Genomic DNA, 144,179 nt, shown 5'->3' on the forward strand with positions numbered 1-144,179 from the left:
CAGATCCAACATATCATATTGAAAGGTTCACAAATCATGAAAAGAGTGTCAGGTCTGTACGTTCCTCCCTCACCTTCCCCCTCTTCCCTCATGTGCTGACTTTGAGCAGAAATCCTTACTTGTTTGAGGCCAGAGCTCTCTGTTATATCTAAAATGAGGACACTCTTTAAAAATATGCAGTCAGAATCTATGAATTCACAGCTGGCTCATTACCTCAAGCCCCTGTAAAAGCCTGGGCCTCATTAGCATGTGTTGAAAGGCAAACTGCATCAGCATCATTAACCTCAGAGAGAAGAGGGCATTCTATTAGCTGGGTGCCACCACTGAGAAGCCCCTAGCCCACATCAACACACAATGTGCTTCACCCAACAGCAGGACAGCAAGCGGTGTCTCCCCAGCAGATCTTAATTGCTCTAAGGAGAAGACAGATTAATAATAATCCCTATAATAAAAAATAATAAAGTTTATCTTACCCAAGGCAGAATAAGGTGAGCAATTAGATGTAGCAAGAGTGGTTTGATGACATCCTCAGTCATTTGGTTTTACTGATGGGCTGGGGGCTAATTATTTTATACAGAAGATTCAACTATATTATGTGGTAAAGAAGAAAATATTTCACAACTTCATATCCCCACCTTTACAGGTATATATCTATATCTATATGCTCCCTGTTTAAGAAAGCCTACTCTCAGATTCTTGAGGGCAAGAAGTTCAGCTGTTGTTCTGAATGTCTTAATTTGTTCTACATGGAAAAACTATGACTTCAGATTTCACGGTGAGAACATAACTCAAGAGCAAGAAATCAATAGTTTCATGCGCACAGTTAAGCAAAATTGGGTTTCATATTGGTAAACAGATCAAATTAATGCTTAGATCTGTAGTTTTGTAACTACCAACACTGCAACTTTAATTGCTCCTAGAATCTGAAATTAATCACTCTGGGTTTGTGATATAACAGCATCCCTGAAAGTAATGGGTCAGTTGGTTGACGCATGAAAATAGTTGACAGAAATGCTTTGCCCCCTCCTTTCATTTTTCTTTCTTTTTCTTCCAGAGAATTGAATCTACCCTTGGCTATGTATGCATTGATATTTTTTTCCTCCCCCTAAAGTATTGAGTAAGATATGTGTGAGAAAACAAGCCTGCATCCTAGCAGAAAACATCACAAGGAGATTGATGGGAAATTTCTCACTGCAGGGAAGAAAGACTTTTGCAGATGTTAGTTTTTCCTTGCAGTTCTTAAAGACGTGTCAATGAATGGAGCGCTCTCCATATGCCATTTTTCTTTGCAGCTGCGATTCCTATTTTCTATTAATTAGTCTTATTTTAACAGATCAATTAAATAAAGCTCTTCACACCTACACTCCCTCTGCACAGCCAACAAGTTACTGCTCTTTAAGTAGCTTGATTCATTTCTGACATATAATAAGAGAATCCTGACTGCTTCCTTCCGCCTTTCTTCAGAGGCAAAATATATTGATCACCCACCCCCCTTTTTGTGTTAGAAAAAAAAGGGAAATTTTGGTAATTTTATCTGTGCTGGTCTAAAGAGGATTTACAGCACAATGCTAAGTGTATTCATTCAGTGTAAGTCCCAGTGTTTCTGATTGGAGTTACTCCCTACCAAATGAGTTTAGAATTGCAGCCTCAGTGATTGAGAGAAAATTTCATCATCAATACAGAACACATAGATTGGGGCTACATGTCTCCCCTTCTCCCCACATGTCCCTGATAATGTATAGTTGGAAAAAAAAAACCACATGCCATGATGTCATTGTGTTGGAATATTCACCCTTCAGAAGTTGGTACACTCCAACTGCCATCAGCCCCAGCCACCATGGTCAGGGATGACCATTTGCAAAATCTAATTATGATGCAAACACCACACTTCACCATCCATGCTCAAGCATGTGCCTCGTAATGCCTCCATAAGATGAGCTTTTCAAGGGTGTGGCATTTCCTATCACTGCCCAGCCCCAAATCAATCTGGGAGCTCCTGGCACGCTGCTTTCTTTCTTTTTTTTCTTTTTAAAAAAATATTTATTAAAATTTTCCAATTTAATACAAAAGAAAAAGCAACAGACAAAAAAGCAAAAATACACAATTAAAACAAACAAAACAAAACAAGTATAGTTCCGATTTCTTATTTCCATTACCTTATATCCCGGACCTCCTCTCACCTCCCCCTTTTGTATTCCAATTCAGATTCTTAATTCAGCAAATCCTTATTATAACTTAATATAACTTATTTTGACTTATTATTCAACTTTTACATTACAGCTGGTAACCATTTAATTTCAGTCCAACATCATTTTAGCATTCATTAATTTTGCAGTATTTCTGTAAATTGTCTTTAAATTTCCTCCAATCCTCTTCCGCCGACTCTTTTCCCTGGTCTCGGATTCTGCCGGTCATTTCTGCCAATCCCATATAATCGATCAGCTTCATCTGCCATTCCTCCAGAGTGGGTAAATCTTGTGTCTTCCAATATTTTGCGATAAGAATTCTTGCTGCCGTTGTTGTGTACATGAGAAATGTTCTATCCTTCTTTGGCACCAATTGGCCAACCATGCCCAGGAGAAAGGCCTCTGGTTTTTTCAAGAAGGTGTACTTAAGTACCTTTTTCAATTCATTATAAATCATTTCCCAGAAGGCCTTAATCCTTGGGCACATCCACCAAAGGTGAAAGAATGTACCTTCAGTCTCTTTACATTTCCAACATTTGTTATCCAGCAAATGATAAATTTTTGCAAGCTTGACTGGGGTCATGTACCACCTATAAATCATTTTCATAATATTATCTCTTAAGGCATTACATGCCGTAAATTTCAAACCGGTGGTCCATAACTGTTCCCAGTCAGCAAACATAATGTTATGTCCAAAATCCTGTGCCCACTTAATCATAACAGACTTTACCGTTTCATCCTGAGTGTTCCATTTCAGCAGCAAGTTATACATCTTTGACAAAACCTTATGTCAGAGCTGCCTCCAGGTCCCAGCTCACAGAGGACCAACGCTAGGCTGTAGTTATGTACAAAGTCTTTATTGAGATTCAGTCTCCATTTTAAAGCCGCAGCGTGCAGCTCTACGTCCCGACCTTAGACCGGCGAAGTCCCGTCTGAGTCTCCTCCCCCTCCACACCAGTTTAAGACACTCGCTTTGCTCCACCTCTTCCTAAGTTCCTTTCTCCTCTGGGCCCTCCTGCCCGCTAGGGTCTCATCCTTCCTGGACTCCTCTGACGCTGACCCTGACGATTCTTGCCCCTCCTTCCGGCGGGCTTTAGGACCTGGTTCCCTATCCGGGCTACCTTCTGTGCCGCTCTCCTGTACCTTTGAACTTGGCGCGCGCGCCCAGCCTGCAACTTTCCTCTTAACCGTTAACTCGCTCTCCGATGGAGGCGTGGTCAACCCTGACTCATCTTCTCTCGCTGGTGGTGCATATGTGGGCTCTGACACCTGGGACTCCTCCCCCCCACTACGCTCTGGTGGGGAAGCTGGTCCTGATTTCCAACTGCTGCTCTGGGAGTCCCCGCTGGCCCCTTGCTTCTGGGGTGTCCCCCTTGGGTCGCCCCTTGCCCTGCCCATCGGCGCCCCCTTCTGTGAATCTTCCGATTCGCTGGAGAGGCTCATGGAATCTATCGGGCTGCTGTCATATTCTCCTACGCTGCCCTCGGATTGCTCCCCCTCGCTTTCCATCTCCTCTCCTCCATGCGCTCCCGCTGAGTCCCTGACACCTTAGTTTTGGGTTCTAACAATTCTGTTTCTAATTTCGATTTTTCCACCTGGAATCCAATTTTCTTATCCAGTTTGATAATTATCTGATAATAATGAAGCCAGTCTCGTACTTTACTTTTTAGTTTCTCAAAACTCTGCAATTTCAATTTGTCTCCCTCTTGTTCCAAAATCTCACAATATTTTGGCCATTTGGACTCCATGTTAAGTCTTTTGAAAGCTTTAGCTTCCATTGGTGACAACCACCTTGGTGTTTTATTTTCCAATAGGTCTTTGTATCTTATCCAGACATTAAACAATGCTTTCCTGACAATATTATTTTTAAATGCTTTATGTACCTTAACCTTGTCGTACCACAAGTATGCATGCCACCCGAAGGCATTATTAAAGCCTTCCAAATCCAAAATGTCTGTGTTCTCAAGAAGCAGCCAATCTTTCAACCAGCAGAAAGCTGCTGATTCGTAATAAAGTTTGAAGTCCGGCAGGGCAAAACCCCCCTTTCCTTTACATCAGTTAAAAATCTTAAATTTTATTCTGGGCTTTTTGCCCTGCAAGACAAATCTAGAAATATATTTCTGCCACTTTCTTTCTCTTATACAAACCTGACATATCTGTTGCAGCCAAACCCCAATTCCATTGGGCTCATTATTGCCTCTAGCCTGTCTCAGAAGCAGCAGCAAAACCAGCAACCTCTCAGTGGGTGAGTTATAAGAGGACAGCACTCATCTGTTAAGTTGGGGAGAGGTGGGCAATGGCTGCCTCATGAGGCTGAATACCCTTGTTGTCTGGATCACTGACCCATAGTGGTGAGGCCATAACCCCAGAAGCTCACATTCAATGGTGATGGGCCCAAATGTGACTATTATTGCTGCCAAGCAACAGGGGAAAGCAATTTGGGGGCATCTATTTTTACAGCAAGGCTCTTAACTTCACTGCCAGGTTCAAAATGAGACAGATCCCCAAATATTTCATTCAGTAGGGATCTTATTTTATGTTTATGAGATACTTTATGATGTGACCCCAACAATCTCTGACTGGGATTCTACTACCCTGCTGGTTGATGTAAATTGGGAGCACATTGGATTCTCTCCCCCCTTCCAAAATCCACTTGTGATAGATCAGATGAGTTTTAGTGATCTTAAAAGTATATTAAGCTACAACTATAAGAGAGTCAAAGAAAAAGACCATAGAGAGAATAAGCATCACAAGCAAACATTCTCACGCATCTAGGACCTGTTCCTTCTTTCTAACTTGTTTGCCTTTTGTACCCCCATATCCTATTCTAACTTGGGGTGCCTCTTTCTGATTGGCTCCCTAAATCACCATCAGTCACAGCCTTTCACCCATTTCCTTGCCCTTACTGTCCCAGACAAGAATATTCCTTCATCTCAACCTGCCTCATAATACATGTGTACCCTGTTTTGCTTCACTATTCCATCTTTACTTTAGGCATCTGTCAAAGTATGCTGCTAAAATGCTCCTAACTAAGCACATTGCTGCTGAAATCTGCGCTGTAAGCATATTTGTTATTGAAATCCTGTGCTCATCAATTCTATGCTTGAAACATTGCCCAAACATTTTGTATCTGCCTTACTATACTTCTGATTATCATGTAAGACAAAGCAGTCAGTATTGCTATTGAACAGCTCCACCATTGGTCAGTTTACCCTAATATTTAGTTGAGATCTGCCTCTTTGCATTTTCTACCCATTTGTTCGAGTCCTGCCTTCTAGCAGAACAAGTCTGCTGCTGTGTCTTCCTTGTGACAGCTCTTCAGATCTTGGAAGACACCCGTCATGTCTCCCCTTAATATTTCTTCTTCCTCATGAGGAATGGTTGAAATAATTGCGTATGCTTAGCCTGATAGACTGAGAGGAGATATGATAAGGTAAAGGTAAAGGTACCCCTGCCCATGCGGGCCAGTCTTGACAGACTCTGGGGTTGTGCGCCCATCTCACTCAAGAGGCCAGGGGCCAGCGCTGTCCGGAGACACTTCCGGGTCACGTGGCCAGCGTGACATCGCTGCTCTGGCGAGCCAGAGCCGCACACGGAAACGCCGTTTACCTTCCCGCCGGTAAGCGGTCCCTATTTATCTACTTGCACCCGGAGGTGCTTTCGAACTGCTAGGTTGGCAGGCGCTGGGACCGAGCAGCGGGAGCGCACCCCGCCGCAGGGATTCGAACCGCTGACCTTTCGATCAGCAAGTCCTAGGTGCTGAGGCTTTAACCCACAGCGCCACCTGCGTCCCTGTATGATATGATATGATAGCCACCCTCAAATTTATAAAGAGCTGCCACATGGAGGATGGAGCAAGCTTGTTTTCTCCTGCTCCGAGGCTAGGACTCAAACCAATGGCTTCAAGTTACAAGATAGGAGATTACAACTAAACATCAGGGAGAACTTTCTGACAGTAAGAGCTGATTGACAGTGAAACAGACTCCCTCAGGAGGTGGTGGATTCTTCCTTCTTGGATGTTTTGAAGCAGAAGTTGGGTGACCATCTGTCATGTATGAGATTCCTGCCTTGCATGGGGATGGACTAGATGATTCTTGGGGTCCCTTCCAACCATAGGTGCCAACTCCCTGAGGCCCTGGGTGCCCAAGCAGCCACAAAATTCCCCACGAAGGGGCTGGGCACCCACAAATTTCGGTACTAGGGCCATGCATGCTGCATGGCACCCACGGCCCCGGGCACCCACCCCCGGGCAGCATGCAGTTGCGGGACCAAGTTGGCACTCCTGCTTCTAACTTTACAATTATATGATTCTTCATTTCTCATAGGAGTTGGTTTCCTGACCACCCTCCTCTAGGCATGCTCTAATTTGTCAGTGCCCTTAAAACGTGTCTACGACAAGTCATGCTTTTTAATTTCACCAGATCACCAGCTCGATACATCCTGCAACCAGTCTGGCAGATGCAGGACAAGAAAACGTTCCGGCATCATTATACTGGGGTTTGTTTTTAACGGAACATGTTCCGACAACAAAGGAACAAATGCGAGGTTGCCATTGTGTCATCCTCAGTCTTCCTTGTTGTTGTTGTGTGTGGCAAAGGGAGAAGGTGAAGAAGTTGATGTTTATCAATGAGATCCTACAGTTAAAGGTGAAAAAATTGTGATGCCACATGAGAGGGGATGTCTCTCTCTCTCTCTCTCTCTCCTCTCTCTCTCTCCTCTCTCTCTCTCTCTCTCTCTCTCTCTCTCTCACACACTTTTGCTTGCTCATTCACATGTTATTAAGGCTTGAAACCTTTGCATCAGGGGAAGAAGTGCTGCTGAACATTGGTACTTCTGAGGTTTTTTGTTTTTTAAAAAAAACAAATAAACTAAAAAAGGCATATGTTCAAGCTGCAAATCTCTTCTAATATCTCCTCTCCTCTGTATCTCCTCTAATAACAATTGATCACTGAGCTATGGAGGAGAGAGCCTCCTGCAGATACCATCTTATCAGGAGGCCATTCTACACAAGATAGTAATCATGCCTTTAGTGGTGTGGTACCTGCCCTGTGGAATTTCCTCCTGTTAAATATTAGACAGCAGCTGTGCCTCATCTTTCTGGCACCTTCTGAAGACTTTCTACTTTCCCATACTGGAATTGTATTTAGATGTTTTAATTCTTTTATTGCTTGTGTGTTTGCCACCCTGGGCTCCTTTGGAAGCAAAGGCAGGATACATGCATATACATATTCATGTGCATATCCATGCATTTATGGCGTGGGCAGAGAACCCTCCTCCAGGGCTCTCTATCTGGTTCTCGGCATTCCTCCCATACCACAACCTCTCCCCAGTCACACTCTCTCCTCCCAGGCTTCACTCCCCATCACTGGCCTTTCTCCACACTCTCCTTGAGTAGCTTTTGGTTGGCTGGAATGCCCCTTTGATCTCTGATGGTGACTCTAGTTTGCTAGGGTGGAGAACAGAGGTGTGTGTGAAACTGTTTATATATTCATTCCTCCACCCAGTTCCCCTCTGGCCTCATCCACCAATGGCATGTGGCCCCCTGGAAGGTTGCCCAGAAGGGCACATGGCCCTCAAGCTGGAAAAGGTCCCCCACCCTGTGTTCGGGTGAGTGATTTGGCAGTAATGCATTAGTTGGATTATTGTCCTCCCTGCCCTGGCAAGTATAAGATAAACTGCTTTGGATGGGATTTTACAGGATGAAACACAATACGTTATTGAGTATAGCATTGCCCCAGATGCCCTCTACAGGCCCTTCCCATCAATTAACACCATCCTTCATTGTTTCTGACCCTCTTTAACCTGTTCTAATGACTCCTATATGTATCTGTACTGCAGCAGAAAGAGAACAGCAAGAGTAAGAGGTTCATACACAATGGAGCATGTACTTAATCAGCCAAGGATGTCACTTCTCATCAGCAGAAGCCTTTCTGCCATTGTTCCCAACTCCCTTCCTCTGCTCCAGTGATGTAATGGGGGGCATATGGAACAGACACTATCTATTTATACAGGGGGTTATCCTCTTCCACGTTGATGAGAGCTGATGCTTTTTGTAGCTCATAGGCAACCCAAAGATCACTCCCTTTCTTTAAAAGCAAAAAATCTACCCGAGATTCTCCACCTACCCCACTACAACATGGAGCTGAGCCTTATCCTGAGCCACACCACATGCCCATCTAACTCAGACACATCCAATCCGATTGGTGAAATTTTCCCAGGTCTCAGGCAGAAATATCCCCCTGATCAGCTCTGCAATGTAGATACACATTTTGCTGGAGATGGCAGAGACTGAGTTTGGTAACTTATGCATGCAAGCCATGCACTCTGCTACTAAACTTCTATATGGGTTCTTCGAGACAGAATGTGGCTCATAGGTTGCTGCTGCTTGGTTTTCACTGGTCCTTTGCCACCCTGTTGCTTAAGGTCCTTCAGGTGGAGCTGCTGCTGATTTTTGATCCTGGGACTCTGTATGTACACAATATGTACTTTTCAGATCAGCTTCTGAATTATAAATCCCCACAACTAACAACAACAGTAAACAGCATAAGGGCCTGCCATTCTATCCACCCCTTAGGAAAACCGAGTTGTTTTCATTTTGACAGGCTAACACCTCTTTTTCTTTTAATAATGAGGAGGCCAGCATAGCATCTCCATGCAAGTGGCTTTATTGATTTCACCAGGACTGTTCTTTGGATTGAGGACCAAGTTAATTGGCATTACCCTCCATAGCAACACTGAAACGAGCCCCATCTTGTGTCCTGCGGGCTCCAGTATATTTCCATCCTGCATTACCTCACACAGCTGCTTCCTTTTGGAATCCAAACCCCAATCAAAGAATCTCTCCAACCTGGATTTTCTTTTTGAGCATTATGCTGGCTAGCTTCAAATGAGCAAAGTGCATTTAACCAGCCATTTATAAGCCTCGATTGCATGGCTTTGAAGGGATGCCTTTGTGGGCTTCTCCTTCCCTTCATCCCCTGCCTCTTCGGTGCTAATGCTGTGACTGTTTCTTTGCCAATCACAGCATTAGGCTCATATCTGTTTAAGCACACATGGGGGTTACTGTTTCCAGATTGCTCCATGCATACCTGAAACATTGTTTTCCTTTCCACTGGGTCCTTCCCACATTCATTACAGCCTGATAATGCCATTCTTGGATACCAGCGAAAAACCGCCGTGCTACAAAGCACAGCAAGAGGCCAAGAAGAATAGCTTTGTTTACCTCTCTTTCTCCCCGCCTCGCCTTGTCCGTTTCCTTCTGCAAGATGTGCATGCTGACCCCAAAAAATAATGATTGCACCTAAGGACCCCAAGTGTAAATAGGAATCAACTAGCACTTGGGTTTCATCTCAGGTCACAAAGGAAGAGTGCATAATGGCTGGGCTGAATGTGTTTGAAAAGGAATTGTTTCTCACCAGCTGAATTTCTTAAGAGTGCAATAATAACTATAATTAAACAGAAAATGGGCGGGGTGGTGGGGAGTGGGGAGACATTTCAAACTGCTGCAATTTTGTGCAAAATGCACGGCAATTATCTTTCTATTCCTAGCCCAATCGGGTACAAAGCTGTTTCTCTTCTCCTCCACCCCTTTGCTTTCTACACTCTTGTATAGCATCATTGCAGTTTTCTGTTGATGGCAGAAGTACACTGAATTTCACCAGACCGAGCTGCCTTGGAAGGTTTGATATTAATTGCACAGAACATTGTTACTCAGAGCACAGAGCAGCATGACTGACAAATCTGGCTCGGGAATGATGTTAGCAATTTTCTCGTTGCAGTGGTGATTATGGCAAGGAACATTATGTAGCTCATTTAGGAAGCTTCTTATTGTTTATAATGGTGTGTGTGTGTTTCAAAGCACTGCAGAAGAAGAAAAAGGCAAAAAAAGAGAAGAATTCTAATTTTTTTTTATTGCAACTAGATTATAAAATACTACCAGATTCCATTTCCCCTCTTCACCCCTGGCCACAAGTCCTCCTTTAAATTCAGCCTCTTCATTTTCATTGAGGTACTGGCAAGATCTCACAGGCTGCCTTGACTTTTTTTGGCTTGGAGTGTGAAAATAAAGAGTTCATTTAATTTAATAGCCAGCCTTAAGGATACAATCTATTAGCAAACTGGAGTGATGTAAGTGTTTAGCACCTTGGTGTGTAATTTCTGTGAGCTCTACATGGAAGCTCTTTGAAAGGAGCCGTAGCTTGGTGGTACAGCATACACTCTGTATGCAGAAGTTCCCAAGTTCAATCCCTGTGATCTCTACTTAAAAGACAGCAGGACTGGGGAAAACCTCTATTGTGGCTGTGGGGAGCCACTGCCAGTCAGAATTGAAAGTAGTGGGGTAGGTAGACCAGTGATATGACTCTGTATACCTGAAGAGCATAATAAGAAGAAGTAAGATTGAGATAGTAATGGATTTGAAAACAATAATATGCGAATGAAAGACTTAGGGCATAACCAAACCCAGGATGGGGAACCTGCAGCCCTCCAGATGTTGCTGGACTCCCAGCACCCTTGCTGGACCTGATGGGACTTGGAGTCCAATGCTACCTGGAAGGCCAGAGGTTTGCCAGTCTTGTTCTGACCTGTTGGCATCTGTCTGTCTCAAGAGACAATGGAGTGTGCCTCCAGGGGTGAAGTCAAACTGCTGCATTAGCAACACCAAAGTGACCTCCCTGGAGCACAACTGTGGGCAGTGTGCATGGAGGCCCTGGGCTGCCCAGACAACAAGACCCTCCTTTTAGCCTCTCTGATGTGGTCCAAAAGGAAGCAGAGGAATACATTTGCCACCAGCTGGAAGGAGGTGTACAATACAACATCTGATTGTCTTAGGGACTCCACTCTGGATTGGTGTAGGGTTTACTCCTTAGCCTTCTCCTAAAGATATAATGCTAAGTAGCGGAGGTTCAGGATCAGAGCTTTCCTTCTCCTAGATGGGCTACCTTCCCAGGTTGAGGAGCCTCATCTACCCCTCACTTCCCGCAGCAGCAAATAGCCGCCTTGACCACTGGACCCACTACTGGTCTCATCCACTCAATCCACTAGACCCTGTCTTTGCATGAAGTCCCTAATTCAACAAGGGTTTGAAACCCATCAGTCAACTCCACCTGGTTTAGCTGGCCACTTTTTTGTTTTGTTTATATATATTTTTGTTTAGCTGGCCAGTTGAAGCAGTTCCAGGGGCGTGGCCACTGTCACATGCTGACAGCTTCTAGGAGCCACGGGGGAGAAGTAAGTGCAGTGTGGAGACCAAAAGCGGACAACGTGTCCCACCAGAGGTGCTACCCCCCAACACCCCTTATCTAACCACATTTAAGCATTTCATCATGGCTTTCACTGTGGTGGTTAAACATGCACCTCTACATTTCCATCACTGTATTGACCTTGTCTGGGACATGCCCTTATTTTGTGTATAAGTCTGCAATTATGAAAGCCACTGAAATATGAAAGAGTTGGATGTTATTATGCACAATGTAGTCTCATGACATCTGAGTAGGAGGTATGCTTGATGGTGTCAAAAACAAATGCTGGTTTATGTTGCTGATCTTAAGTTCTACATATTGTGGAATGGCAATGGAGGCAGTGTGTTCTTCCCTACTTACATGCTCTAATTACATAATCAGAATATAAGTTATCAGGTACCCATTATGGAAGACAAATATAGAAATACATGCCCTGAAAATCTCCTGACCTTCCAGCTGCAATGCTACATGAGAACAAAGGTTCTAGGCTCTAGAACAACAACCGTAATGAATTTGAAATGACAGGGTTAACCCGTCCCCAACCGCAGCATCAGACAATATAGATTCAGCTCAGGCACAGGTTAAACCCAGTTGTTGTTGTTGCTTAGTCATTTAGTCGTGTCTGACTCTTCGTGACCCCATGGACCAGAGCACGCCAGGCACTCCTGTCTTCCACTGCCTCCTGCAGTTTGGTCAAACTCATGTTGGTCCCTTCTATAACACTGTCCAACCATCTCGTCCTCTGTCATCCCCTTCTCCTTGTGCCCTCAAACTCTCCCAACGACAGGGCCTTTCCAGGGAGTCTTCTCATGAGGTGGCCAAAGTATTGGAGCCTCAGCTTCAGGATCTGTCCTTCCAGGGAGCACTCAGGGCAGATTTGGAGCAAGAACTGGCAAGCCACTCCAGTATTCCTGCCAAGAAAACTCCATGGACAAAAACAACAGGCATATAAACCCAGTTACTTTATAATAATAGTTCCAGGATATTTTTGATGCCATCTACCGATTGTCAATAACCTATTCTTAACAAGTCCCCCACACCTTCATGTGTACCAGCTGCCCACTCCCTTCAGTCTTGATTCTGAAATGCATCAAAATCTCAATCGCTCACTTTTCTGTTGCTACATTTTCCATCCTCCTAATACCCCTCACCTTTCTATTACAAAGTAGCATTAAAAATAATAACGAAAAAAGACTCCTACCTACTGTACTGTTTATGATTCTTCCTACAAATTTGCTACATGCTTTGGTAGTGTCATACATCGCTGCTTTGAGTTATTAAAAATTGCCTTTGATTGCTCTCAAGTGCTTGAAATGCATTTATAATCTATACTTGCTGCAGAGTGTTGAAACACACACACACACACACACATTGATGATATATTGCAATTTTTATATAATCAAGCCCTTTTATATCAAGCACAGTGTGTGTGTTTCTTGGTTCATCCATACTGTTGTGATGTTTGTGTGATCTGGTTCAATGCTGGTCCAATAAAAGATATCACAGATCTGCAATATTTCACATGCAACTTTCCATCTGGATGAAAGTACTGCACTCAGTGTCCCAACACGGATGCTGTGCTGACTATTTTTAATCAATCATAGAATCATAGAATCATAGAGTTGGAAGAGACCACAAGGGCCATCGAGTCCAACCCCCTGCCAAGCAGGAAACACCATCAGAGCACTCCTGACATATGGTTGTCAAGCCTCTGCTTAAAGACCTCCAAAGGAGGAGACTCCACCACACTCCTTGGCAGCAAATTCCACTGTTGAACAGCTCTTACTGTCAGGAAGTTCTTCCTAATGTTTAGGTGGAATCTTCTTTCTTGTAGTTTGGAACCATTGCTCCGTGTCCGCTTCTCTGGAGCAGCAGAAAACAACCTTTCTCCCTCCTCTATGTGACATCCTTTTATATATTTGAACATGGCTATCATATCACCCCTTAACCTCCTCTTCTCCAGGCTAAACATGCCCAGCTCCCTTAGCCGTTCCTCATAAGGCATCGTTTCCAGGCCTTTGACCATTTTGGTTGCCCTCCTCTGGACACGTTCCAGTTTGTCAGTGTCCTTCTTGAACTGTGGTGCCCAGAACTGGACACAGTACTCCAGGTGAGGTCTGACCAGAGCAGAATACAGTGGCACTATTACTTCCCTTGATCTAGATGCTATACTCCTATTGATGCAGCCCAGAATTGCATTGGCTTTTTTATCTGCCGCGTCACACTGTTGGCTCATGTCAAGTTTGTGGTCAACCAAGACTCCTAGATCCTTTTCACATGTACTGCTCTCAAGCTAGGTGTCACCCATATTGTATTTGTGCCTCTCATTTTTTTTGCCCAAGTGCAATACTTTACATTTCTCCCTGTTAAAATTCATCTTCAATTAATGCAAACCTAGGCAGTGGAATGGAGCCTGCTCTTGTATTTCAAAGTCATTCATGTGAACTGAGCTGACTCCCAAAGACATTGTCTAGGTGCAAAGATGTGGTCAAAGGTCTTCTTCATCTGCCATATTATCTTCCTTGTGCCTTGATAAATGTTGGAAACCACTGATGTAAAATTGTTTGAGAAGAAATGCATATTTGGATTACATGCGCAGGAGTTTTAAACATTGTTTCCAATCCACTTTTTATCAAATGTCAGTGACACATAAGATTGCTAAGAACAAAGCAATCAGGATGGTGATAGGTTTGTCTGTGTGTGCGTGGGCACACACTTTAGCCCCCCTGGATAAGTCGGCTAAGAAGCAATTGCAGCATTTAAATTCATGTTTTGTCATTTCCATTTCAAAAAGTCCTATGGGGAGGAGAGATGGTAAGAATTTCCATACGTTACAGACAGAGGGTACTTTGCTCTGAATTTTGCAATTTACACTGGAAAGCATGCATGCAGCCTGATCTCCTGTATGTTGCTCAGAAAGTTCAATTAAGCTAACAGGGGCTGACTCCCACCTAACTATGCAGTGGATTTTAATCTTAATATTGTAATAATGCTTCCTCTGCCTTCTATATTATTACTAGTTGAATACACTTTTGATTTCAAATTTAATAGTCATTAAAATGAAAATGTGGTAAAAAAACCACCACCACCACCAACCATAACTGATTATAAAATAAAAGCATCCTAGATATGCCTCAAACTGTTTTCTGGTAAAATTTCATTGGGACTAATCAGAAAGAAATGCTTCTACATCCCAATGAGGGAAGCAGGCAGAATACTCAGAATTCAATTGCTTTAGACATAAAAACAGCATTCATAAAGGGTCTGACTCTTCTTTCTATAAGAGCAGGATGCAGCCTGTCCATTCAGAGAAGTTCAGGTAAAGTTCTTTGTCAGTTCCTGAAATAACAAGACCCAACACTGCCAAGAATCTGTCTGCCATGTCTTAAGATTTCCCCTGGTTTCATTTATTCTCCTCTATTGCTGTTTCTTATCAGACTGCAGAAGTGTCTAGGATCCACAAAGTTGTGTCACAGAACCATAGAGTCATAGAGTTGTAGAGTGGGAAGGGACCCCAAGGGTCATTGAGTCCAACCCCTTGTAATGCAGGAATCACAGCTAAAGAATCTGTGACATATGACCATCCAACCTCTGCTTAAAAACCTGCAGTGAAGGAGAGTCCACCACCTTCCAAAGGATTCAAGTTCCACTGTCAAGCAGCTTACAGTCAGGAATATGATGGCCATCTTCAAATATCTTCAGGGCTGTCACATGGGAAATGGAGCAAGCTTGTTTTCTCCTGCTCTGGAGGGTAGGACTCAAACCAACGGCTTCAAATGACAAGAAAGGAGATTCTGACTAAATGTCAGGAAGAACTTTCTGACAGCAAGAGCTGATTGACAGTGGGAGATTGTGGACTCTCTTTCACTGCAGGTTTTTAAGCGGAGGTTGGGTGGCCATTTTTAATTTATGTACCACCCTTCATCAAAAAAAATCTTAGGGTGGTTCACAAGAGACAAAAAGCACAAATAAATCACCGTCTCGTGTGATCCAGTTGAGGTTCCTCGTTGCAGAAGATTGGGCTAGATCATGGGTAGGCAAACTAAGGCCTGGGGGCCGGATCCGGCCCAATCGCCTTCTAAATCGGGCCTGCAGAGGGTCTGGGAATCAGTGTTTTTACATGAGTAGAATGTGTCCTTTTATTTAAAATGCACCTCTGGGTTATTTGTGGGGCATAGTGATTCATTCATCCCCCCCAAAAAAAATATAGTCCGGCCTCCCACAAGGTCTGAGGGACAGTGGACTGGCCCTCTGCTGAAAAAGTTTGCTGACCCTTGGGCTAGATGGTCATTGGGCATCTCTTCCAACCGTACCATTCTATGGTTCCATGATGCTAAGTCAAACTCTATTTTAAAGGCTTGCTTTCCCTCTGGCAGGCTTGGGTTGGCTAAGGAGGCAGCAGCCCTACTTCTGAGCGCAGCTTGGAACAGGGGTGCCTTAAGTCTCTGTTAGTTCCACCAGCTTCCTATAATTAGGGTTGCTCTGTCACTTACTCGAGGATCAAGGCACTTTAGAAATTAGCTGTCAACCCTTCTCTTCTCCTGCTGGTTATCCGGCTACAGTGTGGAGTATTAGTTAATGGCTGCAGTCTATCAGGTGTGAGGATATGTCCCGCTGATAAGGTTGGACCAACACAAATGTATGTGTTATTCTCCAAGTCCTACCTGCCACTCTTCGTGAGTCATTCTGGACCTTTGGCAGTTTTAAATTGCCTGTGATGGATAGAAATGCTATTGGAGGCCAAATGGCTATCATTTTACTGTGAGATGCAGTGAACCCATTTATTTGGCTATCTGATAAGGTTGGGAGTAGTAATGCCTTGCATCAGTTATACTCCAGGAAGCAAAGAGAAGAAAAGACAGGATATAACCTGAATATTAGAAAAAGAAAAAAACATCTCATGGAATTATTATTTGAACGTGTCACAATATAAATCTTAGCCTAATTAAAGTACAGTAAGTTACCGGTAACTGGCTCTCGTTTAGCAAAGTAATTAATTAATCAACTAAAATAAATATCACAGTGTCTTAATTCGTGTGATATTCTGAGAAACTTAAGGGAAATAGCACATACCTTTACTAATCACTTATGACAAGAACTAAATGTATGAAAACTTTTGTGAACTAACTGTTATTAAAGATCCATGTTTTGAAATTTCTTTTTATAACTTTGAGGGCTCATATCAATGGATTAATGATTTCAGTCTTACTTTCTAAATTATCTGGTTGCATTTTATTTATTTATTTAATAAGATAATCATTTTTCATGCTGCCATATGCTTTGGTTTGCTGACGAAAGACTATAAGATGAGACTCCTTGGGAGGCCATTGAAATGTGTAAATTGAATTATGAAATGATGTGCTAAATGAAGTGATAGCTTATTCATAATTAAAAACTATTCAGTGTTGAGTGATTTTTAATATAAAAACTTGTCACTTAAGCGTAGTGATTTCAAGGTAAAAGAAGCTTAAACTTCTACATTAAGACTTACATTTATATTTGTGATCAAACCCATTGAAGTGGCCAGTGCTTAATCTACAGTGGCTATTTCTACGTTTCCTTAGGAATAAATGTCCTGGGCAAACAGCCTTGTTCAAATCCATTTTTTATTGGTGCAGGATTGTCATGCAAACATCCACACACACCTGTGTTTTTTTGTCACCATATTCGTTGCCATTTGTACATATACATTCCACTGCTTGATGTCCACAGAGGCGGATGGAGCTTAATGAAACATATTAGCGCATTTCAGGTGCAAAGAGGGTCCCTCCCCATAGTAACATCTCCTTCATTCTCCACAAAACAAAATCATTTACCAAAAACAACCACAATGAAAAGGAGAAAGGCACAAAGAGCATAGAAAGTCAGAGCTAACAATAAATGAATGAATTAAATTAAGCAACAACCAGATCAAAGGTTTGTTTAAACAGATGAATAATGGTGGACAAAACATCTCTCTCTCCTCGCTCAAATTATGGCATGATTCAGCCAAGGATAAGAGTTTACAGAGCAATCCTATACATGCCTGTTCAGAAGTATGCCTCATCAGGTCAACAGGGCTTATTCTCAGGTATAGCATATAGCAGGAATGGAAAGCCTATGGCTCTCCATATGTTCTTGGACTACTTCTGGCATCCCTGACCAGTGACTCTGCTGCCTGGGGCTGGTGGGAGTCCAATACCTGCTGGAAGGCTACAAGTTTCCTACCCCCAGTGTGGAGGACTGCAGCCTAAAGTCAGATGCTTCACTCCCCGCTTTGACTTCAGTGGGCCTTAAAGGTAAAGGTAAAGGGACCCCTGACCATTAGGTCCAGTCATGACCTGCACCCTTAGTGGGCCTTAGAGAGGCTTAAATTGGTGGAAGGCTCATACGATTCATATTCATTTTTAGGTGGGACAGAACAAGGAAAAATATATAAGATAGCTCTGATAGCTGTGTAGAACCCCACTATTTGCCCTGTTGCACTGATCCATCCACACCCCCCACAAAAAAAATCAGGCTGACCCACCCAGGGTCAATTCAGGGACTCCTTGCCCCAGATCTGGTCCCGATTTAGTTTGGGATGGGGCTAATGATTAATTTGCTTTAAAAAACAAAATCAAACCCCAATTAAACACACCAAGAGCAGGAGGTCAGTTGGGGGGGGGCCTCCTTCTCAAGTGGTTTCCTTGCAGAGAACAGCTGTTGTATGGAAGCATCAATTCTGCAGGGTGCAGAATTGTAATCCAACCTGAACCACAGTGATCCAGGGCTGTCTCAGCCCATCTTGACTGATACCAGAATGCCTCAGAATAAGCCCAATTTGGGCCATATTTGACTTGGCCAAATCTGGTGCACAGCCCTATTGTTTACATATTCACGTTTGCCGCCTGAATCCTGAAAATATAAACATCTGCATTAATTTGTTTGGCAAGATGTAAGCTGCAATGTTTTATAATATAAACCCATTTCTGCCTGCCTGCTGTGGAAGTAAACTTTCTCTTTGGACAAATTATTCTGTAATTGTACACACTGGGGTTTCATGATTTATTTATTTTTAAAAAGTCTTTTCTAGTACCAGCCGCTGCAAGAGATATGATACAGATCTAGGATGGCCTGCTAGTCTTCCCTGTTCACCTAAAACAACTTATTTTATCTGCTACAGTGACACTTGCTTACAGCAACAAACGAGAGAACTTTGACCTTAGTTTTCTCCCCCTTCTTTGAGAGCTGGAATGCAAGCATTCATTTCAGGCGCTTTTTAAAAGGTTATTTTCAGCAGAGCTGAAACAGATCTGGTGATTGCAGATCTGCAAACTGAACTTGAGTGTTTGTGGTTTTCAGTAAAATATCTAAATTTGAATTAATAACCTTTCTGAGAGTAGCTTAGCATTTCGCCAATATCTCACTTTAGATGAGTGCAGGCTTGACAGATTCAGTAAGAGACAAAGCTCTTGTAGTTTTAGTATTTTCTTAAAATGGTACATTTCAGGAGGTGTGGACTTTCTCCTAATAGCTCTGCAGCTATACAAGCTGAGATCCTCCTTTTTGTGGTGCAGCAGTCTGCCTGCCCCCTCTACCTTCCACCCTGCCCCCCCCCCCCGCCCATGTGTGGCAGGGCTCTGAATGCGGCAGTGGTCCTGTTCCATACTCAGGGGTGGGGGTGGGGGTGGGGAGAGAGGTTTGGATTGCAGCCTCAGATTGGATTGCAGCCATTAAATTAGGTTAGACACAGCTGGGCTTGAAGTCAAAAGTTCTTTCCTGTTGTTGGCCTTCCCAGCCTCAGTATATTCAGAGATAGACTGCCTCTGAACCTGGAAGTTCCATATAGCAACTTCAGCAAACATCCATTGATGGACGACTTTCCTCCTCCAGGTTCAGAAGTAACCTTCATCTGAAGTCTGCTGAAGCAGGGGGGACTAACAACAGAGAAGGGTTATTAGCCTTCCCTAGGCCTTGCTTATGGGCTACTTGATGCATCTGATTTGCACTATATTAATGACAAAGGTAAATAATTTCCTCCCTCAAACAAATGCTTTTATGGCAGTGGTTTTCAACCAGTGTGCCGTGGCACCCTGGGGTCCCTTGAATAGAAGAGTTTGGATTTGAAGAGTTTGGATTTGATATCCCGCCTTTCACTCCCCTTCAGGAGTCTCAAAGCGGCTAACATTCTCCTTTCCCTTCCTCCCCCACAACAAACACTCTGTGAGGTGAGTGGGGCTGAGAGACTTCAGAGAAGTGTGACTAGCCCAAGGTCACCCAGCAGTTGCATGTGGAGGAGCGGAGACGCGAACCCGGTTCCCCAGATTATGAGACTACTGCTCTTAACCACTACACCACACTGGCTCTGAATGATAGTCAGGGGTGCCGCAGGCAACACTGGCCTCTGTCCCACTTTCCTTCCCTTTCTCCTCTCTTGCCTTCTTGCATGTCTGCCTCCCAAAGGCTTGTACGGCTGTTTGTTGCAGCAGCCCTGGCTACAAGCTCTGCAAGCAAATGGTGTCTCTGGGGCTGGCCAGGGGGTGTTGGCTGCCAGGAGCTGAGGTGTCCTCGGAGTAAGCAAGCAAGTGGGCGAGGGGGACCAGCCAGCCAGTCCACCAGCCCTTGCTGTTGGGAATGGGCAGATAAGTGGGAAGCCAGGCAAGCAGGCAGACAGGCGATGCCCTGGCCTTTCTTGTGCTTGCTGTGTGCAAGGCCTGCCTGGCAGCTGAGTGCCCGGTACTGAAGGGGAGCCTTTCTGCCATGCAGGCCTGGCAGCACTCACTGCTGCCACTGCAACCTCCCAAGATAAGGTGCTGCCTTCATGTTCAGCTTTGGCTAGTCTACGTTGGGCCACTAAGGCTGGGGGCATCCTCTTCCCAGGCCCCTGTAGGAAGGCATCTCTCTTGGAGGCAGGGGGGTGCAGCTCAGAGACCAGGGGCAGCAGCAGCGACTGCCCGGAGGACTCCCAAAGAGAGGGGAGAAGAGAGCAGACTGAGGGAACACTCCACAAGGGAGGCTTCTAGCTCTTCAGGCAAGGGGTGACATAACTGGGCTCCTAAGCCCTTCAGAAGCGCCAAAGAAAGAATGTGGTTGGTCAAGGGAGCTGTAGACACAAAAAGGTTGAAAACCTCTGTTTTATGGGATCAGAGGCATTTTAAGGAAGATCCCAAAACAACTTTTAAGCCAAGTGATTTGAAGATTCTCAGAAATTGGAAGAGGCCAAAAGGGATTGGCCATTGGAAAGCTGTTTTTGCCAGCCTTTGCTTCAACCACTTTCTCTCTATTTCCTTGCATCGTTTCATCTGCTGCTATTATTCTGCCCCCCATACTTTTAGCTGTTTCTGTTTTAGCTATAAGCTGCCTTGAGTCCCCGTCAGGGGAAAAGTCTGGATATAAATAAATATAATAACTATATAATTATTCTATTGAAATTGTATTCTTGTTTTTTGAAAAAAAATATTTTTTACCTTGTGTGCTACCCAGAAAACTTGTTACTGACCAAGGGGGGAAATAAAGTAAAAACCATTCTGCACTGAATTAATTGAGACCCACGCACATATTTTCCCTTTCAAATAAGTTCCTTGCATAACAATGAAAGTCATACCTGTTGTATTCTTCACTGGTGAACCCCCTTTTTTTAATATTCCAGCTGAACAATGGGTTTGGATATCAACATGTTCAACAGAAGCAGAGGGGGCAGAGGGTATGAAGTGAATGTAAATCCTGCCCAAAGCGCATGTTTGGCCTTGCATGCTGGAAGTAAGTCATTGTGCACACAATCCTAAACTAAAAGGATCCTGATGTTTTGCCCCTTCTGTTATACTAATTGAATTATTATCTTTTGTTAGGGTGGTTTGTTTTCGGCTGAATGGAAATCGCTGTGCCACTGGGCACCCTGCTACGAATTAACATTCAGCTACAAGGTCTCCAAACATCTGGGTGGTGGTTTTATTTTTTTGTTCACCAGACACTCTTCATAAATATTTAACAAATCAAATAATTAAAGAAGAATATGATCTGCCAGCTGCGGCACCAACAAACAACAATGCCGTTGCCTATCTGGCTGATTACTCTTCCTGTGTAGCGCTTGTCCCTTGACTGTAATCACTTCACAGGGTGCACCATCCATGTAGAAACCACTACTGTTTGGAGAGCCACTGGTTTCTCCAGAATCAGAACCAAAAATGTAGCGATAATTATGTTTATGTTTTGTCAGCTGGGTGCAGAGAAAGAGACAAGGAGAGTTGCTCCCTGAAGCTCATGCTTATAAATTGTGTCAATGAAATTTTTAGTCTACCTTTGGAGTATTCCCATTTGTGTCTCTCACAAAAACAACCACCACCACATATTGGATGCCTGAAAAGACATGTATTGCGGTGTGGCTTTCATAGACACTGGCAAGACAAATCAGTAAAGGATTCTGTGCAGACGAAGAACATGCAAAGATGGACTATTCAGAGATGGCCCTGCCAGCTGTCCTGCTGATCCCTCTGCCATGTGCATGTCTGCTAGTGCTTTCATATCTCACCATCTCCTGCCCTTACCAGGTAAGCAACTGTGGTGGCCTCTGGAGCATGGCGATTATGAGCATGAACATAATTATGTTCATATTGAGAACCAGTGTGGTGCAGTGGTTTGATGGTCAGACTAGGAAATGGGAGACGAGGAGTCCAGTCTTAGCCACAAAACTCACTAGGTGACTTGGGGCCAGTCACTGCCTCTCAGCCTAACCTACCTCACAGGGTTGTTGGGAGGATTAAGTGGGGAAGGGTAAAATAACGCACTGCACCTTGGCCATCTTGGAGGAAAAGGTAGGATATTAAATACTTTCAAATTGCTAGGTTGGCGGGAGCTGGGACAGAGCAACAGGAGCTCACCTGATCTTAATCCAAATGGAAAACCTGATCTTAATCCAAATGGATCCCCCCCCATTCCATCTCACTTCTTGCTGTTCATGAGAAATGAATTGTTTGTTTGTTTTATTATTCATAAAATTTATACGCCGCTTGACTGTGAGAAACTTCAAAGCAGTTAAAAAAAGATAAAACAGTAAAATCAAGAAAAAATCACAACCCTACTTTAAAACATACAAAAGTTTAAAATTACCTCAACTTTCTAAGCATCTGGGTGGGCTTGTCTAAATAGGAACATTTTTAGCAGGCACAGAAGAGTACAGTAAGGAGCCTGCTTGATCTAAGAAGGCAGGGAGTTTTCCAGGTTATGCTAAAAAAATAAGCAATTACTGCAATATTACATGCATTATTATATACTTATTATATGCATATACGGGTTTCATAATGTAACCAGCAAATAAACAAAACATACAACAATGCAGATAACTGTATAAAAATACTTATGTGTTCATATATTAAAAAATATGCTTCAGAAATATAGTAGCACATGGGGATTGATGTGTATACCTGTCAGGGAACTGCCATCGGAGCCAGAGGCGGAGGGAAGGCTCCAGAGGGATGCCAGAGAGGGTCCTAGTAGGGAGAGAGGCAGCCCATCCGCTGGGGAAGGAAATCAGCGTAGCACCAGTGGAGGAGGGGGGCAGATGGGGGAGAGAAGGCTCCAGGACTCCTCGCCGGACACCAGCGGGGAGAGCACGGGTCCTCTGCTGCCCACACCCTCCCTGCACAGAAGACTTCTGCGCAGGGAGAGTAGGAGGAGACTGGGCGTCAAAGAACTTCTTTGCTGGAAGAAGTTCAAGAAACGCCCACTGATGGATTCTGCCAGCGATTGAGACAGCCACGGATGGGTGGCTGTCCGGACAGAAAGGGTTCACCCAGGTAACCCAGCCAGGTGTGGGGCCAACTTACGCACGAGCAACCCCAGAACCATTACAGCACCATATGTATTTTTGCATACAATTAGTAAGTTTTTAAAAACAAAAAACAGTTGACAACGTGCAGGAGGCTCAAACGTATGTGGGTGCTCAATACTAGAGGTGGTCCAATGCAGGCAAAGATTGATCAGGTCAGCACCACTAAATTTCATATATTAGGCATGTCCAACTTCAAGTAGGCGGCGATCTACTATCCAGTATCAAAAACTGGCAGTGATTTACCACACTCTCCTACTGTCATTCTTCAACTTAAACATATTATATTTGGCTGAGCTTGTGATAAAAAACAAACAAATGATAATCGCTTCCATAAATCAATATATTTTTATGCAAAACTGCAGGGCCATTCCGTCATGGGGTGAAGGGTTCCTCTCAGACGGCCCAAACTTCATGCTCAACTGAAGCCCAACACTGCAACCAGCTTCAGAACTGCCCTGCCGACCACTCGCAGGACCCTTGGCAGCTCCCAGGGATGGGCGCACATGGCTGAAGCTTGTGCCCTTCTGGATCGCCGTATGCTCATTTCCGTTACTACCATAACTTAGATAAAAGATAAGAGGTATATTTTTTTGGGGGGGGGGCTGCTATCCTCTGAGGAGGAAAGAGGATGCACACAAAAAATATTGCCATAGTGTGATTGACCAAAATCCATCCCACAATTGACCGTTCAATCGCGATTGATGCGTTGGACATGTCTGCCATATATAAATCTGTTTAAAACAGATTCATCCCTCCTCCTGGTCCAGATGAGTTCTACAGACAGAGCTAGGGAAATAGGTTGAGAAGAAGGACTAAAAGATGGAGAGATGGGAATAGCCACCAAAAGTCACTAGAGGTGTCACTGGCATCTTATGGTTGATTGGACCCCCTTGGAGTCACATATTCGTACAGATTTAGCTACGAGCACGTTTGTGAAGAGGGCTTCCCCGGCAGTGAACAGAGCTACCTTGCCGCTGATGCTGTGCTGCAAGAGGTTCATGCTTCTATGGTTCTCTTTACCCTTGTGGCAGGTAAGCAGCTAAAAGCCATAGGCTCCATTTCAGGTTGTTTCAAAGGCTCAGGTGATGCATCAACATCATGAAACCCTCTACACCCAGGGCACATTCCCCCTGAAGCACATTGCAGATGATACCATTTAGTCTTGTCAGAAACAATATGTTGAACACCCTTCTTAACTACTGCTAGCTCCCCGGCCCACAACTAACTTGACCTGGATTTAAAATATTTATCTTTTGTAGGCTTCTTTTTTTTGCTCAGAGTTTTAGTTAATATTTTATGGACAACGTTTAGCTGGGAGATTTGATGCTAGCTCCTATATTTTCTTGGATACTCACCAGGCACTCACATTATGAGCACCACTGGAGCTTCTGTCTCCAGTTTGCTGCTGTAGGCTCTTTATTTTAAAAACGTTGCGGTCCAGATCCTCAGTTTGCTGACATGAAGCCATCATGATTCTACTGGAGAAGATGCAACTGTGCTTCTTTGCACCACTTTATGGGCTTGCATTTAAGCATAACCTAATATTATTCCAATCTCTAAATCCCTCTGGTTGTTCATTTCTACAACAACAACAACAACAAAATATAAATCTTCTCATAAGTTCAGCTGACATAATATTCTGCCTAGAGCTATTTGTTGCCTCTTGTGTTACTTTTATGGATTTTTTATAAAAAAAATATTCAATCTTAATATTGCCATTTCACCTTCAAAAAATCAAAATTGCAGATTCCATTATTTAAAGCATATCCAAAAAGGGATTTGCACAAGGCTGTAAGATCATATGCCCACACAGCTAATTGCCTTTAGCGTTGAGATTTCAGTCAAAGTTTATAATTTTCTTAGGTTACATGCTGGTAGCTTGATAGTTTTATTGCCAGATTATCTTCACTTTTGCCTAATCAGGCATAATTGTGCACTGTTATTATAGAAGTTATTAAGACCATGTTTCACCTTATAGAAGTGCATATGCCTCTCTTCATGTGGTTAGCTTCTATAGTTTTTTTTTAAACATGTGTTTCCCCCCTTTAAATGTTTATATTAAAAAACTTGTAAGTGCTCCCTTTTCAGAAATATATTTTATCAGCTTTCCTTCAATATATATACTTCTCCCCCCCCCCAATACAAGAGGCTTCTGTATCTTTGAACTAAATCTGAATTTAAAATGAATTGAGCTTAGTCCACTGTCTCCCAAGTGTTGGAAATGTCCTGTCTCCCCTTTTCTACAAGGAATTCCTTCTCATCCTATTTGATCTCACTTGACAGGTATCCAAATTTATTATTAAATCTGCTGGTGTACCATCAGTGTTTGACGAGAGCTATTTGCTATGAAATTGTTTCTTGGAGCAATGCTCCTTTCCACCCCCTTGACTCGGAATGCTGTTCTGGTGAAACAGTCAGCAAAATTTAAAGAAGAATAGCATTGGTTGATGGAGCAGAGTCTCTCCTAAAGTCTCCCCACTTTTAAAAAACAGGCCTTTCCAGTTTAAATAGTTTCAGTCCCGCAACTTCTTAAATATCAGCACTCTTATACAAACCTGTAAAGGCAAGGAAGTTTTAAAAGTCTACAAGGAGGGAGTATTTTCATTTACTTTTAAAATCCTGTCTCTGACCCCGGAGTAAACAGAGTGAGTCTTTATGTTCTAGCTCTACAGCACTGCAAACCATCTTAATGCAAGAAGATGGTGGTCATATGAGAATATGAGGACTTTGTATCCAGTGTTACTAAACACTGGGAGTTTTTAGCAGTCAGACCTAACCATGCATATTTGCTAGTTAGTATATGAAGGGGTTAAGGACCACAGAATTTAATTTCTGCAGTAGACTCAGCGGGGTTAAGCCCCCTCTTCTCCTGAGAGGATGTAAAGCTTGTTTCCTGTTCCTCTTTCTCTCTCTGTTTCCTGAAGTTCAGTAGTTTCAGTGCCCTGTTTTGTTTTTTTTAAGCAACAACACTTCAGCCAAAATCAGTGTTATATCCTTAATTATAGTTTATTATATGGGAAAAAGTTGTTCACCTTCTCTTTCTTCAATTGTTCAATAACATTTTAGCTCAAGTTCAGGATATTTATTTGACCTTTTGTATCTTCTATATATAATGACATTTGATTCATTAGCTTCTGTAAAGATGGCTGACCTTTTATCTAAAAAACAGTCCATTTTACTCTTCTGCTTCCTCCTCTTTTGTGCCATGGAGACAGTTACTCCCCTGGTTTTGATATTTTGTGATGCTGGAGTTCTTCCTGAGGATGACGTAGTCTGGTGCTGAAACCTGTCCTTCCCATTTCTCAAAAGTTTGCTTCATTGGTGAAAGAGGTTTCAATTTTTCTTCCTCTTTCGCAGGCACTTTATAATTTTTTTGGACTTTTTAATGGTCACATCCACGTGGCACACTGAAAGCACACTGAAAACACATGGCTCCCCCCCCCCACCTCCCCTCAGTCCTGGGATTTGTAGTTTACCCCTCAAAGAGCTATTGCTATTATATTTATTTATTTATATCCTACCTTTTCCTCAGAATGGGACTCAAGGCAGTTTGCACAAATTAAAACAACACAGGTAAAATACAAAAAGATAAACACATATAAAAGATATATAAGAAGCACATATAATAGTTTAAAGACCAATTAAACTCTAATAGAATCAAACCAACAGAAAACCAAATATATTAAAATACATGTAGTAAAAAAAAGAAAAGAAAGCACAACACTCTTAAAAGCCCTTTCCTTTTTTTTCTTTTTAAAAAGTCAGTTCCTAAAGGCCTGTTGAAAAAAAAAAAACAAGCTTCACCTGCCAGCAGAAGGACAACAAGGAGGGAGCCAGTCTAGCTTCTCTAGGGAGGGAGTTCCAAAGTCTGGGAGCAGCCACTGAGAAGGCCCTCTCCTGCATCCCCACCAAACATGCCTGTGAGGCATGTGGGGCTGACTGAAGGGCCTCTCTTGAAGATTTGAGAGCCCGGGCAAGTTCATATGGGAGAATACAGTCCTTCAGATAGCCTGGGCCTGAGCCATATAGGGCTTTATAAGTTATAGACAACGCTTTGACTTGTGCCAGGAAACAGACTGGTAGCCAGTGGAGTTGTTGTAACAAGGGAGTCATATGCTCTCTATATAACCAGCACCAGCCAACAATTGGGCTGTACTTCTTTGGGCCATTTGAGGTTTCTGAGCACTTTTCAAAGGCACATAGAGCATGCTACAGAAATCCAAACAGGATGAAACTAAGTTGTGTGTCATTGTGTCCAAATCAGATGTCTAAAGGGATGGGTGCAGCTGGAACACTAGCTTTAGCTGTGCAAATGCACTCTAGCCCACCCCAGAGATGTGGGCATTCACGCTCAGGGATGAGGCCAGGAACATGCCCAAACTCTGAATCTGTATCATCCCCGGAAGTGTTACCCTGATCCAGCACTGGCTGAATCTCTATTCCCTGTTCTGCTTTCTACTATTCTAGTGCATATGTACACACACTTTTATTTTCTTTTTTCTTTTTAAGAAAGACATTCCCAGAGGAAAAATAGAGGCAGTGATTTACTAGGAAATAAAGACTGCTGTAGCATTTTGATGTAGACCAGCTACCGATGTGATCCTAGTGTGGCTTCTTGGCCTCTTTCCTCAGTCTCCTCAGTCAATGCAAATGCTTGATTTATTAATTCAGTCCTTAATGGATTACATCAAACAAAGTTATCTAAATGTTTTGGTCAAAGCCTCTCTCTTTCCAGATTCTGCTTTAACCTAGCTGATACTGAGCAAAACACAACCTATAATTCTTGTTACTTCATTCTCTTGGGAGTTCTATGAACTTCTTATCCATCTTTCCTTCCTAAAGCAAATGTTAACATAGCACAATCTCCTATTAAAAAGCATTGGAGATGTAAATAAGAGGGTGTTAGCAGGTGTGGGCTTAAATATTTCATTATCCTGTTCAGCATGGGATTGTTCTTAAGAAGCTACGAAAAGCAAGGAATTGTGGAAGTGTATTCACAAGGGTGCCAACTTAAATAAAATAGGGGGGCGGGTAAGCATAATCAATCATTTGAGGGGGCACCCCCCATTTGAATGGCAATGCCCATCAACTTTGGAGGGGCTTGACCCCCTCAAATATTTTAGGGGGGCTGAAGGGACCATTGAAAAGTCCTGCAAAGGGGCTGATAGTCTGAGCGATGACTTACCTCCAAATCATTTGCAGGACTGTTAGGTGAGGGAGGCACTTCTCATTAGGGATGCCCTTTCAGAATTTTGGGGGATAGGGCAGCAAAGTGGATTGCAGCTGGAGATGATATTGAGTGGCCCACTCTTAGCCTCTAGTCTATTCATAGTCAATACACAAAATAATGACCTAATGTTGCTGTAAATAGAGGCTGTTGGAGCAGGTGCATCAAAACAGGGAGATTTGCATGCCTCAAATTAGTAAAGTGCTCAGAGATATAGGAGCTTAAGGATGGGAGAATCTTTCAATTTCAGTTTCAATGTCTGGCTTTGCCGCTCTTCAGTTCTCCATGCTTTCACAACAGTTCATGTATTTTTTTTCAAAAAAATAAAAAAATGTCCTCACAAGAATGTACCAGTATATTACTGTGAATTTCTCCTAACAGGCACATTTTTGTATGTTATTTTGCCTAATATACACATTTTTGCAAAGCAAATTCTCTTAATATAATGCATTTTTAAACGCTATTTTGCCTGATACAGCGGTACCTTGGTTGTTGAACGGCTTGGCTCCCGAGCACCACAAACCAGGAAGTAAGTGTTCCGGTTTGTGAACGTTTTTTGGAAGCTGAACATCCAACACAGCTTCTGCTTGAGTGCAGGAAGCTCCTGCAGCCAATTGGAAGCTGTGCCTTGGTTTTTCAACAGTTTCGGGAGTCAAACGGACTCCCGGAATGGATTAAGTTTGAGAACAAAGTTACCGCTGTATATGCATTTTGATGTGTGCTTTACTCCAGTATTTGCATTTTGTACACATTACTTGGCTGGAGAACTGCCCTGCACAATTTGGAGAAGCGCAAATTTTGAAGGATAGCTTTGTTTTTTCTTTGTGAATCATTTTGGAAAGTGTGGCTTAAGTAGTTTTTCCTTTAAATGCAAATTACACTGAATTCTGTTCCCATCCTTACTGCGGCTGAAGAATAGTCACACATGGGCCCTGACACATATGGGGAAGAAGGGTGATAGGCTTCCTTATCACTTCAAACGTTACAAAATTTCAATCCAGAATCTTACACAGTATAAATGTCTACCACATTGCCTCTTTCTCTCATTCCCCCTCCCCCAACTAAAAAGGTGTCAATGTTGTGACCTTTCCTCATGGGGGAGTTGCTCCACCCCCTTGATCATTTCTGTGGCCCTTTTCTGAACCACTTCCAACTCTACAATATCCTTTTTGAAATGGGGCAACCAGAACTGTACACAGTATTCCAAATGTGGCTGCACCATAGATTTGTATTGACTGTCAGATGAGGCTGCTGAATCAAGCCTGTTCTCAAGCCAGTTGCTGACCAGATGATGACAAGAAGGATCTGAGCAAATCACCACTTTCCCCACTTGTGATTCCCCTCAGCTCGTATTCAGAACATAGCCATTCAGGTTAGTAGCCATTGGTAGCCTTATCCTCCACTAGAAAGGCAAAGGTATGGACATAACGCTACATTGAAATCAGAAGTCAGTTTCAAATCTTATAATTATAATATAAAATTAAATTCCACCCATCTGACTGGGTTGCCCCAGTCAGTCGGAGCAGCTCCTAACAAAAAACAGTAAAAACACAATACAACGTCACACGCTAAAAACTTCCCTGAAGTCTTTTAAAAATCACATAGCTGTTTATCTGTTTGACATGTGCTGGGAGGGTGTTCCACAGGGTGGGCATGAGTACCAGAAAAAGCCCTCTGCCTGGTTCCCTGTAACCTTATTTATCTGAATGAAGGAACCACCAGAAAGAAGGTCCTTGGAGCTGGATCTCAGTGTCCGGACTGAATGACCCTACCAGAGGGTGATGAAGGAGCATGCAAGCCAAAGGTTATAATGATAATAAACTGTAATGATACATCAGAGTTTGTTGTGACATTCTAACACAGTCACCAGGATCACAGTTTGTTGTGACATTCTAACACAGTCACCGGGACAACTCACTTACAACATCGTCAATTTATTTTAATAAATAACTAAATGGTTGAATGCATATCCCTCCAAAGCATCAGACTGCATACCTTTCAGACGACACTCAAGTCTGTGTCCTGGAGAATGCAGGGTGTTTAATAAAATTAACAATCTCTGCATTTTGGAAAGGCAGGACATAATATTTGGTTGGTAGAATACATTGCCCTCTGCTCCTTTGCCAGCTTCTCTTACACACACTGCCGAAAATGCGTCCGCATACAAAAGAGAGTCTAATTGACAGGTCCATGGAGGCCGGAGGTGTGATATAACCTGGAATGAGGGCTGTTCTCATAATGAGAGACAGCTGAAAGATTATGCATGTAACCTCTTATATAGACTCTCTGGCTCTTTTTCATAAGCCAGCAGATGGTAGCAGAGTCTGTAGATCTCAGGACAGGCAAATGTGCATTAAATACTGTAACTGCCCTCATTCATTTGCCATTCATCTTCACTTGTCAGTCTCTTTATAAAGTGCCTTCTGTAGTGCTGACCCTGAAATTGCATCATTTAATCTGTAATCGCATATTGCCAACATTCTCTCCATTTTATCGCTTACCGACTGCATTAATTCTGCTGCACTATGGACCACCGATAGCTCTAGGCAACTCTCTGAGGAAAAGAGATATTCATAAAAATGTAGAGATGCAGAAAGGGAAGAGGCTGACATGCCTGAGATAAAGGAAGGAATCTTAAAGGGGGGGGGGAGAGAGAAACTTAGAGGCATACAGGCCCCTGGTTTTCTTTTTTCCTTTCTCACCCTGACATGTTGTGCTTTGAATTCTAAATGGCTTATTAGGTTACTATTATTTATAAGAGCTGTCGGTGAGTGCTGCCTTGAAAAGATACAAGAAAGAGCCCCTCCACAGAGAAGCTTCCTATTGAAACACAAGTACCATACAAATGCATTTTACTATATCTTGGTGTGTGTGTGTGTGTGTGTGTGTGAGAGAGAGAGAGAGAGAGAGAGAGAATCTTTCCTGAGGATAGATTAGAGAGGAGAGTAAATAAATGAAGTGTTTGTCAAGCTAGATGCCATGACGGATCATGGGCCATTTGGCATATCACATTCATGAATCAGGCATAGACCAGAGAAGAGTGTGGCTGGATGAGTGTGCTTATCAGCCTCAAAAAGGATACTGTAGCACTGGAAAAGTTCAGAAACCAGAGACCAAAATGATCAAGGGGCTGGAGCAGCTTCTGCATAAGGAAAGGTTACCACATTAGGGTCTTTGTAGTTGTTTTTTTTTTTAGAAAATGGTGAGGGAAGGGGGGACATAATAATGCATGGTGTAGAGCAGGCATAGGCAAACTCAGCCCTCCAGATGTTTTGGGACTACTACTCACATCTTCCCTGGCCACTGGTCCTGTTAGCTAGGGATGATGGGAGTTGTAGTCCCAAAAACATCTGGAGGGCCGAGTTTGCCTATGCCTGGTGTAGAGACAGCAGAGAGAGAGAGAGAGAGAGAGAGAGAGGGAGGGAGGGAGGGAGGGAGGGAGGGAGGGAGAGGGAGAGAGAGACAGAAGTGTAGGTGGGTTTCCATGAGGCAAGACACAGTGATAACAACAAGAGCCTTTATTGAAGTAACAGAACTGGACAACAGGGGCAAAGCAACTGCTTATATACATTTCTGAAGGCCTGGGCCACTCCCATTCCCAGCGTGATTGGCTGTCTAAACTTCCAAGCTGTGAATCATGACTCAAAGTTTAAGGGCCAATGGCAGAGGCCCAAATCCTGGAATGCTCTGTGACTGGATATCATTCATCGGATCAGAACACAGGAGCTCAGAATCCTTAGTGCTGACTCAAGCCCAGGCAAACACAGATCACTGAATAAATAACAGACAGACAGAAAGAAAGAAAGAAAGAAAGAAAGAAAAATATGCTTTCCTCCCTAGTACTAGAACCTGGGAACATCTAGTGAAGCTGAATGTTGAATGTTTTAAGACAGCCAAAAGGAAATGCTTCTTCACACAGTACACAAAGTATGGATTTTGCTCCGACAAGATTTAGCAATGTCTACCAACTTGAATGCCCTTAAAAAAGGATTAGGAAAAAAATCATGGAGGCTAAGGCTATCAGTGGCTACTAATTCTGTCTGGTGCTTTGCAGTCTTGGGCTTTTCCCCATTTCCTTCTCAATCTGCAAATCCCCGATAATGTGGCATAAAACCAGATGTGACATTGTACCGGTATAGCTGTTGGCAGGCTCTTCACTAAGCATTTTTGTCGCCCCCCTCCCCCCCCGCCAGCAGTTATAAAGCCTGACTGTAAGGCTTTGCTAGAGTTGCCAAAAGGAAAAAAAAAAATAGCAAAGCATTTTCCTCCTTGAGTGGCTGAAGGTGACGTGGAGCTCAAAATAAGCAGGGCCCTTCCATTTTCATAGGCTTCTGGAAATGAGCTGTGTTATGTGCATTGCTGAAATAAAATGTGCTTATCTGATATGTGGCAAAATGTAAGAATTGGGCTCTGGAGTCTGAATCCTATTGGGAGTGTTAATGTTGAACAATTTACATTTAACACCCTAAATTCAGCACCACCCATAATTGGGAATGTACAGAGAATTAAAGTACTGATATTTTTTGAAGGCAAGCAAATTTGAATTTGCTTGAGAATTTCCTCCCAAATTTGTTTCAGTGCTATGCTAGCTGCTCATAGAGTCAGTTGAAGATATCTTGAAGTGAAATGAATGGATAAGTCCAAGTTCATCCTGAGCTACTTTTTGGCCCCTGATGAAGACGCCAGAAACTTTGGCTCAGGGTATGTGCATTTATGTTAGAGAGCTATAGAGAGATTCCTGTGGCCACAGAAATGATGTGGAAAATACTTCCCTTGTTTCCCTATATGTGGGAAACTATATTTTAAAAGATTTAGTCTTGTGAAAGGGCTGTGAGTATATCCTTAGACTCTAGGTGGTAGTATGCAACCACAGTGCATCCTTATAATGGCCAACGTCCCTTCAAATATACGTAATGGGTAATGCACAGCGGCAAAATGAAGTCAGCAAGAAATTTATTTTTTAAAACCGAAAACGAAAAGGGCTATAGATTTTTTTCAGATCCCATGTTTACATTATTTTATTTTATATTATGGGCTATGTGTACTAATAATATTTAATAGAATAGGATCACTCCAGGAGGATTTTTGTAGAATTACTCACAAAAATGAAACAACGGACTCCAGTGGCACTTTAAAGGCTAAATGTTTATGGTGGTATGAACAGTTGAATCAGGAAATAGACAGTGATGGTGCTGGAGCTATACAGAAAGAAACAAGAGGCTGAAAGAAAAGGGAGGTGAAATCTATTTTATAAGGGGGAAAGTAATACTGCAATCCCATGCATATCTTTCACAGGCACATGCATATAGAATTTCAACCTATATACACTTTACCTGCGAGTAAGTCCCATTGAATTCAATTAGACTTTCGCATACTTGGAGCCAACATGCTCTGTTTTTAGGCACCAGACTAAAACACTTCTTTCCACCCAGCTTTTGTAAGTTAATTTGGAGGGCAGTTAGATATGTCCCCTGCCCTCAGTTTGTCATCTTGTAGCAGAATGGGTAAGTAGGATTTGTCCTTTTTATAAATATTGATGGATGAGCATTTTAGGTACTTTGTTTCCCTGATTATGTTTGTGTGATTTCAATGCCTTATGTGTTTATTTGTATCTTACTAATTTGAAAGCCCCATGGGACCCGTTTTGTGAGAAAAGTGATGAATAAATAAAACTAAATATCAGTAATACAATAATATTTCTGAGAAGACATGCATAGGATTACATTGTCAATCTCATGTGAGTTCGAAGGAATTTGCCTTGGAGTGAAGATTCTTAAACGTGGTTCTCCGAGCTAGTCAGCAAGCTGTTACCTGGCCTTGAGAAGCTCAAATTAAAGGGAGTGGGTGGGAGCAGAACTTACTCAAAACAATCTTTGGTTGCAATTCTGTGTTGCACCACATGGTTTTATGGATGTTGACTGCATTATGAATTCAGAGCCATCATTATTTTAAGAACATAGGAAGTTGTTTGTCAACAGGTAGCACCTTGACAGCAGCCTGAGTGAGCCTAAAGGTCACCTGATCACAGTCTTCCCCGTTATTGTGAGAAGTGTTGTATTTCTGTTTAATTATAGCAATTGGGAGAGAACCAGCTGTGACAGCCTGCATGCACAACAGGAATCCATTTGCAAACCTGACTTCCTGTTTCTTATCTCCACTCCTCCAACACCCACACACTCCCAAAATCTACTCTGGAGAGTTCCCCAACCCCCCAGAGGTTGCCACTGGGGGAAGGAGAGTAAGACAAAACCCCTTTATGTGCTTGGACATCTGCTTGTGCTGTGTTGGATCTTATTTTTAAAATTCTACATACATATTGACGTAAAAGTTGTGCAAATATTTCCCTTCCTTACCCTCGCCTTTGGCAATGCACACTAGTGGTAGATATGCCTTGTGTTGTCACTAATTTAGGTTTGCTACTTGCAAAGAAGAGGGACCCTCGCTCCATGGCCAAGCCCATGTTATGCATATCGAAGGTCCCAGATTCAAGCTCTGATGTCTCAGGCTATAGGATCTCATGTGACAGGTCTCAAAAAGTCCTGGATGGTTGTTTCTAGTTGATATACGTAATAGTGGGCTAGATGGTCCAATGAACTGATTCAATAAAATAAGGTTGCTTCCTACTTCATGTGGGGAACAAAATACTTTTTGGACTCAATTAAATATCAGTTTCCACTTGAATATCACCATGTAGGAAGAAGCGTACTTGTAAAAATCTCCCTTTAGATTGCAAAATCTTGATAAAATATAACCAACTGATAACAAAGCAGGACATTGTGTCTTATTTGTGCTCCCACCCCCCCAAAACTGTGCAGTGTTGAATTCTTTAGGTGACTGTTTTTCAGCTTAACTGTAGTAAATGTGAAAGCTATGGATCAATACTACAAATGTGTGATTAGTGTTCAGTGGGTACCAAACATTAGAGTATGTATTCTATCTGAGTCAATGCTGCTGAAGGAAGGAAAACCAGAAAATAAATGGACTGAACTAATGGAAGTAGATAATTGTTGCAAAGCCCAACATAAATATTTCTAGCAACTCTTCTGAAACAATAAAGTAACTCTAGCAAGTCTTCTTCCTCTCATCTATCTCTGTAGATGTTTCCATATCAAATACATTGTGTGGGCTTAAGCCATCAGGCAGTGCTGATATAAAACCACAGTTCACTTTGATAGAGCTTACACATATCAATTCCTGTTTTGAAGGGGGAAAAAGAACTTGCTGGATTTCAGGCGATTGTATTTTGTTATTTGATGAGTGTATATTATAGACCAGTGGGTCCCAATTAGCTAAGTACTGTGGACCCCCTATTTTTCAAAAGCCCAACCATGAACCCTCTACTTTTGCAAATTTTGATACCTCTGTGGTAGTTTTGGTTATGTGACTGGTGCCACAGATCCCCTGAGTGGGCTATGGACCATGGACCACCACAGTTTTAGACCATTATAGACAAACAATGCTCAGAGCTTACATACAAAGTTCTTTTAATAATAATAATAATAATAATAATAATAATAATAATAATAATGGCTTGGGATTGGGACATTGAGAAGGATTCAACGAACTTTTTGTGCTAGCACATGGGGATTTCTCCCTCTCCTCCCTGGCATGCACCACCCACAAATCTGCTCCAGAGGGTTGAGGGGTTACATAGAACAGATGCACAGAGGGGGGAGAAGGACATCCTGCCATGGAAGGAAAAATCATTGTTCACTTTAGAACTACACTGAATGTTCATTTTAGAACTACACTGAATATGATCCATTGTGTTTTGTTATTTGATAGGTCTATAATGAAGGACAAAGAGCTATCAAAAGTCTACACTGCCATCTGAAAATTCATGGAAGCAACTTTTACCACAGAAGGAAGTCAGTATGGGATTAAAGATACAGAGTCATAAAGAAGCTTTCCTTCTCATCACACTTCTACTGTGCCTTCTCTAAGGTGCTTTGATGTGGCTGTCATCCATCCATTTTTACATGGTATGTAGGATAGATCAGTGCTTTAAATGAACAAGCAATCACAAAAGTTGTGTTCCTCCTGCACATAGCACAACAAAATGGATCACAGGTACATCCTTTAACAGAAACTCAGCAGAATGTTGTTTGCCCTTTGAAAGAGAAATTGCTTCATGTCACTTTCATCAAAACCAAAGCTATGGAGATCATTACATATTTCTCTACCTGGTTCTGAAGATCTGTTAGATGGATTGCAGGAGAACAAGTCTGTGAATAGCAAAGTTCATCCAGTTGTATTTTGCAACATATGAGAAGCACAGTGGAAGGCTTGGAAATACGAAAAAGGAAGTATAATTGCATCCTCACTACCCTGTGTTGTTGCTCTACAGCCATAATAATAATAATAATAATAATAATAATAATAATAATAATAATTACATCTATGTACACAACACTTTACAAAGAACAGGATTGCCAATTTCAAACTCAATGTCATTCCTATGTTTCCTTGTTTTCCTTCTCCTGCTGCCTCTGGAATTGCTGCTTTCTCATTACCTTTGTCCAATATTCACCAATCTGGTGCACTTTGTATGACAGGTCTCTCCTGGCAAGGGGTTTACAGTCTGAAATAAATATCGAGAAACAATAAGGTAGAAATAAGGTAATACGGACTAGACAGACAATAAAGGCAGGCATCCCCAAACTCGGCCCTCCAGATGCTTTGGGACTACAACTCCCATCATCCCTGACCACTGGTCCTGTTAACTAGGGATGATGGGAGTTGTAGTCCCAAAATATCTAGAGGGCCGAGTTTGGGGATGCCTGCAATAAGGTATACAGACTAGGACTTTGCCAACCTGGTGCCCTCCAGATGTTTTAGACTATAACTCCCACCAGTCCTAACCAGTGCTTTGTGTGGATGATAGGAGTTGTAGTGCAAAACATCTGGAGGGCAGCTGGTTGTCCAGTGCTAGTATAGGGAGATGGGGAAGCAATAATTCCAGAAGCCAGAGGAAGCAGGGAGGCAATAAATAGGGATGAGATTCTGTTTGAAATTTGGAAGCACAAGGCTTTATATGAGTTTATAAGGAGGATTTCTTTTTAGAAAGGCGTATATTATAACTATCAATTGTCTTGGCAACTACACAGTTATTGAAATAACCAAATCCTTTCCCCTAGTCTCATCCCTATTTTGAGCACTCGCTTTGGTTAGAATATCCTTTCAAACTCTGAATCATAGTGCTGTGTTTGCTGAATATCACATTGTAAATATCACGAAAACAGTGTGGCAAGGGCTCCACGCTGCTATTATTATCTTGGCAGTCCTGCGAGGAGCTAAGCATACTTTGCTGCATTTCTTCTTTGAGCCCCGGGGGGGGGGGGGGAGGAACACAAAGTGTTCTGTATGTTTTTCAGCTCTTGCAGAAGAGTTGCTGCAGATGTGAGCAGGGCAAAACTTCCTGTTGTGGTTATCAGGTATCAGAAAATCCCTCATTATCCCTGCTTGGCATTTGCTCTGTTCTAAAAACTAGCCCACAAGTTGAAAACTTGCTGCCTAAGCAATTAAAGGCAAATGTAATGGGGGCAATGTCTGAGCTCAGTCCAAGCCTTTCATCACCTAATAGCTTCCGCAGGGTGCTTAATTAGTTTCTGAGCATTAGACCAGCAGCAATCCTTAACTTCTGCCCTTCCGAATCACAACTTAACTCTCCCACCCAACACACACAGAGAACCATCCTCAGACTACTTATTTGACTACTTATCTGTCATTTTGGGTGCAGGAATTACAGTATAGTGCTCATGTATACAACACATAATACTTTAATACTCCTATGAAGAAGCACTTTCTTTTCTCTGTCTCAAACCTTCAGCCTCATTGGATGTCCATGAGTTTTAGAATTATGAGAGAGGCAGGAAAAAACTTTTCCCTATCCACTTTCTCTATGCCTTGTATAATTTTATAAACTTCTGTCATGTCACTTTTTATGTGCCTTTTCTCTAAATTAAAAAGTCATGAACGTTGCAACTGTTCTTCCTAGAGGAGCGGCTTTATCCCCTTAGTCATTTTAATCGCCCTTTTCTGAATAGGTACTGCCATGTTTAGCAGTACACACTTCTTTCAGCGTCCTAATAGCAGGCAATTTTTTTTTTGGCAAACTTTTAAGAAAGTACATCATAAAAGATTGACTTCAGTGGGTAATGAATCTTCATTGCCCCTGGTTCCCTAAAGTCCAAGTCCAATCTGCCAAGTTAGTGGGGAAATCCTCAATGTCGTCATGTCCCCAATGCAAAATACTTAGGTTCTTTAGAGCCAGGCATATGGCAGATTATAGGGATATTGCTACTGGTGTTATTCTTCTCTGGGAAATTAACAGCACTAATATAAAGTGCTACTTTCTTAGCTTACATTAAAAGTAACGGGGGGGGGGGTGAGGTGGAAGAGGCAGATGCAAAAGTGATGACTGAGGATTTGTAGAAAACAAAACAAAACTCAGCAGCCCAATAAACTGTGTGTTTTATTATTTGGTATTCATCACATAAAAACAACACAAATGAAAAGGCCTGACCTTTTCACTGGCGGCAGCAAAGCTCTGACAATAGTCAATAGTTACAGCTAATAGTGGTGCAATTTAAGGACTGCTATGTAATGATGAGGACTGCAGCACAAAATCTAGAGTCTCCTGCAAGAGACTTTTGGGGGCCCATCATGCCAACTGAGCAATTCTTTTTACTGTCCTTTTTATTTATTAAACTGTATGTTTTATGCAGCAACATAATTTATATATTTGTGTAAATCCATGTTTGTGTTGCATGGCATAGCCTCTCCATGGCCGTTGCTGCTGGTCTCCTACCTTGGACAGCTCATAGTGGCTGCTGGAGAGCAGAGCGCAACAAATCTCGTAGGTTTTCTTGTTTGTTTGTTTTTAAAAAATGCATTGTGTGTCTGCATCTAATCTTGCTCCCTTCTAAAATTTATTTATTGGTGTGTGTTTTTCTTTTTGTAAATCTACCAGAGAATAAAATAAAATAAAATCAGGATTAAGAGGAGGGCATGCGTGCTGTGTCCCTTTGGCATAGTGGTAGTGGCACTCATCCTTCTTCTGAAAGGAAATGCTCTGCGGTAGGGGAACAAAAATGGGGGGCTGAGGAGGATCAATTGGGAGAGAATGAGAAATGTCCCTATTTTCATCTGAGGAACATTGGAGGGTATGAAGTAGGTCTGGGTCTGGTCACCGCATGCATGAGTTCCATGATGGAAGAAAGGTGGGATATAAATGTAAGGAAACAGGTTAAATAAATTAACTAGTCTTACATTCTCAAACATTTTTTCTACCAAACTCCTGAAGTTCAGCATCCTGGAAATGTTGCTTTCTATTGAAGAAATTTGTTAAGCCAAATATTCTTGGGACACTGTAGATCTGAAATGTATTTATTAAGCTTTGTGAAAAATTGGGAAGGGCCATAGCTTAGTAATAAAGCACGCAGAAAGCCCAAGGTTCCATCCTTAACATCTCTGGGGTAAAGCTGGGAGAGATGTCTGCCTGAAATCCTGGAGAGTCGCTGTAGACAATACTAAGCTGGATGGGCAGACTCAGTATAAGGCAGCTTCCACTGAAACTTCTTTCCATATGTACCACAGAGACAGGATGTTTGAGAACTCCTTGTGGATGAATACAGGTGTTTGGGAATGCTGCAAACAAACAGTTCTGTGAAAATGAATTCAAGACTACCAACTGAATTATATGGAAATATACTTGGAAGTAAGGCCCATTTTTGCTTGGGGAGGGTTGCTAACTATTGCAGATATTAATATTGTGCAGTTTGGAGCGACTGGATGCACAAAAACTTACTCCTTTTGGAATGAAACGTTGGCCAGACCCATTAGATTGTTCAAAACTTTACTTGCAGAACTTTCTTCAAAACAGAACAAAAAATCAAAGATACATCCAAATAATTCCCTAGAATATCTTGTGCTGTCCAGCTCAGGTTCAGCATCTTAGAAATAAAATATACTTCCAAACAGACCTAGAAGCAGAAGTCTCTCTTTCTACAGCCTCCATTTTGCCCTGAGCTGTATCCACTCCCTTCAGGAGAGTCATTTACACATCCTCGCTGTCACAGAGTACAAAGACTCAGCCACCACCCTTCCAAGATGGCAAATTTGCAATTCAATAGCTCTCATGTGACACTCGTGTGTTAGCTACTTAAGAACAACAACAGTTAATTATCGAACCATTAGAGAGCTCAGAGAGCCCTTTTCGCTTTTCTTTAGCTTCAGTGGAGTCTTCCAGTTAAACCCTTTCAGCAACACACATAGGCATTCTCCATTTCAGTGTCAAATAATTATACTTAACAGTAACATGCATAACATTAGGCTGCATATCTGTAAGTATACATTTGTAAACATTTGACTCCCCACTCCATCTCTCTCTCTCTCTCTCTCTCTCATAGCTGCTGGAGCGTAGGGGAGAACTGCTGCAAGAACTGTACCTCTTTTCTGTTGATATTTTGTCCCAGTACTGGGATTGTCTAAACCTGCGCTTCAGAGAATCAGATTAATTCAGGAAACCAGAGCAAGAGAGGCAAATGAAGCTGAGGAGGCTGCTTTGCTTTAGCTGATGGCATGAACACCCTGCTAAATCACCTGTGCCCTGCACTTCACCTGCTTAAATGCTCCAGGGTTGCAAAAACACACTGATAACCTTTTGGAGGATATTGTGGCATTAAGGAGACTTAAAAAAAAAGTTGGGGGAGAAATGTCAAATGTAACATGATGTGCTGATGTTACCAGGCCTCTAATGCCATCCAGCTGCAACTCTCAAGCCTGGGGAAATGCAAAAACACATTTCATAACACTTTGGGGGGGTCTCACTAGACCCTCTTTCTTTTATAATGAACACATATACGCCATACAACTAGAGGCTTCTTCCTTATCCTTGTTTTTCAACCCCACACTTCAAATGCCCATCATTTTCCCTGTGGGTAGAAGTTGATAGTAGCTATTTCAGGACCTGCACATCTGGTGCCTCATAAAGGGATGCACCAGAACCATCAGAAATGTTTAAAACAGTGTTTAGACCAAATACCCACAATTAATTCAGGTGCTGAGAGAGAGAGAGAGAGACCAATTAAAATTAACGGTGGGGCCAAACCAGCAGATGTTCTATTGCCTCTGCTGACTGTATGGAGGCAATCAGAGGGCATGTATCTGGTTTAAGAAACATGCAAGCTTCCAGAAAGATTTTCTAAAGAATACACTCTGATGAAGCTTCATAGCTCCTTGCTTGACACTGACTTTTCCATTTTGAAAGGCCCAGATAGGATGCTTACATGTGCATGAAATGTTATTCTAGCACGGGTGTGTGTGTGTGTGTGTGTGTGTGTGTGTGTGTCCCAAACTGTGATCTGTGGACCACCTGTGGCAGACTAGCTTCATTTAGGTGATCCACAACATGTCTGCAGATTTGTGGTTAAATACGGGACACAGAATTAAGTATGCATATTGATTTTTAATTGTCTTTTAATGCTTCAATTATTTCTTCTACTGTATTTTATTGTATTGCACTTCTAATTCTATGGAATTCAAATTGTAATACAATAAAATATAATATATAAGAAATAAAAGCAGCAATAAAAAATCATACAGCATCTGGCACAGCACATTACATTACAACTGCTGAAACAGGCGGAAAAATAATTAAGGGATCTCCAGCAATTTTCAAGTTGTTTGTGGGAAAACAAAAAGTTTGGGAGCTACTGTTTTCGATTTAAGGGGGGAAAAGCTTCTTATTGCCACAGTTAAGGCACTCCACAAAAAGCACACACATTGATTTTGAAAGTTAAGATGCTTGCCTTAACATCCACACCATGTAAGCAGTACAGTCTACAATTTCACATAATGTGTTCCTTAAGAAGGAACCCACCATTTTCCTTGGACTTTCAGCCCCAAATAAATAACCTGAAGTTATTCATAATTTTATAATGAACAAAATATTTACTTACTGATTGCATTCATATCTACCCTTTTCTCCCAGGGATTCAGAATGGTGCACATAGTTCTCTTCCACGTCCATTAATTCCCAAAACAACCATGGGGGCTGAGAGGCAGTGACTAAGCTCAAGGTCACCCTAGTAAGCTTCATGGCTGAGTGGCAATTTGTACCCTGGTCTCCCAAGCCATAGTGTGACACTCTAACCCCCACCCTACACCTACTTAGTCTCAGTTTGTATAATGAAACCATGCTGGAAAAGGTACACACATTAACTAATTCTTGCACTGTGCAGAAGCACACACACATTGTGGAGTTTTGCAGTAGGTGTTGTAGATTGTGGTGTGAGATGGTGGGATGGAAACATAAAGCTTTTCTCCTTTTATATGAAGTCTGTAGTTACCTTGAGTGTTAAAGCATCCAACTTGGCTGGCCCAACTTGCATGAGATCTAAAGATTAGGATTCCTAGATCAGTCTACCCTTTGTATATTGAAAGATCACTTCCTTGCGTTTCTTCTGCATGTTATGTATTCATTGTTCTATGGAAGACTTCAAACAAATATGGCGGTGGCTTGTTGGCAGGTTGGGGAAGCAATGGTATCCTCATGGTGGCAGCGTTGTGTGATGGTTGGTGATGGTTGGGATGAAGCAGCCACAGCAAGAGTAATGAAGTGTTGGGATGGGAGCCATGTAAGTGTTTTTGCTCAGTGGGCTTACATTTCAGCTTTGTAAGTCCAAGGTTTTTACACACACCTCCATCCAAGCAAGCAAGAGGCATTTTGGCAGGTCAAGCACCCATTCCAGCCAGACAAAAGCACTTGAAGAAGAGGTGGCACAGGTCCAGGAAGAGGTGGGGTCTGGGAAGAATCCTAAGGGTCAAAGAGAAAGGCCCAGTGAGTCACATTTCATCCCTGTGCCTGAGGATGCCTGCCCCCAGCCAAGGTGATCAAAAGCTCTCATCTAACTCCATAAAAATACCCAGCTGCAGAAAACATGGTAGTTTTGATATGGAAGGAGGCAAACAAAATAGGTAAAGAGTCACCTCTGTTAAATTATTACTGACTTCTGACTGTTGTTGAATCCAAAGGTGTCTCTGCTTACCTAGATAAAGATAAGGGGGTTCATTGGTGGCAGTGTAAAATATGGATAGTCTGCTCTTGTTCCTGAGTGCTAAAAGTCTCCCCTGAAGGTGACAAGCATGGAATTGGAATTGTAGAATGCCAAACATTCCAGTTAGTCTCTAGAACTGACTGCTGAGGCCAGTGTTGTTTCGGCTGCTTCCTCCAACAAAGTGGGACTTGCATACAGTGGTACCTCAGGTTACAAACACTTTGGGTTACAGACTCCGCTAACTCAGAAGTAGTACCTTGGGTTAAGAACTTTACCTCAGGATGAGAACAGAAATCGTGCAGCAGCAGCACAGTGGCAGTGGGAGGCCCCATTAGCTAAAGTGGTACCTCAGGTTAAGAACAGTTTCAGGTTAAGAACGGACCTCTGGAACGAATTAAGTACTTAACCAGAGGTACCACTGTATATGCCTCTTGGTGTAGATTGGCTTATGCACCCCAGTGGAAAAACAATGGCTGATTTGTTTACTCCTGTACTACAAAGTGCTGAATGAGTTCTCTCTAAATCAGTTGCTATAATGTGTACCTATTGCCATAGTCAAAGCACAGAGTGGGTGGGAGGACCAGATGCAAGAAAACGATGTCGCTGATCTCCAACTGTCTCGAGGTCATTCCAAGGAAGTTTTGCAGCAGTTGATCATTAACTTAATTCAGTGATAAATTAGAATGTGTGTTCTATCCTGCTAAGATGGTAAAAAATGACTTCTCCCCCCTTTGTTCACAGCTGCAACTGATAGAAAGAGAAATTAATATTGCTACAAAAAAGTGGAGCTGGATAGAAGCCAAAAACACTAGGTAAGAGCAATATCTCCTTTATCTGTGACTGTGATAGAACAAGAGATTTGTAGAATTGGCTTAGCGCAGTCGATTCACACACACACACACACACACACACACACACACACACACACACTCTTTCTTTTCCTGCAGCTATTATATGAGAATCTGATCATCTGAAACTTCAGTTATGCATTGACTGTCATGAATAGAACAAATAAAGCACCGTATTTGATTCCTTCAGTCACTGTAAGATGCTGAAGTGTCAAGGCCTGTCAGAGTGAGCTGATTTTTGAGAATTTGAAATGCCGTTCCTCCAAACCATGCTTATTTACTAGGGAGTAAGTTCCATTGAACTCACTGGGATATGCTTCTGAGCCCTCGACAATCTCTAATCCTTTCTGCAACAATGACATGTTCCTCAGGGTGGTTTGCAGTGAAATTCTAAGGTGCAAGCGCCTACTCACATGATGCACTTGCACAACCAGGTGTCCCAATCACGTGGTGCGCTCTGAAATTTCACTGCAGACCATCACACACAACACACAGTCATTGCAGAAAGCATTAGAGATGTTGGGGGCAAGGCTAAAAGTGTCCCACCACTCCTGTCAACAAAGCAAAACCCTGCACATGTATGAACAGAGTTCACAGGGTGTTCCACTTGTGTTCAAGAGATGCGAATTAAAGCCCATTGCAGACCTGACCCCTTCATCAACACAGGGAAGGCTGGAGACTAAGTGGCTGGAGATGGTTTTTAGTTTGGAATGGTTGTCTACTTTTGCGAGTAGCATAATACAAAACAAAAACACCATTACAATGTTTACCTCTATACCACGCTGCTCCTCTTGTGGATTTTCTTGCATGTTCACTGGTTTTTCTGCATTGTGAACATGGTTCTGCAGAATTCCTTAATGGGGGAAGTTTGTTTGTGTTAGTCAAAGTGTGCACAGGGAGTGCATACCAGCCCCCAGAGAGTCATGCGAATCAGTTTGGTTTCTGTATTCCAACCCCCGAACACGGAGAGAGGTTTGGATGTAAAGGTCAAAGTTATGCTGTCCAGTTGGAGATCTAAATTTTTGTTTGTTTGTTTTTTGCTGTTGATGAGTCAGTGAAGTTAATTAGTGCATTGATGCAAGCTGCTGTAATTTCCTGATACGGAGTAATCTAAAGCCTTTGCTATCCTTGAAGGGCTAATAAGGGGTTATTGAGTCTACTAAACAACTTAAGCTTTTAGAATAAAGTAGACAATCAGTAATTCAACATCAAGACTTAATTTGAACAGGACTCAGAACTGACCTGGTTTTCAGTGCCAGAACAACCTGGGCATGAGAAGCAACAATAAAGAAAATAGCATATTTGAGCATGTAAATAGTACATTTATTTTGTTCAATAGGAATCTGTATAAGTCTTGACAAAGCCCATCCTGACATTTCTGAAATTTTGAGCTCAGAAATATTTTTTTGTTAAAAAAAGAAATTGAGGTTTTTTTACAACTCTTTTTTTATTATAAAAAACACACCAGGAGAACAGCACCTTGAGGTTATTATTATTCTTGCTATGTTTGTATTCAGATTGGTAAGCATCCCAAATTCTTTGTCCTATAAAGCGACTGGCCAGCTTACTGGGAGTGAACTCAGTGGGACTTATGTTTGAGTAACCATGTATAGGACTGCACTGTAATATTAAGAGGCCATCTAATGAAACAGACTGGAGTTAGCTGAAGAGTTGCTCTCCTTCTTTGCTTAGTCTTGTTTATATTATGAACTCTCTCCCCGTTATACTAGTTTTAGGATTACAACCTGTAGTCACCAGAATGGGGCATGCATGCTTGAACTACTGCAACACACTCTATGTGGGGCTACCTTTGAAAGTGACTCAGAAACTACAACGAATCCAGAATGCGGCAGCTAGACCGGGAGCGGCCACTGGAACTATATAACACTGATCCTAAAGGATCTTTATTGGCTCCCAGTATGTTTCTGGGCACAATTCACAGTTAATGCTCGCCTTTAAAGCCCTTTAAAGCACAGGAGAAAAAGTATTCCTTGCACAAAGCTGGGAATGGAATCTCCAGTAATAGGTACTTCCTACAAGGTAGTTCAGTGGGACGCGGGTGGTGCTGTGGGTTAAACCACAGAGCCCAGGACTTGCTGATCAGGAGGTCGGCTGTTTGAATCCCCGTGACGGGGTGAGCTCCCGTTGCTCGATCCCTGCTCCTGCCAACTTAGCAGTTCGAAAGCACCTCAAAGTGCAAGTAGATAAATAGGTACCGCTCCGGCGGGAAGGTAAACAGCGTTTCCGTGCACTGCTCTGGTTTGCCAGAAGTGGCTTAGTCATGCTGGCCACATGACCCAGAAGCTGTACGCCGGCTCCCTTGGTCAATAAAGCGAGATGAGCGCCGCACCCCCCGAGTCGTCCGCGACTGGACCTAATGGTCAGGGGTCCCTTTACCTTTACTTACAAGGTAGTTCATCTTTCACATCTACTAACATTGTGTCACTTATGCTGCGAACCCAGAGTCTTTGCTTTAGCAATCCTGATGGGCTCACATCTGACACATCTGAAAACTGCAAGCCTTACAACACAATCTTACACATGCCTACTTAGAAATAAGCCCCATCGAATTCAGTGAGATTTTCTTCCAGGGAAGTGTGCATAGGACCTCAGCCTTTTGGTTAACAATGGCATGCAAAAATCTTTGAATGGCTTTGCTTATACACCACCAAAGGAGACTATGGGGTGCGGCGCTCATCTTGTTTCAGGCTGAGGGAGCCGGTGTTTTTCCACAGAGAGCTTTCTGGATCATGTGACTAGCATGACTAAACCGCTTCTGGCACAATGGAACACCGTGATGGAAGCCAGAGCGCACGGAAACGCCATTTACCTTCCCGCTGCAGCGGTACCTATTTATCTACTTGCACTGGTGTGCTTTTGAACTGCTAGGTTGGCAGAAGCTGGGACAGAGCAATGGGAGCTCACCCCGTTGTGGGGATTTGAACTGCTGACCTTCCAATCAGCAAGCCCCAGAGGCTCAGTGGTTTCGACCACAGCGCCACTCGCATCCTAGGTAGCCCTAGGCCAAGAAATGCTGGTTTAGATTAAAAATCTAGCCTCTTTTAACTTGAAGGATCTTCATCCGGGGGTACAATTGAAGGCTTTAAGATATTTGACTGCAATTGATTCCTAACCTGTTTCTCAGTTTGTAAACCTGTGGGCCCAGGACACAAGGTGTTCTCAAATACCTACGAAACATGCATCTGTTCAAAAAATTGAATGTAGCATGACACATATAGAGCAGTAGAAGTTCCAGGACTGCTACTGTACTTTACGTTTCTGAATCACAGCCTGCACAAAAGAAAATATTGAAACGCCACTGTTTTATGTCAGAAAAAATGAGAGTTCTTCCAAAGCACTCTATGGAGTAACCTGCTCTGAAGCAACCTGCTTGGCAGGGTTATTATTTCTGTCTTTTATGATCTGTACATGGTTTTCACTGCACATAAAGCATACTGATCTTAGAGTATCAGATCAGAGAATACCTTTAGGTCTCCAACAGCTACAACAGTGTTAATAATTTGGAAGTACACACTTAAGCAAAGTATAACTGCTATGATGATCTAGGCTGTCTTCCTTTTCTTTTCTTTTCTTTTTTAGGTCAGATAACTGAAGTCACTCTTGCTATAACGTTGAACATGAAATATATTTAGGTTCTATGCACATACATATGTCATATACTAGTATGTCAAAGCATCATAGGTTCTTCTGCACTGAAGAGCACACAAACAACCAAGATTATAGCAGGTGGCTAGGCAGCTTGGCCAGAACAGAGCAGCTATCCCTTGCTGGCTTGAAGGGCACACTGAGGACTGGCCACCCCTCTGAGTGCATGCACACAGCTATTCCCATGTGCACACCTCCACATACAGCAGATACACACATGCAGTGGTGGGAGGCAGAAAACAAACTCAGCAGACACTTAGCAGCACACACACACACATATACATAGCAGCAGCAAGACATTGCTGGTTTACCTGCGTCTTGTTCCCAGAGCTGTTTACTGCAATGTCAGATGAAGAAAAAGTCCTTTTAAAGGCAATAAGAGGTGCCTGGTTGAGAGACTGAAGGTGTTTTGGATGCCCCAAGGCCTATTGTGGAAGAGGAGAAAGCAGAAAATAGGTTAATATTGGCTTTTTAAAAAAGGCTATATTGGGGGGAGTTTGGGGAGGACGCAAAAAGCCTGCAGCCTAATCTACAAGCACCAAATTTAGGGCACTGCAGGCAGTTTCCCTGCACCGGGCAAAGAGCTGAGGGATGCAAAATTGAGAAGATCCATAATTTGAGAAGATCCATTTGAAGGCACCAAATTTTGGCCATGCACAGGGTGCCATATTATGAAAGATTACCAAAGTCCATCCCTCAGCCAACCCTGATGTGAATCAAAATACTGAAAAGAAGATGAATACAAGATTTTTTAAAATATATTTTATTTTACAGATAGCATATAGCTACCTACCTACCTATCTCTGACCTTCTTGGGATTCTGATTCTAAACCGGAAGCAGAAATAACTTACCAAAACTTTTCATAACTTGCCTGTGGATGCTGGCTCCCTCTCTCCCCTTGTTAGAATGTTTCATCAAAATGGAAGTTGGCAAAGTGTGCTGCACTCTTTGGAAGTAATGAAAAAAGATGTCAAAGCTTGTTAAGGTCAGTGAGCAAAACAGTGTGGATTGCATAGCATTATGAAATTATTAATTTAAAAATTTATATATGAATAAAAGCATCTGGTGAATGAGTAAGAGTAATTTCTTTCACTTGGCTAATTTAAATGCCAGCTGTCTCTGTCCTCAACCATATTTTCTCATAAAAGCTTTTACAGAGTGTCTGCTTATGAAAATGCAGAATTTATGGAGAGTGCAAGGGCTGGGTAGGTATACATAGATTTCAGCCTATCTTTATAAGGGTATATCAGTTGATTGAAAAATTAAATGTTAAATTTGCAAAATGTCTGAAGGATATTTTTTGTCCCACTTTTGGGAAACACATGGGTTTGGAAAATTAAAGCATTCCACATGGGAATTAATCAGATCTTTTTTTTCTTTATAATTATCAAGCTCCAGGGCACATTTTGGGGAACATTTATGTCCATTTGGAATATTGACTGATTCAATTATATAGTTCACCTAATCAGAACCGGTGCAAGGGCTCCTACTAGTGCAATGGGGCACTCCTTCCTCTCCTCTCCCTGTGTGCCTTCACAACCCCCCCATCCCAACTGGCTATGGTGAGAGCAAGAGGGAGGGAGAGGGAGGTAGCTTGGTTGAGCAGTCAAAAATACTTGCATGGGCAGAACATTTTAGCACAACATTGAGTTCTTCTGATTGTGTGATGCCTTCTTATGATTACAGCCAAACGTGTCAGGTGGAAATTTTGGACACATACATACACGTTACTGTAAGAGTTACCATAAGAGCAGGAGTGACTCACCTGGTGAGGCAGAACTGCAACAACAGAGCTTCAGGAGCAGCAACATTGCTGCCATTCATCAAGAGGGGAAGGTTGAGATGGTGTCAAGGTCAGGGCCATGTGGATGTTTTGGTGGAACCAATCCAGTGCTCCAGCTGGTGCATCCGGACCTCCCAAACTTACTGCTGCCTCACTCCTCACGGTACTGGGCAGTGATGGTGCTGCCAGGAGCTTATTGCCCCATCATTCAGCCCAGACACTGTGTCCAGCTCCGAGGGCCTTCTGGCGGTTCCCTCACTGTGAGAAGTGAAGAGACAGGGAACCAGGCAGAGGGCCTTCTCTCTCTCTTTTTTATAAATAATATTTATTAAGATTTTTAAGGGTTACAAAAAACAAAAGTAAAAGTAATTACACCATATTAAACAAAAACAAAACAACACATCACAAAAAGAAAAAAAAGAAAAAAAGAACACACACAAAAACAAAAACAAAAAACACAACTAATCTTTCCAACTTATCTTTCATTTGCTTGTTTCCTTGACCTCCTCCCACCTCCCTTTTTTGTATTCTAATTCGATTAACTATTTCAGCAAATCCTTTCCATCTTTTCCAAGTTTTGTTCTGTATTTTATCTCAATATAATGTAACTTTACTTTCCCTCCTTTCACCAATTTTTTTAACCTTATTTTAACATTAAAACTAAAATACTTATTTATGCTTAACTCCTTATAACATTTCTGCTAAATCCATAAAATATCAAATCACCATTTTTCTATCACTCATTAATTTTGCAGTATTTCTATATATAAACTTTAAATTTTCCAATCTTCTTCCATCAACTCCTCTCCCTGGTTTCGGATTCTGCCAGTCCTTTCCGTCAATTCCATATAGTCCATCAACCTGGAGATCCTATGTCCGAGGCTCTTAACTCTCTTCCAGGTCTCTTCTGCAGATCTTCCTCATATTCTTTAATGCTAGAAAGCAAATCTCGAGAGAACTCCATCCTAACATTACTTTTATTCCTTCTAGACAGTTCAACCAGATCTCCATAGTTGAAGCTAGAGTCTATACAGTGTTTCAGGACGTATTTCAAGGTTCCTCCAAATCCAAAGGCCCCCAAAACTTCAGTCTCCTTCAAATCCAAGTCCATGTCCCAAAAGTCAATTAATCCCTGGATAAAGAGATCTTTCCAACTATCCTTCTTCAGTCCAAGCCGGGATCCAATCCTCAAAATCTGGCTTTTCCTAGATTCAATCACAAAAGGCCTCAATTTATAGTCCTCAATTTGCTTCTGTAGAACTAAGGGTCCCACTTGTGTTATTTTAGGTTCAAAAACAACGACTTTCTCCTTTTCCTCCACCATTTGTTCTGCCAAGGTAGGTTCCTGTGCCAGGTCCTGAATTATTTCTGTGTTGGTGCACACTTTTTGTCTCATATTAGTCACTTTCTGTTCCAAATTATCAGTTTTAAAAGTCATGTCATCCACCTTTTTATGAATCTCTTCCAGCAAATAGTTTGTCTTACATAAGGCAGTCAAAATAACTTCTCTTATCGACATTTTGAATAGTCCAAGGTCAATCTCTGGTTCTCAGAATCCTTATCTTGCAGCTGGAGACCTCCCAGTTACACTCCTATAACAATTTCAAAGGCTCCCTCTAGAGGGAAACAGTCTCCACTTGTATCAGTTCTTTCAAGCACAACTCAGGCATTAAACATAGTTTCAATTTTCAGTTACTTTCCCCTCCATCTTAAATGCAGAAGAGGACAATAGAAACAGTATCTTGCTCTTATTTTAGCTAGCTGTCAAATCCGTTCTGTCAATAAACTTTCCCCAAGCGTCATCTGGCAGCCCGTTCCCAAGTTCAGAGCTGAGGTAATTTGATCTTCCCCTCACTCCTGTAGGCTTACTAAGTTCAAAATTCCAAACTTCCCCCCTCTTCACCTGCTTCCAAGGGGGGTTTTGTATTTTTAACCAATGGAGATTTAATCCTTTATCAAAAAACTTTCAAAGACTTTAGCTTGTAACGTCTTTGCTTCAGTCTATTTACAAAAGCGGAAGGCGGACTTCCTGTTTAAGCCTCCCTGCTCCGGTGTCAAATTGAGTCTTTTTTTTTCTTTCTCCTTTTTTCTGATTTATCCTACTCACGGGTAGTTGCTTTTGAAGTCGAATTGTCACAGGAAAAAGCCAGCGCTCTCCGGTAACGGCTGTGCGGCTTCGCTCCGTGGAAAAAGCAGTCGATTCACAGCACCGCGCCGCTCACCCTGCTTCGCTCCGGAGCCCATAGTCGGGTTCCCCCGCGAGTTGGGGGGGGCGCAAAGGGTGCCTGCCGAATCCCACGTTCACAGGTTTCACCCACCTGTGATTTTTAAAGGGTCTCCGCCTTCGCCGTGGCAGACAGACCCGATTCCCACGAAGCAAATCCCTCCTAGTCAGAGGGATTCCGCGATTACCGATGGCGCTAACCCGGAAGTCGGCCAGGCAGAGGGCCTTCTCGGTGGTGGCGCCCACCCTGTGGAATGCCCTCCCATCAGATGTCAAGGAAATAAATAACGATCTGACTTATAGAAGACATCTGAAGACAACCCTGTTTAGGGAAGTTTTTAATGTTTGATGTTTTATAATATTTTTAATATTCTGTTGGGAGCCAGCCAGATGGGCCGGGGTATAAATGTATCATCATCATCATCATTATCTCCATCCCACCAGACAAGTCACTTGGTAAGTCATTCTTGCGTAAAAGTGCTACTGCACTCATGTATGTGGGCAATGGTCAGCTTACTGGCCACTATGAAAACATAATGTTAGAGTAGATAGGGCTTGGGTTCCTAACCACTCTGGTAATAATAGGATAAGAGAGAGCATGTAGGATAGAGTACGTCATGTGGTATGTTCCCAAGCCAACTCCATCAGGAACTGGAGAGCTTATATTGGCACTTAGCCCATGATGTCTTCTTATCACTACCATCATTGTGATTTCCAAACATTACAGAAGTAGCATAGAATCCAATTTACTGCACTGATAAAAGATCAAGCTTGCCTTTCAACCTGAATTTTCAAGTTCTCAAAGTGAAGCTCTCCAAAGGGAGAACAATATTAAAATATACATTAAATGAACTAAACCATCAATAGAATTAACTTGAGAGCAGGGAGAATAACGTGTAACCAACAGACCCCACACGATAACATAAATGCAAACTTTTTTAGATAATAAAGTTTTGAACTTTTGAATAAGTATGCAGAGGACAGGGTGATTAAAGTTGAAAATAAATCAGATACTTAGGAAAATAAAGTCAACAACTTTGATTAAGTTCAGCAAGAGATGATGGATAAGCAGCTAGACACAGATAAATGAATATTTCTGATTAGCAAGTAAATAATTAGACCAGGTTGATGAACTTGATAACAAGATTGATAAAAATTACCCCCAACTTTGTGGGTGCTTATGTGGGGTGTCAGTGAGAGTCCAGGTGATGCAGCTCATATATTTTATCGAATGACAGATTTTTCTTTATAGGAAGGATAGATGTTGTTGGAAGGAAATGTCAGTCATGATAAAATTTTGTTCATTAGGATTTGATAAACAAGTTCACTATATTCTGTTGTGTTTACCAGTAAAGTCTTATAAAATTCATTCATAATAATAATAATAATAATAATAATAATAATAATAATAATTTATTATTTGTACCCCGCCCATCTGGCTGGGTTTCCCCAGCCACTCTGGGCGGCTTCCAACAGAGATGAAAAATACACTAAAATATCACATATTAAAAACTTCCCTGAAGCAGCAATCCTGGCAAAAACCAGATATGATGACACAGTAGTTGCATATATGGTTTTTTTCTGAAAACATTCTTAAGCCCCCTTCCCACGTTTTTTCACAGGAACAGACAATATGTGTTAAATTGTACTATGGGTGGCATTTTTAACTCCATCTCTCATGTCACATGGCTCCTCTGAGACACACATTTGCCATCCATGTATGAGTGTAATGTCTGAGGTTAATATGAAGGCATCTATGTGCAAAGGCTTCATTAGATACAATAACACTGATCATACATGGTTCCAGGAGAAATCTATGTGTGAATGCTTTCTCACATCACATGTCCATCAGACATCCATGCTGACATGTGAATGACAAGAATGGGGCCAGGAGGAGCTGTGTGATTTTCAGTGGGAGGGCTAACTTTGCAAGCCCATTTCCATGTAATTTGCCTTTTTTGCAAGTAGCTGTCACGAACACACCAGCTCCAAGTGTAATCTCGCAGCTGGCTGCAGAATGCAGTCAGGAACAGGGAGGCTGGGCTTTCACGCCAACACATGAGAGCCCGCAACTGCCAGCATCAAGTCTCCCTGACTTTGGATGGCCGACTGATAAGGGAGGAAGGAGAGCAGACTGGAACACAGCCAAAGTTCCCTGGAAGCCCAAACAGACGCAGAAAGCCACAGATACAGCTTTTTGGAACAGGAAAGGGCTGCAGCTGACCAAATAAGTCCGAGGCATAGGCGTATAGGAAGGCTGCTACACAGGAAGCAAAATAAGAAACGTAAAGGTCAAAGGGTCAATCTCTTCTGTCGACACAGGAAGAACTCCTCAGAAGGGTCAACTGAGTGATGGGGGCCAGAGGCTTGCTAGAGCCGTCTGGAGATAATTGCTTGTTTTTTGCAATAAATCTTCCTTTTTAATTATGTACGCTTACTGTGTTATCAGGGACGCAGGTGGCGCTGTGGGTTAAAGCCTCAGCGCCTAGGGCTTGCCGATCGAAAGGTCGGCGGTTCGAATCCCTGCGGCGGGGTGCGCTCCCGCTGCTCGGTCCCAGCGCCTGCCAACCTAGCAGTTCGAAAGCACCTCCGGGTGCAAGTAGATAAATAGGGACCGCTTACCAGCAGGAAGGTAAACGGCGTTTCCGTGTGCGGCTCTGGCTCGCCAGAGCAGCGATGTCACGCTGGCCACGTGACCCGGAAGTGTCTCCGGACAGCGCTGGCCCCTGGCCTCTTAAGTGAGATGGGCGCACAACCCCAGAGTCTGTCAAGACTGGCCCGTATGGGCAGGGGTACCTTTACCTTTACCTTTTACTGTGTTATCAAGCCGGGAACCTGGACTCCTAACAGTAGCATATGAAGGGGTTTTATGAAAGTACATTTACTGAATGTATTCCTTAGATTTTCTTGCACATTCCATGCAATTAACGTCACACCTAATTATGTGTGTTTGTGCGAGTATCCTTAGATTTTTAAGGTGTATATATTAAATCTGAGGCAGAAAGACAAATATTAGTAGATCAGCTTTTAAAAAGGGGATAAGGTGTGTGTTGGGGGACTAACCATGTTGGCACTGTACTGAATCAATGGATATGTATATGTTTACAAATGTTCCTTTGCCATCTTAATGTTACCACAGTTGGGGAGGCAGGATTTTATTTAGGAAAGAGAGGATCTGGACTAAGCTGGCCATTCCTTCACTAAATCCCTCTCTGTTGTCCCAACACTTGTGATTTCTGCATGCCATCATCACATGAAGTTGCACTGGCACATGGGGTTCAGTAGAAATCTTATCCCTGTCCAACTGGCACAATTCTAGGATTGTCAGCTAGATGCCAGTTAGATGCATAATCATACAGAGAGCTCCCTGCCTCCCCTCCATTTTTTGCTATTCATGATGCAGTTCAATCTCAGTGATACCTGTATGTTTTGATACTGTATACAGACAGCAGTTGTAAATAACTATTCTCCTTTTTTATCTTTGAACAGTCAACGAATGTAAATGCATTTGTTTGCTTTTTGTGTTAAAAACTTCCAAGAAAATATATATATATATATATATATATATATATATATATATATCACACACATACACACACACACAATACTTTGTAACCAAATATATTGAAATGTTGAAATGTTCTGGGGAAAAATATCACTGAATTTATATGAGCACTATATGCGAGACAAAATGTGAGATTTCACGATTTTACAAGAAAAACACATTAGCTGCTTTTATATGAAAGAGAGGTTAATTTGATTCTGGGTTCTAATAGAGGTTAAGTATAAGCCTTTAATGTTCTCAAGATCATCTCCAAATAATAATTCTTCCACAGAAATGATTCACTTGCAATTCAGGCAGACAAAATGGAGAAAATGGTGAGACAATGTCTACAAGTAGTAGTGAAGATTTAAAACTCCTGAGGCAAACTTTAATATTCCCATTTTTTTTAAGAGCTGGAAATGTGTTTCAAAATAATGTAGGTGTTGGATTAGGTGCCTAAATCAAGGCTTCTCAGACAATGATGACTACAATCATAGATTAGAAAAAGGTAGGAAAGTCATTTCTGCCCTGGGTGAGGTGGAGTGCGGGTACAGCCAGAGGGGTTTTAATTCACAAAAAATGTGCGAGAAGATACTCTGCTATGCTAATTTCTGGATGGATTTGCTTAAATGAGACTTTCTGTCCCTTACAGCCGCCACAATGGCATTATAGTTCATACCAAAATCAGCATAGAAAGCAAGTGGTTTAATTGGGAAGAAATCTGCCATCTGCTCTAGAAAGACATGGTCTTGAAACATATGCAAGACTGTGGAATAACAAATGCCATTACTGCCAGATCTGTACATATCAGAATTTCAGAAGTTTCTCAGAATGTTCTCACAAGAAGCTATTTATTTAAAGGAATATGTACACAGATATTCTTTTTTAAACAACCACCCCCACCCCCACCCCCACCAAAAAATGTTGGAGTATTTTATCTCAATTAAAAGTCCACAATGGTGACATTTTCCCAACCAAACTACGGTACATCATTATCAGAGAAACAGACAGGTTATGAATTACACATCTCTATCTCCAGCTTTTTAGTTTATTATATATGGTCTTAAAGTGACTTATATTGCCAATTATACGACTTATAATGGTAGTCAAATTCTGCTATGCATGGTTCAGGCTTCTCTAAGGTTACACAAATGTTTCTGAAGACAGATTTCTATCTTAATGCACTTTTTGCAATGCAAGAGTGCAATGCAATTTCCTTTCCCTGTATCAAAAGGCTTCCAAAATTCTGGTTATATTGGAAATGGAGTGTTGTAGTAACAGCTTATGCCACCTTAATATGTTACATCCTTGGAAAACTTGACAGTCATACATTTACCCTAAGCATTTCTCTGCTACGTTTGCTTTCACTTCAGTGCCTTCTTATGCTGGAAAGGTATTCTGGCATAGCAGGGGAAAATGAGTCATTGCTATCCTGTGCTATCTGGAAACAAAATGTCATTGCAGCTGTTTGCTTTTCATTTCCTCACATAACCAAAGGCTAGCTAGGCTGCTGTTAAATTTCCTCTAATATATATATATATTTTCCCTGCTGGGAAGCTTCCTTTCTAATTCATTGGGGGAAATTATCACATTTGTGGCATTCATTTTGCAGGAGCCACAGAGCTCTAATTTCCCATGTTGGTTTTCTTATGCTCTCCTGATTAGGGAAAACAAATTCATTATCGTGAGGGTAAGTACGTTTTTGTCACCTGACCATACAGGAGAGCACATTATGCCAAAAGGGGCAGAGTCACTCATACAAGTAATAAACAGACTTCACACTTCCCAATAAAGACGGGAATTTGTGTTGAAGCAAAAGGGGCGTAATTTACCCTGACAGCTGAGACAAGTAATATAGTGCGTGCACTTATTGACAAAGCTGGTGTTTGTTTGTTTGGTTGGTTTTTGTTGTTGCAAAAAACAAAACTTGTTTCCTTGGCAACTGCTGCACACTGTAATACTAATGCTAAGAAAAGTATGGAACTTGCTTTACCAGGAAGAAGCCATTCTGATACCTGTGTACAGTTTTTAGGCTTTTATTGGTTTGTCAGCCTTGGAAGTTGTTTGGATACTTGGCTAATTATGTTTGAATATTGTTGCACGCCACCTCAATCTCTGAGATTCCAGGGCTTCCATGTGCTTACTCAATGTTCATGTTTTCTTTTGAGAGTGGAGACTGTGGTGTCTTCAGGATATATGTACAGTGGTACCTTGGGTTAAGTACTTAATTCATTCCGGAGGTCCGTTCTTAACCTGAAACTGTTCTTAACCTGAAGCACCACTTTAGCTAATGGGGCCTCCTGCTGCCGCCGCACCGCCAGAGCATGATTTCTGTTCTCATCCTGAAGCAAAGTTCTTTTTTTAAAAAAATTAATTTTTATTAAAGTTTCCACAAAATTTTCAACACAAACAAAACACAAGTACAAAACAATAAAACATAAAACACATATAATTTCAGATCTTAATTTCTTATACCTTACTTTCCCGACTTCCTCATACCTTCCCTTTTCTGCATTCTCATGTCAGTGATTTTTTAGCAAATCCCCCCCTTATTTCAATTTAATTTTAATAACATTCATTTTCTTTTCACTTATCCATTACCGCTATCAACCCCTATTTTCTCATCCGGCATCAACCTAACATTCACTAATTTTTGCATATTTCTTTAAATAGTCCTTAAATTTTTTCCAATCCTCTTCCGCCATTTCTCTTCCCTGGTCTCGGATTCTGCTCGTCATCTCTGCCAGACTCATGTAGTCAATCACCTTCATCTGCCATTCTTCCACGGTGGGTAACTCCTGTGTCTTCCAGTACTTCGCGATGAGTATTCTTGCTGCTGTTGTAGCATACATAAAAAATGTTCTATCTTTCTTTAACACCAATTGGCCGACTATGCCCAGGGGAAAGGCCTCTGGTTTCTTAGGAAAAGTGTACTTAAGTACCTTTTTCAGTTCATTATAAATCTTTTCCCAGAAGACCATAATCCTTGGGCACGTCCACCAAAGATGATAAAACGTTCCTTCCGTTTCCTTACATTTCCAACATTTATTATCGGGCAAATGATAGATTTTTGCAAGTTTGACTGGGGTCATGTACCACCTATAAATCATTTTCATAATATTTTCTCTCAAGGCATTACATGCCATAAATTTCATCCCAGTGGTCCATAACTTTTCCCAGTCAACAAACATAATGTTATGACCAATATCCTGTGCCCATTTAATCATTACCGATTTGACCGTTTCATCTTGTGTGTTCCATTTCAACAGCAGGTTATACATTCTTGACAAATTCTTAGTACTGGGCTCTAGCAATTCAGTTTCTAATTTTGATTTTTCCACCTGGAAGCCAATTTTCCTGTCTATTTTGAAAACTTCCATTATCTGATAATAATGAAGCCAATCTCTTACCTTCCCTTTTAGCGTCTCAAAACTTTTCAATTTCAATCTGTCCCCCTCTTGCTCCAAAATTTCCCAATATCTCGGCCAATTAACCTCCATATTAAGTTTTTTGACGGCTTTAGCCTCCATTGGCGACAACCACCTCGGAGTTTTAAAGGTAAAGGTAAAGGTACCCCTGCCCGTACGGGCCAGTCTTGACAGACTCTGGGGTTGTGCGCCCATCTCACTTAAGAGGCCAGGGGCCAGCGCTGTCCGGAGACACTTCCGGGTCACGTGGCCAGCGTGACATCGCTGCTCTGGCGAGCCAGAGCCGCACACGGAAACGCCGTTTACCTTCCCGCTGGTAAGCGGTCCCTATTTATCTACTTGCACCCGGAGGTGCTTTCGAACTGCTAGGTCGGAGTTTTACTTTCCAGCAAATCTTTATATCTAATCCAGACATTATATAATGCTTTCCTGACAATATGATTTTTGAAACCCTTGTGAACTTTAACCTTGTCATACCACAAGTATGCATGCCACCCAAAAAAATTATTAAAACCTTCTAAGTCCAATATATCAGTATTCTCAAGAAGTAGCCAATCTTTCAACCAACAGAAAGCTGCTGATTCATAGTACAGTTTAAGGTCTGGCAGGGCAAATCCGCCCCTTTCTTTCGCATCAGTTAATATCTTAAATTTTATTCTAGGCTTCTTGCCCTGCCAGACAAATTTGGAGATATCTTTCTGCCACTTCTTGAAACAATCCATCTTATCCAATATTTGTAATGTTTGGAACAAGAACAACATTCTAGGCAATACATTCATTTTTATAACTGCAATTCGACCCAACAAGGAAAGCTTCATATTTGACCAAATTTCTAAATCTTTTTTTACTTCCGTCCAAGTTTTCTCATAATTATCTTTAAATAAATTCAGATTTTTAGATGTCATGTTTATCCCCAAATATTTCACTTTCTTAACCACCGTTAACCCTGTCTCATTCTGAAACATTTCTTTTTCCAATGTTGTTAAATTTTTCTCCAAAACCTTCGTTTTAGACTTATTTAGTTTAAATCCTGCCACTTGACCACATTCTTGAATTAATTCTAAAACTCTTTTAGTACTGGATTCAGGCTCTTGTAATGTAAGTACCAGATCATCTGCAAATGCTCTCAATTTATATTGTTTCGCTCCGACCTGTATTCCTTTAACCAACTGGTCCTTTCTAATCATATTCAGCAAAACCTCCAGGACCGATATAAACAATAATGGAGAGATTGGGCATCCCTGACGTGTCCCTTTTTCTATAATAAATTCTTCTGTAACTACATTATTTACAATTAATTTCGCCTTTTGTTTAGAGTATATCGCACCTATACCATTTTCAAACCCTTGGCCTACCCCCATCCCCTGAAGATTTTTCATCATAAAGCTCCAAGAAATATTATCAAAGGCTTTCTCAGCGTCCACAAATATCAGAACTGCTTTAGTGTTAATATTCACTTCCAACTGTTCCAAAATATCAACTAAGTTCCTTACATTGTCTGATAAGTGTCTTCTCGGGAGAAAGCCTGCTTGGTCCCTATGTATCTCCTCCATCAAAACTACTTTCAACCTTTTCGCTAAAATGTCAGCAAAAATTTTGTAATCCACATTTAATAAGGAGATAGGACAGTAGTTTTTAAGTTGAGTCTTTTCTGTCTCAGTCTTCGGTATAAGTGTGATAGAAGCCTCTTTCCACGTATCTGGTGCCCTCTTTCCCTCCAAAATTTCGTTGCAAACTTCTTTCAGAGGCTGTATCAACCACTCTTTCAACACCTTGTAGTATTTAGAAGTCAGTCCGTCTGGTCCTGGAGACTTGCCCAATGCCATATTCTGAATGGCACCTTCTATTTCTTGCTCTGTTATTTTCTGATTCAAAATTCTTTTACTTTCCTGTGAGATCTTTCTCAATCCATTTTTTCCCAAGAACTGTTCTATGTCAGTATCTTTCTGAGGCCCTTGTGTATAGAGTTGTCTAAAATATCTCTGGAAGCAGTCTCTAATTTCTATTGGTTTGTAAATGTTCTTTCCATCCACTTCTAAATTTGTAACAGTATTCAATTTTTGTCTCTTTTTTATTTGCCAAGCCAGCAGTTTACCACATTTATCAGCTGATTCAAAGGTCTTTTGTCTCATTTGCTTAATTTCCATTCTATTTCTTGATTCGTCAGCTCCATATATTGTGTCTGATATAATTTAATTTCTTTCAAAATGTCCTGCGATTTTGGATTTGATCTCAATTTTCTTTCCCCCTCTTTTATCTTTTCCAAAAAATTTTCTTTCTTGTAATTCTGGCTTTTCTTTTTAATTGTATTCTGTTGTATCAAGAATCCTCTCATCACTGCTTTACTTGCGTCCCAGATTATTCTTTTTTCTACCTTAGTCCTCATGTTAATTTCAAAATAGTCTTTTAAAATTTTCTGGGCCTTTTTACAAACTTCTTCATCTCTAAATAATGTGTCATTCATCCTCCATCTAAAGGTACCAGTTGTTGTAAAGTCCATCACCATCTTTACCGCATTATGGTCGGAGCATGTTTTTGGGCAGATTTCAATTTTTTTTATCTTGGGTGCCATTCCTCCAGTGATCCAAATTTGGTCAATTCTAGTCCATGTCATTTTGGCTTCGGAGTAAAAGGTTCCCTCTCTTTCAAGTGGGTGTTTTGCTCTCCAAATATCAACCAAGTCCATATTGTCAGTCATTTCAAAAAAGATTTTTGGAAGTCTTCCATCTTTTGTGACTACCTGTCTTTGGGATTTGTCCATATTAGTTGATACTACTCCATTCATATCTCCCATCAATATTAAATTTATGTCCATATAGTCCATCAATATCTCATGTAGCTTCTTAAAGAATTCAACTTTCCCCTCATTTGGTGCATAAATTCCCACAATCAAAAATTTCTCTCCTTGAACTTGAATTTCAATTGCCAAATATCTTCCTTGTTCATCTTTAAATATTAATTTCGGTTGCAGTTTTTCCTTTGCATATATCACCACTCCTCTTTTTTTGACTTTGTCTGATGAAATAAATTCTTGTCCCAATCTTTTATTAATAAGTAATTTCCTATGTGACCTCGTCACATGGGTCTCTTGTAAACAAATCAAGTCCAATTGCTCTTTTTTTAATATGTGAAAAACACTTTTTCTCTTTTGGGGAATGTTTAGACCGTTACAATTCCAACTTAGAAGCTGCAGAGCCATAGTCATTCTATTTGTCTTCTTCTCCTACTGCTCCGAGTAGTTCTTCTTCTTCTGTTGGTGGTTTCAAACTGTGTGGTAAATTGTCTTTGTCCAAAATTCCTCCTCCTGGATGATCTTGTCCCGATTTCGCCCCCTTGCAGAGATCCTCTTCGTGTTGATGTAAGAACTTGTCTTTATCTTCCACCGTCTTTATTCTCCTTTTCTTTCCCTTGTATTTAAAGGATAAACCTTGAGGATATTCCCACCTAAATGGTATATTATTCCTTTTCAGTAACACCACCAAATTTTTGTACTGATTTCTTGCTTCCAAAATCTGTTTTGGAATATCTTAAAAAATTTCCACAGAGGAATTTTCAATTTGCAAACTTCTTTGCAGATCCAAAATTTTATCCCTCTCTTCTTTTGATCTTAACGTTATCAGACAATCTCTTGCTTTATTCCTTTTCTGCCGTGTGCCAAGTCTAAATGCACTCTCTATCTTAAATTCTTCCTTCTCCAAATCCTTTTGCCAAAACTCCGAAAACTTTTTTGTTAGATAATCCACCAGGTTGTCTCCTTCACTCTCGGGTATTGCCCTGATCCTTAAATTCCTCTCCTTCCTCTGCATCTCAATCATCGAGAGTGCCAAATCATGGTCCTCCAACTTCTTGAAGACCGGTGGGAACCTTTCGTCAGTTGCAGTTGCAATTTCTCTAGCCTCCTCTGCTATCTTACGAATGGTGGATGATTCCTCTAGTAATTTTCCAATATATTCTGTGTTAGAATTCACTTTATTTCCAAGTTCAATTATACTTTTGGTGTTTGCATCAATTTTTCCTGAGATCTCTGCTACAGTTTTATTTGTTTCAGCAACTTGTTTGCTAGTTTCAGCACCTTGCTTTTTTAATTCTACACCTTGCTTTTTTAGTTGATCCAAAGACTCATTAATTTTTGCAAGCACTTTCGAAAATGCCTCCTCAGTCATGACTTTTGTCTTTTCTTGTGGGATGGCAGCTGCTCCCGAGGCTCCAGATGTAGAAGCCCTTCTTTTCATAAAAGAATCAATTCTATATTGTTTACCAGATCTCAAGGTTTTTTCCTGTGACTCTCCTTTGTCTTGGTCACTTGCCATCCCACTATCTTACAGTCAAGGTCATTCCCATGCTCATATTTCCCTTTTCACAGCAGCTGACTAAATCCACTTTAATGCTGAAGTTAATCAAGTCTCCTCCAGAGGGCGATCTGGCTGGTATTCTCTTTACAGTTTAAAATGAAGAGGTTCTTTCGTGTAAAATATTCCCAAAGTACTCAAAAGTATTCCCAAAGCACTCAAAGTTTCACTAAAAGCCACAATATCAGTCTCCAACAGATTGAAACAAAGTCTAAAGTCCAAATAATTCCAGGGAAAGTGTATCTTATAAAGGTAATTTAAAGTAACTTTGTATCTTTAACACATTAGCAGTCATCAACTGGCTTCCCTTCTCCGGCAGTCCGTTCCAGGGTTGGGGAACAGCGGTAAAACTTTAATCCCTTCTTTCAAGGCAGGCGGATTTAGACAATTTAAGCACAATTTCTTCCCCCCACTCCTGCCTGCAGGGAGAAGGTCCCAGTTTTTTGTGCGATGAGTTGCTTAATCAAAAAGGAAACTTCAAAGTTAAAGCTTAACAGTTCTTTGCTTTGATCTTGCTGCAGAGCGGAAAGGCAGACTTCCTTTTAAAACTTTTCCGTCTCGGTATCCAAATTCGTTAAATTTAAGTCCCAATTATTCCTTAAATCTTTATCCTACTCACGGATAGTAGTTTCTTTTTGTTCCAAATCACAGGAAGAAATCAGCGCTCTCCGTCAATGACGACGCAGCTTCACTCCACAGGCTGGGTACAAACGACTCTCAGCTCCACGCCACACACCCGCTGCCGTTCCGAAGCCTTTAAAAAGGCTTTTTCGCGGCTTCGGGGGGGCGCAAAAGGTGCCCACCGAGTCTCCGGTTCACAGGCTTCGTGCCTGTGATTTTTTAGGGTCCCCGCTTCGCCGTAGCTGCGGGACCCGAACCCGTGGAGCAGATTTCCCTCAAGAGCTCCGAGGGAAACCCGCCATTGAGCGATGGCGCTGACCGGAAGTTTTCTGAAGCAAAGTTCTTAACCCGAGGTACTATTTCTGGGTTAGCGGAGTCTGTAACCTGAAGCGTATGTAACCTGAAGCGTATGTAACCTGAGGTACCACTGTATATACAACCTGAGCCTACAATGAAGAGGTTCACAGCATTGACACCCCAAGAGGGTCTTCTTTGTCTCAAATCTGCAGCCTTGGATTCAAACAGAATCCAGCGTGCAGTTTTCTTCCAGCTTCTGGTTCACATAACTCAACTCTGAACTCAGGCTTTGTCCCTCTAACTATCCCTGAGATGAGGGGAACCTGCCATTTTTGAGAATAAAACCATATTCTTTTATTTTTATAAATACTAATTCTGATAATGAAGTATTTTCTGAGAACAATGTTGACAATAGGGACATAATTCAAAACTGAAGAGTAGAAGTGGAGTGGTTTTTTTTTTTTTTTAAAAAAAAGAAACGGATAACTGTGTGGTTATCAATTGGCTTACAGAAGTAGAAATTAACCTAAAATAGTTCTCCTAACAAGTGATATGTAAAATGGCTGACTGGCGATGGGAACCAAGGGCATAAATAGGCCATTTTCCCCTTAAATTTAAAAAAGGGCCTTAGGTTCTGAAGTAAGGTGCTGCTTGTCTGTTGAAGATTGTGCTCCCTTTAAGTATAGGGAAATTATGCATGAATCAGTGTAGCTGCCATTTCAATATTAAAATTGTTCCTCTAGGCCAAAACCTTTCCAAGTTATCAGAACAAGCCTTTATAAGTTTCACTTCTGCCTTAAAAAAAATGAGCTGAACATTTTGGAATGTCTTCTTCTTCTTCTTCTTCTTCTTCTTCTTCTTCTTCTTCTTCTTCTTCTTCAGATTATAATGTCTGTTGTTAGTTAAAATGGAAACATCATGAAGCATTAATAGGATTAGCAGAGAAGAATCAGAGCATTTAACTCTTTAAAAACAGTTAATAAAGACAAGAACTTTTTTTTAAAAAAAAATGTCTAGGATTGTAGAAGAGGTACTAATGGTCTGGTCCATGGGTAGGCAAACTAAGGCCCGGGGCCCGGATCTGGCCCAATCGCCTTCTAAATCCAGCCCACAGACGGTCCGGGAATCAGCGTATTTTTACATGAGTACAATGTGTCCTTTTTTGGGAGGCAGTGGAAGACAGGAGTGCCTGGCGTTCTCTGGTCCATGGGGTCACGAAAAGTCGGACATAACTAAACGACTAAACAACAACAACAATGTGTCCTTTTATTTAAAATGTATCTCTGGGTTATTTGTGGGGCTTAGGAATTAGTTCATTTTTTTAAAAAAATAATAGTCTGGCCCCCCACAAGGTCTGAGGGGCAGTGGACTGGCCCTCTGCTGAAGAAGTTTGCTGACCCCTGGTCTGGTCTATTGGGTCTTACCATTTGCTTGAATTTAACTCATGAGCAAACAGCATCAGATGTAATATTTATTTATTAGGAAATCATGTAAGGATATTATTAATTAATTAATAATATCCCACATTTTTCCTAGAACTGGGACTCAAGGTGGCTCGCAAAAATTAAAGCAAACATGAATAAAACATATCAATATTAAAACATATAAAATATAATAGTTAAAAAGTACAGTAATCAAACTATAATATATATAAAACAATACAAATCTAGAACATTAAAAGAATTGGTTCCACCATTTGGAGCTCTACCACAAGTCTATTTCACTTTTATTTTCTGGAAACTAGTTAAAAAGGAAGACTGCAAAGAGTTACGGGGAGAAATGGGGCAATGCTCCGGAAATCATAGCCACATTCTGGGTCAGAAGTTTCACTTACTTCAAACTAGTGACTGCAACTCTGAATATCTTTTTCTATACACATGAAAATAAGATACTTTCCTGCCATAATACCATTTCACAGAGCACAGACCTGCAGGTCGGGGTGGGTGACAAATGTGATGCAGTTTGAATTTAAAGGCAAACTTACCTTATTCATACTTTTCAAAACAATTTGAGAATCAAAACACAACCATCCTTCAAAATTTGCAGTTTTCTGAATTTTTGCAATGCAGTTCTCCAGTCCAGTAATGTATATAAGTCATTACTGAATCTTAGGAGGAAATTTTAAATGTTCCTGTTTATCCAAGAATGGCTGGAAGATACCATTCCAGCAACCCCGGAGTCACTGGTTAAACATTTTTAGAATGTTCTAAACTGTTCTAAAAATACCATTCAAAATGTTTCATATTACTGATATGTTCACTGCCTTAGGCTCCTTTGGGACAAAGGGATATAAATTTCATACAGAAATGTGTAAGGATAATTTTTTACTAAAATGCTGCTGTGAGTGAGTATTTTTAAAGAATGCCAATTGCTGCAGAAATGTGGAGAACTGAATTTAAGATTGAAGAAACTGAAATGGACTGTCCACCCTTACCTTCAGGAAAGCACATGGTAATTTTGCATGCAGAGAAGTTGCCCTGCATTCCCTATTTTCACACTTCAGCAACACCCTAATTTGGCGGTTGCACACCTCCCCTGTACAGCTAGATTTCAGTGGGATTGATGTGTGAGACTACATTTTACATCTTCCCCGCGGTGTGGGAATCCCTTACATAGATCGCAGTGCCTGGAGACAGGCAATCAGGTCATGCATCTATATCAGTGACCAGAGGAGGAATGACCACTAAGAGGACTACAAACAGAATAAACACCGTGGTGCATCTGCAGCAGTACTGTTCACCAAATGCCTTCATCTGCCCCAGCTGCAACAAAACATATCTCTTCTGTATCGGTCTCTAAATTCACAGCAGACACTGTAACCTTTCAACTGTTTGGCTTCACTCTGTAAAGGTGCACTCTTCCATTGACTCCCGAGACAGATGAGTGCCAACAACTCCATTTGGCAGAATTGGTGTGATACAGGAAACGAACCTTGAAAGAACTATGAACATAAAAGAACTGCAGGTTGGAGAAACAACAGTACAGTGTTACCTCGGGTTACAAACACCTCGGGTTACAAGCACTTCAGGTTACAGACTCCGCTAACCTGGAAGTAGTACCTTGGGTTAAGAACTTTACCTCAGGATGAGAACATAAATCGCGTGGTGGCTGTGTGGCGGCAGTGGGAGGCCCCATTAGCTAAAGTGGTACCTCAGGTTGAGAATGGTTTTAGGTTAAGAATGGACCTCCAGAACGTATTAAGTTCATAACCAGAGGTACCACTGTAGTGTAAATCTTCTTTCATTGCTGTTGCACAAGGAGAGGGAAGAATGCTAAATACAGAGGAATCATGTATCCCTTGGAAAAAGTGATAATTGGAAGTTTATTGTCAGGGAAGTCACCTCAAGGGCCACTGTATTATCTTTGAAGCTGAAACAGAAACACGGTTTTGCAAAATTACCAGCAGTTTGGTGAAAGTTTGTGTTTCATTCATGACTTCTTAGAAATGCAACGGAAGCTGGAGGGAGAGAGAGGGAGGGAGGGAGGGAGAGGGAGGGAGAGCAGCCTAAGTCCAGAAAATGCGTGAACCTTGTAAAATCTCTTTGCTAAGTCAGCATAATTTACGCCAGTCAATTAACTTTATCTCGTTTAAGCATTTCCTTTGCTCCAGAGCTAACCATTTGAGAAGATACCAAATATAACCATTTAACTACACATCAATTTTACGTTTCTTCTGCTCTGATTATCTTTGGCAGGCGAAAGGCCTGCTATGGCGCAGTAACTTGTAGTTTAAACAATTTTTACTATTATTATTATTATTATTATTATTATTATTTATAGTACTGTAAAAATGTAAAATGAAGACACAAAACACATAATAAAACAGCCAACACCAACACCACAAACTAATATCCCCCTTCCCACAAACACATTTAAAAGGACATAGGATGTTAATCAAAGGCCTGGCTATAGACAAATATTTTTGCCTGGCATCTAAAGATATAGAATGAAAGTGCCAGGTGAGCCTCCCTGGGGAGAGAGCATTCCACAAATGGGGAGCCATCACAGAAAATGCCTATTTTCATGTTGACACCTCTGGACATCTGATGGAGGAGACACACAAAGAAGGGCCTCAGATGTTGACTGCAGGATCTGGGGAGTGGTGGTTCTATGATCTCAATAAGCTACACTTTCTTGGAAATACTCTCCATCTTCTACAAATATTAATATATCCCTCCTTTATTTTTTGGGATTTGATTTCATCACTGACAAAAAAAGAATTATTATTAAAGGGAATGGAGGGTTCAAGGTTGAGAACAGAATACCTCTTTCTTAACTACAATCTGTAAGGGTTTCCATCATTTCTGTCACAGTAACTTGGGCAAATCCTTATGATTAGCACATGAAATCCAGCATGTAGGTTCTTGAAACTGACCTTAAATCTGTCTCTCTTTCATGGAGTAAAAAATAAAATAAAATCTTTGGCGGCGGCTGTGGATTATGGGATAGTTTCTCATGCCACAGACAGCAGTATTTATGCCCATCTCTGCAGTGCAATGGTACGCATAAATCAAAAGTTCTTCACAACAAATGGGTACTAATTGATGTTAATTCTAAATTAGAACACAATTCCTGTGGCAATACACATTATGCCCACATGAATGCCAAAAGAATTCCTTCTGATGGATGAGGCAACTGAAAATACTGAGGAAAACAATAATGACTTGCCACTGTTGTGTGAAGTGTTGGCCAAGAATCAGTGGAGTTCTCTGTATCAGCCCTTTCTACGTTCCTGTTCCTTAACAGTAGCAATTTGTTATGACAGACTTCCCTATTCAGCAAGACCACAAAGAATCAGTCATTTGTCAATAGGCATTCATACAATTACATACTAATACATTCACTTAAGGCGAACTGAATAGTGCAGCTGAAAATTAATCTCCTTGCATCAGCTGCTAACTGCAACACATTCCTATGTGTTTCAGATATGTGATGTGAAATGTTGATTCATATTTTTATATAAACACATTTTTCCTCGCACAGTTTCCCCCCTCCCCCATGCTGCTGGGGTGAATCATCAGCCCCGGTTTGAAGTTGTAGTACTAATTTTATGCAACCATTAAATAGGTTTAAATCCCTGCCCCCCGCTGCCCTGCTAAACTGGCAATGTGAAGTCAGTGACAAATGTGGGTGCATGAAACATTTTACCAGAGCTCCATAATATTTTGTTTGTACTCTTTGCTTGTCCGTTCCTGCCACTGGTTGCATGTATGTTTCATTACAGGTTGTCTTATAATGTTGATGATAATGCTATAGATTGCATCCTGCAGGTGAGAAAACTAGACCTCATAAGAAGTTCATTGCACTGAGGTATTTAATGTACAAATAAGCAGCAATTCATTTTTCCAAGACATTGCAAAGTTCTATGATATTATTTACTGTTAGCAAAGTCACTTAAACAACGCAAGCAGAGTCCAGAGAGAAGGCAAATCCCAATAACACTGTAATGAGAAAACGTAACAAAACCCAGTGTATAATCTGAGGAGAAAGAAACAGAGAGGTTTTGTCTTTCTTGGTTCTGAGAAACATTCAGCAAAAAATATACAGAGGAAAACTTCTCTCAGAATGAATAACTCTTCATGTCAAAACTAATGCTCACATTAATATGCTGAATAGTAGTAATAGTAGTAGTAGTACTCCACCTATCTGACTGGGTTGCCCCAACCACTCTAGGCGGTTTCCAACATAGGTAAAAACAAAATAAAAGATTACACATTAAAAGGCTTCCCTAAACAGGGCTGCATTCAGATATCTTCTAAAAGTCAAATAGTTGTTTATTTCTTTGACAACTGATGGGAGGGCATTCTACAGAGTGGGCACCACTACCAAAAAGGCCCTCTGCCTGGTTCCCTGTAGCTTCACTACTTGCAGTGTGGGAACTGCCAGAAGGCCCTCGGTGCTGGATCTCAGTGTCTGGACTGAACATTGGGGGTGGAGGCAGGTATATAGGTACGAGGCAGTTTAGGATTCCAGCTGATGGCCCATCTGTTTTAGAAAAGAATTTAGAGCATTCAACAAGAGCAGCAGTACCAGTTAAAACCAATTAAAACCATGCAAAACTCTGTTATCATAACTCTTAGAATAAAACATGAATGCAGCATTATTTGGGCATCACCTTTAATAATATTTCAGTGGTCATAGTGGGGCAGGTGTGGTGACACTGTGTTAGGTGAGGATGATGTCATAATTATTGGGATGAATTATTGGGATGAATTGTTTCAACAGCAATGCCCAAGATCCATTCTCAAAGGTATTCTTCATGAGCTTGCCACTTGGCAGATGTTGAGGTTTTTTTTTAATCAAATCCATCCAATTTGTCTTAAAAATGGTGCATTCTGGAAGTACATAAAATGCACTGATAGTGAAAAATACAATGAGCAAATTACTGCCAGGAGTACGAATGCACAGAGATGGCAGTTATGCAGTAAAGGCCAATGCAGTATAATGTACTGCCAAGTCAAGCTGACCCCCAGGTTCTTGTCAAATTCTAATGCTGGTGATATATAATGAACAGGAATTGCACACTTCAGTGAAAAGTAAGCAGCTCTTCTTCACTCAGTGACTTCATTATTTCTCTCATGTTATGATGCAGATGGGAATCCAATTATCAAAATATAATCTAGGTGGAAGTGTGAAGCAACAGTAAAATCTTGATCATGTTGCTGTGGCCAATTGACTCTAAACTTGGGTTTACAGTGCTAGGTGTGGTCAGGAGTTGAACCCAGTGGCGTAGCGTGGGGGGTGCAGGGGGGGCCGGCCACACCAGGCGCAACATCTGGGGGTTAGGGTTAGGGGGCGCAAATCCACGGGTTAGGGGGCGCAAATTACCTGCCTTGCCCCAGGTGCTGACAACCCACGCTACACCACTGGTTGAACCTGTGGCAGTGGAACAATTCAGTCTATAATGTAAGGTGACATCCTCAAATATAAGCCAATTTAGTCATACTGAAGCGAGTGTCATAACCAGGTTGCAACAGAGCAGGTTGGCAGCAGCATGGTAAGGTGTTAAAATTTTGGACAATTCTGTTGTTGACACAAGCTATGAGATACTTGCCTCGTTGGAGATTTAAATCATTCCCAATTCTATTCTTTTGATTTTAGCACTCAGCATGAGGTATTAAATCAATTCAGAATATACAACAGTTTTCAGCATGCAATACCATGCTAAATGAGTTTAGCTCCATCTTCTTCCTCCTCTTCATTTTTTTATTTTATTTTTTGGCAACCTTCTGCTGAAAAAAACCCCTGGTTAAATGGACGATCCTTTGGGATGTTCCTTGGTGCAAGCCTTTTTGGAATGAAATTACTAGGCCTTTACTTATTTGGGTATCTTTTCTTCCTTATTCTAAGGCCTTCAGGCAGGTAACAATATCCTATGCTCATTATGTCATTGTATAACAACTCTTTGAAGCAGGCTAGTCGATGTGACAGTAACTTGCTCAAGGCCAACCGACCTTGGCCTGCCACATTCATTCAGATTCATCCCCCAACTACTGCACTACACCAACTCTGAGTAGATATGTTTAAGATCAGGATGTCAGGCAATATCAAAAGCACAAGTCGGCCGAGATTTGCTTTGATGTCAGTGAATTTAGCTTTGCTTTAGAGGGACCAACTGATAAACAGGCATGCAAATGAAGGCTGTGCACGTATCTTCCGAGTAAGGTTGGAATAGGCCTCAAGCAAGCAGAATGGGCTCTTCAAAGCCTTGTGGTGAGAGAGTGAATATACATAATAAGTTGAGCAGAATGGATCTCTTCTACCCTATTTGTGCTGTCCCTGGCTGTAGTTCAGGTGTCTCCTGGTCCTTGGTATGCAGGCATCTTTACTTTTTCCATGATATCACAAATTTAAATATACTGTCATGTTTCACAGCAGTTGAGAGAGGTTTTATCCCTGCATGAGTGGCTAACCTGCAAGTGGGCACTGTGTCTAGGTGGGGGCAGTGCTTCTCTTCGGGGGGGGGGGGCACAGGCGTACGCATACCCCCAAATATTTTGTGAATCTTTGTACTTTTGTCCATTTACTGTATTTATTTTTCTCGATTTGAACTATGAAATGGTGATTTTCTTGAGTCAAAATGAGAGTACCCCTAAACATTTTTTTTTTAAAAGCACTGGGTGGGGGCATCTGTTCCCTTCTCCTGAGGCAGTGTCTGGTCCTGGGAGAGAGCACTTGATCTGTCTCTCTGAATCCTGCTCAGTCACTCTAGACTGAGGCTCTGTACCATCCCCCCCAGGAGAGGTGAAGTCCCATTTCCATACTAGAGCCAGATGGGATTGGTGAGGGCAGTGGGTAGGGTTTCTATCTGTTCAAGTTTCACCTTCCCAATCCTCCTTATCTTCTTCTAGCGTTCTCCATCCCAGGCCTGATTCTTACACTGCTGGAGGAGTCGTGATGATAACAGAAACAAAACGTGGTGGAATCATTGAGGAGGGGAGGGACATTGGAAAAGTGCCAGAGGACAGTAGAAGGCACCAAGATATATGAAGTAGCTGGGATAACGGGAATGGACTCAAACCTAGATGTCCAAGTTTGTGTCTGCATTTCACTCCCCAGTGCTCAGTCCCTACATTTTGGAATTTTGTCAGCATTGGACTTTTGAAGCAGAACAAATTGAATTGTGCAGTTGATAAATTCAGAATTAAAGGTCCTGTTTGGGGCTCATATTCAGTGTGATTCTGGGTCTAAGGAGAACAGTGTCCTTTTTATCATATTAACAAATGTTGATTATAGTTATATAATTTATAGTGCTGAATCATCCCTGTAATACACAAAATAGAAAGCACATCACTCTGTAATAGATTATGTTGATTGGTTTTGCTGGCAGATGTGAGAGAGCATCATTGCTCATTATATAGCAGGCTTAATTGGTTTTCTCCTGAATTACGTAGACAATATTCTCTTAATCTGCTCACACAGAGGGTACTTAAATTCAAAATCTCTGAATTATTGTTTAATTGTTAACATTTTTCAGATAGCAGTTATACTCAAGGATTGATTTATAAACCAAAAAGGGAAAAGGCATGTCCTTTATGAAAAATACTGTAATAGGCATAAAGGTCACATGGGATATAGTTAATGTTACCAGCATGTTCTTCTTGAAATCTGTTGAAAGAAAAAGGTTACAGAATACAAAAGAAACTCCCACTTCCTGTCACTGAACTATTTCCAGTAGGGTGACCAAATAGTAACCAAACACAATATTCTTGCTTTAAGAGAGCATGAATTGTCTTTCTAGAGACAGTGCATTTCAGTTAATACCCATGTGTCACTTCTGTCTATCTTCTATTTATCAACTATCTACCTAGGCTGAATTATCTCAGAGTTTTTTGGTTTTTTAGAATTTCTGAGCAACGTTGGGTACAAGGCTGCTTGTGATCTATAAAAGGAGAGATGCTACGGCATGTTTAGAAACAAAACTCCCTATACTTAAGATACCTCCTACCAAACAAATTTATGGAGTCGGATTGTGGCAATTTAGGGTAGAAGGCAGATCAGGCAAGTCTCATCTGTGTGTGGAGCATATTATTTGCAGTCCTCAAAACATCCCTAGCTATAAGAATGTCAGTAGCTGTTCCAGCAGAGCGCCCAGAAATTCCTCCCAAATATTGTCAGTTCTTAAAGTGTGAGCACAGCAGCTTTGTGAACCTGTTTAGGAAAAACAGTACGCACACTTAAAAATGAATAAATTCACAAAGGAAATTTCCCAAAGGAAATTGTGCTGAGGTGATAAATCGTATTGGCCAGAATCCTGTTTGAAATGGCAGCAGTTCAGAAGGTGAGTAGTGAACATTAAAACCTACACAGATATTTTCCACAAGGATGTGAAGGTTGCAATTCCTTTTTAAGTTTGAATGGCTATAGCTGCCCCCCCCCATATATATATATATATATATATATATCACAGAACAGCATAAGCAATGTTGTTCTGCCTACTGAATTTCAGCATCTGCAAGTTTTCATCTCTGCACGCTTGTCTGTGTGTTTTGCGGATGAGTCGAAAGGGAAAAAGAGAATTCCAAGCTGTGCTCAGAATAGTCTACAGCGTCTCCATGCACCTTTTCCTTTCCCACATGTCTGCTGGGGAGCTCTGAGGTAAGATTTCATTGAATGGCAAGTTGGGGGGAAATTATCACTTTAGGTTGAAGGGCATTAATACCCTGGAATTACTTGACATAACCATGGTAACAAGCTCTGCAGTAATGGCAGTTACTCATATTTCCATAGAAACAGGACTTTAAAAGTGGAAATTACCTTTAATTTATTTCTGTTGCTTACAGTGACAATGGCATAATGTGCATTTCTCCCCACAAGATACAAACATATTTTGGCTACAAAACTGTCAAAAAGTTGTTCAAAAATACAGAAGGATATTCTAAGATACTGGTTTCTTCTTTGTTGTTTACTGCTTATTACTAGTCAGGTGAAGAAAGAAGCATATAAAATGGCATTTATTAAAAATATTAAATTTAGCAGGAACCAGCAAACAAGGAAAAAAAAACCAGCAGGTGTAAATTTTTTTGTACCATTATTTGCCAATAGCCTCCATTTCTGGACTGAAGATTACTATATCTGAGGTAACCCGCCGCTGCCAAGTATATAGGTGTTTTCAAACTATTTTTCTGTTGGGCAATGTTGACTGGAGGCTGGGTTGAGATATTATAGGTATTTCTTGGATGGGATGGTTTTTAATGTTGCATTGTTTCTGTTGCTTTGCTTTATATTTTGCCTGTTTATTTTCTGTAAGTTGCCTTGAGACTATCTTAGGTTGGCTCCAGACTGTCAGTATTATTATGATTTTTTGGGGGGTGGGCAGGGAAAGGAAATAGGCTTTATGCTGAGACCCTTCTAACCCCTGGATCCAGCAAGTGTTAATATATAAGCCAGTAGGGTTGCCTTGGGGGGGGGGGCAAAGTTGGATGTGACTACTCCCTCAGCTTGCAGTTAGTTAGGAAGACGAAGTCAGGGTTTGGAGCAGAGTAGCAGTGATGTGACTTAGAAGTAAAAGCAGCGAGCAGGAGAGAGAATGAGAGCAATGTCTGATTTCTGTTTAAATCCGAAGCTGCCATTATGGGAGAAACATAGTGTTGATGTTGTGAACCCCCTATCGTAAGATTAGATTGTGTGTATATATATATAAAGGTAAAGGTAAAGGTACCCCTGCCCGTACGGGCCAGTCTTGCCAGACTCTAGGGTTGTGCGCTCATCTCACTCTATAGGCCGGGAGCCAGCGCTGTCCACAGACACTTCTGGGTCACGTAGCCAGCGTGACAAGCTGCATCTGGCGAGCCAGCGCAGCACACGGAACGCTGTTTACCTTCCCGCTGGTAAGCAGTCCCTATTTATCTACTTGCACCCGGAGGTGCTTTCGAACTGCTAGGTTGGCAGGCGCTAGGACCGAACGACGGGAGCGTGTGTGTGTAAATAAACTGTATATCATAAAGACATCATTGTACCTCATTCCAAAAGGAAACATGAACCCTGGGTAAGCGCCTGGAACCCTTGGAATCGCACACTGCTTCGAGATTAGGATGGTGTGCAAAAGTATTTTGCAGGATGGATTCAAGTGTATGCCAGAAATTTGTCACACTGGCACATCAAATTCACTTCAAAAAAGCAAAGGATTTTGTGTGTGTGTGTGTAAATAAAGGTCACACCTGTGCCATACATTGTGCTTCCTCTTAAGAATTCTGGGAACTGTAGTTTATACCTCACAGAGCTAAGATTCCCAGCACTCTTAGCAAGCTACAGCCTGTGCTTCACTTAAATAAATCACGATGTTAACTCCTCCCATGGGACTTTTTTTTCATACCAGGGAGTGCAGGTAGCTAGGGAGGCTGCTGAGTGCTGGGGAAATGTTTAACAGAAAATAAAACAGCCACACCACCCATAGACACCTCTCAACAATAAGATAAGCTCGACCCAGCACCCATCAAAATTATAAAGTGCCCCCAGAAAGAGGCAGAAAAAGAGAAGCCCTTTTCACACTGGAAGAAAACATTTGAGAAACCAGAGGGAAGGTTTCTGCATAGCACTAATCTCCACACAGCTTTTGTGGTATTCTTCTTTTATGTGCAGACATGGTCAGTGTTTTTTTTCTACAAAAATGTTTAGGGGTACTCTCATTTTCCTACTCGTATTGAAATACTGTCCCTCAATGAGGCCAAACTTAGATTCACAAAATGTTTAGGGGTATGCGTACCCCTGTGTCCTCCCAGAAAAAAAAGCACTGGACATGGTACTTAACGGTTGGTATGGTTATCTTTGCTTGCAACTTTATTACATTTCTAGAAAGTGATTAACAAGAAACTCTGGCTCCAACTAACAGTTAAAAGTAATAAATTGGGCCATGCAAAGTGGTCCAAGCAACCCCATAGGTGCAGCTGTGCAGGGGAAGGAGTATTTGCCCTTGGGCTCACGAGAATCCCTTTTGGGGTGCAACACTGATATCTGTGGATGCTTAGGATCACATGCTACTTCCTGCCTCCATTGTCAATCCGTTTAACGTGGACTGACAATGCATCTCTTAGTAACAGTTACAAATCCAAAAAATGTGTCAGTTGAAGCATAGGATTTCATTCTGCCCAGAAACCTGAAGCAAGGCCTATCTGCATTCTTGAGGAATTGAATATGATCCATGTTTTTAAATTCTCTATAGTTGTTTAAATAAGTATCCTCCCCAAATATCCCTGTCTGGCACAAGACACTTAAGGAGAGGGAAAAATTACTGGCACAAGTCTATTCCCATGCTTGGAAAGAGAGATTTCAGGTTGTTAATTCACCCAGCATTTTATAAACTGCATGTATTTATGTAGTAATGGGGAAAAAAAATAAACCTGCACATATTTCATCATAAGGGAAACAAATGAAGCCAAATCTGAGGAGGCTTGTATTTAATCATGAAATGTGCAACATTTGGCTGTGCTGAATTAGCCATTTGTCTTCCTAATGCAATGCCTCCAGAGAGCTGGAGGCACAGTGGACACATTCACAGCTTTGTGTATGCAGGCCCTCAAGGGACCTTGGGATGAATTCAGAGGGGGAGCACAAAGCCCAGCTCCCCCAGTCCAGGGTTATATCTTTGTCAGTGTGGTCTCAATGGAAAGAATTAGCATATCAATCTGGAATGGCACACTGCTTGGGTCACCGAGAAAATGAATGAGGCACAAAAAGGATGATGTGTCATATGGCTGCTCCAGATAAGTAAGTAATCTGTAGTGGCTCTCATCCTACTTACAGCCATTATCACACAAGCTATGGCCTCTCCTCTGTGCATTTCACAGGGTTGGTCATGCCAAAGTTACTCATGTGCAAGGCAAGGATGAGGAAACAATTGCCTGATTATTATTATTATTACCATTTTAATCGCATCAATTTGAAAAAAAGTGAAAATTGGGGTGCCGCAGGGTTCTGTCCTAGGCCCATTGTTGTTTGACATATTTATAAATGACTTGGATGAAGGAATTGAGGGAAGCTAATCCAATCTGCAGATGACACCAAACTGGAGGGGTAGCTAATGCCACAGAAGACAGAATCAGAATTCAAAATGACCTTAACAGATTGGAGAACTGGGTGCAAGCTAACAAAATGAACTTCAGTAGGGACAAATGTACGGTTCTGCACTTAGGCAGGAAGAACCAGATGTGCAAATATAGGGTGGGGGACATCTGGCTTACTAGCTGTACATGTGAAAAGGATCTAGTGGTCTTGGTGGACCACAAGCTTAACATGAGTCAACAGTGTGATGCAGCAGCAAAAAAATGCTAATGCTATTCTAGGCTGCATCAAGAGAAGTATATTGCCCAGATCAAGGGAAGTAATAGTACCACTCTATTCTGCCTTAGTCACTTGGAATACTGGGTCCAATTCTGGGCACCACAATTTAAAATGGATGTTGATAAGCTGGAACGTGTGCAGAGGAGGGCAACCCAGATGATCAAAGGTCTGGAAACTAAGCCTTATGAGGAGCGCTTGAAGGAGCTGGGTATGTTTAGCCTGGAAAAGAGGAGACTGAGAGGAGACATGACAGCCATTTTAGGGGCTGTCACATGGAGGAGGGAGCATGCTTGTCTTTTCCTGCTCTGGAGTGTAGGACTCGAACCAATGGACTCAAGTTGCAAGAAAGGAGATTCCGACTAAACATTCGGAAAAACTTTCTGACAGTAAGAGCTGTTCTGCAGTGGAACAGACTCCCATGAGAGGTGGTGGACTCTCCTTCCTTGGAAGTTTTCAGAGATTGGATGGCCATCTGTCATGGATACTTTAGCTGAGATTCCCGCATTGCAGGAGGTTGAAGTAGATGACCCTTGGGGTCCCTTCCAACTCTAAGATTCTATGATAACCACAGAGTGTTTTTAAAGGAGTTTGAGGTGAATCAAAGTGAATCATTTAGTGAACTCCTTCTCTTATTAACAAAAACCTGTATCAATCAAAGCAGGTCATTGCTGAAAATATCATTAATATTTGAAGCTCTTTAGATAAGAAGCCATCAGCTATATTAATCTTTTTAATCTGTACAATACTAGTTATATCATCTCTACTCTTTTCTTTTCTGCTGGGCCCTAATTAAATTCAATTCATGCGTCATGACATTACCAAATCATTCTGGCTTAAGTTAAGCAAACATGGTCTCACATTCCTTGTGGATCTTTCAGAGTTAGTATTAGTATTGTTTCAGCTTGCTTACGAGATGCTAATCTCCACCTGCTTGTCCTGTAATTTCACAACTTATTATATTTACCAAATGAGTTATGGAAACTAGCTATTAAAAGCCCCGTTCCGTGGCCAATAAGCACAGGACACCCTTACCCGGCAGCGCTGTGGCCCATAGATTGCAGCAAAATACTGGGCAAGGTTTTGCCCAGTATCTTCTCTGTGTGATGGGCTCCTCATAGGAAAAAACTGTCCCATGAGCCCTTGCTGCAGAGGGGAGGGAAAGGCCATATAAGGCTGCTTCCCACGGAGCTTATAGCCATTTTGCTTTGAGAGCTTCCTGCCCGCACACCCTCATATTAGAGCCTTCATTGAGCAATTTTGGGTTGCTGGTTGACAGGGCCAGAAATGAATTTGTTTCTCTCTCAACCTGATTGGCACTTGGTTGGTTTTTTTTTTGGTTTTTTTTTGCCTTTCCCTCAGTGAAATTATGGCTTTCCTTTGTTAGATGGAAGAATGTTGTTTGTATGAGAGTGGAAATGGCATTGGTTAGGCTCAACATAGTATAGGGGCCCCCCATAAGGGGCCTGAGGGGAGGATGGGCCATGGCAAACCCAAGCATGGGTTTGGTATCTGCCTGGTTGGAATCTGCACCCTGGTCCCCCAGTGAGACCTTGCTTGACTTGCACAATGGCAAGTTTCAACCCTGGCCAACTCCATGGTATGGGTTTGGAGTGATCCAAACCCAGTTGATCCATTCCATCAACATGGGGCTTGTGGAATAATGAATTGATCCTGGGACCCAGTGCTATGCCAACCCTTGCCCTGCCTGCTGCTGTCAATAAAGCTTTGACCAGATTTTATCTCATCACCGTTGTACAGTTAGGTTATTTTGCTGCACTCATGGGTCACATAATGCACCTGCCTGGGCAATGTGTGATTCCTGTTCATCAAAGTGGCTTACCTTAGATGTTTGTTTTAGAATACTTGTCCACTTGATGCAAACATCACTGAATCCTGATGGTGTTTGCATTGCAATGAAACATCGGGAAAGGGAGACACAATTAGAACAAGAGCAAAGGCTGAGAAGAAGATTTTAACCTTGCTATCAATTAATCTTTCCCCTCTCCCATGGAGATAAAATTACTGGAGTATAGGCGGAGCTGCTTTGCATCTGTGACCGAAAGCATGGCAGGTGTTTGTGCTGTGTATTTGTGTAAGAGTCATAAATGTAGGCAGTCTTAGACCTCTGAAAGTGAAGTGATGCCATGGTGGACCATAGCTGCTCATTTATTGGGCAGTTTGTTTAACGTTGTCTTGTAACATATGTTTCTTTGAGTAACTCCCACCTGCAGGTTGGTAAGAAGATGACTCAGAATTTCTCTTAGGGGACCTATCAGTCTAAATATATTCAAATTTGCTTCCACACTAGCTCTTTTTTTCCTGGAAATGCCATCCTTTGTTGATTTAATTTTTATGGGGAATTTAGGTGAACTAATCCTAGCATTTTTGGTGCTGGCTTCCTGTTATTGTTATTTTTCCAGACCTGGTTTCAACCTAGCTCTCTTCATGTGGTATTCATGAGGTGGGTGCTAAATAAAAGGAAAAGGGTATGTGCTGCTGGCCTTACCACCAATATTGCCTCCCAGATCTGCTTCTCAGCCTCTATGCTTGTAGCAAAGGTCAGAAGGAGGAAATGGCTACACTCCATGTCATTAGCAGGCCTGATTGGGCAGGGCTTCAGTTTATCTGTATGTACAGTGGTACCTCAGGTTACAGATGCTTCAGGTTACAGACTCTGCGAACCCAGAAATAGTACCTCGGGTTAAGAACTTTGCTTCAGGATGAGAACAGAAATCGCGTGGCGGCGGTACAGCAGCAGCGGGAGGCCCCATTAGCTAAAGTGGTGCTTCAGGTTAAGAACAGTTTCAGGTTAAGAATGGACCTCCAGAATGAATTAAGTACTTAAACTGAGGTACCACTGTAGTTCCATGAGTACAGCTGGCTTCCTCTTCAGACTTTCACTCAATGATTGCAGGGGGAAGGACTGGTGCCATCTTGGGGGCCCAGCAGTGTGGCCTGCTTCCATTTACAGATGGGATTTGATAAATTTGTGAAGTAGACTCCAGTTTATTCTTTTCTGGTAAATGTATGTGAGGGTGTAGAGGCAAATAGCCTACAAATTGCTCCTTGAATACCTCTCATAATTGCCCCATTGCCATTTTCTGTTCCTGCAGGGCAGCGAAGCATACATTCTGATTTGCTCTCATTGATTTTTCTTTTCATTTTTACAATGAAATGGTATGGTTTCTTAAAAAGAAACAAAAAACAAGGAAAGGAAATCAGTAATTTGTGCTTCCTCTCCCCTCACAGGAACAGAAATTAAAAGAAATTGGGGGAATTAAGAGAGTCTGTTCATCTGCACTCACTAGAAAGCCATAAAATGAGCTGAACCTTTGAAAAGGAAACTTGTAATTAACATTACTGGGATCTTTTCTACATGGGATTTACTTGGAGGGTAATGTAACGCCATTGGTGGGATCTCCACTTCAATTCTGCTTCCAGGTAATTGTGAAAAAGCAGTGCCATGGCTGTAGCATGGCAGCAACTGAAAAGAGGGTTGGGTGGGGGGGAGTGAGGGATTTTAAAAAAACATTTTCTCTTTTTTGTCCACACGGCTGCAATTATGCAATTCCACTCAAGCAGCTGTTAGCACCTGAGACCTATCGTGGGCAGATTCTTTTATTGATGTGGAGACAGATTGTTTTCTTGGGTGTTTTGTTTCTCTTGCGTGTGAGAAGCAGCTTGAGCAATTTGTATTTTCACCAGCTGTCTTTTTGTTATAAAGCAGAAGAATAAGTGAAGATATGAGAAATTTTAAAAATACAAATAACAAATGGGCACACAGGCTTATGGAACACCACACACAAGCATTTATTTCTTCTGACAACCGAAGATTGCAAAGACTCTCAATGAAATTAAAAGGTGACATGTATAAAAGGGATGAAGGGAAATGGCTTTTAATACTAATATATAATTGTTGGACTCATTTCTACAGGATGCTTTAGAGATGACAGCTTAGTATGTCTATAAGAAAAAGACATCACTATAAATAAGAAAATGGATGACATATGCTGTAACAATTCTGCAGGTATTTATTCAAGAACGAGTTTGCATTTCTTTGCACCAGTTTCTACCTGTGCCTAGCCAACTAGAGAAGCATTTCTGTTGAGTAAGCAAGAAACATTACTGAATATAAATTTAATACACATTAAACACTTCAGCAAATATTACCCTTGACTAAATCCCATTGTCATCAATGGAGTCGGACTACCCTAGAAATTATCCCATTGATTTCAGTGGATCTTTCACTCACTTTTCATATTTGGGCTTAATTCTAATTGAGTAAATTGATTTTAGCCTTGGCCACAACTCTTTACTGGATTGTGCCCATTACATTTCTAGGATCACCTTTGGCTACCCCATCTAGAACTCCCCTCTCCCAAATCTGGCTATTTATTAACAGGGCCATATGGGAATTAGACTCGTATTTAGCTAACTCATAATCTGTATATAATTCTGATCAAATTTCTCTCTGAATTGCTGTTGAGCAAAACAAGAGCTAGAGATTACACATTCTTTATAAACATAATGAAATATGATTGAGAGGTACTAAATTCCTACCAGCCATTACTATTGCTTTGCTTTTAGTCCACCACTATACTTGAGATGCTGGTCACACAATGTTAATTTTCATAGCTCTATTCGCCAGAGGCTGGGTAGTCTCTCAAGTAGCTAGTTCAGCCATATTTTATTCGTATATGATAGGTAGCATTGCATTTATGGTTTTGTTTTTTAAATCAGAAGCAGGTACCAGTCAGGGCCAATTCAACCCTGGAATAAAAATTGTCCCACACCTCAAATACAGTGAGGTTGGTTCAAAAACTTCAAAAGGTAGAAGCAACATAAAATTCAACACAACACATTCTCTAAAGCCTTAACCATCAAGCAGAAGAGAATACTGAAATAAGTGGTGAAAAATCCCCCAATTTAAATTTTCTACGTGGCAGATCATTGCTAGGGAGCATCATTAAATTAATTTCAAACACGAATTTAAAATGTTACAATCACTTATCGTATCAAAGCAAGATGTTTCTGCCTGTTTTGGAGATAATGTCCAAGATATCTGTTCACTTTCACCAACCAGATGGCATATTGGCATTAAAAAGTTTCATCAAATATTGTTTTGTGTGTGTGTGTACACACAAACTAACCTGTGACATGAACAACCTATGAAAATATTCAGTGTTTATGTTACATGAAAATCTACTCCTATAACGGACTATCTTGTATCTTTTACACTCCAAAGCACAAGATCCTTCAAAAACCTAAGAAGCTTGTTTTCTTACAGTAGGCTGATTTTCCAAGGACCAGTTCAGGTATTTACAAATTCACTCCAAGTGGAGTAGACACCAGCATGCCCAAGGATGCAGCTGAACACATGAAATAATACCTGCCCTGTTTTGTCCTGCACCACCCGTATTTATGCCCCTCTGCTCATGTGATTTTCTGATTGGAAGTGACAGTTGTTTCAAGGGATATGTAGGGTCAGATTTTATCTTCCTCCAGGTGGCTGAATCTCCAGGAAGTAACAGTCCATTCTCTATAGAGCTATTTGTAAACATCTCAACCAGCTCCTAGGGACATTGAAGTTTAATATTCCTCTCTTCTAGTTCACTGAAAGTGGTTTTTTATTTTATTTTATTATGACACAAGAGAGGTAGATACGGCCTGCTATTTTTCTTCATTTTAGCTCAGAACAATAAACTGTGATTATTGCCAAGCCTTTCTCATTTTGTTTTTGCTTCTGCTGACATCACAAGCAAAGATTATGAGTGCAAAACAAAGTTTATCAAACACCAACAAATTTTGAGCACGTGTTTTTTGTAGCAAATGCAGCTCTTTCATTTCCCTCATATGCACCTATGCCAGGACTGTGTACTCCCCATTCTACAATAATGAAACTGAGGGTAGCAATGGCTTTTTCCAGGCAATCCAGTTTCTGCACTAGAAAAAGCTGAATTATGTGACTGTTATGAAAATGGGACAAATGCATGTAATGCATTTTATTTTTCATAAGTCTACCATTGTTTCAGTTTGGCCTAGTGCTGTTTGTGCTACTCCTGGCCAGGAGTTGCATTGCTGTTCAAGATATTAAATTACCAACCACGGGAAATTTTATTCCATGACCTCTTTGGATGCTGTGATATTAATAGGCATTATATTCCCTACACATTTTCATGTTATACCTTAACCATCATAATGATATTTTCCATCATAACCCCAAACAGAGGACATGTTTCCCAAAGCATTCTTCCTTTCTTTTACGAAACCTGAGATTTTTGAGGAGTGCCATTATGCACCCAGTACTGTATTTTATTCTCTTCTTCTTGCTTAGTTCCTGCGGAATCATAACATGCACCCACTGCAGGCTCTCACATTTGTCTTAGCCACATATGATGTTTTGCTATATCAAGTGAAATGCTTTGTAAACTGGGCTGCTACAGATGTTACTTTCATACAGTGTTTCCCACCTATTCAACACATTTGTATCCTGCATATAATGTTCAGCTACTTTACCCTCACAAAACCCAAAAGAGTTAAATTAATTTGAGGGAGAAACAGTTTGCCCAAAGGCCAGTCAGTGAATTTCATTGTTGTGCAAGGATTTGAACCATATTCCCCACATCCCAAACCAACATTCCTGTCGAGCACATCAGTTCTCTGTGAAATTATAAAGCGTTTCATAATTATCTATAACACAAGTGACCCAAACTTCTTCCTCTTTTTTAAAAAAAATATTTATACTTTTCAAGTTTATACATTTCACTAATTTTACAGTCATTTTGACATTTCAAAGCTTGACTTCCTTCCCCTTCTTTCTGAGATTCCTTAAATTTATTTTTAATATCTTCTGCATATCCACATTAACTTAATTTGCTCATTTATTCATCTTCTGTAAATATATACTCTTATGAAACTGCAGATTATTACAATAAATTGTAAAGAGGTAAATTGTAAACAGACAAATTATAAATTGATCCAAACTTCTTCTTATCCCTCCCCACAACAACAGTATTCATTATTTATATTCTAGCACCCCCCCCCATAAAACTAAATCTAATTAACTGGAAGCTGGGAACTCTCCGTTCAAATGTTTCCCCTCAGCCATGAATTCTATAGATGGCCTTAGCATCTGTCTCTCTGTCTGTCTGTCTCCCCCCTCCCTCCTGCAGGGCCAGTTCCAGGTTTGAATGGGTCACCACCAAAATCTATACTGTGTTTGGGCCCCTCCAACATCAATGGTTATCAATGGGTATCTGATAGATGCCGTGAGCATCAGTAATGCTGCAATGAATGCAAGGGGACTTAGACCTGCCATTTCAATTTTCTGCAATGCCCTGGAGTTACTCTACATTAGGGGCATTATGGAAAATTAAAATGGCAGGTTCAGAGTAGGCATTAGCTACCTGGAAAAGCTATGCACTAGTGGCAGGCCTATTGATCTGTAAGATGTGTATCATATTATAACTACTGAAATGATGGATATGAATTGTTCCAAGCACTTGAAAGCATAATATAAATATAAAGCATTAGTACTAAGAGAGAGAAATGATGCATTCAGAATCTATTAAAATGTTGAACCCACATCTTTTTGTTTCTGATTTCCAATTCAGCCATGATACTTTTTTCCAGTATAGAAAAGAGCCAGCTATTCTCTTTAATCTTTCCTTATTGATTGCCTCTGCGGAAATTCTCTAGTACAAAGACTGTTTGTTGCACATGTATATGCTGTTTCTGCTATTGTGAATGTCTTCATGTGGGCCTGACAGGGATGCCCGACACAAAGCAAATGTGATACTTTCATCAGGTATTGATTTCATGAGAGTACCCATAATTCCGCTCTCATCTGATGATGACACCTGTTGTCCCATGGAAGACCAGTCCAGGCATGATCTTTTTGGTTGAAGAGAGAATAATGAGGATATTGTGGGTGGCAAACATCAGCATTTCTGCTGCTGTAGCAGCAGAACTAAAGGTTGGGGAAAGAGCAAGCTAAAGGCCAGGCCATGGACAGACATGATGTGAGGCACCAGATGGTAACAGAAGACAGGAGCCAACAATATCCTTTTGAGATACTGGAATATCACTGAACCTTGATGACCTTGCATAATGCTGTAAAAACTTTGGAAGAAGAGTGACAACAATTTACAGTAAATGGAAAGTGGAGGGGGGCGAGTGAGAAGCGGTGCGTTTAGGAAGCTGTTAACTGTGCAATGAATTGATTTTACCTTGACAACAAATAAACCTCCCTCTCCCTTACAGAGAAGATCATTCCAACTAAAGGCAAGTGCTTGAACTGTGCATATTTACTTCAGAGATATTCTGTACATACCTGTTTTTGGGAACTTTTTCAGTCTGAGGGCCACATTTCCTTCTGGGCAAACTTATGGGGGCCACATGCCAGTGGGACCAGAAGTAAAAGTTGACAGAACAACACATGTCAATTTTGCTTTTGTGCTGTGGGACACTTTCACTACAATCTTAACACACCCCTGTCTGGCCTCTGGGTAGGAAATAAGCAATCTCAGAGTTCAAAGATAGCTAGTCACCCAAGGAGGGTGAAAAATTGGGACACTTGGAGGGTATACTATCTGAATGTAGTCTTAATGAAGAGCTGATCCCCTCTCTAGGCTTTCGGATATCCTCGTAAGTATTGTGAGCCAATAGGTAGCTGCATAATTGGCAGTTTGGCTGCTGGAATTTACCTTTTAGTTACCTTTTATCCAAAGGAAAGTTGTCTGAGTCTCACACCTCTCTTGGCACAGGGAAGGAGGAGTGCTGGACAACTGACTATCTCTTCAAAATCAGTTTTTGAGACCTGTCTCTGTTCTCGTTATTTCTGCAAAATTAGGATGAGATTTAACACCTGGGGGCCTCAGAAGACCTCTGGAGCCTTCAGGAGAGCCAAGGATTGGTTGGAATTCTATAACTTAGGTTCTGATGATTCATTGCTAATATTGTTTATTAAATACTGTCCTACATTTGCACTGATAATTAATAGGGCAATGATTTTTTTAAAACCCTTTGACCAGAGAAGCATCAATGATATTGCAGCTCTCCAGTTCATTAAACTGAACAATGTTTTTCTATATCCCCCTTTCCAGCTTCTTAAAAACTCAAAAAAACATTATTTGAGAGGCTCCAAGACAAATAGTTCCGGTGGTTGCTTTTGTGTTAGAGCTGCCTGATGAAAATACAGATAACTTTCCCGTCTTTAGATTCCCTGCACAGTGGGAGACAAAGCAACCACAGTGCAGTGCGTTTGGAGACCAGCTCCTTAAAGCAGACAGAGGGAAGGGGTTGCAGCAGCAGGAGCCAGGAGTGTCAGGATGGGAGAGACCGTGGCTGACTCTTCAGCAAGGAATTTAATTTTAAAGTCATATGCTTGTTCTCCTGGTTGCTACTCCACCTTGTTCCAAAACATGAAAACAGGTATGCTAACAGAAAATGGAGAAAGGAAAATGGAGAAATAGGAAGAAGAAGAAGAAGAAGAAGAAGAAGAAGAAGAAGAAGAAGAAGAAGAAGAAGAATAGTTTGGATTTGATATCCTGCTTTATCACTACCCGAAGGAGTCTCAAAGCGGCTAACATTCTCCTTTCCCTTCCTCCCCCACAACAAACACTCTGTGAGATGAGTGGGGCTGAGAGACTTCAGAGCAGTGTGACTAGCCCAAAGTCACCCAGCAGCTGCATGTGGAGGAGCAGAGATGCGAACCCGGTTCACCAGATTACAAGTCCACCACTCTTAACCACTACAACACACTGACTTTGATGTTATATACAGCTGTTACCTTTTTTTTATCAGGGCACTTACCGTATTTTTTGCTCTATAAGACTCACCTTTTCCCTCCTAAAAAGTAAGGGGAAATGTGTGTGCGTCTTATGGAGCGAATGCAGGCTGCGCAGCTATCCCAGAAGCCAGAACAGCAAGAGGGATCGCTGCTTTCACTGCGCAGCAATCCCTCTTGCTGTTCTAGCTTTGAGATTCAGAATTTTTTTTTTCTTGTTTTCCTCCTCCAAAAACTAGGTGCGTCTTGTGGTCTGGTGCGTCTTATAGAGCGAAAAATATGGTACACTGGATAAGAGGCAGTAAATTCTTTCCTTATTTGATTTTACAAATATAAATTAAATACAATACCTGTTAGGTATCCATAAAGTGATATTTCTCTGAATCTTGAGACTTCCCCCTCATCCCCTCTATGGGTCCTATTGTCAACATTTCCAACTGCATATTGTTTCATAGTCTATGTTTTATATCTATCCATATTGTCCATGATATTTGTTACGTTACAAGTGAGATTAAAATCCAGCTAATGTTTTCACCTGCTTACAGTGGTCTCCTAAATAAATTATCATTTTTTCCCATTCTTTCTTGAATTTCTTGTCTTCTTGGTCTCTGAGTTTCCTGGTCAGTTTTGCCATTTCAGCATAGTCTAACAGCTTAATTTGCCATTCCTCTCTGGTAGGGACTCTTTCTTCTAAGAGGCCGTCTATTCAACAGACACTCCTTTACCTAACTGTGATGGAGAAAGCTTTATATTAGAATATCTGTCTGTCATGGGACAGTCCTGGAAAAAGGGGTTGTTATGATGTAGCTGCGAGATTATTGGACTTCGATGGGGTGGGCCCTAATTTCTGAGCTCAGCACAAAGCTCACTGAGCAACCTTGATGCAGACATTTTTGCATCAGCTCCTGGCTTATGTATTCCTTATGTAAATGCCTGAGGGATCCTGAATTACACCAGCGGGTATAGCCAGTTGTCAAGCTACATGGTCCATGGGTGCCCTTCCACTACCCCTCATGCATTCATTAAATGTTTGAGGACATTCATTTCATCACCCCTATGGGGACTGAAATATAGAGAGGCATTTACAATTGGAAAGAGACAGACTGAGAGGGTTTAAGAAGAGCTACTTGGTGTTGATGCAGGGCGTGGCAGACCACTAGTGTAAACTAGGTTTAAGCAGAGGGGAGGACGTAATAATCAGAGAAGAGGAAGATGAATGTGGCAAAAATGTTTTGATATGACTGAAGTGGGCAGGAATACAGCAAGAGATTATAATCATTTGAACCGTTGAAATGTAGTGGCTAAACGAGTGTGCTATAAATGAGGAAATTCCCAGGCCTCTGCCCTGAACCCTGAACTTGACCTTGGGCAAGCTGCTTTCTCTCAGCCTCAGTCCTCCCACCTGCAATCAGGGGGGATAATAATACTGACTTACATTGTAAGCATTGCAACTAGATAATGAACACAAGGCATTCTGAATGCTATATGAATGCTAAGTTATCTGTATTTAGATGAGAGATGGTAATGCGATAGACCAAGGTTTGAGATGTTGAGTGTAGGGATGAACAATGATAAAACAGGAAAGAAATATGTCCTGGTCACAATTGCATTGAAATGGTAACATTTTTCTTTCTTTGTCCATGGCTACATTGTGTCATGGAAGATGAAAGGTACCAAGTACAATTCTCAGCAAATACAAATGGCAATTCCTTAGCTGAGCTTATATTCATTGCCAGAATATCGACCAAAGTCTGGGTGAGAATCAGCAGTATTTTTGCATTGTTAAAAGCTGCAGGTTTCAATGTGCAAGTTGCTGGCATTGTGGAGCAACTATCTCAACAGCAATTATTTCCAGGCCACCATCTCTGCGGCATGCTTCTCCTTGTGAAATGTGCTATGAGGCACCAGCGCGCATCTCTCAACTATCCTGTCTGATGTACAATGAACCATTGAATAATACAGTTGGAAGAGTCTAATTCCATTTCCTGCTCAATGCAGGATCTGCAGCAATGTCAACCCCTGACAGACACCCTCTACTTCTAGTGAAAGAGAATCCACTCCCTTATGGGGCATTCTGTTTCATTGTCAAACACACATACCATTAGGAAACTGCTCCCAATGGCCAGTCAAAAACTGTATTCATGCAGTCATTGATTCCTGTCTTGCTGTCAAGAGCAACAGAACAAAAGTCTGTGCCATCTTCTGCAGGACAGTCTTTCAGATATTTTCAGAGGTGGGAAACCTTTGGCCTTCCAGCTGTCACTGAACTACAGTTCCCATCAGCTCTAGCAAACGTGGCCAGTGGTCAGTGCCGGATTTACGTATAAGCTAAACAAGCTATAGCTTAGGGCCCCACTCTCTTGGGGGCCCCAAAATAATTTAAAGGGCAAAAACTGGGTGTCCTTTGATGAAATACATGTTTTGTTATGTGCAAATGGCTTTAGATACCTATTAGGTCTATAAATGACCATATAGCATATATTCAACACAAGAAACAGCGACAATTTGTTGCTGACAAAGGACAGCTGGACATATAAAGGGCCCCATTACCTTCAGTAGCTTAGGGCCTCATCAAACCTAAATCTGGCCCTGCCGGTAGCCAGGGATCATGGGAGTTGTAATTCAGCACCATCTGGAGGGACAGAGCTTCCCCACGCCTAAAGTATTTGAAGACAGCTGTCACGTCTCCCCTTAATCTTGTCTTCTCCAGGCTAAACAAAGTCAGCTGTTCCGATTTTTCCTGGTAGGACTTGGGTTCCCAGATTCACACCAATTCACTGTCAAGATTGCCCATCTCTGATACACGCTAGTCAATGTCTTTTAAAAAAATGTGCACCCAAAGCTGGGCACAGTACTCCAGATGTGGCCTGATTAGTGCAGAAGGGAAAAGAATTACATGGTTTTAAAAAAATCTGGACACTATGTCTGTTAGTGCAGTGTAAGGCCGCATAGTTTTAGTAGTTGCATTACACTGATGGTTCACCTCCAACCTGTGACCCACTAAGACAGCTAGATCCTTTTTATCACATGTACAGCTCTCTAAATGCAGGACTTTACCTTCATGCCTGTTTAACTTCATCTTGTTGGTCTTCACTCAGCCTGTGGAGACTGTTTCGGATGCATTAAGGGGGTTATTTGATCATCCTCGTGTGGAGGCTGCTGAAAACTGCTCCTGTCTCCATGCCAGCACCACATGTTCTGGTGGCTGCTGGTGCGAAGACTCTGGGTGACAAGATCTGGAAGCATTGGAGGTGCTTCAGTGTGTAAGAAGCAGGAATCCAGCACATGCAGATTTCCCTAGCACAGGGATAACAGCAATGGAAAAAAGCATTGACTACTGAATAATTCCTTGGCTGGTGTACAACTGCTAGATACAGAGGAGATCTCTAAAGGAAAAATGATGGCTAACCCATTCCCTGTGCTTCCTATTTTTTCAAAATAAGCCACAAAATTATTTAGTGTGATGCCTTCATACCTAATGGGAACATCTTGACAATATAGATCTCATTCACCCTCTCTCAACCTTAGATGCCCATTAATGTTCTCCAGCTATATTCCTTTTGTCTGGAGAGAGAGAGAGAGAGAGAGAGAGAGAGAGAGAGAGAGAGAGGTGTGTGAGAGAGAGGGAAGGGGGGGGGGTTCACTCAGAATGGAGCTGATTAGGCAGGAAAACAGCAGATGTAAATGTCAAATTTTCTTACATTTTTTCACAATATAAAAATAGCTTGTCAGTATCTTGATTTGGCTTTTGTTGTGTGTGCCTTGTCTGTTTTTACTGAGAAGTTAAGCTCATGTAAATTGCCCAGGAACCCTATGACTTTAGCAATAACCTGAAAAATAAAACCATCTGACACTGGTTGATATTATTTCTCTTTCATTTCTATGGAGGGAGGGGAAATACCTGGTCTGGATGCTAGTAATTGTTCTTGTGGATTTGGCAGAAAGTTCAGAAAAAGGTGATGCAATCCTCCACACCTTCTGTCATCAAACACAGAGGTTACCTCTTATAGCTAGATGTTATGGCACTATCCCATTTTAAGTATTCATGTCTCTGCAATTGTTGAGCGCTTATAAATGGCATCTGGTAAAGTCACTTTTTATTATATAAAACAATATTTGGGCTCAATAAGAAGCTTACAAGCTATACTGTATGAGGGATTAGCTATTTAATTTTCTTTCTTCTCAGGTGTCAATGCTTATATATATCAGCTTTTTCAACTTCGAATGATTCCTGCCTGAGCTTAGTGGCTTGTTTTCTTTAATTATTATTGTTAAAGAGGATTTCATATTGTTGAAGTGCATGAGGCCAGCCATTCAGAGCATGAACTTTACCCTGCAGTACAGTATTTTGTATGCCAGGAAAGATGCTATTAAGCAAATAGGAGCAGGAACAGTGAAAATGTTAACTCCATAACGTTTCATGGATTTTAGTAGTGCTTATGGCCTGCTCTACATATGCAACTAAGTAGATGGCTGAATCTTGGGGTGGTTGAGTGGTAGAGGCTGCTGTTCTGCAAGTCTTTCCCACGAGAGGAAAGATGAAAGAAAGAAAGAAAGAAAGAAAGAAAGAAAGAAAGATTCACACTATGAAAAAGTTAACCTGACAATAGCCAGGTTCACATCTCACTTTAATCTGTAGTTTAAAAGAAATACTAATTTAAGTGGAACTTGAGCTTTGCTCCTCCCCCACTTCATCCATCAGTGTGTCTGGTAAGAAAAAACCCAGAGAATGCCTTAACATTGTGCATGAACTGGGAAAATGCAGTCAAATGCATGAGTACTAGTTAGTGCATGAAGGTGTTAAGACCAGCGAGGTCTATTCCTAGACACAGCTATGCCACACCCCATTACCTCTGTGAGGGAGGAAGTGAAACTTCTTTCATTCCTTTCCTCCCTCTCCATGCCATGTAACCAACCAGGACAGACGTGCTTGAACTTGCTTCAAGATCAGACCACATGTTTGAAACTACATTATTTATTTCGCACCCCAGAGTAATCTACCTGTTTTCTTGCTGCTGCTGCATGGAGTAACACAGAATCAGACCTTTGAATTTAGTAAGTAAAGCTTTTAAACTTACTCAACAGTGTGTGGTCTGTTCATTGCTAGGGGACAGAGAGAGAGGCAAGAGCTCTAAAGCAGACTAAATGGGATATGCAAAAGGGTTTAACAACCTATATTCCATATTATGCTGCTGATTAACTCTCAGAGTGTTGTTAATTCTGCTGCAGGGCTCTATCCCGCTGGAGGGTGCAAAACCCTGTGTTTTGAACGCAGCTGCCCAACTGATACTTTTGACCCACATGTGGGTCAGATCTATTTTCCTCCCCCATGAACCAGCACTCATGGTTTGCTTTCCGCAAGCAAACTACCAATGGTAAGCCCAAACAAAGTTTGCATGGTCACATGAACTTTCCAGGAAGCTCTTCTGGGATGAGTTCTTGTGTGCAAAGAGACTCACAACAAGGAACATACGCAAAACATTTCTAAAATGCTTAAAGAAAAATAGAAAAGGCCTCAGTCACATTGTAAACACAGCTTTCTGTCCCCTCTATTGAATTTTTTCTCTCACAGAAACTCTCATACACCCTGTGGAGAAGGGAGAAATAACAATGCCTCTCTGAAAAACTTGGTGGGGGGGAAACAACAACCATTGTTCAGCACTGTACTAGTTTAAAGTGACACTTGAAGCAGCTAAATGCATCACGGATTTCCATGATGCTTAGGCCTAGTTTACGCAAGGAGCCCATATGAGGTTACAGAATTCAGAAACAGCAGGATGATGGTACCACATCAGTTTGCAGGGGTATGTGTCTCATATTTTAATGTCTCCACCTACATAAAAAAATCATTGAAAATAAAACAAATTGATAACACCAGAGAGAAGGTTTCTGGGCATAGGCAATATTCTGCTGTGCTACATTCTGCTTTGCTCCCCCCCCCTTTTCATTAATCATTAATTAATTAAAAAATGGGATCATCCGTTGCAATCTGAAATGGTAGAATTCCATTCCACCACCTCAAGACTTTAGCACAGTGTTTCTCAAACCTGGTTCCCAGCTGTTCTTGGATTACAATTCCCATCATCCCTGACCTGCTAACTAGGGATGATGGGAGTTGTAGTCCAACAACAGCTGAGGAACCAAGTTTGAGAAACACTGCTTCAAGCACTTGATTTTGCTATATTTGTAAGCTTCATCTTCCTCCCGAGCATATCTGCTTATTGCATTTTTCTGGCTGGACTACAGTGCCTTTTACTGCTTTGTGACCAGCAGAAGTTCAACAGGTGCTGCTTTTCCCAGAATGAAAAATGTCTGTTGAATTTCTGATTGTAACACAGTTATTACAGGAGTCCTTCCATAGTGTAAAAATAGGTGGCAATAATTTATATCTCTGGAAGAAATTATGCCTCCAGACGGTGTTTAAAACTTAAGTCATCAATTCTCAGACATTTCCCCCCTGCAAAGTGGCCCACTTTCCTTTTCAAATTTTAAATCCCATTTTGTAGTTTTTATACATATACCAAATTACAGTGCTGGTCATTCTGTATTACTGGCTTCAAGGGGATTCTTGGAACTAGGGAACAGGCGTCATGGCAACTGAAGGAAAGGCATCTCCTGATGTTACACACTCAGCAGTGCCTGGTATGACCAGCCTTACTGATTTAAATTGTCATTATGAAAATCACTCCCTATCCTGTAGTAGCCTTCTGAAGTCACAGCCTCCAGTACTACACACAACCTTCTTGAAAACACCATTCAAAAAGAACAAATTTGTTAGATGTATGAGAAATATGGAAAGGCCAATGATCCTCCCTTGCATCCATGATTCTTCCATGTGTCAGTTATTTTGGGTCTGATCCAGATAACAAACCAATTTCTTTCTGTTTACTTCAGGGAGCGTTGGCTCAGGTTCATGCACCAATCCATTTTGGGTATGCTTGGGTCACACATTGTCAGGTCTGGAGTCAGATGCAGGTCAGCCTTAAAGGAAGCAGATCTCTGTTGTCAGTGAAGTTAACTCTTTATTCAAGGAAACAAAATGCAACTCAGCTTAGTGGTCTCAGCCACACTTCCCAGTAGGACTTGGCTCTATGGAGTAGTTGCCATGACTGAAGGACCCTGCCTTGAACCCCTTCTACTTGGATGCATCTCAAGTATTCTCAAACTGCGTCTGCGCACCTCTGACCTCTTTTCTGCTCTTCTAATTACTCTGTGCATGCTTGGAGACCTGGGAGGATAGAAGCTGGTTGCAGCAGGAGAGGGAGACTCCCTGGATTCTTCAGCAGTCCCTTGGTCCCCCTCCTCTGCTTCAGGCCCAGAGTCTGAACTGCTCCCTGTCACAGGCTCTTCCTACTCACTACATCCTGTTGCCCCTCCAGCCTGTCCTCCCAATCTTCTCCCTCTCATCTCTCCTTGGTGTCCCACCACCAATCCCCTGGCTCTGAGCCTTCCTCCTCTGCAGTTTCTCTTGGGGGGTTTCCTGGCTGGTGCTTCCCACCGCTCCTCTTCATCCAGCCAGTCATTGACACACATGGGCGAGCCTTCACTTGTGCTGCTTGTTTTTGTGCAACCACACCAGTCACCTCCAATTGATTTGCTGGGGACCAATCCATATGACAAACTAGTATACAAGCTATGGCTCATTTCACAGAGCATCTGCACAGAGGGAGGCATATTTAAATGGCTTACACATTAGGATTGTTCACATGCATGCATGAGGAAGCATGATCATACGGACTTATGAAAGGATTGACGTTTGCACAAAGTAAACAAAATAGGCTGTGCATGTACAGTCAGTGACTCTTGAATAGGCAGGTTCCCTGATCCAATGGAGAGACAACCTTCTGAATGCTCTGTTGACCATGCAAGGGAGAAGTGTCCTCTCCCCTGAATCTGATTCGGGAGGGCTTTGAATGTGCTGTAAAAATGCAGTGTGGGAGGGTAGCTGTCATTGCTGCCAGTGGCAAGCTTCCAATCTGGTATAAATAGTAGCTTTAAGGAGGGGGGATTTTCAGTGTAGTCAGGGTGGAGGAAAAGGTTTAACCCCCATCTCCACCCACCCACCCCAGTCTTATACCTTACGCGACCCAGCACCTCAATGTCTCAAGGACCAACTTTCGCCATATGAACTGGTGGGCCCTCTCAGCAGGAGGTCTAGAGGGTGGCAACACAAGAACAGGCCTTTTCAGGCTCAAAAGGTGCCATATGAAAACATTCCTTTTTAACTGGGTCTTTGACCATTGATGATCTAAAGCCTTTTTTGAGTGGGTAGGATGTTGGCAGCAGGGGTGGGTGTTAGTTATTGTTTATTGTTATTATGTTATGTGTTTTTATGTTGTAAATCTCATGGTGATCTTCAGCTGAAAGGCGGTATATAAATCTAATAAATAAACAGACACATAAATAATCATTTTTATGTTTTTCACCCCCTGGTTTTAATATATGTATGTGTTTTCTCTTTTGTAAGTCACTTTGAGTTGCCTTTGTCAAAAAAAAAGTTTGATCAAATGTAATATTAATTATCTTAACAGTTCTGTGACTGCATAATACATGATTGGTTGACCATGGTCCCAGTCTAGATTCTGTCCCTCTCTGTACTGCTATTGAAATGCCCCCCCATCAGATATGGGCAATACATATCCTGTAGTTTGGCCCAGTGAAGTATGGAGAACAGGGCTGTATGTGAGTTGAACCCTTTTCATTGTTTTGAAAGAGGAATTCAGTGAGCTCCAGAAATCGTTGGAGTCTCACAAAATGAGCAATATAAGCCTCCCTTGTTCTTTGATTTATTCTCCAGTACACTTATATCCCATTTTGAATGGAGAAGCTCTGAACTGCTTACTTATAGTTTACAGGTAGACTCTTACCCGGGAAATTTACAGGGGCAAATCCTGGAAAGCAGGTGGCAGTCTTCATTGCGTGGACAGGCGGAGTCCCCAGATCCCGAGTGGTCCCCCCCGTCATGTGGAATAACGACTCTAGACAACGTGCTATGGGATTAAATTGGCCACAACTTTATTAAATTTCAAATGTGGGTAGACCTTGGCTCAGGCATTGGGCGTTCTCCCTCCCTAGTCCCCAGCCGGGGACCTAGGGAGCATCAGGGTTATCCAGTGTGTGTGGGGGGGATGGGCCGGCTCTGGAGAACATATGTTCAAGCAGAGATAGCCGCCCCCGTTACGCCGCCGCAGGGGAGAGCAATGACGACCTTTCGGCGTACGGCCAAAGCCTCCCTTCAAAAACCCCTTTAACGGGGAACCCTGGTATCGCTGCCGCAAAGAGGAAGATGGACTAAAGGATTCCGCCCAAGGCCTGATACCGCCAAAGTTGTGACGTTTTGCTACGGGAAAGGCGAAACCTGCCAATGCAGGGAAATTCCTTTCCGGCCCTTTAACAGCGACCTTATCGTAGCAGCGCCCGCATACCTGTGGAGACAGGTTAACCTGCAAAACCTATGAAGAAAAGTTAACCTGCAAAAGAAGACATTAACTGAGGGTGGGTAGGGTGGGAGAAGCTCTGGAGCCAAGTGAGGATTACCAATTAAGATCCACCCTCTATTGTGTGGGCAGGTAATCCCTCCCCCTACCTGGCCTGGTTTCCCTGGCAACGCTTCCCCCAGGTGGGATTGGACAACTCACTGGGGTAGGCGGGTACCTCCAGGTATCCCACCTGAGGGAAGGCAAAGCCTATGCTGATGGGGCCACTCCAGATCCAGGGCTGCACGCGTCCACGCAAAGGGCGCCCCCCGTTTTAAGTGGGGAGCGGTCATTCTTTGGAAAATAAAATGGCTGACGCATCTGCTAAAATCCATTTTAAAGAAATTCAGCAACAAGAACGGGCAAATTCTGAAGTGATTAGTGTCAGCTTTGCATAGTTGCTCTTTTAAAGAGTACTTTAATTGAGATTCCTAAACAAACTTATCAAATGCCATAGTTTCTGTGAAGATTCTGCTTAGCTCTGGTGTTGGGAAGTAATGAGTTGAGGGCCCTCTGTAGTATAATAGGACAGATCACTTCCCTGTAGGGAAGGCCATCGTTAGTCCTATTTTCCTTGGGGAAAGCACTGCTTACACCACACAGAATCTAATTAGAGGATATTTTCTTATCTCTGAGTTTTAGGGATCTGAGCAATTTTTGCTCTTAGTTAATTAGCTATTATGGGCTGCTTCAATTACCTTTCAAGATGGCTGCTTCAGGTCTTCTTTGCTGCATCGTACTTCGTCTGCACCAGTCAGCCTTATCTTTTATGTTCAAGCCTTGCATTTTTGGTCTGAAACATTAGGCTAAAATCCTGGAACCTCAAGCCTCCCATTAGCCCCCCGATTTGTACGTTGGTAAACCATATTGCCACAAATTGCTTGGGGATGATGCTTTTGGAGGCTGTTTTTACCTTATTACTGCTCAGTAAAATGGAACCAAAACTCTGCTGTTGTTTTCCTGTATCGTAAAAAAAAAATAAAAATAAACCAGGCATTTTTGTTTAGATATTCCAGATTAATTCTTTGCATGTTGGAAGAAAACTGGGCTTTGGAAAATGACTCCTTTTACTTCATGAATGCCTTGTAAACAAGGACAAAATTAGACTTCATGGCACCCTTGGCATAATGCCAGCAATAGGCCCCCACTTGACTCTAACCTGGGCCCTGCCTCAGTGCTAATGTGCAATACCACACATTTCTTCACCACCAGTCACACTCACCTCCATACAGGTGTTTTATAGATGGGCCAACCACACACTGCATTTTAATGGGAGCTGAACCAGCACGTAGCTCCAATATGCAGTGGTTCAGTTACCCAATACAATATCAGACCCAATGCCCACCGGGGTGAGGTGAACTGACTGGCAGAATGAGTTGGCAGGGTTGTACCAAGCAGCAATGGGTCCTTCTGAGCCCAGTGTCCTTGGCCTGACCAGATTGACCTTGAACACCAAGCCTGCTTGTATTTACTGACTGTAACACACACACACAGAGCAAATACTGTATATATGTTACAATATGTCCAAGTTGCCACCATGCTTTAAAACATTGGCCTGCCAACTGATAATAATTGATTGCCAACTACTTTCTTACATTGTAAGAAAAATGGGTATGTCCCTAAAAATGGCAGCCTTGTGCCACAGCGCCCCTTTAACATGTAAAAAAAAATACCTCATGCCTTAAAATTACAATATGGATGGTTTCATTGCTCATTTACCAGCAGGCAATAATATTGTAATAGTGTCTGAGCATGAGGTTAATAATAATAATAATAATAATTTTATTATTTATACCCCGCCCATCTGGCTGGGTCTCCCCAGCCACTCTGGGCGGCTTCCAACAGAATATTAAAATACAATAGTCTATTAAACATTAAAAGCTTCCCTAAACAGGGCTGCCTTCAGATGTCTTCTAAAAGTCTAGTAGTTGTTTTTCTCCTTGACATCTGGTGGGAGGGCATTCCACAGGGCGGGTGCCACTACCAAGAAGGCCCTCTGCCTGGTTCCCTGTAACTTGGCTTCATGCAGCAAGGGAACTGTCAGAAGGCCCTTGGCACTGGTTCCACAGGGTGGGTGTCCAGGCAGAATGATGGGGGTGGAGACGCTCCTTCAGGTATACTGAACCGAGGCCGTGTAGGGCTTTAAAGGTCAGCACCAACACTTTGAATTGTGCTCAGAAACGTACTGGGTGCCAATGTAGGTCTTCCAAGACTGTCGTTATGTGGTCTTGGTGGCCGCTCCCAGTCACCAGTCTAGCTGCCACATTCTGATTAGTTGTTGTTTCTGGGTCACCATCAAAGGTAGCCCCACATAGAGCGCATTGCAGAAGTCCAAGCGAGAGATAACTAGAGCATGCACCACTCTGGCGAGACAGTCCACGGGCAGGTAGGGTCTCAGCCTGCATACCAGATGGAGCTGATAAACAGCTGCCCTGGACACAGAATTGACCTGCACCTCCATGGACAGCTGTGAGTCCAAAATGACTCCCAGGCTGCACATCTGATCCTTCAGGGGCACAGTTACCCCATTCAGAACCAGAGAGTCCTCCACACCTGCCTGCCTCCTGTCCCCCCCAAAACAGTACTTCACTTGTCACAATTCAGCTTCAATCTGTTAGCTGCCATCCATCCTCCAACCACCTCCAGACACTCACATAGGACCTTCACTGCCTTCACCGGTTCTGATTTGAAAGAGAGGTAGAGCTGGGTATCATGCACATACTGATGAACACCCAGCCCAAACCTCCTGATGATCTCTCCCAGCGGCTGCATGTAGATGTTGAAAAGCATGGGGGAGAGGACAGAACCCTGAGGAACCCCACAAGTGAGAGCCCAGGGGTCTGAACACCCATCCCCCTTTCTGGACACGGCCCAGGAGGAAGGAGCAGAACCACTGTATAACTGTGCCCCCAGCTCCCAGCCCGTCTAGACGGTCCAGAAGGATGTTATGGTCAATGGTGTCAAAAGCTGCTGAGAGATCTCTCAGCAGAACTAGGAAACAGCTCTCACCTTTGTCCCTAGCCCGCTGGAGATCATCAACCAGTGCGACCAAGGCAGTTTCAGTCCCATTATGAGGCCTGAATCCTGACTGGAAGGGATCCAAATGGTCCACTTCTTCCAGGAGTGCCTGGAGTTGTTCAGCAACCACTCACCTTGCCCAAGAATGGAAGATTTGAGACTGGGTGATAGCTGGTCATATTGGTCCCATCTAAAGACGGTTTTTTAAGAAGCAGTTTGATAACCGCCTCTTTCAGCGGGTCTGGGAAGGCTCCCTCACAGAGAGAAGCATTCACCACCCCATGAAGCCATCGCCTAGCCCTTCCCGGCTAGCTTTTATAAGTCAGGATGGGCAAGGATCAGGGAGACAGGTGGTTTGTTTCACTTGTCCAAGCAGCCTGTCCACATCCTCAGAGGTAACAGATTGGAACTGATCCCATGCAACTTGACTGGAGAGGACTCTACCACTCTCCTGCCCCAGCCCTGCTCCCACAGTGGAGTCTACCTCTTCCCGAATCTGAGCGACTTTATCTGCACAAAACTTTGCAAAATCATTGCAGTAGATCATGTGGCCTGTAGTGGGCCCTGATGTAGCAGGTAGTTCCGCTAAATTGCAAACCACCTGAAAGAGTCTCCTGCTGCTGTTTTCTGCAGATGCAATAGAGGCGGTGAAGAAAGTCTTCTTTGCCGTGACTACCACCACTTGGTAGGCTCGACATTGAGCTCTAACCTGTGTCCGGTCAGCTTCAGAATGAGTTATCTGCCATACATATTATGAGAGAGAAGGCAGAACTTCCAACTTCAGTGACAGTCCCTTATTTCTTACAATGTGCTGTTCTGACCACATTTGTAATATATGCCGAGTGTCAGGGTAGCACACAACCCTTAAAAATGCCCTGCTTAGCCCTTAATTCTCATGTGGGCTTCCCTTGAACTTGCTCCCACATTTTACTAAGAATTTGGCTTGGAACTGTGGAACTGTGGAACAGCAATATAAAGTTCACGGCGTGTATGGCATTGAGAGAGAATATCTGGAAGATGTTGTATAGATGGTATCACACGCCGGTGAAATTGGCCAAAATGTACAGATTAAAGAACAGGAAATGTTGGAAATGTGGTGAGGTGGAGGGTGATCTTTACCATATGTGGTGGCTATGCAATAAGGTGAAAGGCTTCTGGGAACTAATTTATAATGAACTTAAAAAAATATTTAAATATACTTTCCCGAAAAGACCCGAAGCCTTTTTGTTGGGAATGATCGGTAGTGAAATAAAAAAAGAAGATAAGACGATATTTCTTTATGCCACCACGGCAGCAAGAATTATGTTGGCACAACACTGGAAGTCGGAAATCATGCCCAATATAAAGGACTGGCAATGTAAGATGGTAAATTATGCCGAGCTGGATAGGCTAACTGGTCGCATAAGAGATCAAGATGAACAGAAATTCCAGAAAAATTGGAGTAAATATTGGGAATATATTGGAATAAATTGATAAAGTGAATTGGCGGGGCTAGAACAACTCTATCAGTGAATGAATTTAAGATGTAAGATTAAAAATCAAATACGTAATGGAGGAAGATATACGATACTTACCAAAAGGGTGGAGGGGAGTCTAAGGTTTGGTAGAGCTTAAAATATTATGATTGTATTTTTTATATACTGTTATAACACTTTTTTTTCCTTTGTTTTTTCTTTTTTTTGTGTGTGTATTGTTTCTTTTTGTGTATTGTTCTTCTTTTTTATTTCTTTTTTCTGCATAACTTTAATAAAAATGTAATTGCAAAAAAAAAAAAAAAGAATTTGGCTTGCCTTTATTTATAGCTGCTTTTATAACTAATTAAACAGCAACTCTGTTAAGCCATGAATAAATTTATGTCATGGTACTTGCCCATGGTGGGTGCAGGGAGGGAGGGGGAAATGGTAATTTTAGCACAAAGTGATTTAGTTTCAGAGGTTTTGATCAAATTAAGTGAAGGATCAAATTAGCTGCCAACTGGCAGATGAATTGTGGTGGAGGAAGGTGCTGTATTTGCAACTGCTGCTTTTCACATGCAAATGCTTATGAAGGGAAATGGGAGAGTCATGCACAGCTGTAACAGCTGGGCATCCATATTTTCATCCCCATTCTGTTCTGCGGTTACTTTGTTTCTTCCTTTTCTGAATTTTCCAGAAAACCTATTAACATTTTATGTTTGTGGATGAGTCTGTTGTCTCATTTGAATCACCCTCATACAGTCACCCTGATTGTTTGACTCCCTGCCTTGAGATCAAAGGAAAACAAGTTAGCTGAGACAACATGGTAATGGCCTTGGCAAGTGATACCTCCCAACTCCCCCCACAACATGCTATACTCATAGTGTTCTTCATCCAACCCTGTTTGTCGCTGTTCTGTTACTGTGATGGAAATGGAATCAGTCCTTAAGGTTTGGTTAATTTGGTCCCATAAGCGTCATAATTCCCAGGCCCAACACTTTAAAGCCTTCTTCTTCCCATTATTAGCCACCAGTCTTTTGTATGCGTAATTGTGTTGAATTTCCTTTAGAGCAATTCCATGTCACACAGGTGCTCAGGGATGCCAAAGTCACTTTGTACATTTGTATGAGATTTGAAAATATCATTTGCCTGCCTTACATGATTGGTGAGTTTGGTTAAAAAGCTCTTTCTTGCATTACTGATTGGGTAAACTTTAGTACCAGAGAAAATATACAGGAGATAAATGTTCTTTTTAATTGTCCCTTGTGGGTCCCCCCCCCCCTTGGAGAGATTCCAATCGGAATTCACTAATTTGGAGTAGACTTCCTGCTTCTCCTTAGTTCTTTGTTCTGAGACGACTTGCAGCTGTTTCTATTTGAAATGTCTTGAATAAAGGACTTTGGGAAACCATGTTATTTTGGGCCCTGTCTCATGTAAAACCTGGCACTGTTTTAGTATTGAAGGCTTTGCCTGCAAAAACTTGCATTTTTCTAACATTTTATGCTTTTAACTAGATTTTAAAAAGTTTTATTTCATAAACCCCCTCTTACTTTTTAACTGCATATTATGCCATTCGGATTTTCAGTTATCAACTACCCACATTACTGCTGGATTGATTTACTAGGTTTGTTTCCAGATAATGTGGCTATTTTCATAATAGGATTTTAATACGACATTCTAACTTTCTGGAAAAGCCAGGGGCTGGCCATTCATTTGAAGACCTTGCATGTTTTGACTTCTGGGCATTCAGATAGATGGGCTTGGAGCAAGGCAGAAGCATAAGAAAACTCTGCATCACAGTCACCAACACATGGCGAAGGGGGGATAGATTTTCTATGTGGAGAAGTAGACATTCTTTAGTTTCATAGCTGCTGGTAAAGAGAAAAATAAGATATGGGAGAAATGCAATCCATTTCTAGAGAGGTGAAACATCGAGCAAATAACAAATATCCCAAAACTGAAAACATGGAAAATAAAATGTACCCTAATTAAACAAAAGAGATTCACATGTGGGAGCAGTTTCTATGTATTCCCTTGCTGGATTTGAAACTGCATGTACATTCCAGATGTAAATTTTCATTTGGATGTAATAAGGCATTTGATAATGCTCTCCATTCCAACAAAATAGTCCTGAATATGTGTGCATGTAGAGGGAAAGGCATCCTCAGCCAATGAGTATGTATGGTTGTATAAATCCCATCTGGAGTGTGGCCAGACATGGTTGTTATGAATCATATCTGGTGTATGTCTATTGTCCACAGAATATTTGGGTTAATTTTCTTGCACACCCTTTTTGGGGCATTGTGGGTTATGTGAGTTTGAGTTCTACAGCAGGTGATCAAATTAACTGAAAGAGGAAAGTGCTGTATTTGCAGCTACTGTTTTCACGTGGGAATGCTTATGAAGTCTTATTTTGGACACGTAATGTTGTAAAAAGTCAAAGTTGGAAGTATATGAAGCGGCATCTCCCCTTATATATGTCCCCTTTTGCATTAAGGTCCTCTAGGAAGGCCTTATTTACTTTGGGTCAAGAAGGTATCCCAGTTTTGGATCTTCTTGACATCCTCACTCTGGAACTAATTGGCAAACTCTTCTTCAATCTATGGAAAGGCAGTGAAATAGTTTGTTGTTGTCCAGGAAGGCTTCCAGTTGTTGCACTTGAGCCAGTTTTTATTGACTGCTGGTTTGATTTGTATCTGGACATTTTAGTGTGTTATGATAGCTGTTTTAATTGGTTTATCGATTTTACATGTACTTTTATATTCTGTTTGTAAGATGCTGGGAAAGCTTGTCAGGTTAGTTGTGAGGCTATGAAAGAATGTTTGTTTGTGTGCACGCACAACAAATATTTACAAAATGGCATGGCTGTCTGACATATATGCAAGCACATTCCACATAGCACTCCTTAGAGCAGAGCTTTCCAAACTGTGTGTCCCGACATGTTAGTGTGTTGGCTGCAGTGTGTAGGTGTGCCATGCAAACACTCCCCATGCTCCTCCCGGGGCTGGAAACTTCCGGTTTGCTAGTAAAACTGAATTACTGTGTCACAAAATGATGCATGTCTAAAAAGTGTGTCACCAACATGAAAAGTTTGGAAAGTTCTGCCTTAGAGCAATGGAAGCATAAACTCTGTTACATATTTCAAAAAAATCCCAAACATTGTGGGTGGCCAAGTTTTACTCAGAGTAGACACATTGGCATTAAGGAACATGACTAAGCCTGGATCTGGACACATCAAAGAAGTGATTCAGCTAAACGTGTTGTATACTCATACAGGGAAATTCGGTAGGGAAAGACGGGACTCCACAATGCCATCTGGTGTCACAGTGTTATATCGCATATACAATGCATATAAACCACTTACTCTTTACCTGAGCTCTAAGTTAGGGCCATTAATTTCAGTGGGTCAACTCTGAGTAAAAACTAGCTGAATACCACCCTCAGTGTTGAGCTCTGAGTCAGTGAGATCCTTTGAAACAACAGAATGTGCATTTATCATGCAATAAAAAATAATAATTTAAAAATAGTTGTCTGAATGCACCCAGCCAGAATGAAAATAAAACAAACAAAAATACAGTTCTTCAGGCCTGAAGTAAAGTACAACTGGTGCATCTTTCGCACATTCTTAATGCACATGACTTTAAAGCAAAATAATTTTATTTGCTAAATGCTTTAACAGACTTTCCCTCACCCATACACCAGTTATTTTTAGATGCAGCTTATTTAAATGTTAGATGAAGCTTCCCTTTCCATTTTTTTGCTAGAAGGAGTTTAGAAAAAAAGTGAGTGACTGTGGTTGCCTGAAATGAAATATTAAAAGTGAAGCATCAAATGAAGCGTAGAACATTATTTGCAAAATACATTAATGTTCATTTTCTGTTGTTGTTTTCCTACTCTTCACATGCTGTAGATGGTACAAGTGGAGGTTTGTTCTCAATTACACCAGTGCCCTTTCTGTAATTATAAGGAACCAGGGACAGCTCAGAATTAGTGGATGGATCATTGACAGGGCTTTCCCCTATGCAGACAATGAGCTTTATATTTGACTCATCCTAAGCTGAAACCAGTAGAAAATAATGTGCTCTTCCAAATGAATCTGCCTTTCAGACTGCAAGTTTTAATACAGTGTGTGGGCTTAAAATGTATATTAAGCTTTCCAAAGGAGATAAAGTGCAGCCAAGGCCTCCTCATTAGTGATTTTCCTTCTCACGTTGACCTACTGCCAGCTTTAGCAATCCTGTTGTGTCTGAATTCATACTGAAACAGCACTACTTACCTCTTTTTTTTCTTTATTTCATAGGTGCCTTTTAACGCGTTCAAACACAGCATTTTATGTACAATAAACATTAGGGGAGGGGTAGGAACTCTGGTGGGGGAGACGTCATGCTCCTTCTGGGGTAGTTTGCCCATCTTTGGTCCCCACCCTGCACTCAGTTCGCACCTGTGGCTCTTAAAAGCTGTCAGCCTGGGAACAGCTTCAACCGGCCAGCTGAACCAGGTGAAGGTGGGCAATGGGTGTCAAATGCTTGGTGATTAAGGGACTTTCCCTGCATGATAAGACAAGTCTGGAGGATTGAGCAGATAAGACCAATAGTGGCTCGAACTTTCAAGAAGGTAGTTTCTGGTCAAGAAGGCGGTTTCTGCACATGTGTAGAGGGAAGTGTGGGGCAGATGGGGCTTGTCAACCTGGGAAGGGAGCCCATCTAGGAGAAGGAAAACTCTAATCCTAAACCTCTGCTGCCTTGCAGGATATCTTCAGGAGAAGAAAAAAAGCTAAGGAGTAAACCCTACACAAATCCAGAATGGAGTCCCTAAGACAGTTGGGTGGCATATTGTACACCTCCTTCTGGCAACTCCTGGAGCCTAGCTGGTGCCAAACATATTGCTCTGTGAGGTCGAGAGCGGAGTTTTGTTATCTGGGCAGCCCAGGACCTCCCACATGCTGCCCAGGCTGGTGCCCTGGGGAGGTCACTTAGGTGCAACTAATGCAGCAAATACAAAGTGAGAGGCAGCAGTTATGAGTTACTGATCTCTGCAGCCACAGCAGGCGCTGTGATCCTCCAGTGGTTTGACTTCATCCCCGGAGTGGCACTCCATTGTCTCTTGAGACAGACAAATGACAGCAGCAACATGAGTGCTGAAAAATGCCTTCTTGATTTTCAACGCTCATCACAAATACATTTGCTTTGTTCAGTGCTTTTTTCTAAAAAAATGTTTAGGTGTACTCTAATTTTCCTACTCATATTGAAATACTGCCCCTCAATGAGGCCAAAGTTAGATTCACAAAATGTTTAGGGGTATGCATATCTCTGCGTCCCCCCAGAAAAAAAAAGCACTGGCTTTGTTCAGCTATATTGTTGTGATTTGACTCTGGCCCTCTAGGACCACTTTCAGTTGACTTTGGTGGGTGAGGCCTCAGGACTGGGCTATTTCAGCTGACCCAGCTTAAATAAGGAAATCAGCCCTGAGTGCTCACTGGAAGGACAGATCATGAAGCTGAGGCTCCAATACTTTGGCCACCTCATGAGAAGAGAAGACTCCCTGGAAAAGACCCTGATGTTGGGAAAGATTGAGGGCACAAGGAGAAGGGGACAACAGAGGACGAGATGGTTGGACAGTGTTTTCGAAGCTACCAACATGAGTCTGACCAAACTGCGGGAGGCACTGGAAGACAAAAGTGCCTGGCGTGCTCTGGTCCATGGGGTCACGAAGAGTTGGACACGACTAAACGACTAAACAACAACAACAACATTATGTGTACATCATTTCCAAAGCAGCAGTGTGTGCAAAGAACATAGCAGAAGTAGGGGTGAAGACAACGGGGGGGGGTGTCACACTGTCCTGCTGGAAGGCAAGCAGTTGGCTGATGTTGTGGGTAGACAACTTGCTGCCCTACAGATGTTGTTGAACAACAACTCCTATCAGCCCCAGGCATCATAGCCAATCTTCAGGGGTGGAGATAATTGTAGTGCAATAACATCTGGAGGGCACCATCTTGCCTATACATGGCTTATGTTACCCATTAGACTTGCCATATTTATTGTAAACAAGAAGCTGGAATTTTCCACAATACTGTTAACAAACTTTAATGTAGTTGGAACTCCGTATGGCACCAATAGATGGCACCAATTCATGTCATCCAAACATCTAGTTATATTCTGCGTTAGCACCTGCGTGTCACGGTGGTTAAAGGTTTAAATTAACCCTTTCAGCAGCCATGAGCTTTGCAGATACTCCATTCTGTACATCTCGCACAGGAAGATTTTGTAAAGAGTGACTGACATTCACAATGTTCTCCCCCCTCAATTAATCAAGAAGGCTTTAGATTTAAGATGTTATCTCTTTCACAACTGTCCAGCGCACTATTTGAATGCTCTGCTTCCTTCTTAAGAAGTGGCATGAGAACAAAGGGTATTAGGAGGAATGGAGAGCCAGACTGAATCACTCCGGAATTGCTGTTGATGGTGTATCGATTTACGGAAAAGATTGCTGAAATATTGTTAAGAGATGAGAACATAAAGCCAGGGTGGAAGCTAATTCCAAGCAAAACTAATGGGATGTGTAATGTTTTCGGAGATGAAATGACTCAGAGAGCTTGGTGGTAATCTTGCGGGTACATTTTAAGTTGGTCAATTCAGTTTAATTCTTAAACATGCCTTTGGATTTGGTTTGGCCTATTTACAATGGATCTTCAAGTATCTGATTGCGATAAGCGTAAAATATAGAAATGAATTCTATTTTTAAATTGTTTATTATCTCATCTGCTTTTCCTTCTTTCCTTCAGGGTAGAATTTGGCCTGATTCAGATGCCCTAGCTGTGACTGGAAGATTTTTGGCAGCTTGGATTTCTTATTTCAAGAATAAAATTAAATCCCTCTTCTCTTTTCTTTTGTAATTTAAATTGCTGATTGAGTAATCACATATGTGTGTATCACGATCTATATATGTGTCTATATCTATATCTATCTATCTATCATCTATCATCTATCTATCTATCTATCTATCTATCTATCTATCTATCATCTATCTATCTATCATCTATCAATCTAATCTTATCTCTCTCTGTGTGGAGAGAGAGAGAGAGAGATAGAGATTGAGGGGTGTATAAACTCATTGGCCTTTAGGTCATATCTAGGAGTTGTCCATCTGGTAACATTTTTCAGTTGCCAATGTGCTGTCAGTATGGTAGTCACAATCCTTTCCCCAGAAGGCCTAACTTTTCTTATATTGAAATATTAAATTATATTGAGGTCATAAAAGAGCAGAAATACCAGCACCTTGTGCTAAGACAGTCACTGCCTTGCCACTTAAATTAACATGATAGCTATCTCTAGGCAACAAAGATGCCCTAAGGGTTAAATGACAGCAAAACCTTTTTTTCTATTATTATTATTATTATTCAGAACTTTTTGGCAATGCCTCCTCTATGCTGGCAATATCCAGCTTATAGTTTTCAAATTGTCCACTCTCAGCAGACATTCTGATTTAAGATGGCCAGCTGTTCATCATTACTCAGGGCCCTCATTAAAACCCAGGTCTGCTGGGCTCATCATTATACAAAACACAGCTTGCGGACTGTAGTCTAAATCAATGCGAAAGCTTGTACTTTGTGAAATGCCTCTGGTTTCCATCTGATTCCTCTGTTGCTTAGGAAATGTACTCTTGGTGCATATTTCTTCACAAGTTAAGTGTTTCGGGGCCCACCCTCCCTGCTCAGCAAATCAAGAGTCTTGGTTTTACATATGGATTTGAGTGGAACTAAATCATATATTTTTTCAGTTAAGTGATAATAAGTCCAATCTGCTTAAAGATATTCAACTGTCACATAAACCTCTGTTATACAACTCTGGTAGAATAGAATTGTAGATCTTGGACTAATGTTTAAAATGGTGGTGGATGAACTCCCCTTGACTTGAATCAGTTTCCACTCTTTTCTTCCTTCAAAGTGCTTGAAGTAAGCACCAGCCGCTTTCATAAAGAGTTTGAAAAAGGCATAAGTGGATTATGTGCCATTGCAATTTATTTTTTTATTTTTTTATAATATTTATTAAATTTTAGTTTAACAATAAAATACATAGGTAATAACACAATCTTTTCCAAAATCCACATTTCATATTCATCTTTGGACTTCCTCACAACCCTTGTTCCTGCTTTCTAAACTCATAAATTTTACCAGCAAATTATTAACTTGGTTTAATTCATATAATATAATTTTTCAATATTAATATCTCAAATTTTAAAATTTAACATACTCTTATTGACACTTAATTATAAAATGTTACTTATCCAAAATTTATCTTTTCATCTTCCAATTAAATTTAAATTTGTATTCTTTATAACTAGTTTGTTGAAGCCATGTTTTTGCTAATCTTACATCTTTCTTAACAATCATACAATTTACAATATTTTTGTAGATAGTCCTTGAATTTCTTCCAATCTTCCTCCACCAGTTCTTCTCCCAGGTCTCGGATTCTGCCCGTCATCTCCGCCAATTCCATATAGTCTATCAGTTGCATCTGCCATTCTTCCAGTGTGGGTAATTCTTGAGTTTTCCAGCTTTTAGCGATGAGTATCCTTGCTGCTGTTGTAGCGTACATAAAAAAGGTTCGATCTTTCTTTTGCACACTCTGACCAACAATGCCCAAGAGAAAGGCCTCTGGTTTCTTAAGGAAGGTATACTTAAATACCTTTTTCAGTTCATTATAAATCATTTCCCAGAAAACCTTCACTCTAGGGCAAGTCCACCAGAGGTGAAAGAATGTTCCTTCAGCATCTTTACACTTCCAACATTTATTATCAGACACATGGTATATCTTTGCAAGCTTGACTGGGGTCATGTACCACCTGTAAATCATTTTCATAATATTTTCTTTCAAGGCATTACATGCCGTAAATCTCAAACCTGTGGTCCATAACTTTTCCCAGTCAGCAAACATGATGTTGTACCCTATGTCCTGTGCCCATTTTATCATGGCTGATTTGACCGTTTCATCCTGTGTGTTCCATTTTAACAGCAAATTATACATTCTTGAAAGTATCTTCGAGCTGGGTTCTAACAGTTCTGTTTCTAACTTTGATTTTTCCACCTGGAATCCTACTTTTTTGTCCAACTTAAAAACTTCTTTAATCTGAGCATAATGTTGCCAATCTCGCACTTTATCTTTTATTTTCTCCATACTCTGCAACCTCCAGTTATCTCCATCTTTTTCTATTATTTCCCAATATTTCGGCCATTTGGCCTCCATATTGAGTTTTTTCAAGGCCTTAGTCTCCATTGGTGATAACCACCTTGGGGTCTTGTTTTCCAATAAGTCTTTATATTTCAACCAGACATTAAATACTGCTTTTCTGACAACATGGTTCTTGAAGTTCTTATGTATTTTAGCCTTGTCATACCACAGATATGCATGCCACCCAAACGCATTGTTGAATCCTTCCAAATCTAAAACATCAGTGTTCTCAAGAAGTAGCCAGTCTTTCAACCAGCAGAAAGCTGCTGATTCATAATACAACTTTAAGTCTGGCAGGGCAAAGCCCCCTCTTTCTTTAGCATCAGTTAATATCTTAAACTTAATTCTGGGCTTTTTGCCCTGCCAGACAAATTTTGAAATATCTCTCTGCCACCTCCCAAAACACTCCATTTTGTCTACAATCTGCAAAGTTTGAAACAAAAACAACATTTTTGGCAATACATTCATCTTAATAGCAGCAATACGTCCTGTCAAAGAAAGTTTCAATCTTGACCAAACATCTAGATCCCTTTTAATTTCAGACCAACATTTTTCATAATTATCTTTAAATAAGTTCCTGTTCTTCGCTGTTATGTTTACCCCTAGGTATCTTACTTTTTTAACCACATTTAATTCTGTCTCTTTCTGAAACCTTTCTGATTCTGAAGAAGTCAATTTTTTTTCTAAAACCTTGGTTTTTTGCTTATTAAGTTTAAATCCCGCCACTCGACCAAACTCATAAATCAATTGCAATACCCTTTTAGTACTAGGCTCTGGCTCCTGTAGGGTCAAAACTAGGTCATCTGCAAATGCTTTCAGTTTATATTGTTTCGCTCCGACCTGGATACCTTCCACCAACCGGTCTCCTCTGATCATATTCAAGAGCACTTCTAGGACCGATATAAATAACAAAGGGGATATAGGGCAACCTTGTCGTGTTCCTTTTTCAATTCTAATCTCTTCTGTCACCACATTGTTAACTATCAATTTTGCCTTTTGCTCTGAATAAATTGCCTCTATCCCATTGTAAAACCCCCGCCCCACTCCCAATCCTTCCAAATTTTTCTTCAAAAACTTCCAGGAGATATTGTCAAAGGCCTTCTCCGCGTCTATAAATATCAAAACTGCTTTTGTATTAATGTTTGTTTGCAAGAGTTCCAGAATATCAATAATGTTCCTCGTGTTTGCAAACAAATGTCTACCTGGGAGAAAGCCTGCCTGGTCCTTGTGAATTACTTCATTTAAAACTTTTTAAAATCTACTTGCTAAAATGTCTGCAAATATTTTGTAATCCACATTTAGGAGGGAGATGGGGCGGTAGTTCTTAAGTTGTGTCTTTTCAGTTTCTAGTTTGGGTATCAATGTGATGAAAGCTTCTTTCCACGACTCCGGTGCCTTCTTCCCCTCCATAATTTCATTGTAAACCTCCATTAATGGATGTATCAAATAGTCTTTCAATGTCTTATAATATTTGGAGGTAAGCCCATCTGGCCCTGGAGACTTGCCCAGTTGCATATTCTGAATGGCTTCCTCGATCTCTAATTGTGTGATTTTATAATTCAGGATTGTTCTGTTCCGCAGAGACAACTTTGGTAAACCATTCTTCTTTAGAAACTGTTCTATCTCTGATTCATTTTGCGGCCCTTGAGTATATAGTTGTTTGAAATATCTCTGGAAGCACTTTCTAATTTCCACTGGGTTCTGAATATTTCTTCCCTCAATTTCTAAACTTGTTACTGTGTTCAGCTTTTGTCTCTTTTTCAGCTGCCATGCTAGCAGCTTTCCACATTTATTTGCCGATTCAAAGGATCTTTGTTTCATTAACTTAACTTTCCATTCCACTTCCTGGTTTATCAGTTTTGAATATTGTGCTTGATAATGTTTGATTTCTCTTACTATCTCCTTTGATTTCGGTCTCGATCTTAACTTCTTCTCTCCTTCTTTAATTTTCTCCAGAATCTTATCTTTCTTATCGTTCTGTACTTTTTTCTTAATAGTATTCTGTTGTATCAGAAACCCCCTCATAACCGCCTTACTTGCGTCCCAGACAGTTCTTTTTTCCACCGTAGTGTTCAGGTTTATCTCAAAGTAGTCCTTCAAAGCTTTTTGGGCCTTTTTAATAATGTCCTGATCTCTAAACAAATTGTCATTCATTCTCCATCTAAAGGAGCCGGTTGGAATTAATCTCATATCCATCTTCACCGCATTATGGTCGGAGCAAGTCTTTGGGCAGATTTCCACTTTTTTTATCTTGGGTGCCAGGCCTCTGGTTATCCAAATTTGGTCGATTTTTGTCCATGTCAGTTGGGCTTCAGAAAAGAATGTTCCTTCTCTTCCTAGAGGGTTCTTTGTTCTCCAAATGTCAATCAAGTCCATGTTGTCAGTCATTTCAAAGAATGATTTCGGTAGTCTGCCGTCTTTTGTCACGTTTTGACTATGTGACTTGTCCATGTTGGTTGATACCACTCCATTCATATCTCCCATCTATGTGCCATTGCAATTTAAACCCCATGCTGTACTCCCACTGCCTTTCAAGTTTCGTTATACTTGAAAATCAATAAAATATTTAAAAGAAAGAAAGAAAGAAAGAACAAGGCAGCCCCTTTAAAAAATGGTATGGAATCAGTACAGTTTGTACCTTGGTTGTCAAACGCCCTGGAACTCAGACCTTTTGGCTCCCAAATGCCACAAACCTGGAAGTGGTTGTTCCGGTTTGCGAAGATTCTTTTGAAACCTGAACTTCCGACGGGGCTTCCGTGGCTTCTGATTGGCTGCAGGAGCTTCCTGCAGCCAATCAGAAGCCGCAATTTGGTTTTTGAATATTTTGGAAGCCGGTTGGACTTCCGGAACGGATTCCGTCCGACTTCCAAGGCACGACTGTATTGTCTGGTTAGGAGAACACCAGGGATTTCTAGACATGGAACGTGGCAACTAATCTGACGTGTTAGCAGAGGCCAGTGCAATCCCACTAGTGCAATGGGATCTCCTCCTCCCCCTGCATACCTGCACACCTCCCATAAAACCACTCTGGAGGAATTCAGGAGAACCCCTAGAGCAAAAGATGGGGTTGTGTGCAAGAGAAGGGGGAGCATTCTATCTGGCAAGAAACAATGCTTGCACTGATGGAATAATCAGGGAAAAAAACATGACGCTGATTTCCTCCCAATGCTCCTGGAGCATAAGTGTCATTTCCTCCTGAGGAGCATGATATTTATAGTTCATTCTGGCTTCTTAGTTAAATTGGAGGTGGTTGCTTGGCATTTCATCTTAGCAGTGGAAGAGAAATTCAATTCTGTTTGCATTTAAAGGCAAAAACACATAATCCATCCTTTCCAAAACAATACGCAAACTGAAACACAGCCATCTGTTGAAACTTGCACATCTCTGAATTTTGCAATGCAGTTTTCCAGCCAAGTAATGTGTACAAAAATGCATGTGCTGGGGTAAATTATGCATAAAAACACATATATTGGTGAAATAGCATACACAAAAAAATGCATTTTATAAGGCGAAATTGTTTTTCAAGAATTTGTATATTATGCAAAATTGCCCTTCTTCTCCCTTGATCCACAAAACATTTTAGGAATGACTTTTTCTGCTTGTAAATGGCCCCTCTTCTTAAAAATAACAAAATGAATAAATTACGAAATATTCAACAGGTTAAAAAAAGTCTCTCAGATGATCTTGGACGTACTAAATTATGAGAAACACCATCCTTGGCTTAGTGATTTACATGATCCAGAAGATAGCCCAGCTAAGCCCTTGCTCAAATTAAGCCATTTCTTCAGCCTTCAGTGGAATGCTTCCTTTGCTGAAGCATTGTTCTAAATGCTGCACTATGCCTATATTTAGAAATGCAATCATTTGGTTATAACCTCTCCCATCTCTTACTTGAAGCGTATGCAGACTGAAAAGAGAGAGCACTTTTATTCCAAAACGAGCTGTAAAAGCTAGAAAAATGTCAATTTATTAGGAGACATATTTTCCCTTAGGACATCTGCAGCACTTAGGTTCACACGCCAAGTTGGAATGTTAATGTGCTTCTTTAAGAAGACGCTAAGTAGACAGACATTTTATTTCATTTTTTTATGGTTTAACTTTTTGTTTATGCAAAGAGCTATATCTAGGCATTGCGGCATATGAGCTCCCCCCCCCCTTCTTCATTGCAGTATGTGGGACATTAGGTGATAACTTCCATTATTGTTAATGAGAGCTGCGTGTCTAGCTCACTGTGCTGTGCATGGGAAATACCTCATCCTGTTTTTCACAGTGCCGGTGACGTATTGCCCTTGTCCTCCCCTTCCGCCCCCGTTGCTATCTTTGCATTTAAGCTCCATTTCTGTCTCATCTCTCCCTGTATTCATAGCTCTTTATTGCAGGTGCAATTCCCCCTAACCAATGTCATATAACACACACCTTTTTTATTATTTGAATCCCAGATGTGACATCTTGAAGAGAGAGATGTGAGAGGAATTCATTCTATCTGAATGCCAGTATGAAGTGACTTGATCTGCTCCTCCTAGAACCATAAGCGGTTGGGACAAATGTTAGTATGCAGTTTCAGGCTAAGCACATACAACAACAGCAGTACATATATCACCAAAATACAAGAACATGTCCAAAATACAAGTAAATGTATTTACAGTGCAACCCTTTGTACGTCTACTCAAAATTAGCCCCACTGAGGTCAGCGGGGCTTGCTCAGCAGTGTCTACAGAAATACAGCCTTAGGGAAATTTTAAGAGAAAATATATTAAAATGTAAACTATCTATCCATCCACCCATCCATCTATTGTAAACAGATTCAGGTGGAGATGGGATGGATTTGGGGGTGAAGCCATGATCCAGACCAGAAACAGGTGGGTTTATCCATTCCTATTTGATGCTCTGGATTTCAGAATGGTTTCCAACCCTGCAAGCTTCAAAAATCAGCCTTGATCTGGCTTTCTTGGTGCTCACCTGAGGCCCTTTTAACCTACTGAACATCCGATACCTCATGTTTATCAGTATATAGCAGGAAAAGGTCATATAAAAAGTGTGTCATGCACCAAGGGAGAGGCAGCGGGTAGCAATGCTGTGACAAATTATGAGAAGATAAGGTGGGAGGTAGTTAAAATGTGATACCATGCTTCATGGTTCCCTACTCAGACCCAATAAGTGCTTTCCCTTGCTTGCCTTTACTCTCCTTCGCACGTCCCCATAACTACCAAGATTAACAATGAAAGCAAAAGCCATCCAGACAGATGGTATAGTCTTAAAAGCAGCATCAGTGCCCCCAGAGCAACAACGTGCAAACAATGGACCCCTGTCCCCATGAGTCCTTCTTGCTAAGCAGCCGCAAATCTCAAGACTTACCATTATTTCTCCTTCAAAATTTATTTCCACTCCCACCTAAATAGGTAAGAGTACCTAAGGACTAGTAGGCATCAGCCATCAAGGAGAAGTATTTCAACCTATATAGAAGCCTAGAGATGGGCATTCCTTAATAACATAAGACAATAGAATTCTATGACATTCTTTTCCCTTTAAAACTTGATGCAAAATATTTGGCTTTTTATCCAAGCAGAACTCATTTCATGGGAGGTCTGTTGCTGCATAATGAAAGCAGAGAGGGAGAGAGGGGGGAGCATGTATGGACCATTTTCCTAAGAAATGCTATTGATTGTAGCAGATCCTTACTCAAACTGGGTTATTAAATCAGAAACTTAATCTTTGTGTGCATTATCACTTCACAATCATCCATCTGACAGTCTGTAAAACACTGTGTGTAAATTAGGAAGGCAGGGGAAGGTTTGGAGGGATTTGCCCAAAGCTCTCTACTGTGGTCCTGCAAACTCAGCACTTCACAAATTATACAGTGCAGGAGAAAAGAAAATGGATGGGTCATAAAGTTTAAGGGTTCCCCATTGGGATATGTTTGTTTTAGGCACTTAATTATGACAAAACAATGTTAATGATTTTTCAATTGGAGACAAAGGCAGTAATGACCATTTCGGGGTTCCATATGATTAACATGCTGCATGGGTATCAGAAATGGGTATGATTAGCCGGATGTTTGAACTGAAGAAAGGCAATTTACTCAAGGAGATACATAATGTAAATAAATATTTTGCTCTTAGAAATCAGTACCTAAGCAGCCAAATCTGAAATAAGTGCATATGAAAGGTTGGTCCTAAATGAATAAGACAAAGAAGCAGGGATGCACAAAATGACAAATTCAGGGCAGGCTATTCGCAGGTTCAGATGTAACACCAAAACAAAACATGACTAAGCCTGGCAGGATCCTGAGGTTTGGGTACTCTTTTTCTTTTTCTTTTTGTACACCATGATTCTCTCTCTTACTCAATGGTTTGAGGAAAACCATAGCTCGCCATTTCATCCTAGGGATGGGGGGGATAGGGGACACTGGGTTTAATTCACATTTCTAGCCAAACCTATCTAATGAAGTGAAACAGACCCAACCTTCAAAATTCAAAATTCACACATCTCTGAATATTACAATGTAACTTTCCTGCCAAGAAATGTGTGCAGAAATGCATTTACTAGAAATGCCTTTACACATACAATTGCATATATTCATAAAAATAGCACATAAAATGCATTATATAAGGGAAACTTGCTTTGCAGTAATGTGTATATTGGGCAAAATTGCATACCGTGTTGTGTATTTTAGGAGGAAAACATAGTAAAATGCTGCTGAATTTTCATGAGAACTTGCCTTTTGTAGAGAAAATTGCATACTGATGTGGAAATGTGGAAAACAGAGAGAAACTGAAAAAGACAGATTTGCCTATCCTCATGTCATCCAAATCAGCAATCGAAACCAGAAAGGGAGCTTAGGAATCATAGTGTAAAGAGCAGTAGGGAGTGTGCAAGCCCAAAGATTCTGCTGGAGGTTCAATTATTGTCACCACCATACAATGCTAAAAAGATAATAGGGTGGGTCCTAAAATATATACCTAAAGTGTCAAATGCCAGAGCAAAGAGGTGCATCTTGAGCAGAGGACAGAAACTACACAATGAAACTTCCAGACATACCTGTGCATGAGGGGAATCCCAAAGCTTATGGGCTGTCATGGGGCTTCAATCCCCTGGACTCCTGTGGGTGGCAGATGTGACACACACACCCATTGAAAGTGGGAGCAGGGCAACATGACCAAGTCTGGCGTGATTTAACCTTGGACACTCCTTGTCAGAAACAATAAAGAATTCAGGGGGTTCTTCATATGTGATAGTGTATAATATAAAACCACAGCCATGACTCTTGATATGCCTGTGGCAACTTATTTCATCAACTAGGTATAAATTAAAGCTGAGGCGTGATGGAAACAAAACACCTATTTTTATGAGTGATAAAATTTGATGGTTTCACTATTAAAGGCATAGTTCTTATCTTCTGCCAGAAATGCTGATTCAGGTTTAAACAATAATTTTACTTACAATACTCTGCAACAGAACTGTTTCTATTAAAACTATCTCCTCCTACAATGGCGATCTGCTTTTATTCTCCCTGTAAAAGCACGTCTAGCCCCTTTCTAGGTCCGTCCCCTACAACTGTGGAAATTAAACAGGTTTATCTTGCCTGACAAAACCCTAAGCACAGCAGCTCCTTCCATAGCCGGACCCTTTCTGCCAATCAAACTGTCAAATTCTCTTTGTCAATCTCCCTGTCTCCTGATTGACCGTTTCTCCTCTCTGCCATGTTTGCCTAAGGGTCTCCAGGATGATGACTCAATGATCTGTTGGTCACAATGGGACTATCAAGAGCCACTCCTGATGATATTAGCACCCAAGAGGGTCTGTAGGGAAGGAAGCAGACTTTCAGATGTTTGGGAAATTAGTCATTTAGGGATAGCACCTTGAATTGGGTCCAGAAATGAACTGGCAATCAATGCAGCTATTTTAAAACATCATGGTTTGATGCTGTAACAAAGCAAAGCTCCAATTCTTTGTTTCTTTTCAGTCTTTCCTCCCATCAGAGTGAAATGAGCAACGGGCATGCAGAGCTGGACTTACGCACAACATGATATTTTCTCCTTGGCTCTTTCCTGCTGGACAGTGATTCAGGAGCCAATTGTTTCCCAAAATGTATGTGTGAAACCTGAGAAAACCCACAATGCCAGCTGATGAGTGTGATAGAGTGAAAATCTACCAGCTCTGAAATTCCCTCCCTACAGAGATGCATCTGGCACCTTCATTATTTAGTTTTCATCCTACGCCAAAGATGCATGTCTTTAACAGGTTCCTTGCCACCTGAGATACTTATATTTTAGCACCTGTTCTGCTCTCTTAGCTGCAATTTGTTTTAACTGATATTAATAAAATTGTAACCTTTTGTGGGACCTCAAGAAACATATCAAAATAGTAGTAGTAGTAGTAGTAGAAGTAGAAGTAGTAGGAAGTGGTGTGGTGATAATAATACATTTCAGGATCTACATTCCATGAAAGACTTAGACTATATTGCTTGATTTTGGTTTAATACAACCAATGTTTTTCTCTCACTTAATCTTGACTTTTTCTTTGGGTTTTTAATGAATTGTGATTCAGGGATAAGTAACAATTGAAATGGGGACGCGGGTGGCGCTGTGGGTTAAACCACAGAGCCTAGGACTTGCCGATCAGAAGGTCGGCGGTTCGAATCCCCATGATGGGGTGAGCTCCCGTTGCTTGGTCCCTGCTCCTGCCAACCTAGCAGTTCGAAAGCACGTCAAAGTGCAAGTAGATAAATAGGTACCACTCCAGCGAGAAGGTAAGCGGCATTTCCGTGCACTGCTCTGGTTCGCCAGAATCAGCTTAGTCATACTGGCCACATGACCCAGAAGCTGTACGCCGGCTCCCTTGGCCAATAAAGCGAGATGAGCACCGCAACCCCAGAGTCGGTCAAGTCGTGACCTAATGGTCAGGGGTCCCTTTACCTTTACCTTTAACAATTGAAATGAGGGATGCGGGTGGCGCTGTGGTCTAAACTACAGAGCCTAGGACTTGCCAATCAGAAGGTTGGCAGTGCGAATCCCCGCGACGGGGTGAGCTCCCATTGCTTGGTCCCAGTTCCTGCCAACCTAGCAGTTCAAAAGCATGTCAAAGTGCAAGTAGATAAATAGGTACCGCTCCGGCGAGAAGGTAAACAGTGTTTCCGTGCACTGCTCTGGTTTGCCAGAAGCAGCTTAGTCATGCTGACCACGGACAAACGCCGGCTCCCTTGGCCAGTAAAGCGAGATGAGCGCGCAACCCCAGAGTCGTCCACGACTAGATCTAACGGTCAGAGGTACCTTTACCTTTACCTTTAACAATTGAAACAGAAATCCATTGGCCAGCAGAGGGGAATGTAGAATGAGAGGCTGCTTCTTATTTAAATTAATTTTACAATACAGAAATACAGAATCTCTTCTCCAATATGCCCCTCTGCTGGCCAATGGATATATGTCCATGTTCCCAAAAGAAAGATAAAGTAAGTGGGCACTCCCTGCTTTCTTTGTGGCTGAGATCAATCTTCCTATCCATTTTACCTCATTAAGGCCCCTGTATACAGCAAACGGGGATGCGGGTGGCGCTGTGGGTAAAACCTCAGTGCCTAGGACTTGCCGATCGCATGGTCGGCGGTTCGAATCCCCACGGCGGGGTGAGCTCCCATTGTTCGGTCCCAGCTCCTGCCCACGTAACAGTTCGAAAGCACCCTTAAGTGCAAGTAGATAAATAGGTACCACTTTATAGCGGGAAGGTAAACGGCGTTCCGTGTGCTGCTCTGGTGCCAGTTCGCCAGAGCAGCTTCGTCACGCTGGCCACATGACCCGGAAGTGTCTGCGGACAGTGCTGGCTCCCGGCCTCCAAAGTGAGATGAGTACACGACCCTAGAGTCTGTCAAGACTGGCCCGTACGGGCAGGGGTACCTTTACCTTTATACAGCTAACACCATGCCTAGTCTTCTTATCTCTTTGAAATATGGCCCAGTAAAAACAAACAAACAAACAAACAAAAACTTTGCATATTTTCAAAAACAAAGCCATTTGTGGTGGGCAAGACCTAAAATTCCAGTAGGTGGTTATTTGTAAAGAATAAAAAGTATTACGCACCCACACGTACATACTCTCTCTTTTCCTGCCATCATAAAGGGTTTGACAGGATTAAGTGAACCATGCTGAAAGCTTACCATGGAAGCATCTGGTCTTTGGTTTCAGATGAATGCTTTTCATTTCATTGTCTGCTTGCTTGTGTGTGATGAATTTCATGGACTGACTCAGGTTGCGCACAGTGCCTTGCAGGCGAAGGATGTTACCCTGGGCAAAACATCCAGTGTCCTTCACAAGAGATTGGTTTCCCCTGAGAAACACAAATGCCATCTGAGCAGTCGTGATGCAATGGAAAACACATTCTTTCATTTTGTGATTTTTTTAAAAAACAAAACAAAACCCTGAAACCTACTATTTTAGAATAAACAACAACAACAACAAAACTCTGCCTAAATAAAAACTGTGACCTCAACCATTCTAAAAAAGAAAAAAAGAAAAGAAAAAGAAATGACTTTGGTCTGGGTAGGCTAATCGAAAAACGTTTTGTGAAAATTGTGGAATAAGGGAATTGTGAGGACTTGCTGTGGACCCGAAGGTCATCTGATCCAACAACGGGCACTAAGGCAGGATAACCTATGCCAAATTCCCTAATGGATAATTAGTTTTGAAAGACAAATATAGTCTACTGGCTTCATTCTATGCTGCTGCTGCTGCTGCTCCTGTGGCCTAAGGTAAAGTTTGTATTGCATCTGTGGAGAGGCATTAAAAAATAAGCAGTAGGGGGACCAGACCAAAATAAGCAGCAAGAGGACGCTGACTACTATGAAACATCAGTGCTTTCTTGCACCAGTGTTGAGGAGACAATCTCATTTAAGAACCTAATAGAGGCCTGCTGGAAGAGGCCAATGCCTATCTGATCCAATGTCTTATTCTCACAGTGGCCAACCAGATGCCCAAATACAAGCAATGTTTGGGAATGAATGGGATTCCAAACCAAACAATCCCCATTCTGCTTCCTTTCTTCTCATCCTGAAATGAGTGCTAAGATGTAACTGCTGAAATGGCATGAATGCCAATGAATATGGGGTGAATAGGGATGGATGAGGGATCTGTTTTAAACTGATTTATACGCAAAATGGGTGGTTCTGACCTGATTGAGCTTTGCCTGCATCAGGCCACCTCTTGCATTGAGTCAGTGCCTGCTTAGGTTAGACACACTCATGCCTGAACGTTCAAAAAAAGTCTGACTAATTATGCACAAAATTATACACAAAAATAGATGTATAACACATATGGCAGAAATAATGTGTGCATTAATGTATATAATAATATGCGAGAATTGTTTGCATTTTCAGCAGAACCAGAGTGAAAATAACTCACTTTCTGATGAGATCAAAGAGTGAGAGGGGAATTAGAAAAAAAATCTGTGTGGGGAAGCTCAACACAGAGATTTTCAGAAAATTCCATTCTGAGTGGTGAAATGACTAGGATTTTGCCATGAGCCTGGCCAAGCCATACAGCAACAAAAAGGAATGGTACCCTGAAATGATTCTTCTTGTTTTCATGCCCCTAAAGCTCACTTTTCCGAATCTTTGAAGCTTGCACAAATGTCTTTGGTGATTCAGCTTCAGATGCTAAAAACCAGTCTCATTCTTAAAAGGCCACATAGTTCAGCTGAGCCACACAGGATCTAAAGCACTCGAATATCAGTATTGATGGATGCTGTTGTGCCAGTGCTGAGGGAAAGTTGATACCTTCAAACTGAAAGAACTAGAATGATCAGACCTGTGGACAACCTGTCTGATGGGCTGGGAGCCTCTTCTCCTTTATGGACATCCTGACCCCACCTCTTAGGTCCTATGTGAAGCTAGATCTGTTAGGGCAAGGAGTGTAGCTTATTTAGAGGAGGAGCCTTTCCTATGAAACAGGCACAGGAAACCCATGCAAGCCCATCATGAAACATTATGACCTTGAGCCATCCATCTCTCAATATTTTATTTAATCTTGGTTCTATCTTTCTGCAATTAGTATGGCTGGTCATGGGTGTAGCTCCCCCTACCCCCTCAATCAAGTAAAACAATAGAAATACAAAAGTGGCCAAAATTGTGGAAACCTTTGGGGAAAGTATATTTCTGAGGTTTGATGGCTCATAACACCTGATTGGCTCTCTAAACACTCATGCTCATTGGCTACATTCAAATGAAGGAAAGTTACTGCATATCAACCAAAGCAAGTTGTGCTTCCTTTTTCTGGTTATTTGGCTATGCTTTTTAAGAGAATACAGATAATTGAACAAACTTGGTTGCATTACATTCTTCATTAAATTATCTTTCCATTGATATATAATTTTATGGTATTACTCCAAAAAAGTGGTGTTATGAGCCATCAAACCCCTTTCCCCAAAGGGTTTCCACAATTTTGGCCACTAGTGTACTTAACTAACTGACCAGCCATGTCGTTTCTGCCCCCCTAACAGAAGTCCTGTCCCCCCAACAAAAATCCCGGCTTTGCCATGTGGCTGCTTGGACTCGGAATAGGAAGGCAGGAAGCATCTAGCTCAGTTTTGCCTACATTGACTCGCACAGACTCTCCAGGGTTTCAGATAGAAGCCTCTCCCAGTGTTTCTTTTTTTTTTTTTAAATAATTTTTATTCAATTTTCCATATATTTTTTTTAACAAATAAAACAAAACAACAAAAAACAAGTGTTTCCTGCAGATGCCAAGGATCAGCTCTGGGACCTTTTACTTCCAGAGCATGCACTCGAAGCTAAGGCCCTTTCTTAACTCCCATTAGATGAGTCGAATGCCTTTCCTACCTCCTCTTTCCTTATGCAGCCCCCTGTCCCCCTTGAAAATCAACTCCTGGGTACTGGAGGATCCTTCAGGGACCTTTTGCATGCAAAGTCTGTGCCTGGGGTGTGGCCATCAGACCACCTTTAGTTTGGACTGCCCCTCAGGCTGTTTGTCAGAGTTGAAAAGAAAAGAGCATTGAAAGGAGTTGTCTCTTGGTGTTTGTTCCTCCTTTCCTGGGATTTTTGTTGTTGTTTTCTTATTGCTGCTGTATGTTTTTCTTGGATAGATTTCATTCTATCATCAGCAGCCTTCCTGATTTCTGGAGAACATCTGGCCTTTGGTATAAAAACAGCTTCTAAGTTATTAACATAGTTACAAAAACCTATATGGAGTCTTTTTATTCTTTGGGCACTGTAAATTGTTTAATCTACAAAGTAGTAAGTGTCCTAGAAGCAAACATTAATGTGAAATTTCCCTCCTTGCCAACCACTGTTGGTCGGGTCTGAAGGAAGAAATACAAACGAGTTTCATATTAAAGCTTTAAAATGGGACTTTTTATGGTACTTTTAAATATGATGCTGTGATCAGGCAATTGCGTAATAAGGATAAAAAAGGGGGGTTAGTCTTAAAATTGCTGTTTTCATTATTCTATTTCATGACTTAACAACCGATGCTTCAGAAGATATCTTCAGCACATAAATACTCGAACACGCAAAGTCCTGTGCCTTAAACTCTGACTTCAGCACTTAAAATTTTATAGGGTAATTTTTCTTCACTTGAAAAACTCTGCACTATCCCTATTGAAGATGTTTCGTGTACAAAGATGTATTTGCACACATCAAACACATACATTTATTGGACTGTGGCAGAAGTCAGACTCACAAAGTAGTTAAAAAATAATAAACTTTGTTTCATGTCTTGAAGTTAAGAGTGTTGTTATAAAATGAAGGTATTTCAACTTTTTCCTGTTACATAGAATAGGTTAACCTTTTTTATATTACTAAGTTTTCTCTGGAAGCTTTTTTCTGTCTTGTTTTCACAGGAATAAATCCTCAGGGATATTAAATGCAAGGCAATATTCACACGAGCCCTCAAGAACATGTTGCTTCCGGGGCTTCAAGTTAAATACAGAAAATTGTGAATTCTAGAATGTTTCATCACAGCTAACTATAGGATTCTATATCAGCTTGAGAAGAGGAGTGGAGAGGGCTGCCACTGACTCTAAAAGAGGCTGTGAGTAGACATGGGGGTGAAATTTGATTCAGTTTGCATTTTAGGTGAATTTTCCTAATTTACACTTTCCAAAACAAAATGCAGTTCTCCAGCCAAGTAATGTGTACAAAAATGCATATCCTAAGGGAAAATATACATTAAAATGCAAACTGGTATGGAGAACTGAACATCAGTGTGAAAAACTGAGAGAAACCCAAGCTGACAGATTCACCTGTCCCTAGTGAAAACATGTGATGGCGGTAGTGATCTCTCCTCTGCCCTTATGAGATTCACATCTGCCTGTTCATCATTATTAATCTAGGCGGTGGACACACCAAAACAACCTTGGATGCAGATCTCAGCACGCAGGCAAGATGTTATGTGTGCAGTGGTCCAACAAATAGCTTGGGTTCAATCCATTTATAATGGTATAAAGGTTAAAGTCAGCACTTTAAAATGGGGCTCAGAAATGCACCCAAATTCAGTGCAGCTGGTAGAGCAAAAGTCCTCACCCCCGTTCCTAACTCTGGTAGACACACTCTGAACAAGCTAAAGTTTCCAAACTGTGCTTAAAGGCAGACCTAGTTAGACAACTTTATTAAGATTCCATATATATATATATATATATATATATATATATATATATATATATATATATGTTATTTTGTCTTGGGCTTCTTTTAATTCAGCTGCCTTTAATTAAGTACACTTATTGTGATTGTATTACATTTTTATCTTTAAGCTGCCTTGGAAGAATTTAGCTTTTAAAGACCGTATATAATATTTTAAAATAATAATAATAGTACAGTGGTACCTTGGGTTACAAACACCTCGGGTTACAAACACTTCGGGTTACAGACACTGCTAACCCGGAAGTAGTACCTCGGGTTAAGAACTTTGCCCCAGGATGAGAACGGAAATCATGCGCCAGCGGCACGGCAGCAGTGGGAGGCCCCATTAATTAAGTGGTACCTCAGGTTAAGAACAGTTTCAGGTTAAGAACAGACCTCCAGAACGAATTAAGTTCGTAACCAGAGGTACCATTGTACTACTAAAAATATGGAACCATCAGGAATTTCCTAGAGGTAGTCACTCTGAGATAGAGGCAGAGTTCTGTGGGGCTCTTAATACACAAAATCTAAAACAGTTCTGGTGAACTGAGAGGAGAGCACAGCAACCAATAAAAACTTTTTGTTTCTCACACTTTGTAAACACTTCAGTTGGTGCTCTTCATGCTGCATCAGCAACACAAATGGAAAGGATGGCATTTGGCTTAATATTGTTACCGCATAGAGCAGATTGAATAGCCTTCTTTCTTACTGAAATGCAGCTTATTTGATATATTAGACATCTTCTAAGGAAATTTCAGCATGATATGCAAACCATGCCAAGTCATTTCACCATCATGTGTAACATAGTAGACTATAAATTTATTTGGCTGTCTCACTGAGGCTGTATATTTTCCCTGACAAAATTCTCAACTTCCATATGAATATACAATCCTTCTTTGCAAAATACTTTTTTTTTGGGGGGGACTAGTTAATATATTTAATACCTCAGTGCCAGACAGTATATTCTAATATGTCTCTTTATCAAAGACCATAGATTTTCAAAACTGCAGGAAAAAGATGGCTCTATTTTGGTTTGCATTTGAGTTTAGATTTAATGCAGCCTTTAAATAATTGCAAAGGGAGAGCGTATTTTGATTCTTTCCCATCCTGCCTGAAGAAGTATGGGTCTTTTCAGCCAGCAGAGCCATGTTGTTTGATCACTAATGCTGGCTGAGTGGGTTTGTTTTCTAGGAGACTAGTCCTATCCCCTGTTGTAGAAATATATTTAATACAGGAAGCAATTATTCACTATCTTCAGCAGTAGCAAACTGAATCCTATGCTAATCAATATAGTTCATCCACCACTGAATGCATAAGCCACTGTTCTGTTGCTTCTTCCATCACAAGAGACATGGGTAGAAAACAGAAAGGGGAGTGGCTAAGCACACAGCTTATTGCAAGGGCTGGGGGACAGGCAGAGGCAGCCTATATATTGCAGCTGCTAGGTTCCTGTTGGTGGCAACCAAATCAGCCATTATTGTGGGTCATGCTTCGCTCTCACTGGAATCCCCCATGTTTTCTCACAAAAGCAGAACCACTTCCCCACTGGAGTATGTAGCAGCTATTTATCTATGGGAGACAATTTATCTTTGTCCAGAGGGGCATTGTTGGGACTGGAGGAGAAACTTGACTCTCCCATCCTACGCAGGAATGTAGGAAACAATCTTATACTGAGGCTGCATACACTCTATAGTTTTAGTGCACATTTGGAACATATTTCCCCCCCCCAGGGAATTTTGGACACTGTTGTTTGTTAAAGATTGCTGGCAATTGTAACGCTGTAAGGGGTAAACTACAGTACCCAGAATTCTTTGAGGGGGGAAATGCACTTTGAATATGCTTTAAATATATCGTGCTTATGCAGCCCTAGCCAGGCCACTGGTCCACCTAGCTCTGGATAGTCTATGCTGACTGGCAGGTGGTTTCCAGGGTTATTTGGGGGGCAGGATCACATGCAAGACCCTGGAGTGTAGCACAGCCCCCCCCCAGTTCTTTGTTATTAATGCCCCACCCAGGATGAGTGTAGACTTTGACTACATGAATTACACATTTCAGTAATTTCAGCTCTGGCGTGTGGCATCCAGATCCCTAAATCAGCAGTTACTGTGCGAGATGGTTTGAAAGCACATGCTGCAGCCTCAAGAGCAATTGGAACAGTGAGTTGTCAAGCACAGGGAGCTAAAAGGTAAGCTCCAACCATTTGTCCCCAAGAGCATCTACTTTTCTGTTACCAAAGCAGAAATGCTCTTGATTTATATTTCCTTTTCGCTCTTTTATATCTCTGCTGAAATATAAACTGCCTCTCATTCAGCGTATAACAAATGAATGTGCGTTGGCAGCAGCTTGTGACATTCATGTAATATTTCCTGGATGCTCCCTGATTGGAATCTATCACCGGTGGAACATTGTATGTACCCTGAATAGCGAGTCTGTCACCTTCTTTTAAATTCATTGAGAAGTGGCGCTGATAATGCCTCTCAGACCTTTCAAGGCGTATGCATATTCAGCTAACCGCTCCTGCATATATTTGTCTCCTGTCGTATTCTCGCCATCTTCTACAAGCTGAATACAATGTATCGAACTCGGCATCCAGCAATCACGGAGGAGGATCCTCTCCGCCCCTGGAACTCGGTCCCAAAAACAGTACAAAATGAGAGGGAAAGGAGGAAAAAATATTTAAGGATGAGGAGAGCCTTTGACTGCTCCTGCCATTCTTTTATGATGGTAATGTTAACAACAACAACAACAACAACATCTCCAGCCTGCAAAAGTACCCTGCCCAAGCACTGGAACTTTCTCTACCTGATTTTTCCCCCCCTTCCCCATCCCATTTTGGCTCCCAATATCTAAGAATTTAACCAAAATATTTATCTGAGAATGTTGAGATCAGCCTTGCTATTTCCCCACTATGCGTCCAAGCATGCTTTTCCCAGTAGGTAAAATCCAGCAAAAGTTAGGCACAGTCTTGGCGCAAGAGTATATTTTTGTTCCATTCGATTTCAATGGAAGTGAAACATGCTCAGCTGTCTCTGGGTTGCATTCCATGCTAAGCTGGCTTCTTCTTTCTATCGTCCATTTACTTGATGCCTTTATTTTTATTTGGCATTTTTCCCAATCCTGAAGGATCACAGTTGGCTGTAAGATATGGGATTAGAGCCAAATAAATCTGAGTAGAAAGGAAAGTGTACAGGTCACTTGAGAGTGGCCCAGGCAGAAGTCTTAGCCTGGCAATAACATTGATGGGCAGTAGCTGATGCTGGTGAAGAAAGAACTACAGAAACCCACATTTCCCAGGTGTGGCTTCATTAGGCAACTGAGGAGACCCAGTGGGTCCACTGGAAAATTTCCAGTGGTCATACCTATCTTAATTTAGCATGCTATCCCTGAGGCATCATATCTGACTGAATGTACAGGTGTTTCCCTTTGAAGAAGGTCTGTACATTTATATCCTACCTTTCCTTCAAGGAGCTCAAGGTGGAGTGCATGGAGCTTCTCCTCCCCTTTTCTTTCTCACAACTGAGTAGGTGGAAATCTAGCAACTAGCCCAAGGGTACCCAGGAAGTTTTGTGACTGAGTGGGGATTTGAACCCTGGGTCCCCAGGCCCTAGACCAACACTTTAACCACTGCACCACACCAAAAGTGCAATTGTGCACACAATATGGAGGGGGATTAGTGTCACGTGCACATGTGACACCACATGCGTGACACACGCCATGCACACATCCTCAGGAGAAGACAAAGTATGGAGCCCAGCACCTCTGGCCCTAGGAGTTGGTGCCTATGCGCTACACTGACTCTCTTACTACACTGGCTTTTTATGAGGTGACAGACATTATACCTGAGGGGCCATTTTGCTCTTTATACCTTTTACTGCTTTATGGCTCTTCTCTTGCTCTCAGTCACAACTTCTTTTTAAAACTTCTTTTCTTTCTGCAAGAAGCAAACTTATTTCTTGCCTGTGTTGGATTTGTCCAGAACAATGTCACTCTTTCCCTTAGTCATGACAGCTTCAGTAGCCAAATTCTTATCCTGACATAGTAATAAAGGCTTTTGCATGATTTTCACAGTGTTGGAATAGCTGCTAGGTAAAGCTAAAACAGCAACTTGAAAGTTCAAGAATTTCTTTAAGCTTCCATTCTGAGGCCCTCTGACCTTCTTCTTGACCTCTGCCTTGTGAGAAATTTCTCTCTCCTAAAACTGTTCTTCCTTTGTTCTTTCATGACTACTCTTCTGAGAGTGAAGCAATAGCCAAGTTTTTGTCAAGCCTAGTTGATTTAAAATATATATTTTTAGGATTAAATATTTTGCATACCTAAACTTCAGTATCAACCATTGCAAAATTAAATGTTAGGTTGAAGTAGGGATAGTGGGAAAAAATTCAGTCCACATTTTAAATCATACCAACCTAATAAGATGGTTCTGAACTTATATGTGGATTGGAATGCAGCTGTTGATTGGATCACATACTTCTCTGAATATTCATATAGAATATCTTCAGAATGGAAATCGTATGATACAGGAATGTTGCCAGCTTAACAAAACCACAACATCCATGTATAGTTTCTCTGACACAGGTTTATTTAATTTACAAATGTACTGAATTGTGTGACGGTGGTGGTTTTTCTTTTTTTTTTTTTTTAAGAGCTCTCAAGGCTGCATAAATAATATATAACTTCTTAGCACATAAAAGTGGCACCATGGATTTTGGAAAGTTTATGGGAGATGGGTTTGGCAAGGAAGAGTTAAAACAACCAAAATACAAAATGTTTGCAGCAGTGGTGCTAAAAGCACTAAAGCAGTTCCTTGATGAACGTTTCAACAGATTCAGCTAAAATAAAGTGAATTTGCCTGTTGTTTTTGCACAATTTCCTGCATTGACAGAACCATGGGCTTTGATGTAAAGTTGGCAGCAATCCTAAACCATTGTTTTGCTTCATGCTGTGACTGTACTGCATATGTACTGTGACTCTGTACTGCATATGTAATCCTTTTTGTTGAACCAATGATGGCCTCTGGAAATACATGCTAAGCTACCAAACTCCTTACACTGAAGACAACTGGCAACACATATCCCCTCTCCTCCCAATAATACAGTAGTCCCAAATGTTAATTCAAAATAACAAGTCAAGTTTGATCACTAAGAGCTATTGAATACACTGGGTTATGGAGAAATCTATTAACATCTGAATGAAGACCTGGGAATGGAAGCAGTTCTTAATGGTCAAATCCTATGACGAGACTGACAGATCTTTAAAACCATTACACAGGAGTTACACTGAAAATTAAAAGCTACTGGCATTTCTCTCATTCCAACCTGGAGCCTTTGGGCACACCCAGTTCTAGAATCAGGAACACTATTTTAGAACCTCTGAATTGCGAAGTACAGTATTGGAAATTCCCCCCCCCCCCGACAACTCTGCTGGAGCTTATCTTCTGAAGGCAGTACAACGCTCAGCTGGCTATGGGGTTGGTCATAGCAAAATATTATTTTCATACTGCATGGCTGTAGGTCAGTGGCAGAGCAAATCTGTTACATATACAAGACCCCAGATTAGATATCCAGTGTGTTCAGGTAAAGGTAAAGGTAAAGGTAAAGGACCCCTGGATGGTTGGGATTCAGAACTTATAGGGTTAAGATGTTCTGAGTGACGCCTCACATTCTGACGTCAGGTTTGGAAGGTGGGAGGAGTTTTTTCCTTACTTGTCTCTGTGTCTTCGAGAGAGACAGCAGCCATTAGCCATGAGTGCTAGAAGTCCGGGAGAGTCTATCTGAGAAATGCTGAGTTGTAAATATTCTGCTGCAATAAAGGACTGATAAATAAATAAACACACTAACGCTTTGTGTGTTTGCATGGATCCGAAGCAACAGTTTTTTCCTCTGTGTTTTACTCTGCAAGGCGAAACCGGAGAGACGCAGATTGGCGCAGCTTGGCTGAGGAGCGTGCCGGACCGCTATAAACTGCAGCTAATTGGGGTCGTAAACCAATTAGTTACGCTTAATTATTCAACAGGTTATGGACCTAATTACCGTTATAAAACTGTTGCGAAGTGTGCTTTGAAGTCGGCTGGGTCAGCTGGGAAGACGCTACCGAAAGCGGAGGTCTGCGTTCTGAGGCAAAGCAGCTGGCTGAAAGACGCTGAGTTTTGCCTGATGCTGAGAGGAGCTGAGAGCTGAGAGCTGAGAGCAGCTGCGAAGTCAGGTGCCGGAGAGCTGTTGATACGTGAGTACAGCTTGGGGCCCCTGGGAAGAAAATGGCAGACAGCCACGAGTCATTCGTAGTCCCATTTGAAAAATTGGACGGCAAAAATTGGCAAGAATGGAGCAGAAGGCTGAAGGCATGGCTGGTAGCGAAGGGGCTGTGGGAGGCTGTTCAGGGACCTCCACTACCCACACCAGCGGCAGGAGCTTCAGCGGCAGAAATTGCAGATGCCCGCGCTTCACAGAGAAAAAATCACAAAGCCCTGGGAGCTATTGTGCTTAGTTTGGATGGCTCACAGCTGCCTTTGGTAGAGGGGCTGGAGAATGCATGTGAGGCCTATCAAGCGTTGGAAAGGGTGAACCACAGAACTACGGCTGGTGCAAAGATCCACACCACCAGACGATTGTTTGAGATGAAGTTACGTCCTGGGGATAGCATCAGAAAGCATGTAACTGAGATGCTGTCTGTTTTTAACCAGCTAAGACTGTTGCAAGTCAACTTTACTGAGGAGCTGAAAGTGTACATTTTGCTCAGCTCCCTGGACAAGAGTTATGACAATTTGTGTCTAACTCTGGAATCGATGGATCCCCAAACGTTGACGCTGAATTACGTCACAGGACGCTTATCTGATGAAGAAGAACGCCGCCTCAGAGAGGGCAGAGCTGGCACCGGGAGCTCTGGTTGTAAGGGCAGAGCTAAGCCGGCGGAGTGCACGGTCCAGGCTTTGTCCATTCGTCGTTGTTACATTTGTAATTCCACTGAACATCTGCGTCGCTTTTGCCCCCACCGGAGCAGAGAGACGAGGCAGGATGTTGTCAAGGTCGCTTCTCATGGGAACCAGCCAGGTCTCCATGGCAACCAGCCCGGCAAGGGAGCCAGGCGTGGGAATGCCCAAGTCGGACGTGCTAGAGACACTGAGGAGGCTTATCAGCTGACTGCCAGTCTGGCAATGTTTGAGGACAGCTCTGAGAGAGACACTGAACTCTGCTTTGTGATTGATTCAGCAGCTAATCGCAACCTGATTCCAGAGACCCCTGCTGTCAAGATGTGGAATTGCAAGGCAATTCCAGCTGGAAAAACTGTTCTGTTTGCAGATGGGAAAAAAAGAAATGTTACTAATGTTGCAAAAATCTTTCTTTCTGTTTTGCAGGAGCAGGTGGAGGTTTACACTGTACCGGGATTGCGTCACTGTATTTTATCTGTACCTTATTTGTTGAAAAAGGGGTTTAAGGTTTACTTTGAGAATGATACTTGCACAATCTCCAAAGGAGGGAAGCAGCTTGTCAAAGTTGCAAAGGGGCAGAATGATCTCTTTATTCTTAAAACGCCTCTGGAGGATGAGGGGAAGGTTAAGAGGGCACAAGCGCTGCGTGCTACAGTTCCCACTCATGTTTCATGTGCATGTGTTTGGCACAAGAAGACAGCTCATAGTTCTCTTGAAGAACTACAGGTGCTACCTGAATGTACCAAAGGCTGTAAAATTGAGGAATGTGGAAGTGCCATAGATTGTGAGACTTGCAGACAGGCAAAGGTAAAAGGGTGCAGTTACCCCAGGGTGGAGAGGGTAACCACAAAACCTTTTGAACTTGTGCACATAGATCTGTTGGGTCCCATGAAGGAACCAAGTCTGGGAGGGGCCAGGTTTCTGCTGATGATGCAGGATAGTTTTTCGCAGAACTCCTGGACTCATGCTCTCAAATCCAAGGAAGATGCAGCACAGCTGATTAAAAGTTGGATTGAGGAGGTGGAACTAAGGTTCTCCACCAAAGTGCAAGCAGTCACTAGTGACAGAGGTGCGAAGTTTACTGGGTCTGCTTTGCAGACGTTCTTTCACCAGAAAGGGATACGTCACAAGGTGACTTCTCCTCAAGAGAGGGGGGTGGCAGAGCTCAGGAGTGAGGCTCTGGTCAAAGCTGCACAGGTGATGCTGTCAGATTCTGGATTACCTCCAAGCTTTTGTATGGAGGCAATTAAATATGTGAGCTTCACCTGGAATCGGATCTACAATTCAGTGGTAGGTGACACACCTTATTTCTTGTTGCACGGCAGGAAACCCCAGATTCACTTTCTGCGTTCTTTTGGGGCAGTCGCATCTGTGCCGGTGCCTAAGGCTTTGCGAGCACCAGGTGAACCCAAGTTCCAGAAAATGATCTTCTGTGGGTATGAGCCGGTTTCTAAAGCATGGAGGTTTGCGTACCCAACAGGTGATCAGAGTAAGCTGCTGATCAGTAAACACGCTGAGTTTTATGAGCAGGATGGTAGGTCAGAGGCTCCTGCCAGGCGTGACTTTCTCTCAGAATGTCTTTCTGATTCAGAGCAGGAAGGTTCTGATGAGGAGGAAGGAGAGGCTGAGTCTGTTGATGAAGACCAGGTCACTGACCAAAGTCAGGAACAGGATGGGGCATCTCCACAAGTTGTAAAAAGAGAGCCCAAGAGTGAGCCTAGTTCTCCTGTTAGCGTGATGCAAAGGATTCGAAGACGCTTCAAGTCAGAGGGGGAATCCTATGATGCAGAGGACACACCTGCTGACCACAGTGAGTCAGAGGAAATACCTAAGTTTGTGCCCAGGCGGTCCAGTCGCACAACGAAGGGTATTCCACCTGAGAGGTATCAGGCCACAGGTGCGTGGGTAAGTTTCGCACAGTGCGAATCTGAGAGTTGTGAGGATGTTCCACAGATGCCTGACAGGAACGCCAGGAGAGGGTGCAAGGCATTGGGGAAGGGATTGATCTCACAGAGATCTACAAAGGTACATCCACAGGTCTCGTCAGAATGCTCGGCGAGAGGGGGTGTTGGGATTCAGAACTTATAGGGTTAAGATGTTCTGAGTGACGCCTCATATTCTGACGTCAGGTTTGGAAGGTGGGAGGAGTTTTTTCCTTACTTGTCTCTGTGTCTTCGAGAGAGACAGCAGCCATTAGCCATGAGTGCTAGAAGTCCGGGAGAGTCTATCTGAGAAATGCTGAGTTGTAAATATTCTGCTGCAATAAAGGACTGATAAATAAATAAACACACTAACGCTTCGTGTGTTTGCATGGATCTGAAGCAACAGTTTTTTCCGCTGTGTTTTAGTCTGCAAGGCGAAACCGGAGAGACGCAGATCGGCGCAGCTTGGCTGAGGAGTGTGCCGGACCGCTATAAACTGCAGCTAATTGGGGTCGTAAACCAATTAGTTACGCTTAATTATTCAACATAAGTCTAGTCAAAGGCGACTATGGGGTTGCAGCGTTCATCTTGCTTTCAGGCTGAGGGAGCCGGCATTTATCCACAGACAGCTTTCCGGGTCATGTGGCCAGCATGAAACTGCTTCTGGCACAATGGAACACCGTGACAGAAACCAGAGTGCACAGAAACGCCGTTTACCTTCCCGCCACAGCGGTACTATTTATCTACTTGCACTGGTGTGCTTTCGAATTGCTAGGTTGGCAGAAGCTGGGACAGAGCAGGGGAGCTCACTGTGTCACGGGGATTCGAACCGCAACCTTCTGATCAGCAGCCCAAGAGGCTCAGTGGTTTAGACCACAGCACCACCCATGTCCCTTGTGTTTGGGTAAAGAATCTCAGATAATAGTTTTGGGAAAGCTTGTGACACACCACCCTCCCCAAAAATCCACTACTCAACTCAGGAAACATTGTGCCTTCTACGAATGATCCAGTTTTACCTCTCCCCCTCTAAGTGACAATTAAATTTCAGCATTTATCAGGATGGACAAGAATTATCAAGAAAGGAATTGCTTTTCATATCTTTTTATGGCACATATTCATAGAACCAAGGGATTGTAGAGTTGGAAGGGACTTTGGAAATCACTTAGTTGAACACAAGTGTTCAACGTACGAATCTTGCTCCAACAGCAACCCTGATGGATGGCCATCAACCCTCTTCTTAAATACCTCCAGTGAAAAAAGGCCCTCCAATTCCTGAAGTGGAATGTTGTTATGTCATAGTGTTGGGTAGTTTCTCTTGAAACAGTTGAAGGGTACCAACTTCACGAAGGCTGGTCTGAAATGACCTGACTGCACTTCTGCTCAGAGGATCTTCCAACCCTGAAGACTGGGCGTTTTTCAGAGCACTGTTCCCCTAGAGATTGAGTGTGTGTTGTTTCTCTGACACTCACCCTTCACTAGGCTGATCAGCCATCTGCTCCAAGGTTGCTTCCTTGCACAGGTGTGCGGCAGCAAATTAATAGGAAGGAGCCACCAGAAATAAAGTGCCTTGCACTTTATGATCAGTCACCCCTCATTATTTATTCCCTTTCAAGCCACTGCAAAATGTCCACTTGGGATCTGCATCAATGGGAAAGTAATCCTTCAATGCTACTTACTGTTTGAGAGTTCAAGCCCGATCATTTGTTAGGCTCCAGCCCAGGATGCAGAGCTCCTTCACACTCTTTGAACTTGTCAAATTGCTCCAGGAAGGGCTGCAGAACAGAAAAGGATGAAGCTCTATTGCTGAATAGCTGCAGTGTGTGCCTTCCTGCGTATAGAATATCTTTGCAGCACATGTCAATTGCTTTACCTATGCCTGGAAGTAGGTGCCTGGTTTATAACTGTAAGATGCATTTACAGGAAAGGCTGTTTATTACCCATTTTACAGGTCCATCACAGACCCTGTGCAAAACTGGAAAGTCGAGTCCATTAGCCTCATCCAGATTCTCAGGCACACCTGGTTTTTAGTTTTAGAGGCCGACAAATCCAGGACAGCCCTTGATAATTTAAAAGACATAATGTTGGTGATATGTGATCTCTTTTATTGGGTTTTGTGCGTGGAGAGGTAATGTGCCAAGTTTCTATGTGGGAGATCCAGCTCATTTGTCCATTCAGCCTCAATGATCCTGGTGGTGGTGGTGATAAGAATTCATTTCATATATGCCTCACTTCCAATGAGGGATCTCAAAGTGATTTACAGCTGAAAAGCAGATTCATCCAACAGGGCTCCAGACACTAAGAGACAGTTCACTAGCACTAGCTACTTCCTGTTGCACTAAGGATGTAGCTTCCCTCTACCTGGGAAAACTGCAGGGCTGGATCAACCACAGGGCTACAATGCCATTTGCATTCTTCATTCTCGTTTGAAGAACCAATCAGTTTTGCACCAGTTTTGGGTTTTGATGATTGACCTCTTTCTTAGGGATCCCAGATGGGATTGCCTTTGCTTAAATAATTGCATAAGGGCTTTTTGTAATCATATCACAGCCAAAGATGCCTTACAAACATTCATCAGTGCCACATGGAGACAGCAGAGGGAGCTTCTACATGGCCAGGAGCAGTCTAGCTTGAGGAGGTAAGAATTCCATTGGCACTAAATCCTTATGCAACATCTTATGGCCTGTTGCACTGGAAGTTAGCTAGCTGTCTTATACCTCAGTGCCTTTGCACATCTAACCTATTCTGCCAGGTAGTGGTTCTCCAGCTTCTCAGGCAGAGAGGTCTTTCACATTACCTTCTGCCTGGTCCTTTTAACTGGGGATGCCAGGGAATAACTACATGCAAAGCAGGTCCTCTACCCCTGAGCCATTGGCCCCTTTGGAGAGGTCCAAAGGAATTAGGCTGCCTTTTGCTTTAGATAAAATTGGACCAGTCCAACCATTTTCAGTGCTATGAATTAACTTCATTGTTAAACTTTACTCTTGCCGCTAGTGCTTAGAAAGTGGCACGGCAAGAACGGCAGAGCGGGTTGCAAAACCATTCACACCCATGTCCAGAAAGCACAGAACAAGCGGAAAACATCTCAGATCTGTGCTTTCTACGAACGGGACAAGCGGAAGGGTGGAGAAGCCATGAATTCAATGGGATTTTCTTTCTAGTAAGTGGGTTTAGGATAGCAGGGCTGGAGAACCACAGCCTAAATTTTGCTTAAACAATCATGGTGACAAGTACTTGGGTGACGGGTGTCATATTAAACATATTTATATTTTCCACAAGTGCAAGGGAGGTGGTAATGGTTCAGGCAAGTTAGGTGGAATCGACATGCATATAAAAAACGCTGTGAAAATGATTAAAAAAAATGTTTTGAAAAAGACATTGAAATTTGCATAGCTCATTGTCACCATCTAGTGTCACATTTGTATTTAAAATGTTTTATTTGCAGTTGTATAGCCAAGTCCTCATTTTCATTTTTTAAAAGAGAACATATTGGGCCTGGCTGCTTCCTACAGAGCTGTGCAATGCAAAAAGTTGATGCCTAGGGAGCCATAAGGGGAGGAGAAAGGTCTGCTGGAAGATAACGCCGCCTGCAATTTCCTAATGAACAACCGTGGCTTATGAAAGGATAAGACGAGGGCCTGAAATAGAATTTGGAGAAAAGAACAAAGTTCCCTAAAGCATAATTAACTAGGAAGATTTTTTTGTTAGGCAATTTACATTAATCTTCAGAAATGAGAATAAAGCTGATGGACAATATGGAAGTAACTAGAGTAAAGTCATTTCCCACCACTTCCTGAGCAGCTTCAAATTGATTTTTTTTCTTACAAAAAGTAAGTTTGATTCCATGAAGAGGCCTTGAGGGCAGTAATATAAAATTATATGGATATTTAACTGCACCACATTGCTGTGCTGTAATTAAGCCAAAGTACCTTGCAATTATTCCACCAACTGGGTTAATAGATTCAACAGCAAGGCAAACCCAGGCAGCATGTTTTTTTTATTATTTATCTATTTATTTTGAGGAACTTTTGATAGGCAAAAATTATAAATGAAATGGATTTGCATTTCAGATTCCTAAAACCAGCCAAAATAATAATAATTCTAATAATTGCTTTGCCTTCATTCCCAGCGACTGAAATGTTTAATTGCCTCGTTGCTCGTTGTTTTTAACATGATACAGAAACCTTGACAAAAAAATAGAGATTCTCAAAATATGACTCACAGTAGGCTTTCATATGTGCCCCTGAGTTTACAGTGAAAATAGCAGAAGAAAACATGGAAGGTCTTTTCCCGAGCAAACAGTGACATATGGCATATTAAAACTCTGTTTTCTCTGTACTGCAGTGTGGTTGTATTTAAAATACCAGGTGAATGAAAGGGGGAAGCCTTTCCACAACAAGCAAACCCAAGTAAGTATTGTGTGATGAAGGACGAGTAAATTTTTAGTAAAATTTGTACATGTGACTGCAGGGTGTGGGGTGGGGGTAGATAAGTGAAAGGTAAGATGTTTTGCTTGGAGAAAGTCCCAGCTTCTTTCTATAGCATCTCCACAGAGGGCTGTGAAATGCCCTTTTCTGAAACCCAGTGGAGCTATTGCTAGTTTGTTCAGGGGGTGTTTCAACATCTTTAAAGGCAGCAACGAACTGAGACAGAGACGAGCAGCCAAATCTCCTAATTTTAGTCCCTTGTAATTGCCATCAGTTTTATGCTGGATATGTAAACCACACAGATGTCTTCTCTCTTCATAAATATTATCACTAATGGCTAAATGAGAGAGAGATACATTACTAACACTTTAATAAAGCCAGAAGTGCTGACAATTAGCAGCGAAATTGCTCATCTCTAGTCCACTTCCCTTATTACTGGTGGTATGTGGTTTCCTCTTGTCATGGAAACTTTTGCTGGTGCGCCCCTGTGGATACTGCAAAAGAACTCCTGCGGTGTGGGCTCAGTTAGAAACCTCTCATTGGAATTAATAGCCAATGGGCATTTACTGTATATTGATGAGAGCATAAAGGTCAAAAATAGTTGCATTCATGAAGACCATTTCTGAGATGCTTCCCATGTTACTTACTCTGATGTGGATGTGAACACCAATGAGCATCGGGAAGGAAGTTCTTGAGGAAAAATAATCATGGACAATAATAAATTAGGTGCCCTTGGGAACCAGTGATGGGCCTGTGGGTGGTGTTATCATGAAACCTACCCTTTTTGGTGAGCTTCTTGGGTATTTCCCCAGGACTGATGAGGGAATGCCTGGCTCTGAGTCAGTAAGATGCAAACTGGGCAGAGCAATTCAAACACTCCATCATCCACACTGGAGGGGCTTGAGATGAGGCAGAGGTGTCTCTCAGGCCACCTGATAGATGGGTAAATTCTGCGAAAAACCCCACAAGGATATAAACTTTAGCATCTGAATACAGTGGTACCTCAGGTTACATACGCTTCAGGTTACATACGCTTCAGGTTACAGTCGCCGCCAGCCCAGAAATAGTGCTTCAGGTTAAGAACTTTGCTTCAGGATGAGAACAGAAATCGTGCTCCGGCGGCATGGCGGCAGCGGGAGGCCCCATTAGCTAAAGTGGTGCTTCAGGTTAAGAACAGTTTCAGGTTAAGTACAGACCTCCGGAACGAATTAAGTACTTAACCTGAGGTACCACTGTAGTTTATATGTGATCAAAGGTGCCATTTAGGGTGGGTGGTCGGTGGTGGCTTCCAGTTCCTAGTATTTTCAATCAAATTGTGGTTGTTTTTAGCAGCACATCTGGGTACTAAAAGTACAATCATGGTAACTACAACATGCCATCTGCACTGCTTTGCTCCCACCAGAGGATAGACCTTTAAGCCATGCAGTGAAACACTTGTCATCCATGGCTTTTGTGTGTGTTCCCAAATGAGCTCTATAATGTTGCGTGCTGAGGTCCCCCAAAACACCCCTACCCCAATAACTCACACATCACTCATAAATTTTTGTTTAAGGTTTTTGGCATAATTTTGGCCACAACTTTATTAAACATACAAATTGTGAGTGGTTGCTTAGGCATTGGTTATGACTATCTGCCCCCCCCCCCGCCTTGGGGGACAACACTGACTCCCGGATTCCAGCGAAAGCCAGTGTGGAGGAACAAGATCAGGGATAACTGGAGCTGCGGCACAGACCCTCAGCTTCTCCCCGCATGCTTCCAGGGGCTTACGCGGCCCGCACCCGATTCCAGGGGTTTGGATGAAAGAATGGCAAGCCCCTGAATTCCTTTAATGGAATTCCCGTGCAGCAGCAGCATTGGAGGGGCAGGCACAGCCAATCCATACCCCTCCACCAACCAATTTAAACCAATGCCTAACCGCCGCAGAGCCTTAGCTCACCGCCAAACCACTCACAAATGCAACCCTTCCTTCAATCCCAAAGCAACAGTAGCCAGTACAAGCAAACATTGTGGGGGAGCAATGAATCCCAAAGCAACCGCATCCAGCCAGGTGTCGTACCCCATAGGGGAAAGATGCACCCCATCTGCCCTAAAGAGGGCAACAGCCTTGAAGAAAATAGCAGGGTGCAATATCACAGAACCACCTAAAGCAAGGACCTATTTTATTTTATTTTATTTTATTTTATTTTATTTACTTTATTTATTTTATTTTATTTTCCACCGCCATATTAACATGCTTTCTGGCCTGCTTGGTGGTAGTTTGTCTAGGCACTGGTTCCGACTATCTGCACCTGACCTCAGCAGGGCAGCACTGATGACTGGGCCCACCATATCGTCAGTACAAGTAAACAGCGTGGGGGAGCAATGAACCAGGATCAGACTCAAGCTCACCCCAAATGCTCCCAGGGACTCTTGCGTGGCCCTACCCCTCAAAAGGGGTTGACAAAAGCATGGCAAATCCTTGGATTCCTTTAATGGAATATATTTGCACATTGGAGGGGACAGGTGCTCCAACCCCCCCCTCCAGATCACCTTGAACCAATGCCTTAAATTATTTCGAGTCCAGGGAGAGCTGCCATCAACTCGAACCAAGCCCTCTTGCATGCAGGAATGCAAACTTATGCTGGAGGAAGACGGCAAATCATTCTCGCCTAGCTGTACCACCAGCACTGTGGGAGGACCTGCACAGGTCACACTCGACCGCACCAAAGGAAGGATCTCCTCCCAAAGCATTCCCCATCTGGACATCCAGTATATGTTCACATGGGCAGGAAGACAGAGATGGTGCCCCAGTCCAGACTCGTCAGCGCGCTTGCCAGCCCAGTGTACAATGCTGTGGCCCAAATGTGCACAGCTGCTCCTATGAAAAAAGGAAATAACAGACAAGCATCAGCACAGACATCATTGTGACACTTCCTGATATAACCCTGTCAGCGTCAGACTTCCAATGACCCGTATTCACAATCCTGTCTACTGACAGGCCCCCAGTGTGCAGCCTTTGCAGCAGCCCTATTTGGAAGGAATGAGGCGTGTTCAGCGGTAGGCAAGCCGCAGGCCGTAATAACTGGTGCACGACGTAAGCACATTGATGCCTGGCTAACAGGAACCCATTTTCATGCACTAGGCCAAATATTTCTGGTATCCATAACCGGGCAAGGGCCCTCCTCACCTGTAATGGGAAGCCTGATTGTGGCACTCCTGCCCACAAGTCTGTTTTAGAGTTCCCAACTCTAATGACAAGCTCCAAAGCAGATAAGGAAAAGTCCTGAAGCAATAAGCCTCTAGACTCTTAGCCCCGTGCTGGCTCCAACAACCATTTCCCCAACCCTCAGTGCACCAAAATGCAATGGAATACTGAAAGGAGTCTCGTCTTGATCTTTTACCAGCAGATAAATTTTAACTTGTTGCAGATACTGCATAGGTAAAATTGACCAACTTCCTGCCCACTGTCCTATGAGGTTGGAGCCTATTCCAACCTTCCAAGGCCCTGCGCACTACAAACTTTATACAAGGGTCTCTGAAAAATAAAGCTTCAGTATAACAGACATTGCAGCGGACTGAATTCTTATAGTTATAACAGCACGCCCAATCTGCAGCAGGTGGACCAAATACTGCAGGATCTGCTCAGAGGATGGGGGCCAGTTCATCTGAATGGCCAAGGACTGCCAGCTTGAGGCTAAGAAATCCATCCAGGCCTTCCCATAAGAGCTAAAAGCAGAAGGGGAAATGGAAGCTGCTGCTCTCTGTAATTACTAATTGTTGTCAAAATGCCACAGGTGGTCTGGAAAAGTCTGGCAGTAGCTGAGTGTCTGGAGCCCAGGATCTGAAGCGCTCCATCTGAAAATGGGATAGAGTGTCAGTGACATCATTAGAGGATCCCATAATCAGGAGAGCAGAAAGCACAATATTAAACCTTAAGCGGTGCAGCTCAAAAGTGTGAGCGGAGGGGCGGAGACTCTGCTGGAGCGTGAGGATTGTTTTGCCAAGAAGCTCACCACTACCTGGTTATCAGACCACAAGCAGATCCGATGTTCACTGAACAACTCGGCCACATGTGAACTGCTACTACAATGGGGAAAACTCAAGAAAAGTTAGGTCACATGACTGCCTCACCATACCGGGCTTGAGGCCATGGCTTTGCACACCAGCAGCCCCTGAAATAAAAAACCAAAGGGCAAAGATCCAGCAGCATCAGCATGAACCTGAAAATCCCTGTGCAAGTTCCAGGTATCCTGCCATGGCCAACTACTATTGCATACATATAGGAATTGCAACCATTGCATGAGATCCCATTGCATGAGAAAGGCAAGGGGACCTCAACATTTAGGAATTGCAACCATTGCATGAGAAAGGTAAGGGGACCTCAGGCCACAGGCAGCCTGGCCTAGTGGGAAGGGCAACCACTCTGCATGCAAGATTAATTAAGTGACCCAGCAAGATCGGATCTGATGAAGCATCACTTGCTACAGAGGAAGTATTACAAAATAACTTCCTTCAAGGCAGACAGCTTCTTCATAGGCAAGTGGTATGTTTTAGCAACAATATCCATATGGATCCCTAAATAAAATGGGAATATGGGCAAAAGGTATTGAGGTATTGCTTGCCAGCTTCCAGCCCCTGCTTGGGCAGGGGGCATCTTGTGCTGCCATCATGATACGTAAATTTACAGGGCCGACACTGGCCAGAACCCCTAAAGAAGTCCCGACAAAGCTGCCGCCGAGCCAGCTTCCTTTTCAGACACACACTCTGTGCAATGCAAAAACACACTCCGTGCAGTGCACACACACTCCATGCAATGCAACTACACTTCGTGCAACGCAACTACACACTCCATGCAATGCAACTACACACTCTGTTCAATGCAACTACACACTCAGTGCAATGCAAAAACGCACTCCATGCAATGCAACTACACTCCATGCAATGCAACTACACACTCTGTGTAATGCACACACACCCTCCGTGCAATGCACACAACCTCCGTGCAATGCAAATGCAAATCTCTCACGCAATGCAATGCAAATGCAGCCCGTGCAGCGCTGTGCCCTGCAACGCACAGAGCAAACTGCAATGCGGGCACGCAAAGGTGCTTTCTCCCGCTTGCATATTGCAAACGTGGCGCCTGTTACATCCCTCGCAGTGAGGGAACCACCAAAAGGCCCTTGACACTGAACCTAAGTGTCCAGGTAGAGCAATGGGGGAGCATGCAGCTATCCCATATAGGGACCAATCCTGCAACTTAGGCATTACCGGCACTATGCGCTGACCAGCTGAGCTATCAAGG

At 41.9% G+C, this 144,179-nt stretch overlaps 2 long non-coding RNA genes across 5 annotated transcripts; both read left to right on the forward strand.

The window, feature by feature from the left end:
- The first annotated feature begins 4,307 nt into the window (after positions 1-4,307).
- LOC307213787 lies at positions 4,308-72,927 on the forward strand. 3 transcript variants are annotated; one of them, XR_013837684.1, is made up of 5 exons: positions 4,308-4,431; positions 21,036-21,145; positions 36,226-36,422; positions 44,241-44,311; positions 72,612-72,927. It is a non-coding gene; the product is annotated as an uncharacterized lncRNA (long non-coding RNA). The 3 variants fall into 3 exon arrangements; XR_013837685.1 differs by lacking the exon at positions 72,612-72,927 and adding an exon at positions 48,342-49,015; XR_013837686.1 differs by lacking the exons at positions 36,226-36,422; positions 44,241-44,311; positions 72,612-72,927 and adding an exon at positions 21,603-21,927.
- A 52,035-nt stretch (positions 72,928-124,962) lies between these two features.
- LOC307213786 lies at positions 124,963-138,260 on the forward strand. Of its 2 annotated transcripts, none has more exons than XR_013837682.1 (4): positions 124,963-125,037; positions 127,683-127,812; positions 137,022-137,109; positions 137,917-138,260. It is a non-coding gene; the product is annotated as an uncharacterized lncRNA (long non-coding RNA). The 2 variants fall into 2 exon arrangements; XR_013837683.1 differs by having other exon boundaries at positions 137,984-138,260.
- Positions 138,261-144,179: the final 5,919 nt, after the last annotated feature.

This window comes from Podarcis cretensis, assembly GCF_951804945.1.
Source record: "Podarcis cretensis genome assembly, chromosome: 3".
NCBI lineage: Eukaryota > Metazoa > Chordata > Lepidosauria > Squamata > Lacertidae > Podarcis > Podarcis cretensis.